At 36.0% G+C, this 144,179-nt stretch overlaps 4 protein-coding genes and 1 long non-coding RNA gene across 8 annotated transcripts in view; 3 read left to right on the top strand and 2 right to left on the bottom strand.

The window, feature by feature from the left end:
• Positions 1 to 3,451, bottom strand: part of LOC132294563 (uncharacterized) — a 6,365-nt gene extending 2,914 nt beyond the window's left edge. The window contains exons 1-3 of one of the 4 annotated variants that reach the window (XM_059792473.1): positions 3,337 to 3,432; positions 1,063 to 1,338; positions 1 to 898 (exon numbers count right to left, since the gene is read on the bottom strand). The exon at positions 1 to 898 is cut by the window's left edge and continues 212 nt beyond it. In XM_059792473.1, coding sequence (XP_059648456.1) covers positions 1 to 898 — 898 coding nt within the window. In that variant the 5' untranslated portion in view covers positions 1,063 to 1,338; positions 3,337 to 3,432. Of the gene's footprint in view, positions 903 to 1,062; positions 1,339 to 3,336 lie in introns of all 4 variants that reach the window. The other 3 variants (XM_059792471.1, XM_059792470.1, XM_059792472.1) reach the window with 3 other exon arrangements.
• A 20,855-nt stretch (positions 3,452 to 24,306) lies between these two features.
• On the top strand, positions 24,307 to 29,723 carry LOC132294564 (probable protein phosphatase 2C 5). The gene is made up of 8 exons (XM_059792474.1): positions 24,307 to 24,553; positions 24,809 to 25,053; positions 25,170 to 25,341; positions 25,460 to 25,677; positions 25,850 to 25,957; positions 26,038 to 26,163; positions 26,249 to 26,478; positions 29,198 to 29,723. The coding sequence occupies exons 2-8, from the start codon at positions 24,838 to 24,840 to the stop codon at positions 29,418 to 29,420; spliced, it is 1,293 nt and encodes a 430-aa protein (XP_059648457.1). The 5' UTR covers positions 24,307 to 24,553; positions 24,809 to 24,837; the 3' UTR covers positions 29,421 to 29,723.
• On the top strand, positions 29,430 to 34,902 carry LOC132295959 (putative pectinesterase/pectinesterase inhibitor 38). The gene is made up of 3 exons (XM_059794214.1): positions 29,430 to 29,501; positions 34,003 to 34,135; positions 34,502 to 34,902. The coding sequence occupies exons 1-3, from the start codon at positions 29,430 to 29,432 to the stop codon at positions 34,900 to 34,902; spliced, it is 606 nt and encodes a 201-aa protein (XP_059650197.1).
• A 65-nt stretch (positions 34,903 to 34,967) lies between these two features.
• LOC132294565 (uncharacterized) lies at positions 34,968 to 83,386 on the bottom strand. The gene is made up of 5 exons (XR_009478108.1): positions 83,015 to 83,386; positions 62,980 to 63,050; positions 49,371 to 49,441; positions 36,179 to 36,243; positions 34,968 to 36,020 (listed from the first exon to the last, which is right to left on the bottom strand). It is a non-coding gene; the product is annotated as an uncharacterized LOC132294565 (long non-coding RNA).
• Positions 83,387 to 95,353: 11,967 nt separating this feature from the next.
• On the top strand, positions 95,354 to 98,031 carry LOC132295960 (uncharacterized). Its single transcript, XM_059794215.1, has 8 exons — positions 95,354 to 95,915; positions 95,982 to 96,064; positions 96,125 to 96,242; positions 96,303 to 96,448; positions 96,940 to 97,017; positions 97,141 to 97,686; positions 97,801 to 97,851; positions 97,900 to 98,031. Exons 1-8 carry the CDS (start codon positions 95,354 to 95,356, stop codon positions 98,029 to 98,031), a joined length of 1,716 nt encoding a protein of 571 aa, XP_059650198.1.
• Positions 98,032 to 144,179: the final 46,148 nt, after the last annotated feature.

The following is a 144,179-nucleotide window of genomic DNA, read 5'->3' on the forward strand; positions in this document are numbered from 1 at the left end:
TCCCACATATTTGCTTTCCTACTTCATCCTTCAAGTCCTTTACCTTCTCCTTACCCTTTCTTCCTGGACGTTGCTGACTTAGGGGTCCCTGTGATATATTTGATGAATATGAATTCTTCAAACTGGTAGTTAAACTTCTGCAAAATTCACTGGCCTCTCTCACCTGTTCTCTCTCTTCCTCAGAGATGGTGTACTCGAAATCAGATGATCCAGAACTCCTAAAATCCGGATCAGAATTTGCTTTCAATCTCCTTTTTCTCTGCCCGAAACTTTTCTTACTCCTTCCTTTCACATCAATGTTGTTGTCTGTGAGTTTCAAATCAATACTAGCAGTTGATTTCCTCCCAAACCCATGCTTCCTCTTTAGTTTCTTTCTCATAGGTTTTTTGACTTTTTTCATAACCTTAGAATTCCTCTTCCTCTTCCGCCCTTTGACAAAACTCTTTTCCCTCAAAAAGGGCCTGCCTACATTCCTATTCTTCTTTTTCTTAGCCACCAATTCATCTTCATCATCTACATAATCAATCTCATCCGGCATAAATTCCTCATCATCGTCATAATCCTCACCATCATAATCCTCATCATCGTATTCATTATATGAAACCCTTTTTTTCTTCTGCGGTTTTTCAAAACCAATTCCCTTCGTTCCAGAATTACTCTTTTGCCTCTTTGACCTAGCAACCTCCCTCATCTTCACTTCCTCTTCATCTTCTTCTAATTCACCTAAAATTTCTTCTGATTCATCTCCAGCAAAAGAAGAACAGTATTCATCTGTTGCATTGCATTCTTCATCATCTCCCACCGTGTAATCCTCATCAGAATCATCAAAATCCTTGGTTTTTGATTGAACCCTTCTTGAAATACTTTGCGTGTTCCCAAGCTTCCCTCCCGTCCCCATCTGTCTGACACCCAAATAAGCACAAAAGTAATAATCAAATCAAAGTATCTAAGAGTCCATTCATCAACAAATATTAAATCCAATTTATGCATATAAATGTCAAGATTATGTAAATTCTTCAATAAGCCCATGAAATATTTTGAAATAAAACAAATAAAAGTTACCTTAACCAATAACTAAGGTACAATTGCAGTTATGGTCCATGGATGTTTTTGCACCTTATTTGGTAATTCCAGTAAGATCTTATGACCACTCTACGAGACTCTTCCTCTCCTCGTTCATCATCATCTAGTGAGAGCAGAGGAATAATCTCACTAATGCTGGCAAGGGAGTTAGAATTGTGGTTGGAGGAAAGATATTCCCCATCTGTGGCAGTTCGGCCATGAAGGTTGAGAGAGGTGAACTTGAAACGGAAGACCTGGAGACAGCAGAGAAGAAACCTGAAAAAGAATGTATTCAGTGAAAAAAACTTCGTTTATGGAAGGATCCTATAGAGAAAACCAGGCTCTATGCAAAGTGTATGATAACAAGAAGTCTAAAGAGGATACGAAACAAGAGAGAGATACGTCAGGAGGGTGGCATTTCAACAGAAAACGAAATCACAGGGCAGGAGCAATTGTGATCAGGCCCAAGACAGCACCAATAGAGTAATGTGATTTCTGCCCTATCAAAAAATACGCAGCCCGGGGGTGGGGGCATCAAATCAAAATTTAAAAATTTACATCTGGTGGAGAAATAAGCATAATGGGCATGTACAAATCCAACAATAGGGCAAAAGCAGCTAGCTAAATGCGCCACAACGGACAAACCAAAAGAAAATTGTGCTTCCTCTCAACTTTGTTCCACCACCAGAATCTAATTCAGAGTATTACATACTCCCATGAAGAGGTGGAGGAGGAACTAATGCGATGGATGGATGGCTTAGTAGGATATGCGCTAAGATCCTGCCTTATCAGGCAATGAGGAAATATCTTGATGATAAGTGGAAGTTAATTGGTGAAGTTGATACCAACTCCTTGATTGTATGCAACTTTGAGCACATTGACATGTGGCAACAATTGGAAATACAAGAACAGAGCCCATGTTCTCAAACCTAGGAGTCCATATGTTAGCCTTCTGAAAGAAGGTTTCATCAACATCCTCGTTTGAGAGAGTTCTGTGACAAATGGGGTAATAGTCCTATTTCAACATTCAATAGATATTCAATGCAAGTGGGAAAAACCTCCTCCCCAACAATGAGTGAATTAACACAGATGGGGGCCTTAGCGAGCAACATAAGAAGGATCAGGGGAATCATTAAAGACCATTAAGGTAATACAATTTAAGTTTCGTAATTTGTTATTTCTCATGGGCAACCCGAACTTAAAAAAAGGACTGAAAAAGGCTGTTAATTCAAATCTTGCGGAGGTTAGTAAGATATAATATTGCAAGAAGTCTGATTTTAAATGATCATCCATGAAGGGAAAGCTTGGGAAGTTTAATTAACAATATTGCCCATATTATGTCACCTTATGGTCAACTAAGCTCTTCTGTTAGTTTTGATAGACATATCTCCAGGAGTTATGGAGTTATGGCTGATTGGCTTATTTGTACATAATATAGAAATTAATTTAAACCCGTTATGTTTTTTGTTTGGTTATCATAAAACAGTTTCTCAAAGCCTTTAAATAAATACATTAAAGCTATGTTTTCCATACTGAATCGGCGGCTTGGATTTGGAATTGAAAGAAATTTAGTTAAAACTTTGAACTAACTTTCTTCCAATTCCAAATCCAAAGCACCTATTCGGTGTTCCCAAAAGCAACATGACAGTTTTCAAAGAACTACAAAACAATTCTTTGGAAATAGGAAATTTTCTGAAAGCAGCTTTCAGAATATTTGTAAAAATATCAACCAAACGAATTTTCAAACTACTTTTCAGAAAACTGAAGGCCTTCATTTCTTGTTTTAGCTCTACTCAAGTAAGGTAAAAGAAATATATATATATATATATATATATATATATATACCAAAAATAAAAAGACCCAAATTTTTTTTTTGTTTCTCATCATGGATCTGAGATACCAGAGAAAGGAAAAACAATAACTAAATCTTAAGATTCAAAGTTCTACAGAGCTGATTCTTATATGCCTTAAATTGCGACAGAAAAATAAATAAATAAATAAAAGTCAGAGATCAACAAAAACCCATCAATCAGATACGAATCACAACCGAAACATCAAGAGAATTGCTACAAAATAAAATCAACAAGAGCATCAATCAGTATGATTCGGAATTCAATTCATTTGAGTAATAGTTTTTCAACGTTCAAAGAAGTAATCAATTGAACAACAACAAGAAGGGACAATCAGATAGAGCTAAATCGGAGCATGTTTATGAATTCGATTCACTGTAAGATGGAGAAAAGTTGTTGGGTAAAAGGGTGGCGTTTGGTGTACCTGAGAGGAAGAAGAACCAGCGAAACCCGATAAAATTGATTTACTCTGGTGAAACGTCTTCGATTCGGTTATGCACTGTTGTCCGTTATATACGCACATACATTTTTTTTATATAAACAAAATTTTCAAGGCGGTGACACTAATAGCATATGCAAAGACGCGTTCGGATCCTCCTGCATCGGAGGGCTCACATAGTAGACCCCGAAACCTCCTGCATCAAACGGCTCATACAGATCCCCTTGCATCTGACATATATCATGACACTGCACCTAAGGTGTAACGAGTGGGCAACCTTTATTACCAATCTATACTCTTTTCACAGGGCCTCGTTGCAATTGGACCATCCTATTTACCGTGTAAATTTATCGAGAGATCTTTGGACCGGATATTTAGCGTGATACCGAATTAAAAATTAGGTTTGACTCTCATACCAACTATAATTGGTGAGCACTTACCCATTTATCCAAAGGCTTATTAGGTAATGCTACATACCTATCCATTTATACCTCTCACTTTCCATCCGGATTCGATGTGGGACAAAATACCTCTTGTAACAGAAAGATACATCTATAAAGTCGACATAATCGTATCATATTCATATCCGATATCGACATTCCTCGAATATTCGCAAATACGTATCCGTGAATGTATTTATAATTTTTAATTATATTTCAAAAAAGTTAACACATATATGATACTTCTTACATATTTCGACCATGCATCCAATACATTTTAGATACTTTGACCACATATCCCTATACTTCAAAACACATTTATAAAATGTAATTTTTCCACCAATAATATTATAGTATAATTATTAAGAAAAGTTCGAAACATAATAGAGATATTTGTTTTATGTTTTATAAAATAAACTCATATATAATACCATTGATTGCATTTAGATTTATAATATTATAAAAAATTAATAAAAAATTATTTTATATATATATATAAATATAATTTTGTATGTTTTATTGCCATATTCTATTCGCACTCATATCCTGTTTATCGTATCATCGTACTCGTATCGTATCTATATTTGTGATACCCCTCGGATCCGAGACACGGGTTGATCAGGCTCAAGCCCAAACACGAGGGAAATATCAAACAATTAAGTATTTTAAAACGAACACAGATGACAAAATGAAATAAGAATAAATATTAAAAGCCGAAAAGAATACTAATATAAAATCCTCAACTGATAAAACTTAATAAAAACCATCTTCCAAAACCTCCATGATTACAACTCGGGAATCTATCTAGTGGACCCCTAAATAAAATCCCAACTGAACTGAAATAACTGAAAGTAAATAAAACTGAAACATCGAGAGAAGTCCTACGTAATCCAATGAATGAGAAACTGTCCTCTACCAACACGATCAAGCTCTAAGGCTGGAACCGTCCTGTACCTGAAAAGAATAAAGGAGTGGGTCAGGCCCATGAACAAGTTCTAATCTAACTGCATTCATATAGTGACCTGATACGCAGATACACCCTAGACATCCTCACAATAGCTATCTAGTCCATACGTATAAATATATATATCCACACTAAGGGCATTCACTATAGGGTCTCAACTTGAATAGAAGGCAACATGCGAAAACGCACCCAAAGGTGGGCATGAGTACCTAGACCTAACAGGGTACACCTACCTACTATATCCAGCTACGCATCCACTGTATATACGCACTCTAACCAACGAGCCTGAGACTCAAGCTCATCTCGTGGTACCATAATCATACATCTAAAGTCCGTCCAAATCCAGAGTATGTCATTCAATTATTCATTGAGGTGACATACGAAACATAGTCCAGTTAGTCATTCAACTTATTCAGCTGATATGACTTAACTACAACTAACTAAACCAGGAAGTCACTCAACTTAGTCGGTTGATCTGACTTAAACACAATTTAGGATTCAATAGTTTACAATCCATTCCGTTAATCCGTTAAGTTAGGTTTTAGCGTTTTGAGGCTAAACCGTTCCTAATATACTACCGTCCCATACCGGTGCATACAATCCTCCATATCCATGTAAATTACGATATATAAATCATAATTTAGTAATTTACAGTCCAAAACATTATCCATGTAGTTGCATAAAACCTTTCATTATTCTAGCAATTTCAATCCAACAATAATCCAAGTAATTGCAGAAAAGGTTTAATATTTCGACAATTAGCATCCCAAAACATGTATAGATCAAAACAAATACATAGATGACCCTATCATGCATTTAAAATAAGTTTTATAATCATCCAAAATCCCATTAAATTGCTAAAATTTAGTTAAGCAATTAATCCGTCTTTTATCCGTTAACAGTATAGAAAGTTTACTAATTTAATATTGTTTGTCCCACTGACTCAGAGGCCAACTTTGGTCAATCTAAGGTCTTAGTAACACCCAAAATAAACTATTTAATCCCTCTGTGAAGTCCCAAAAATTTCAGAACAGTTCACATGCCCCAATAGTAACCACAACTCGTAAAAAAAATATCAGAGAGTTTACTATTGAAGAGAGCCTGCTCCAAAACTTTGGGAGCAGGCTCTAATCAGCCTGGAGCCGGCACCAATACCCATGGAGCCGGCTCTACATGTGTGGGAGCCGGCTCTCACCTCCTCTGAGAGCCTCCTGCTCCGATGTACTTCGTTTCAGCCCGCCTGCTCCATCTCCGGCCATTCCAACCCCTTTGTTCCCCTTCAATACTGTACTTAGGAGTCTTATCTAATCCCAGTAGCATTCCCATGGTTGGTTTACAATGGTTAAAAGCAGTTACAGTAATTACAACAATACTAGTTTAGCATGCTTAAAGAATAATACTGGAACTCAAACAAGCACAACTGAAACAGAGTGGATTGCAACACATACAGATTATCAATATAGCATATATCATACATGTAAACCTCAGTTAATGATTAATTAAACCCTAGAGACTATTTAGGTGCACAGAACACGAGCCAAAGGGAAGGAGGAAGAAAAAAACTTGCCTTTGGTTTCAGTTATGAAACCTCGGCGTCGTGTCCACTGTTCTGTCAACATTGAACTACTGTTTAACCTCCTTTTACTTCTGCTCTTCCCTTCTCCTAGGTCAGACCTTGAAGCCTCAGTCGAATCCTACACCGAACGTGCTCTGTTCTCTCAAAACCTTACTCTGTAACTCTCTGTTTCTTTCACTACGAGAATAGGGGTTCTATGCTTGTGGTTTATAGAATTAAGTTTTCTGTTCTAAAACCCTAAGTCGACATATCCTATAATATTTATAGGCTTCAATTAACCAAAACCCTATTCCAATTCTAACTATAAGTCGGCTATGCTGAATCCTAAAACCCTAAGTTACGACAAACAAAACAAATAAACAGTGAACTAATTAAATAAAATAATAAAATAATTAAATTAATTAAAACAGTTAAGGCAACCCAATTACTGAATACAACCATTAATTTTTAATTTAATCCAAATAGTCAAACAGTTACATATTAATAAAACAACTAACTTAATTTAAATAAGTCAAATAATACAAATAATATAATAAATTCAATAATCACCACAATAAAACAATTAAGAAAACGACACATCATCAAATAAAATACAATTAAATAATAAATTAAATATCAGGAATATCCTTTTAAAATTAGGGGTATTACAATATCTCATAACTGCACTCAATCCTAACATATAGAATAACAATATCCTACAAGTGAGAGCATAAATCAAAATCTTTTGCGGTACATTACATTTTTTTTTTTTTTTTACATCCTACCTCGTAGTCTACATCTTTCACATTTATTTTTGAATCTCACGAATGTGGTGGTCAAATTTTACCAATTTTTGAAATTGAAAGTAGAAAACGGTGGTCATTTTGATACCTAAATGAATGAGGTGATGATGCTTTTATATACCATTAAATTTTACACGGTTAAATATTGTAAAAATATCTCGCACTAAAAAGGATTTAATTCTAACTTCGTAACACCGAATTATAAAATCATACATTAAACTATACTCTAGCGATGTTTTTCTACATTAAAGTAAAACATTAAAGAGTTCACATCGTTGCAATTAGGACAAATAAGTGTGTGACTCATTTGACAGGATGAAAATGCAAAGCCAAATCTCCACGTCAAGTCTTTGAAAATATTTTGTAACATAATAGTTAAATTTACAGAAAAGTGGGACACTCCAATTTTTTTCTTCTTTCACACTATTTAAGTTTTTTAATAAATGGCCCGGGAAAAAAAAAAAGAAGAAAAAAAAAGGCTTTTTAAATGTAAGGTGTATAAGTACTTTTTTCTTTTTATGATGGTGTTTTAAAAAAATTCATTGTCAACTTAAAAATAGGAAAAAGGAAAATAGGTTTTGAAAGTATATCATTCCCGCTTCTTCATTTTATTTATTTTATTTTATTATCCAAAAACTAATATTGAACTCTTAATAAAAATCATGCCATCTAATGTCGTAACTCCAAATCCAAAGATTATGATTGAATTACTAATCTAAGCCTTATTTTTGTGCATCTCATTGATAATTGAACTATCAAATTCTAAGAAGGTACATATCATTAGCAACTTTTTATTTTAAAAAAATAAATGAAAAATGATATACATACCCTTCATAATGTGACGGCCCTGATTTTTCGAGTCAGTGCGTCCTGTAATGAATCGAAGTTTGAACCGATAACGGGTCCAAAATGCAGAAGCGAAAACATAAACAAGGTCTCCAGGGATATACAACATCCCTAGAACGCCAAAGTGACCTTCCATGAGGCCACGGAACTCCACAAGAACCGACGCGAATAAAAGATCAGAAAAAGACCAAAGGAAGCCCCTGAGGGAAAAATGGTCCTTTAACATGGAAACAATGTCTCTAGAAATGTATATCATTCCCAAGACACATCCATGACTTCCCACGAAGTCACAGAATCCAAAAGAAAGCAAGCGGAAGCAATACAAAAAGGAAAACCGGACAAGTTTAGCCCTAAGGGCAAACTGGTAAATTTTTATAAATATCCAAGTGTAACTGAGTACACCAATGGATTGACAACGAAAAATTTCACAAGTTAGACTCAAAAATTACTTGATTCGGAATCCGAAAGAAGAAGTTATGGCCTAACGACAAAAAAAGGGGACATTTTAAGCCCTAGGGGCAAATAGGTAATTTTACAAAAGGAGTCAAGTGCTACCGAGCACACCATTGGAAAGATAGCAAAAAATTAATAAATTTTTTTTAAAAAATTCATCTCATTTGGAGTCCGGACGAAGGAGAACGAGCAAAAACAAAAATCGACATCATGACGTCGAGACGAGGGCACCATGGGTGCCCATGGCGCGCGCGCGCTAACGAGCATCCCCACAAGCATCCTGACAAGGCCCCTCGACATGTTATAGGCTTGCACATATTTTGGAGTTTGATATGCAATTTTGAAGGTTTAGATGGCATTTTTCGGGAAAAAAGTTGTGAAGTAACCCTCCCAAAATCATGTTTTCTACATGACCATGTCGAAAGAAGTTTTTATTCTTCAAGTGAAATACCCAAAAATGCCCCTTAAACCAGACTTTTTTCTGAAAAAAATACGCGCACCAAAAAAACAGATTTAACGCGGGGTTTTCGGGTCCGAGATGACATTTTTTGGAAAAACACGAAGAAGAAACCCCCCTTAAAATCATGTTTTCTACCCGACCATATTGAAAGAAAATTTTAAAATGTGTTATGAAATGCCCCGAACACCCCTGATCAATTTAGGTCAAAAACGAGGAAAATGCAACTTTGCACCAAGTGCTCATTTGACCCTAAATGCATTTCTAGGCTAAAACGATTATGCATGCAAACGTATTTAGTGTTTTAAGCGCGCAGGAATGGTTTGCTGCTCCCAAAAATGACCGATGCAAAATACGACCTATCCGCACCTCAAAATGCCTAAAAATGGACCTTTTTTTTTTTTTAAAAAAAAAAATGAAATTAAAAATTTCAAAATGAATTCAAAACACCGTTTGACCCTTGGCCACACTTCAAGAATAATTGAAGAGACCTTATGGAAGTGCAAAAGTCCACTTCCCATCACCTATGCAAATGTAATGCTAATGCATGTCATTTTTCTATTTTTTTAACAAAATAGCCTTGAAAGTAAAAGTACTTAGAATGAAAAATAAATGTCCATGGTCTATGGTCTCATCTCATATATGTCAAATACATAACAAATGGCACATTTAGACGCTCATTACATATTTAGAACCAAATATACAAGTTTTGACATATAAAACTACAAATAGCACTTCATGCTAACACTTGCATGAAATAAGTACTTCAAGTCTACAAGACATCCCAAAGCAAATATAAAGCCCTAAATCTTGAATCATGTACCTGAAAAATGGTCTCACTACGTGGGTGAGTAACATAAAGCTACTTGTAGGAGATGAATATGCATAGACCTTACATTTTATAAACTTATTAAGTTACTATAAATCAATTCATACGGTCATGCCACCTAGCGTCTATGTCAAATGTGAGACTCAAGGAGTATCCTAAGCTACCTTAGAGCATTTAAAATATAAATTACAATTTCAATGCAATTTTAACTAACAATAGAACTTTTAATACAACGCATTAAAGCATAGATTATCAAGTTAACAACTTGAAATCTAAAATACAGAAACAACAAGTTATGACAATTTAGTGCTATTAACTTGTATTGAAAAGCAAGACGTGCAAGTATACTAAGTACATGTATACTACACCTAATTGAAACGTTAAACACCACATCACAAATTATAAATCAATCCATATATAACAACTTAGAATTGAATGCGAAATCAAATAATGGTGGAAAGACAAGAACATAGAGTCTTAATGACCAAGCAAGCTGATCTCAGGTTACTAGCCCTCAAGGTACTACCTAGTGCGCACTAAACTCGAAATCAGATCGTATATTGGTGTTTCAGGGTTACTGGCTCTCAGAGAACCACCCAGTGTGCACTATATGTTGTAGGGGGAGCTCTCATCCCCAGTACTAGAGTCATGTCTTAGCCGTAACATATTACAATGTCCTTATAAGTTTTCCTAAAATCATCAAGTTGTGCATCAAGATATACTACATATACACAATATATTAGTCAACTACCATGCACAAACAAGTAAAGTATAACACACAATATTCATCATATGTCTTCAAGCTACAATGGCATACGACATGTCAAATATATAATGTGTATAAAAGCAAGGTAAACTATAACTTCTACTCATAGAATACTGTAATGTAATCATACAACAAGTTACAAATTTACAAGTTAAGCATGAAAATAATTTCAATACCTAACTACTTTAATGGTAGCATATAATGGAATTTAATTAAATTAAATAACTAAATTCTCAAGATTACATAGTAACTCCAAATATTCTAAAATTAATATAAGTCAAAGGTTGTGGCAAGATCTAGTTTAATAACACTTTACAAGTTATTTCTACCTAACTCGCAACTAGGTAAATTAAACTTCATACAAGAAAATAATTAAATAAAGTTTTCCACACTCATTCAAATATTCTCATTTTCATATATGTTAATGAACATATTAAGATCTAATTTAATACTACCTATGTCCCTTAATAATAGTCCAATTTCCCATTTCACACTTTTTAAGGCAACAACTTTTATTATATTTTATTGGGTTGGCAAAAAATGCATTTCCAAGTTTGCCCTTCCCTAAAAAGTAGAGTATTGATTTTTAATGGGGACCACTTATTTTTGAGTTTCAAAAGTAGGAGTATGAGAAATGGGGTCCACTTTCTTTTAGGGTAAATTAGGAATGTAATAAAAAGTAGTGTATTGATTTTTGAAATGTGACAACTAAAATAGGACAGCAAAAAATAAGATAATGGACTATTAATATGGGACAGAGGGAGTATCACATTACAAGTTGATTCCATGCTAACTACATCCATGCGAATTAAATTTTCATACAAGTGAAAGATTAAATAAAAGTTGCCATACTTATTCAAATCATCTCAATTTAATATATGTTAACAAACATATCAATGCCTAATTTAATAGCATGCCACAATTTAATTCCAAACTATATACAACCAGGAGAATTAAATCTTATAAAAAGAAAATAATTAAATTAAATTATAAATTAATTACAAAGGCATGCATATATGTTGTATAAGCTTATAAAACAATCAATACAACAATTATATAAACCTAAAACATCCCCTACCTCATTTTGTGATGAAATCACAAATCCCCGCCGAAAGAAAACTGCTCCGAATCTGACGATACTTTTAGGTTTTGTCGGGGACTATGAGGGAAACAATAATTACCTTTGAGGTACTAACAAAATCCAAACCCGAACTCAAACATGGTCGGAAATGGATTCTAATAAGATGGAAATAACCGCCTCGTCAAGACCTACGATAAACACTAAGGCATTATGACATTTTACTTAAGGAAAGAAGGGTGGCAGCCATGGAAGAGCTTAGAATCTGATCTTCAGCAGTGTGGAAGAAGGGGAAATGAAATAATTTTAATTTTATAACTCCTTATTTATAGTAAAACCCTAAAAGTGCCCCAAAAGGGTCCCGCCGGGTCCGAAAAAGTGAAATTTGTGCAAACATGCTCAAACAGTAAAACAAAGTGAACGAAAAAAAAAAAAAAAAAATGAACAACAAAAGGAACGGCATCGAAAACCGAGTCTCGTGCAGAAAGATATGCCCCGAATAAATTCAGCAGCAACCCGAGCCGAAAACCCTAAAACTGGGAAAAACGACCGTGAGGAAATTCCAAAAGTACACGACTTGACGAAAAGTGAAAATGAATCCCGTACGAAGATCCAGGCTCAAAATGAAGTATTTTGGAATAACTTTCATTAATTGCACAATGACCCTTACAAAAAGGGATAACTGCAAAATTGCCCAAAATGAAAATATCTCCCAAAAAATATTTTTTTAAAAACCCCTAATCAAAATATCTCCAAAAGATATTTATGAAAAACACTTCAAGAAGCATCAATGTTTCTGAATAATCTTTTCATCCACGCCCCTGTAGGAGAAAAGAACAACCGGCAAGCTTTTCTCTAAAAGTAAAGTTACTCGTTTCGAGAAAATCAATTGAAATGAAAACTCGTGAAGTCAAAACTCAACTCCGAACATGAAAAGTGAGGTTGTGCTAACAAAGTGACAAATGTGAAAAAGACGAAAAGTGAATAGTGTATAAAAAATAAAAATGTGGAAATGACTCGGTCCTTAAAAGAAGTTGTCAATCCAAAGGAAAGAATCTTGAAAACCATTTCTAAGTACTCGAGATGACACTAAGTGATGAGTAACCGAACTCAGAAAAGAAAATTTAACGAAAAAAAAAATTATCCGTAAAATTTCAAAAAAAAGAAATGAAGGAAAATAATTGGGTTATTACATATAAATATTGTCACACTGTTTTTATTTATTTATTTTTTTTCTTGAGAAGATAAAAAAATATTGTACGTTTTACGAAATAATCAAATTATAATGAAAAATGAATGCTTTAAAGAGGGCTCTCTTACGAGAAGAATAGTGACCTCTCCACTATTAATCAATGAATTGAATTATGTATTAAATGATTTATTTCACTTTTTACCAATATCAAAAAATTTGTCTCTATCCAATAGTTAAAAGTGAATGTTCGTAACTCTTTTAATGACTCTCTTAAGACCGTTACTCAATTACAATTCACTTTGAAGAAATAAATATATATTTTTCTTTTATTAAAAAAGAGTAATGATACATAATTTGGAGTGATAATTTTCGTGATAATACCATCATATTTAATGATGTCATCATCTACCCAACTAAAAAAAATTAAATATATCCTACCTTTCAGACTATTTATTATTATTCATAAAAAAAAGAAATGAGTGTAAACATACTTTTATGAAGTTCATAAATCAAATCACATTAAAAAATACATGTATTAAAGTACGTCAAAAGCTTTCAATATTTTATTTTACACCGTTAAACTTTTGGTGCTCATGTATGTTATATATTTTAATTAAATTAATTTGTACACAAAAATGCATGATGACATCATTACATCGTGATTATAACAATTTTATTTTGATAATATAACTTTAAAGTAATGGTATTACATACTCCAAGTAAAATCAATTTAAAAGTAAATGTGTTACTACTATATAAATGTCGGATTCTTGAATGCCCATTGCATTTTCAATTTTAGTGTTGTACATGTATTTAACAGCATGTTGTCCCCCAACCACAACCCCCATTTCAAAGAGGTTGTGTGATCCATCTATATACAATGAAATTGCAAAACTCCCCCCTCCCCCCACCGATTTCAAAGAGGTTGTAGCGCTGAGAAGTACTTCACATATTGTTCTAGTAGATTATGTGAGTATTGTGCTGCTTCTGTAGTCGGGTTGTTCTCTGTATCTGAACCTTGCACTATCTTTTTTCCCTTTAACTACTAATCACTAACATTTTTGCTATAAAAAAAAAAAATTCTATAATTTTTTTAATATTTATGTGCATAACATTTTTGCCATAAAAAAAAATAATAATAAATAAATAAAATAAAATAAAAAATTCTAGAGTTTTTTTGAATTTACGTGTATATTATGAAATATAATAGAAATGAATGGATGTAGAGTTGGTAACTATCTAGAATTCTAGAATATTGATGTAAAGAGTAGATCATAGCCATTAATTATAATACATCCATTAAGAATGAATAGGCTATATATAGATAAAAGGTGGGACAAACCACCAAAAGTCACCAAAAGTATAATAGGTTAGAAACGTCAATAATTGCTTAGTTTTTTAAGTTTTTGGGTGAGAAGGTAATATATTTTGAAGGTAAAATTAACTTATCCAAGATAATGAAAATTTATTTTAAGAGAAATAGTTTATTAAGTTTAGTTATCTCTGTTTCGCATATATAGTTGTTCTACCCACTCTACGTTCCTTTGTGTTATATCATATTTCCTTAATCATTTTTAATTAAATATATTTCTTGAATTGTTTTTAATTAAATATATTACTAAAAGTAATGCTATCAATAAAAATTAGTCATCCTAATTATTTTACTAATAAACTGTTTTTGGAGGTTTCATTTGTTGTGTGAGTTAATTTTTTTTTTTTTTTAAATATTTCCAAACTATACACAGACAGCCTATTGACATGTCTATTGTTACAGCAGCATAAACACGATGTCACTAAAATACACATTAAGAACTGAGTATCCCCATTGTCATATCTTTGATTTGATTAATACATTTTAATTATGTGGAAAATGGGAGTTACAATATGTAACTCATCAAATTTATATGTTGTAATATATGCACTTTTACATGCATCAATCAAATCCCCACATCAGGAGCCCAAGCCCAAGCCCAAGCCCAAGCCCAAGCCCAAACCCAAACCCAAGCCCAAACCCCCCAATTTCACTTGTATTAAGACTAGAGGAAAACAGACTCTGGAAATGAAAAACAAAACCAATGCATATTCTTAATAATGAATTAATGATTTGGTCCTCCATTTTAGAAGACCAAATTAATTATTATTCTAAAATTATTTAACCTGGTCACAAGCATCACATCCAAAAACATCAATTTTCGGCCCAAAAATAGTTGGTTATTGAATCTAGTTGATGATTCGGAATCTAGCCCTCTCATATGGACCTGACAATCTTCCCCTACCTTGAGCATTTGTGATCCCACGAGGATATTCTTTCAATGCTAGAACTAATTCCAGTGTCCAAATCTTTGAATTCTATATATATATATATAAGTATTGAAAAATCCTTCATTTCTCAAAACGGTTCATTTTTTCCAAGGCAAAGGAGCTCGGAGGACTACATGTATGAACATTGAACGCATGCTTTACTAGGAAAAAGGTTAATGAGGTTGGTAATGAGAGCATGTGAAAATATTTAGCATTAGGCAAAAGGCCATGTCAAAGGTAGCTTTGGTTTGAAGAATCATTCTAGAATTGACTTGACGTCGTCACTATTTACAATCTTTTTCGTGGAGCTCACCAATCATGTGGGCAAACAAAAGTGCTCCGAGAGTTGACAAAAATACAATTTTGTAAATTTAAATATGGGATAGGTTGCATTAGTGCTAAGGGTGCAATTTGGGTTGGGACCGAACCCAACCCAAGTTCTGTTCGATTTTTTTTTTTTATGTATTTGGACAATTATTTTTATATTTAGAGTTAGGTTTGAATTGAAAAATCTTAATCTGAATTTAATTAAGGTTGGATTTGGGTCGATGTCTTTTATTTTTTTTTTTTTGGTTCAAGAGTAATTTAATTTAAAACTAATTCAACATCATATTAAATTTTCGGTATAAAGATTAATTATATGAATAACCCAAATTTTGAATTCGAAATAATTCAAAATCTAAGCCCAAGTTGCAAGATCGAATTTAAAAATAGATAGATGGGTTGAGCTTAGATTGAGTAGTTAGGATTGAGGATAAGGTTAGGGTTGAGATTAAGTTTAGCATTTCATATGATGGGTTGGGCTCAAGTTATACATTAAACCTGCCTAAGTTGCACCCCTAATTAGTGTTGGTTGGTGTGGTGGGAAATAAGAATGCACCCTAATTGGAAAAGTGAGGAGCCTTTCTTCAACTTATGTTGGATTGCCATGGGTTCTCTGTATGTCTCTCTCATTGTCAAGGATGTAAGGAGGAGCTTTGGTAGGCTTGACCCCCCCCCCCAAAAATAAATAAATAAATAAATAAATAATGGTACTGGCCCATATTTCTAAGTCCGCCATTGCTCTCACAAACACGCTATGCATATAAATAAATAAGTTCCTTCATGTTCTTAAAAGCAAGTCCAACACTAATGTTAGAACTATTGAAAGTTTTCAAATATAGTCGAGAGTAAAGTGCAAAAACCTCTCTGGACTTTGTTACAAAATGTTCTAATACTTGGACTATATTTTATTAAAGGGCTATAACACCCTTTCTTTAACTTATGTTGAATTGCCATGTCATGTCAGTAGTGTGGTCTGTCTCAATGAGAAAAACGTGTTTGAGCCAGGAGTATAATGCACCTCCAATGTTTATGAGTGAGGCGGCTCAAACAAAATTTTCTCCTATTTCTCTCTCTTACGCATGCACTTCTCGAGTTTCTCTTATTTTCTGTCATTTATTTTGTTCAATTCCACAACCAGATCAATACACATAAAATACTGAAAGTGTATCTGGTGGACAACTAGATGGATATACTGAAATTAGTTTATATACGGCATATGTAATACTTGGAAATAGAGAAGTTTCTTCATCTTCTTAAAAGCAAGTCCAATAGTAATGTTAGAACTATTGAAAGTTTTCAAATATCGTCAATAATTTAATAGGTAACTATTCAATACATCTCAAAACTTACAAAACTGTCCTTATGATTAACTTCAGGAAATTGTCTGAATTATAATAAATTTGGGTATTAGAATAGGGGGTATTATGCATATTTCTTATGGTTTAAGGGTGGTTATGTGCTTCAAATTTTTAAAAACACTCACTGACCGGTATTAGCAATATGTACACATGTTCCCCGAATAGTTAAGATTGTGAAAACAGTGTTAAAGCGGGGTGCGGAATAATAATTGATTTTAATTGTGATTAACTTCTTTAATGACCTAGATCTGATTATTAGGTCAACTTGCTCAATTTATAATTAATTAAATTATCTGATCAATTTAAACATCCACAATCACAAATATAACTACTATAAAGTAAAACAAGTTAAGGTTAGAGAGATTGCATCACGATTTTTAGCGAGGAAACCCGATTGATAAAATATGTCAACTGTTTGAATAGGAAAGGAAAAATCTCGTGGATTGTTTAGTCCAAAGTAAACCGATTCATTATGTTTGAAACAAAGTATATTGAACTTTAACTCTGACTCACACCCTATCGTTCTACCAAACACCAATAGCTGACAATCCTCTGTCTTTGTAACGTCCCGTCCAACAACAACTTGACATCAGGATAATGTTTGATCTTTGTAGAAAAGTAGCAGGTAAATCAAATAACACTCATTGAATGCTTTGACTATTTCAAAGTGTGATCGCTTTTACTTCTGCTTTTCAATATTTGAACTCGATATAGAAGAATTAAATCATGTTTTTTTTTTCGGAATTTCTGAATCTTCAATATAGCTCCAATTCCGATGAGATAGAGAGCAACAATATTAAATCACTCATGAATATATGTGTGTGCTTTCAAAAATCCATTCAGAATAATCATATTTGATTTTTTTTTTTCTCTCTCTAAAGGCTTTCTCAAAATATATAATTGATGTTCCTTAAAGCCATGAATAAACCTAGATGACTAATAAGGTTTATATAGAGTAGAATGTCTTAATCCCTCTAAAAATATAAAAAAGATTGACTTAGAAGAAAGTTGGGATAAAAAAGGTAACAACACAGGAAAAGGAAACTATAAATTTGATGCTGCCAGGACTTCTTGAACCGGTTCAAGGATGTTGAATCGGTTCAAGGAAGCCAGAGGAATTTTCGAAATTCCCATTTTTATTCTTGAACTAATTCAACCCTCTTGAACCGGTTCAAGATGCCCAACTTCAAATATTCACTATTCTGATGTTATTTGAACCTGTTCCTTGAGTGTTGAACAAGTTCAACTTGGACAGAATGTATTTCTTCTATGAAAATCTTTCAACTTCTTCTTAAGTGTTCTCACTACCTTTCAAAACTTCCTAAAGTATTATTCTCATTATCCCGAAGTGTAATATATCATGAATACTTGAACTTTTTTAAATTGGTATCCGATTTTCAATCTTTGAAATTTTGAACCGAAAAATTATAATTCGATCGGACTTGTTTTAACAACGAAATTAGTCAATTATAAAATATATATATTTTACAAAAATGTTAAAGATATCAAAAAAACATTTCAGAAATTAATCTAATTTCATCTCTTCTTGTTCTTTTGACAAAAAAAAAGGATTATAAAGAATCACTCTTTTTTTTTTTTTTAATTTTTTTTTAATTGATCAATTTCCAATATTCTGAATCCTCATTGCCAATGAAATTCAAATCATCCCTGTTGTAATCTTATATTGAATATTTGATGATACATTTGATACCTTGCTAAAAAATGGATCCTTGTTTACCAACTACTGTTTGCAATACGTACAGACAAAAAAAATCCTGAGAAATCACTGATACAGTTTCGTTGAAATCACATAGGTGTGGACTCGTAGACAGATGTCGACAAAAGGCATTGGAGTGTCCTTCATTGTATAAACCGGCTGGTGTCTTTAACAGTGGACTTTGCCAACAAACATCCACTTGTATAAACGCGTATATGCTTTCCAGCTGGGTCCGGACCCCTTAAAATGAGTGGCGAACCCAAGGTGGACCCCGCAGCACATGGCCATGTCAGCTAGTCGAGATTCCTTGTAGACCTAACACACTCGAAAAATCGTTTGGCCCCAACAACTGCATCCAGATAATTTGATACCCATCCATTTCGTGTGTGTCTCTGTTTTTCTTTGATGGTTTTGGGATTAAAATGACCTCCTCTGTCCCTTTATGATCTGGAATGACAAATATGTTCTACTAATTATATTTGTGTGTATATATTTTACCTTTAAAAAAAAAAAAATTTATTATCAACGCTGGCACGACATAAGAAGAAAATAACTATTTTACTTACTTAGATAGTAATTGACAAAATTTTAAAGTAGAAATTTTATGAATTGAAATTTATTTTAGCCCGGCAATGGCCGGTTGGGGTGGGGGGAATCGAATCTGGAACTAGTGGGGCACATTTTAGACTTGATCCATTTACCACTTGGATAACACCGACACACATTTAAATACTAAATATAAGTTAATTGTGTTTAGTGATAATCTCCTCCAAAGCGGTTGTTGTTAAGTGTATTTAATGCGATTATAAACAAGTTCAAGCAGAGACTCGAGATGAGTCAATGATTAAATACTATAAATAGGACTTTCATGAATGCATGAAGCTCAAAAATGAACAACCTTAAAACATTAGAAGAGAGAACTTATATTCCTACTTTCATCGTAGCTTTCATTGATTAGTCTATCTCCTCTTCTCTTTGGATGGTCACTCAGATTTGTATTTTTGATGTCATCCTCATTACTTGCAACATAATCATAATAAAAAAAACCATCTTGCTTCCATTTTTAGCCCATTTTAAGTGATACTTATTTTTTAAAATAGCATATATATTGCATTATTAATTAAAATTAAGTGTTGAATATAGTTAATAAACATTACCTTAAACTCTTAAAATATGAACCAAGTCTGTCATAAAACATAAATAAATCCACTTAATTAATTACTTGCATGCATATATATTTGTAAAGTTTTTGGTGTGTTAAATAGAGGAAAAAGATTTTCCCACAACTTAAAAGACTGACCAGAGACTTTCCGTTTTATATACCCGAGTTCTATATTTATACATGAGATGGATTCATACTGTGAAATTGTGAATGGGAACGTTGTAAATAGAACAAATTAACAATGAAAATTGCACTTCCCTTTATGTTGGATTTACCTATAATTGTGTTGTTAATGTAATGATGGGAATGCAGAAATATATATTGCTTCTTGTCAAATCATGATTGAGCTAGACACCTCTTGATTTCATGTCATTTTACCTAATAGTAAGATTTAATTTTACAATATAATAATAAATTTAACCACTTAAAGCAATGAAATAGTGAAACCTGCAACTTGTATGGTTTGTCGTTCGAAAAACAAAAAATAATTTTAAAGAATTTAGAAAATAGTAAACTATTTTAGTAAGAAACCGTATCTAAAGATAATTTTTTTTTTTTTTTTTAAAATTGAATTATCATAAAACAATTATCAGAAATTTGTCATAGGAACAGATTTTATATAATTTTATTTTCTTTATATTCTTCAAATTCTAAGAACCCAAAAGGAATCATGGGTGTTGGAGCAAGACATAATCATTTGCAAGCACACCTCCAAATTGTGTCTGGGTAAATTAAACTAATCTTCCTCGATGTTTGGATAAATTACCACATGAATGTAGCATTTGGCCTATATTATTTTGACCTTCCTTAAAAATGTAAAATATATTTCATACCCTTATCTAATTTAATAATAGTCTAATAAAAAAAATTGTCAAACCAAAAGACTCTATTACCCATTTTTCCCTTTATGGTAAACACTGTATATATATTAGTCTACCTAATTTTTTTTTCCCTTGAAATAAAAAAAGAAACCTAATCAAATGTTATTAATTTTTTTTTTTTATTTTCTTAAAAAATTTAATAATATGAAATTGGTATGAAATTTGATATTTTGAATTTCAATGGCAGTTCATGGTATTTTTTGTCATTTCATGTGGAGATATTTTAACACAAAGAAAGGGTAGCTTAGTCATTTAATTTTTTTTTTTTAACAATAAGGGGGTGTTGTTGACTACACACGTCAAATCTCAGGTGAGTTCAAAATAAAAATTTAACGTTTTACTTATGTATAATTTTTTCAAATTTCAAGATAGGTCAATGTAATTTATCATTCTTATTGTTGTTATAATTCAATTAATATTAGTCTCTGAATTTTCTTTAGACAAGCAACTATTCCTATACGTATTTATCTTTGTAATAATTTGAACTCTCACTTTATATTTTAACAATAAAAGAGATGTCACTGAGTTACAACGGATGTTAATAATCACACACAAACACAACTAACTTTGCTAATTTAATTCAACAGATAAAAATGCATGAGGGCGTGAATTCATGGTGTCCGCATTGTAAACTTGCTTTTTATTTCATGTCATGACAAAGTAAGTCTGAATCACCACGCTCGCTTTGAGCTTTATCTTGCTTCTATCATTAAGCATTATTATGATCAGGTGGAGTCGGGAGGGCATGTGCAACAAATATATATATATATATATATATATAAACATAAAATACAATAGAAAAAAAAGAAAAAATTTAAGAAGTAAAAACAAAAAGAGAAAAAAAAAAAAAAAAAAAAAAAACATGAAAGAACTTTAAAAGAAAAAAGTTAAGAGTTTTAATTGAGAAAGAAAAATTTAACTTTTTGTTTAAGAAAATTTAAGGAATTTGAAGTGAAAAATAAAAAAATAAAGACATAATTTTAGAAATCACAAAATTAAAGAGAGACACTATATAATTATTTTCATATATATAGAAAAAAAAAATTTACTACATATATTATAAAGGGAGGGGTCAGTATTTAAGGCCTAGGGATCACCTGCCCCTCTGGTTTGGCGTGTACAATATAATATACTTCGTCTATAGTTATTTTGTATATTTTTTTAAGTATGTATGAAAAATTATATATAGTTCTCTTAAACTTTAATTTCTAAAATTATCTTAATTTTTTCTTTCTTTTATTCTTTAAATTTTATTTTAAAACAAAGTTAAAATTTCCTTTTAAACAAAAGTCAAAATTTCCTTTCCAAATTATACTTTAATTTTTTTCCTTTCAAATTTATCTCAATTTCCGTTCCTCTTTTTTTTTTTTTCCTCCTCTTTTTTTTTTTTGTTTGTTCGTTACCCTTGGCATTGGCATGCAATGGAACATAGCTTGCATTCATACCAACACCATCAAAAAGTCAAGGGGCAGACCTTATGAATATTGTACATACCTAACCAATCATAATGACAGCTAATTAACTATATTACTTGTTGGAGTAGATAATTAATATACATACACATATATATACACACACGCACACGCGCATAATACCTTCAAGAAAGAAAGAAAAATAAAATAAAATAAAATTTCATTCTACGACATAATGGTGATAAAAGTACTTTTGTATCTCCCAAGTTATTCTTGAAGTAATACGAAAATTACCACTTTTGTATGATAGTATTAACCAAAAACTAGTAACTTAAAAGGACATATATAGAATAATAAACAGTTGACATATAATAGTAATCCATGAATGAATTACTATTGCTATAATGGATGACTTGAGCTGTTAATTATTACACATTCCATTGATAGTGGAAGATATTTGCAAATCTTAGCAATTAAGTATCATAATCAACTTTACCGACATAAATTAAACAAGTCGTAGAATCAAAGGGTCGACAAAAAAAAAGTTTGGACAACATATATATATATACATAGCACTGGTACAGATTTTGAATTAAAATTAGAGATTTGATCTTGAATATGATGTGGTGATAACTAAAAAAATATTAATATTCCATATTTTAATACATATTTCACTTAATTCTTTTATTCATTTGTATTTTCTATTTTAACAAATTAAACAAATTATCGATTAAAAAACAAAGAGGAAAGAATGAATAATCTCTATCTCTAATTTGCTTTTCTCTACTAATATGTTTTTTTTAATTAAATATACAAGTATATATATATATATATATATATATATATCTTCCTCTGCGCTTTATATATATTTCAATTGGTTATCTCTTTCAAATATAACCTTAATAAAAAAATACCAAAACAAAATACAAATCTAAAAAAACTTTAAGTGAATTATGTAAATTAGAATTCTTTTCATTGAAAAAAATTGCAACTTCTGCTTTTAATTATATGATGATTTAATAGGATGGGGTTCTTATTCATGAGAAATAAGTCACTCATTTAGTTCTAATTTTAATAATTTAAATATTTAATCGAAAGAGTCTCCAAATAAATTGGAGTTATTAAGTTAAACGAGGGTTTGAATTCCGTAATCACCAATTTTGTTATTTTTCTCTCTTTCCAATATTAAGATCTTTTTCCATATTAAAAAATTACTTTTTAAAACTCACAAAACAACCAAATAAACATTCACCTAATTCAAGACACAATCACAAAATAAGAAGATTAATTCATGAAATATATCATTTTCCATATACATAAATCCTATTTTAGCAAGGTTTATTCTTCATTTATTGCCATGTGAATTCATTTTCATAAAAAAAAAAAAAAAATAGTAAAATAACAATAATTGGTTTTTCTTTGTCTATAAGGATGAGAATTTTGGTCATCTTAATCCACCAAATTCTTGCCAACCAACACATAGCACTTTCGTGACATCATTGAAAGGGACAAATGATGCGGTGTGAATATTCATAGACATTCATCATACTTACCATTATCCAAAAATGTCATATCATGTCTAATGTGCCACTAAGATATATCTTCTTCCAACAAAATCCACAAAAAGAAATAAATAAAATAAAATAAAAATCTAAACGAGAAAAAAAGAAAATTTTCATTATTACCATCCTACAAACTAAGTTACTATTGTGAGATTAATATTTGTGGAATTCACACCCACCGTGATGAAGTAAAGTCCGAGTAATATAAGGTGAAAAATAAAATTTTATTTTTGTCTTCTTTTAAAGTAAAAGACAAAAGCATCCTTGAGACTTGATTCTATTTCTCATTAATTGAATTATAAATAATAATGTTATTTTACATTAATTAAAAATGAGAGTGTGTTAATATCACCTCCTTATTATAATTCATGATAATTAGTAAACAAAATTAAGCATGGAGGATTTTAAGAGTTGGATTTAAGTGTTGGTGTTTTCATGACAATGAAAAATGGTTTTTTATATCTTTAGTAAAATTATTGTCACTTATAATTTTTGTCTATTTAAAATCACACTTAGTGACATTCAAATTATGTTATTAAACATAATTTTTAATAATGACAAACACTGAATTTAACATTTTGTAGAATCTATTCTTTTCGGATTTTTCAAAAAAAATTGTGTATTAAAAATCATTGAATACATCCTAGAGAATCTATTATTTTTAAATGGTGACAAAACTCCTTGGTTAGGACAGTAATTATTGAATTCGGACAAAACATCAATTGGTATGGGAAAAAAGGGACATCCATGCCAAGATAAACCACGATTGAGGATATTTTGGTCATTTCGATACGTTTCCTTTCGGCGATCACAACGAAGTAGTGTATATAGGACATAAAATGTCATTATCTGAGACTTATGCCCGAAAAACCGCCTTCTCCTCCCCGCGTTTCTCTCTCTCTTCTCCCTCTCTCTATTTTTCCTAATCAAATCATTGAAATAGCGGCGAGTTTCTTTCCTCTTTCTCTCTCTCTAGGGTTTTGAGAAATCCGATCGAAGTTCAGTTTGGTGGAGAAGTGAGAAATCCATTGCTGATTTTTGAGCTGTGTTCGATGCTTGACCCTCATTGCTCGATCTAGTGCTGTTTCTCAATGTGTACACTGTAAGTTTAGGGTTTCTGAATCTATCGATCTCCTATTTCTAGAATACGATACATATGTGGAAATGTGTGTGAATTTGTGTTTATGTATGATTTTTGTGCAATTTATGATATTTTTTGATTCCTTTGGTTATGTCGACATACAATGTTGCGATACATTGTACTCAACTGTGGATTATATAGAATATGTTTTAGATCGGTTGGTGGAATTGTGTGAAGAATGTTTATTTGATTTGCTTTTGTGGATTTAAAACGAAGGTCTCGGAAATGTCGAAGCGCAGATTAAAATGAGCCAGGCCGAAGTTGCTAGGATGAAGCCGAAGCCACCTCCTGTTCCGCTTGCGACTCTGATCGGTCGCGAGCTCAGGAATGAGAAGGTTGAGAAGCCTACACTTAAGTACGGACAGGCTGCTCTGGCAAAGAAAGGGGAAGATTTATTTCTGATCAAACCGGATTGCCAAAGGATTCCAGGCAATCCGTCAACAGCTTTTTCAGTTTTTGCGGTAATTTCATTCTCCAATTGATTATTGCGAGTTCATTTGAGAGTTTATTCTACTTATAGTATGAACATTGGTCATACTAGGTATAAGATTTTGGAATTTGGGTTTTTTGATGGTAGATTTTTGATGGGCATAATGGTATATCGGCGGCTATATTTACGAAGGAGAACTTATTGAACAATGTTATAAGTGCAATTCCCCAAGGAATTGGTAGGGAGGAGTGGCTTCAAGCCCTTCCCCGGGCATTAGTTGCGGGTTTTGTGAAAACTGACATAGAATTTCAGCAGAAAGGCATGCACCCACCTCTCTCTTTCAGTCTCTCTAGCCCTTTCTCTCTAGCTTATCATGCTTGCTCTTTTTGCATTTTTTTTCTACTAAGCTAATCTTTGCACTTTGATATTAATGACAGGAGAGACATCTGGGACGACAGTTACATTTGTTGTGATCGATGGGTGGACTGTGACAGTTGCATCTGTTGGGGATTCTCGATGCATATTAGATACGCAGGGGGGTGTGGTTTCTCTGTTAACAGTTGATCACAGGCTAGAAGAGAATGCAGAAGAGAGGGAGCGTGTCACTGCAAGTGGGGGTGAAGTAGGAAGGCTCAATGTCTTTGGGGGCAATGAGGTGAAATAAATTTGAATTTGCATTTTAGACTGCCCGAGAACAATCTTCTTATACTCTCTGATGGTCCTGAACAAGGACCACAGGGCTGTTAAATAAACTGAATTTGTTAATTTCTGGTAATTGTAGAGTTTAAAGCTTTCCTTCTTTTTGGCCAAACTTGTTTGGTTCATAGGTTGGTCCTCTCCGCTGCTGGCCTGGTGGGTTGTGCCTTTCTAGGTCAATCGGTGACACAGATGTGGGGGAATTCATAGTCCCAATACCACATGTTAAGCAAGTGAAGGTAGGTAGAGTTTTTCATATTGATGTTGGCTTTTCTTTGCTTTATGGTAATAATTCTCAAAACAATTTTTGTTGGTTTAGCTATCAAATGGTGGGGGAAGACTTATAATTGCTTCTGATGGTATATGGGATGCTCTATCTTCTGATACGGCTGCACAATCTTGCCGGGGTTTGCCAGCCGAACTAGCTGCAAAGCTGGTTGTTAAGGTGATATCAAACACAAGCTCTCTTCTTAACCAGCTTGAGGATCTGACTTTTGTAGTTTTTAATTCTCGTTTGTTCGGCTGTTTAGGAAGCTCTCAGGTCAAGAGGCCTGAAGGATGATACAACCTGCCTAGTTGTTGATATTATTCCATTTGATCACCCAGTTTTGCCACCAACACCTAGGAAGAAACCACCTCTGTTCAGTTCAATTATGTTTGGGAAGAGATCTCATAATGCTATGAACAAAGCAACAAAGCTTTCTGCTGTTGGGGTTGTGGAGGAATTGTTCGAAGAGGGTTCAGCAATGCTTGCAGAAAGGTGTGCATTCACAACTTACCTTAGTATAGTACAGCAGACACTATCAAACATTACAAGTGCGAATAATTCATATAGTTCACTGAATTTTTTTTGCCTCAATTGTTTGATTACTAGTCTTTTTTTTTTTCTTGGGTAAGTTTTGGTTACTGGTCATCTTAGGTACCATTGTGTGCATTTTTTGCTGTTCACTTATTTGTGCCAGTTTTGGATATTTTTTGGCAACTAAGTTCCGTTGATGAAAAAATTGTTTGTGTAAATAATAATTGTAGTTTCCATGTCTTTAAAGCTTTAAGGTACTTATGAAATTGTGATAGTAATTCAATCAGAATTAGTAGCTTTGAATGTTCTCATTTTCTCCCATCTTTTAATTTAGTGTTTTCACATAGCTAGAATTAGTCATCACATGTTATTGTCAGCTAAAAGTGATTTTACCGGTTGATAGACTCAACTCAATGAAATATTTTCCCAACTATATCGAATCAGTTACATCAATCCTGTTTAGTCAAAGTTAATATACATGATTTAACTTTCTACATGATTTAGTGCACTAGGACCATATGATAATCTAACTGCAAGGGGGATCCAGATTGAATATAGGGAGTGACGATATTATATTGTCATTTCGAGGTTAACTTGGATTACATTTTTTCTCTCTCGTGTCACTGGAAATCATTAAAAGACTGAAATTTTGAAGGGATAACCTAGTTTCGTGATATTACCTAGTTTCGTGATATTACCACAGTAACTGGTAGTAATCATATTATCTATGTCATTTTAAGCGTAAATTAGATAAATTTTTTCTTTCTTTAATTTTTTCGGTATGTGTGTGTTTGGGAAACCTTAGTATATAAAACTCTTGAAAGGACGATGTCATAGCACTAGTTTTGTGATATATATATATATATATATATATAAGAAGTAATGTTTCATTAAAGGAACTCAAGAGGGGAGTGCTCCCAAGGAGGAATAGATAAGGCCAAGAGGGCCAATTATCCTCTCAAGCTATTTACAAAATCAACAAATTCCTCCGAAGATTTACAAATTCGTCCATTAATCCAAAAGAAAAAGGAACACAATATGGTGTATTTGAGGGACAAAGTAGGAGTTTCCTCCACATCAAAAGATCTTGTATTTCTTTCATGCCACATACCTCACCATAAACAAAGGGGTGTGGCCCTCCAAGAATGTCCAACTCGGCTCCCCACCATACAACCTCTCCAAGCTTTGTTCATATCCACCCGAAAGCACCCAATGAACTCCAAAAATCGCCAATAACACATTCCAGGCATCCTTGGTCACTGGATAGTGCAAAAGGAGGTGGTTCACCTACTCCTCATCCTTCTTGCACACACAACAGCAGTTTACAACGATCTGCCTTGTCAGATCATCAATTGTCAAATGATTTCAAAATTTCAATTCACCAAAGTTTTAGGTTTTCTCTCAACTTTTAATATTGCATTCAAGATGTGTGAAAAACCGGTGAAATAGTGTATGCCAGTTCTTTTATTCCTTATTTACCTAGAAAACTTTTCATTTATTCTGAGAAAACCTTAACTATGCTTTTATAGAGCCTTCTAAAACAAATTAGTTGGTGTAAATTCTTTTTATGTAAACTTTTGTACAAGATCAAAGTGATTGTAGTAACTTTGTCTTGATTACTCCACTGGCATGAAACTCTTATAACATCTTCCATCATGATATCTCAACGATACTCAAAAACTGGTGAAACCTCAAGAGTAGGAGCTTAGTCTTGAAATTTTATCTACTAAATTCAACCGATCCAGGCCTACCGGTAAAGATGACAAAAATTCTATCCTCTTGTCAGTACAACGTAGATTATATTTGTCAATGGAGCAGAATCATTTATACTCAGCCTTATTAATTCATCTTGGATTCATTAAAGATAATGACCTTTGATGTCAATGGGGATACCAGGAATCGGTTCTTAAAATAGACAGTTTACGATGGACTGATGCTGTTATGTAGCCTTTGTTGACAAGGAGATAGTTGAATGATACAAAAAGTAGTCCCTCATCCTAACTATGTGGGGGTAATTAACAAGGTTTAATATTTTTTGGATTTGGGGAAGCTTTGAAAGTTTTTATGTTCATCACACTGATGAAAGATGCAGCACGTAGAATTGTGTTTGAAGATGTTGTATCAATGTCATCTGTATTCTGAGAGCAGTGGGTCGAAACCTAAAGACAATGAAAATTCAAAATGTTTTTATTTATTTAGTCACAGAAATCAAATGTCAAATTCTTATATTGAATACATTTTTATCAAATGACAAATACTTGTATTGAATGCAGTTGTATTCCAATCCTCTGGGTTGGGGAATTTTATTTCAAAAATGTTTTGACTATTCCTTGTGAAAATAATGGGGACGTTCCCTCCATTATCAGTTAGTAGTTCTTTATTAGAGATGAAACTCGCGCACAATTGCTATAGAAAATTGAGAAATTCTTTCAGCTGTTATTATTATTATTATGTCAGGATTTGATTGGCCCTTTAAGTACACATTTGCTTCCAATTGTCCTGTTCTCATATTGCCTTGGATTTGTAATTATTTGTTATGCCAATTAAAATCGACTTTGTGATAAGTTGACCTAGATGATGCAACTCTGTAGCCCAATGAGAAAATGAACTTTTGAATTCTCTGTCTCTCTCTTCTTTTGCTGTTGCCCCAAGCTTCACTTCATACTTTGTAAAACTGCAGGCTGGGTAAGGATATTCCTTTGAACTCAAACACTGGGATTTTCAGATGCGCAGTTTGCCAAGTGGATCAACCACCAAGTGATGGTTTATCTGTTAACTCTGGGCCCTTTTTCTCACCTGCATCAAATCCATGGGAAGGCCCCTTCCTGTGCACAACCTGCCGTAAAAAGAAAGATGCTATGGAAGGAAAGAGATCGAATACACCTGCTGCATTGACTGCATAATCTGGTAACATGGTAAATATTACTATATTTTTTTCTGGCAGTGTGAGCATGCTGGTTTTGTTTGCGGTGGTTATTGTTCAGGTGTGTGTAAGAAACGAAGTAGGGATATGGAGAGTTGTAGGTGTTTTGGATATTGGTGCAAGTTTTTGTTAATTCTGGTTTATGCTCGGCTGTTGGACTGACTGACAAAGAACGGACATGTTGTCTGATACATATGATTGTGGTAGTTTGATTCCTAACAGCTTGAATATGTAAGTAGAAATGTTGATTGAAAAATGATGGGTTTGCAGTATTATCTTTCTATATTTAGTTCAAGATTGCTGCTGCTGCTGCTTGCATTTGGTTTGTTTATCCTTATTTTCTCCCACCCTAAATTGTTAAAAAGGCAAGTACATTGAACAGGCACAAGATTGTCACAAGTTTTCACTTGTTAATTAAGTAGGACTGACATGGTTTGTTATGGTTTTTTATGGTGTTTTTTAGTAATTGTTGTATTATTTTCTGTCGTATACGAAGTAAAATAATTAAGCATTGTAATCATACTACATGACGCTTTTTCTTGGTGGATTTATATTATATGATCGTACTGAATATCTAAGGATCTTTCATTTCGCCATGTTATCATCATCTTCGTGTTGAACTTGGTTTAGCAATCGGTACCATTTGTATACCTAATAACCTTCTTTCTTTTGTACCTATATTCAACTTTATTATTATTATTATTTTCTTTCCTGGATATATATAGCTACACTTCATTCTTTACTCTAATTTTTTTTTTGGGTTCAATTGTCTTGTATATATATATGTTCATTTTTTTATTGGGTTTTATGTAATTTAATTGAAATATTATTATGAGATTGAGTTTTAATTAAAGTAATATTATAAAATTTGAGTTTTAGTTAATATGTAAAATTTTCTAATCTATTCACTATATGGTTAAGTATTATATATATATATGTGTGTGTGTGTGTGTGAACAAAGAAAAGTAAAGAATTGAGAAAAAGAAAATTGAGAAAAACAGTGAGAAACCATTCTCGATGAGCATAAATAAAATGTATAAGTACAATAGAATTAATTACAACTTTTATAATTAAATTTTCAACCAATTAAAGGTGGAACCGTGTCACTTATGTGACTGTGAATGATACTCTCTTTGGTGGTTAAATTAGAAAGAAAAAATAATAAATAATAATAAATGTGATTAAATTAATAAGTTGATTAATCATGTTTATTGGTAATTGAAAGAGTTTTAGAATTAATACCGGAGATTCGGCTTATAACTTCGCATTAAATCTGAATTCTTTTACATGTGTTCTTTCTACTAAGGCCACGTGTATAAGTTGTTTATGTGTATGTTTGGATTCACCAGTGTTCCAAGGATGATATGGAGTAAATGTTCTACCGAACTGGTTTCGATAAACCCATCTCATTTCAACAGGCCTGTACCAGTGGCGTAGCAAGGAAGAATTTCCTTCTATGGGGCAATCTTCAATGGCAATAATATATATATATATATATATAATTTGAATCAAAACAATATATATAAAAATTATAATATTGATTCATTATATTTCTATTTAGTACATTTCAAACGATTTTTTTTCAAAATTGAGTTCATTCAATTAAATATACTTAAAAAAAATCTTATTCAATGAATCAAGAATAAAATATGAAAAAAAAAAAATAATAACACAGTTACTTCAGGTTTTTAATATATCACACATGTAAAAAAAATAAAAATAAAAATTCATAATAGGAGTGAATATGTTATTTCATTGATTTGGGTTGCAAATAAAAACAAATTCTAAGTCATATTTAAAGAATAATAATTAGTAACATAATTACACAAACTAAATTTTGAAAGAATAACAACCCCTAAAATAATTTTGATAGTAATAATTAATAATTTTTTTAATTAAAATTATAATATCAAATAATAATCAAATTATATATATCAAATTTTAGAGGGAGCAATTATACAAATATAAAAATATTTCCATATAAAATTTAAAAACATTAAAAGTTAAGTTGGGGCAGTTGACCCCACTTGTCCCTCTATGACTACGCCAAACAACGTAGGTTTCACAAGTTTTTGGGAATCCTCTTCTGTTCCAAATTTTAATAAACCTACTAATATATAAACATTACAAAAAGAAAATGTTAAAGTATATAATTTGCATCCATTTTAAAATTATATACTTACAAAATTTTGAATTTCCCCTCAACATTTTTCGTTAAAGGTTGCTCCCTCTCCCTCTCACATAAAGTTCTAATTCTGTTCCTGGTATATGCAACAAAGTAGGATTTTTTTGGGACCCTTTGTTTTTTTTTTTTTTTTTTTTTTTTTTTTTTTTTTTTTTGGGACTTTGGCTTATTTAAAATTGTGAGATTTAATAATATTAATTCATATTATAATTTAGAAAGAACTCAATATCTTAAATTTTTATTATTTTGTTTCTTAAAAAAGAGAGTCAATTATTCTAATTTTTTACTTTAAAGGAAGCGTGTTAAAATTGGATTATTTTCTATAATACTATAAATCATTTAATTTTACAGAAAAAAAAACCGTATATCCGTGTAAAAGTTTCGAGTGGGACTAATGTTATACCCACTCAAGTCCCAAATCACTTTGTTTATGGAAATACTTACTTACGACATGTTTGGTATGCATTTTGTTAGTCAATTGATTTTGTCCATTATTTGATGTAAAAACAGAGGTAGTAGGAAAAGGTGAAAGAGAGGGGTACATAGAAATGTCTTCTTAAACATCAAACAACCTTTTAGTAAGACAAGCCAAAGTTAAATGGGATAATAATGTCTTTTTATAAGTAAAAATTGGTTTTACACAACTGAAAATTAATTTTTAGAATGTGAGTAAAAAATACACCAAAAATTTGTAATGTGAGTGATAATAATTTTCAAAAAGTTTATTAATGTGATAATTGACCAAACTTAAAAAGTATCGATAAAATTAATTTAATTTATTAACAACCATCATAGTTATTTATCGGAAAAAAAAAATAAAAATCAAGTTTATATTGGTGGCCTCCAAAACATAATGGACATACATCAATTTGTTTGCATAAAAATTGAACACCATGCGGTCCATGTCCAAATATAGATTTACACAGTGGCTTGGCATGTAGCGAAACATATATTAGAGTGAAATATGGGGGGTTAAAAGTCTCTTTCAGTTTAGTGCGACCCAATAAGTTGTTAGTCTATTCATTCTTCTTCCCTGCTATAAGTCCTGACTCTCTATCTTCGTTTGTGCTCACTCTGCTAGCTGTATCACCCTATTCTCAATCCTATGACTAGCAAATAGTGGGCCACATGAGTCAAAACTATTTAACTGTGACCCGTGCATTACCCAATTTTGGGTAAAGTGTCAAAAAAAACCCTCTGAATTATTGACTATTTGCAACACATTTCTTTAACTAAACAAAAAAAAAAAAAAACTATGAATTTAGTGTAATTAAAGACAACCCAGCAAGAGACTTGATCGAAAAAATGAAAAGACAAAAGTACCCTGACAAAACAGAGGAGCCCAAGTGGGTCTGACAAAAAAAAAATAAATAAAATAAGAAAAGAAAAATCCAAAATTTTTAGAATTAAACCCACAAATTTACCCAAAATGGAATGAATAACTGCTTCTAGACTTTGTGGTCCGTATTTGAGTTTTTGGAATTTTTGTTTTTCGTTTTTCAATGCATATGTGTCCTTTTAATTAGGGCGTAGCCACGTCACTTAAACAATAATTCAAAATACGAATATTAAATTGCATTCATGATGCTAATTCTTTTTGAAAAGTTAAGACTAATTACAAAACTATAACATTTATTTTGTTTTGACTTTTCAATTATATTAATTTGGAAAATACAAACAAAAATGATGGGCTAATAAGGATGTAACACTTGGTACCTTAATCTCATTAAGAAATAACAAATATTGACAGCTTATTTAGTTATAATTTTTACTGCTAATTTACTTTTAAACTCTCTTTGTACCACACATTTTAAAATACAAACAAAAATGATGGACTAATAAGGATGTAACACTTGGTACCTTAATCTCATTAAGAAATAACAAATATTTACAGCTAATTTAGTTATAATTTTTACTGCTAATTTACTTTTAAACTCTCTTTGTACCACACATTAAGTGTTCCATCCTTAACTTTATAACTTTTTAACATCTTTAGTATTATACTCTCTTTGTACCACATTTAATTTTTGGGGTTAGCTGGACCCTTGTTTCGAGGTAGAAAAAAAAAAGAAAAAAAAAAAAAGAAAGAGAAAACAAATAAGGAAGAAAATCAGAGTAGTAATATGGAAATTACATATTTATTTTAAAGCAGAAATTTTTTTCTTATTTGTTTTAAAGCAGTAAACCATCACTTCACTTCCACCACCTTCTATACCATCGCTCCTTTCCATCACTCCCAACTCTGCTGTTGCCTTCCACCACCTCCGTCACTGTCGCCACCGCTTTCCACCACCAACATGGCTGGTAGTTTACTTTGTTTCATTTTGTTTCTTGCCATTCCCATTTCCATTTCAGGGTTTAATTTGATGTCAAAAAGGATGGGAGTGGAGACTATCGCAGCATCTCAAAAGCCGTTTCTGCAATACCTAATTCAGCTTCGGCCACATACATCATTCACATCAAGCGGGGAATTTACAACGAAGCAGTAGATGTGAGAATGTATAAGAACAGTATTTGATCACTATCCCACTGGTATTGGGACAGACGAATCGGCCACCGTCAGTATTTGATCACTATCCCATCTCTCTTTCTTTATAAATGTGTGCGCCATTGATCCACGAATCAGATATTAAATTGATAAGATCATATACTGCACTATTTTTTTTTTTTTTTTTTGTATTTTTTTTTTGGGTAATTCGGGTATCCGGGAATGCACGAATCCTTAGGACCCTCAACAAGCTGAGACTAGTCACCAAGAACACCTATCGGGGACTCGAACTCCAAACCTAAGGCTTATGAAGCACCTCATGACGTGTGTATATTGTGTACATGCAGATACAGAAGCAAGACGTGTGTCTATTAATGTGTACATGCAGATATAGAAGCACAACATTTTGTTGCAAAAGACATCAGCTTTGTGAATTCCGCCGGAGTCAATGCCGGACAGGCAGTTGCTGTGAGAAGTGTAGGCTTAAATCATGCATTCTATAGGTGTAGTTTCAAAGGATACCAGGACACTTTGTTTATGATTTCCGGCAGGAAATTTTTCTACAAATGCAACATCTTTGGAACCCTAGACTTCATATTTGGTGACGCAGGCATCATGTTCCAGAATTGCAACATATACGGGAGAAATCCAGAGAATGAAGGATTGCCCATTATTGTTACAGCTGAATCAAGGGGTATAGCGAACAGTGAATTTTCGACATGCACTCTGTGCACTTATCGTCGTTCTTATACTGTAATTAGATATGGGTCCCACTCAATTGACACTTAGCTTGATTCAGTTAGAGAAATAGGTTATTTGTTTTGCTATTTCTTGAATAATTTTAAGCCTTGATTCCCTTAATGTCATGTGCTGAACATTTGGTTCCTTGTTGATTCAATTTTGTTTCAATTCGTCATCCTCCATCACAAATATAAGCTTCTTCTTGTTGCTGAATTTCTTTTCTTTTTTTTCCTGAATGGGATTTTTGTTTTATATATAAATCAGAATAGTACAATTACAAAACATGGAGGACATCCTCCGGTACAAAGCAAGTAATGGACTATGTCATTTTCAAACCAGCAAAGGAAATCCAAGCTAGACTAGAGTGAACCAGAAGAAACAAAAACAAAATAAACCAGAACTAAAAAATCCTGCTCTAAAATATTTTGATCTTGAAGTCCATTAAAGCTTGCATCTCTGCAACAATCTCCCTCAAACCAGAAACATCCACAGCATTGAAAATATCTGAGAAAAACTTCAGCAACAGAGTAATTCAAAGGCCTGCTCAAACATCAATCTTGAAATCCGATGAGACCAGCCCATTGTTATTAACCAAACTCCAATTCCAATTGAAACCAGAACTTTCCAGCTCTTCTCTCCTCTGCATCCAGACTCTTGCTTAGATTTTTTTCAAGCTCCATCTGTTCAGGTAAACACAAATCTGTATTTTTCTGTAGCAAGTTTTTGCTTATGGATTTTGTTTTTTGGATGAGTTTGGTTGTAGATTTGATTATGGATTTTGTTGGTTGGGTGATTTTTGTTGTGAATTTGATTTTTAGTTTAGTGATTTGGGTTTTCGATCAGTTTAGGGTTTAGAGATTTGTGGTCTTTAGAATACTGAACCTTCTTTTTCTTTGTAGAAAGTGTTGGTACATCTTCTTCTTTAGTGCAATCAAAGCCCAATTTAACAAATATCACAAAATAAGTCCAAAATATCTCCTATTCCCTGCTCTATCCTCGTATCTAATAGGCTGTATCCATCCGAATGTTGGTGGACTTCTCTTTCTCTATCCAACCGAATGTTAATGGGCTTAAATTAATGGAGATTTTAAATACAGCATTGTGCAAATTTTGTATGAAACGAGGTAAAGAATGATGGAACTGCTTTCAGAGACTGAAACCAAAACCTGCAAGCGAAATAACAAACCATGCCAGTCAGTACATTCCCAGATAGCTAATGCTGCATAATGAACCTAATCGAGTGAAGAAATCATATAAACATGGCTATGCATAAGTAATAGTTTTATACGTTTTAAAGCAACCAACCCATTCATGGTCATAATACCTTGTAAAGTGACTGTAAGAAAAGTTTCTCATCAAAACACCAACTGCTCATGCGCTTGAGGGGAGCTAAAAACCAAAAACAAGTACCAACGATCAGTAAGAACAAAATCTAAATAAATTATCCTCCATTTAAAAATAACTGCTCAAGACCTATCCGCATGCAACACTGTATCAAGTCTTGCAGTAGATGAAATTTTCAAAAAACAAGAAAATAAAAAATCATATAAATTCTCATAAAATTGAACAGAAGAATTTGAATATTGAATTACACAAATCTCGGGCTCACTAGTCGAAGGGAATCCAGAGGTGTGACTTGTGCAAATCTCAAAGTTATGGACAATTTTACTCATATTGAGTTGGAAGAGCTGAATCCCAAGGCCAGAGGTTGGAGCAAGTTAAATTATTAGTTAACCATCTGTACAAAATGTTAAAAAGAATATAACAAGAAAGAAAAACTTCAGATGAAAAATGAATTAGTTGAAGAAAACAACAAAAATCCCAAAGGGTACTCGTGGCAAATTGTGCCTTGACCATGCGTTTGGATTTAAAGTCATTGATAATACACACTTCATAAAGGGTACTAGATATAACTGTAACATTAGATATTAATCAGGCTTAGTTAGCTTAGAAAGTTTCACATGATATTATCCTAGATAGAATCCAGTAAATATAATATCCAAGAGTCCAACCCCATAAATGTGTCCTAGCAGGCAGGGGTAGAAAGGACAGTAATGGCTTTTCTACTCCTCCGACCTGGCATTCTCTAGAAGAAACAAAATTTAGGCAGGTCTCAAACATACTTGAACATTTTTTCACTGAAAAGTTGCTTGAAGATAAACAATTATGCACAGAAGAAAAACTTTCGTATATTAGCAGATTATTTTTATCTAATCATAACCAATTGAATGCTGAGGTAGTGCTTCAAGGATGTGATTTGAAAATAAATAAATAAATTGCAAACATATTGAAAGTTATCAATGTTTAAAAAATTATAAAATGCACAGCCAAGTGTTTCTTCATGTTTTTCATAAAGTATATCAAAACAAAAATTCTAAATTACAACCTAGGGTGTTGCTTTTATTGTGATCACTTGTCAATGACTTAACTATGTAAAGGCTTAATCTTCTTTGCAAAACTAGTGTTTTTCTTTTTAATTTATTCTAACAAGAAAATGGTAGTAATATGCATATCATACAAAGTATTTTTCTTTTTAATTTATACCTATATATATATATATTTTGTAGTGTACATATCTGAGTTAATTCAACACACACACAATTATACACATATATTTCCATGTTCCTTGTTGTAAACTGTATGTGTATCCTATTTTTCAAAAATGAAAAATAAAAATTATCTCACTTTATTTGTGGCTTATCGTGTCCACTCTTGTCTCCATGATCATGCTTCATCCTTGGATGCTATGAATGAGATGTTTCATATTGAGAGAGTACTACAAATTCCATACATAGATTCAAATAGAAATAATCACTAGCTATCAATTAAATTGTTACTCAAAATCTTGGATTGAATAAAATTTGGGATAACACCTAGTTTCTGCTGTGTTTTTACCTTAGGCAGAATTCAAATCATTTTTATGCGTCATGTTAACTGGATTAATATAACAAATATTACAAAACTATTTTCAAAAATTCATACAACCAAGTAGTTTTATGAGTTTTTATTTTCCGGAAACTGTTTTGTAAATTCTCTTAACCAAGCAGGTTTGAAATCTGAAAAAATTGAAAGCTGTTCTCTGAAAACTATTTTTGAGAACTGTTCTTGAGAACTATTCTCTGAAATGCAATCCAAGCAAGGCCTTTATTTTCAGCTCATTTTTTGACTGCTATTTACCTTCTAAAAACTGATTTTATTGGCAAAGCTTATGTTGCTGGGAATTTCAGTTTCACATTACCCTTTGAGTCTAGTTTCTAAATCATTTTTGTTTGCTCTGTTTCGATTTAAAATGAATTTTCTACGAATTTTTAACTAATTGCAGCGCAGATTTTGTTTTGTAGATGATTGTGATGTGTTTTTAAGTTGATAATTATGGGAGTAGCGCAGTGGGATTTGGTTTGTGGTTATTTGGGTTGAGGTATTGGTCTGATTTTATTTGGATAGTTTTTCCTAATCATGTTTTGTGATTGCCCCTAATTTCAGGTCGTTACACACATGTAGGCTGTAGAGATCAGTAGAGCAAAAGACAAACACTCCTCCTTGATACGAACACTCCTCTCCTTGATCCTCCATTTGCTCAATAAAACTCTATTGCTGGTGGAGCATACTTTCATCAAGCTTTATCAATCTTCAAAATGACTCTTTTACTTTGTTTCTTTTGGTTTCTTGCCATTCCAATTTTTGCTTCAAGTGATAACACCACAATTGTGGTGTCAAAGGATGGGAGTGGGAACTATAGCACCATCTCAGAAGCTGTTTCTGCAATACCCAATTCTAGTTCAATCACATACACCATTTACATCAAGCGAGGAATTTACAATGAAGAAGTACTTGTGGGTAAGGAGAAGAAAAGTGTCGTGTTCTTGGGAGATGGAATTGGCCAAACAATAATACAATTCAGCAAAAGCAATTCCTCAGGTTACAGGACATCCAAATCGGCCACTGTCGGTAAGTTACCAAATCCTCCCATCCATCTTTTTACATTGTCATTTTAAGACCATACATGTAGCTTCTACCCTCTCCATTGAATGGCTACCAGTACTTGTAATAAATTGCTCAAGACATAGGTTGTTATACATAACTTTTATCCTCTCCGTTAAATGGCCATCAGTGCTTCATTTTCTAATGCAAATTGTAGGTAAAGAATGTGAGGAAGTAACAGAGGAATATGGTATCGGTTTTGTTACTACTAAATGCGGGTTGGATTAATTTTTTTTAGGAATTATCCAAAAAACTTAATGGTTTCTAGATCTTAAAATATTTCTGAGGGTAATTAAAAGATACACACTAGTGACCATCAGTCTTCCAAGTAAATAAGTTGTCCTTAAGAGAAATTTACAGACAAATTTCAATTTAAATGTTGCTTTTCAAATGTTAAGTTCATGTTTTTAGTTACTACTCTTTATTCATACATATATATATATTGCTTCTTATTTTATCCCATTTAGATAACTATTCCCTGATGAAAACAATATATGAATAATCAGAATTATATTCGTGGTCCATGTCTTAATTTCGCTAGAAGACTGTCACAATAGCTACCACTAAAGCAACAATTTATTCACAAAGAAGTAGACCAACCATAGTTTGTGTATGACAAATAGAATCTGTAAGGTGAGGTGCTTGATTGAGCTGTTTTTTCATACTTTCTCCCATGTATCTGCAGCTAGTATTCATCCAAAAAGCATTAAAATAATTTGTTGCCCAGGGCAAAAGCAAAACCTTACAGCTACACACTGCAAAAAAAATACTATGTCCAATATAACAAAATACAAAGTCCAGTAGAGGAAGAGACGTCTCGCGATTTTGGATTACTCTTTGAAATTCTAATAACTATATACAATGGAATTCTTTAAATTTTCAGTTGTAATTAGGGTAAGAGAATCATCTGAGCTAGCAGGAGGCTCTCTATGATTTTCAATATGACAATAGCTTTATCTGGGTGCTGATACTGAGTGACATAGTGCAAATTTGTTGAGGAGGGAAAATTTAGCAAAGACAACAGAGATGTTTAGCTACCTTACATAATATTGTGATATTGCATTTGATCTAAAAGAAATGTGATTAATTGATAAAATGTTTCACTTCCTTATTAGACTCAGTGCACTGTAGAATCAAAAGTCATCTAACACTGTGTATATTGTTTAAACGCAGATATAAAAGCAGTATATTTTGTAGCAAAACACATCAGCTTTGTGAATTCTGCCGGAGTCAATGCCAGACAAGCAGTTGCTATTTTCAGTGGAGGCCTCAATGATGCATACTACAGGTGTTCCTTCGAAGGATATCAGGACACCTTGTATATCAAAAATGGCAGAAATTTTTTCTATGAATGCAACATATATGGAACCGTAGACTTCATATTTGGTGACGCAGCCATCATATTTCAGAACTGCAACATGTATGGAAGAAATCCCGGCAATAAAGGAAAGCCAATTGTTGTAACAGCTGATTCGCGGGAGAAAGTGACGGTAAACACTGGAATAGTAATTCAGAATTGTACCATTACAGCGGCACCAGATTTTGGACCATCGAATTCTTCCAGAGCATTCCTTGGACGCCCATGGAGAGAGTATGCAAGAACGGTGGTGATGGAGTCTTTCCTAGGGGATATCATAAAACCTGCAGGCTGGTCACCGTGGGATAACAGCTCCAGATTGGATCATTTGTCCTATATTGAATACAACAACAGGGGTCCGGGAGCTGCAACCAGTGGCCGGGTAAAATGGCCAGGTTTACAAATTACAACCAACTCTACCCAAATCCTACAATTTACTGCTAAAAACTTCATCAATGCTGGTGATTGGTTACCTTCAATTGGAATACCATTCATTCCGGGACTTATTGGAGGTTAAAACTAATGTAATTAAAATTATATGAATAATAAATGATGTGGATAGAAAGGAAAACTGAATTGTCCTACCAAATGTAACTGACTGACTGGTTTGAGGCTCTGTTAGTTGCAACTGGTTTTTTTAACTTTGCTATGTTTTCTGTAACTGTTTTCAAATCTTTGGTCTGTTTCTTGCGACTGGTTTTTTAACTTTACTCTGTTCATGCCTTCACTCGATTAGATTGATGATATCATACTTACCAATACCTAGGTATACCTGTTTTAATTTTGCTAGATGCAAAGTAGATAGTTAGAGTACGAGTAGAACTAGCTATATTCACTTGTTTCTTAGACTAGCTAATATTAGGTTCCATTTAGAGGAGAATTAGGTGTGACTAAGATGTGTGACGCAAATCAAGTAGTATTATGTGTAAATTTGTACTTTAATTAGACTTACGTAACTTTGATTGATAATTACAAATACATGAACGTTTGTAAAGTAATATATCTTGTTTTGATTAATGTGTAATTAATTGTACTTATACATAATTATGTTATGATCTTTGTACTTGTGTGCTCATTATTGATCAAAGTTTAAGTCTAGGATAACAATTGGCATCAATTAGGAGAGTTTAGGAATTACCAGGATTGATGATCTTAGTTAATCAATTGGTTGTGTGATTGTTTGCTTTTAGGTGTTTTTGTGTGAATTTTGATGATTACATGTGTGTGTTGTTGATTGGGTTTAATTTTAGGAGAATTAGTAAGGAACATAGGCTAACAATTGGAATTTTAAAATGGCTTAAGATGTCTGCCTCTTCAGCAAATTGCAAGACACTGAGAGCAGGTTTCTGGAATTCTATCCACTAGACGTCTACTCTAGTAATAATTTCAAAATAAAATTTTGACTCCAGAGAGTTAAATTCTTCACCATATAATTTTTTATTCAAATCTTCACTACTAAGATTTAAAGAGATAGGACTAGACACTAGAAGGAGATGAATTAATTATTCCTTTAAAGGAATAAGATTAATTGATTCTATAAACGTTTGGACTTAGACCATTTATTAATTCACATTTAGACCGAGAATTGGATCATCAAACTATGTAATATGAATTTACATTATTACATATCATGGATTTTAGCCTTTTACCATTTGGTATCATATACTTAGGCCTTTAAAATTTTATTATTGCCTTTGCATAAGATTACATGAACATGACTTAGTAACAAGCTAAGTTATTTATTGTGAATCGAAAGAGAAGTAAAATCAAAGACCAATGCTTAGTTGCTAAATTCATTAGTGCTAAATGTATTCCATTTTATGTAGTATATATTATATCATGTAGCTTATGATCAACAACAACAACCACAAAACCTTTTCCCAATTATTTGGGGTTGGCTACATGAATCCCATGTTTCCATTCCGCTCTATTTAAGGCCATAGTCTCAGTCAATTCACATGTTATCATACCTTTCTTTACTAACTCTACCCAAGTTAACTTTGGAATTGGTAGTTTATGAACACTTAGTAAATTGGAGAGGTCGTTTACTGTTACTAGGTATTGGTGATTCTGCATTTGTGTTATGACTGACATTTTTTTTTTTTTTTTTTTTTTTTGTGGTAAATGTGGTGATTTCCATTAATATAAATAAACATTCAGTACAATTATATGGATAATCTGCATTGTCTTCACCTTATGCCCTTTAAATGTTGCATTTGCATGTGCATTTTTATTAGTCAAATATATTTTGTCATTAAGAGGTTAATAAACGCAATTTTAGCTTAGCTAAATATATTAGAACACCTTATGCCCTTGCATTTGCATGTGCTTTTTCATTAGTCAAATATATTTTGTCATTAAGAGGTTAATAAACGCAATTTTAGCTTAGCTAAATATATTAGAACACTAAGTTATTGAATAAAGGAATTTTAGCAAACTTGTATATAACTACTCGCTAAGGCATTGTGTTCAAACTTGTATATCTCTACTCACTAAGGCATTGTGTTCAAACTTGATAATCTAAATTTCACAGTCTAGTTGTATTTATTAGATTATACTAGAGAGTATTAATTCTCAAGTTTTTGCATAAATCTCTCAATAGGTTTATAGTTGAACATGAAACTTTTAATTGGTAAATTTCCTATAGTTTGCCTAAAGACTCAATCCACCCCCTCTTCAGTCATTGTTTGGGCAATAGTGATATTCTAATCTGATTCTTACTTTTCATTGTGACATATAACTCTTTTTCATATAAGGTTCTTGGCAACTCTAATGGTAGTGACAGGAGGGGTGTTGAATTTGGAGTAGCACCACACGCACCATAAAGAATACGAATTTAAATAGTTTCAGAAGAACCAAACCCGCTACTCAACAGAGGATGAAAGGAGTTACGCTCTTATGGGGTTCTGCCCATATAAAGTTGATGTAACTAAAATCTAGAGGTGCAATGTCTATAATTGAATAGCTTTATAAAAATGAACCTTAAGAAAACATAAAAATCAAACAGACTTGACATCTGAGATTGAAATTGTTGAAGGATTTGACATATGAAATTGAAATCGTTGAAGGATTTAAAAGTTGAAGTTACACCCTCTCCAATAGCTTAAGCTTTTAGAGTAGACGGTTGAACATGGTATCAGGCATAGACGGTTGTTATCATGGTATCAGAGCAGGAATAGACGATTCAAACCTCACCGTCACCCTGATAATTAAAATTGAAACACGTGTTGGACCAAAAGAAATCCATACGTGAGGGAGCATGTTGAGAATAAATCATTAAAGAGGCTTTCCATGTTAAACCACCTAGTTCATGCACCTCATCATGTATGCAGATGCTGGTACACACACAAACACAAATGGACATGCACACATGTGCATGCACTCGCACACAGAGACACATCTGCACTCAACCACACATGCATTTGGATTAAAGAAATCATTTCATCATAAAGCATGAAAATAAAGGGAAAATGATCAACTAGCTGAGTTGTGTTATTAGACACACAATTAAGACAAATATTTATTGATTCAAATAATCGGCTAGATCAAATTATTATGAAAATAGGATTTCAAGCACAATAAAGATTTTATATGGCATAAAATAGCATGTAAATAGGACTTATCATAAAAAAAAAAAAATAGCATGTAAATAGGATTTGCGAAATGAAATTCACATGCCTTGCACATAAAACATGAAAATCATCAAAGGGGAAAAAAAAAAGGAAGTTTATATGGCATTGTAACAATATAGAATAGACAAACCGAAGAGTCAAATAATGTTGAAAAAGAGATATTCGGTTTTAATAAGACCAGATTTTAGGGGATATGATAGGTGTGTAATCAATGACTAAGATTAGGAATTTTTGTTAGTGTACAGCCTGTAATTACAGCCTATAACTTGCTGTTACAGCCTGTAGTCAGCTTGTAGTTTCCTTTTGTTAGCCCCTTGTATTTCCTATTTAACTAAAGCATTGTAAACCATTCAAAGTACGGCAATATACAGATTCTTTTCAATCTTGAAATCGCCTATTTGGTATCAGAGCATCTTACTGATTCTTCTGGAAAAAAACCCCTAGCTGTCTCTTTTTTTTCTCTCTTCCAAACAACCCTAATCACCATGTCTGACGATGTACCTGAGTCCAAGACCAAGACCTTTGAGTCCCAAGTCCAAAACTCTCAAACACACTCAGTCCAGATTACCACAATTCGGCTAAATGGTGAAAACTTCCTTCGCTGGTCCCAGTCCGTGCGGATGTACATCCGAGGTAGAGGCAAAATCGGTTACCTGACAGGAGAAAAGAAGGAACCGAAACCTGAAGATCCATCCTACTCGACCTGGGATGCAGAGAATTCGATGGTGATGACCTGGTTGGTGAATTCTATGGAGGAGGACATCAGTTCTAATTATGTGTTACCACACAGCAAAAGAACTCTGGGACAATGTCAACCAGATGTATTCAGACTTGGGAAATCAGTCTCAAGTCTATGAACTAACGCTGAAACTCGGAGAGATCCGTCAAGGAGATAACAGTGTTACAAAATATTTCAACTCTCTAAAACGTTTATGGCAGGACCTTGATTTGTTTAGCGATTATGAGTGGAAATCGCCTGAAGATTGCAACCATTACAAAAAGAAGGTGGAAGACAACCGCATCTTCAAGTTTCTCATTGGACTCATGTCGAGTTTGATGAAGTGAGAGGCAGAATAATTGGACGACAGCCCCTGCCTTTAATCGGTGAAGTCTTCTCCGAGGTTCGAAGAGAGGAAAGTCACAGGCTAGTCATGCTTGGAAAAAAGTTATCAAATGGTGCTGTTGAGACCTCTGCCCTGGTCGCATCTGAAGCGAATATTGGTAGGAAACATAATGAAAAGCCTCGTCTTTGGTGTGGCCACTGCAACAAGCCTCGAAATACCTGTGAAACTTGCTGGAAAATTCATGGTAAACAAGCGAATTGGAAGAGTAAGCAGGAAGGCAGATTCAACCAGGAAGGCAGATTCAACCGAGCCCCATCAGCTCATGAAGCCGAGGCACTTCCCTTCAGCAAAGAACAGATGGATCATCTTCTAAAATTGTTGAAATTCAATTCCTCATTTGGTACTCCTAATGCTTCTCTTGCTCAAACAGGTAACAACCCGAAGGCCTTATCTTGTTGTTCAAATTCCAGTGTTACCCCATGGATCATTGATTCAGGGGCTTCTGACCATATGACAAGTTTTTCTCATTTATTTCAAACTTATTCACCCTGTTCTGGCTCTGAAAAAATCAGAATAGCCGATGGTTCTTATTCTCCTATTGCAGGCAAAGGTTTGGTAAAACTTTCAAAAATTATTGATCTTAAGTCTGTCCTTCATGTCCCTAAGCTTGCTTGTAACCTTTTATCAGTTAGTAAATTGTCCAAAAACTCTAATTGTCGTGTTATCTTTTTTGAATCCTATTGTGAATTTCAAGACCAGAGCTTAGGGAAGATGATTAGTAGTGCTAAGATGATAGATGGTCTCTACTATTTTGAAGATGATATTTCAAGTAATAAAAAGGCTCAAGGTCTGAGTAGTTTTCATTCTATCCCTATTAGAGAACAAATAATGCTATGGCATTTTAGACTAGGGCATCCTAGTTTCCCTTATTTTAAAAGATTATTTCCTACTTTGTTTAAAGGATTGGATTGTTCATCTTTTTATTGTGAGAACTGTTCTTTATCAAAGAGTCATCGTACTACGTATTCTCCCAAATCTTACCAAACATCAAAACCATTTTATTTAATCCATAGCGATGTTTGGGGCCCTTCTAGGATCACAACTCTTTCTGGAAAAAAATGGTTTGTGACTTTTATTGATGATCATACACGTTTGTGTTGGGTGTATTTAACGAATGAAAAATCTGAGGTTGAAAAATTATTCAAAGATTTTTATATGATGATTGAAAATCAATTTCAAACAAAAATTGACATTCTTCATACTGATAACGGCACCGAATACTTTAGTGAAGTTTTAGGAAGTTTTTTAACAGAAAAAGGAATTTTTCACCAATCCACTTGTGTTGACACGCCCCAACAAAACATAGTTGCTGAAAGAAAGAATAAACATTTACTTGAAGTTTCTCGTGCCATCATGTTTTCAATGAATGTTCCTAAGTATTTGTGGGGTGAAGCCGTTTTAACAACAACATATTTGATTAACAGGATGCCTATTCGTGTTCTTAACTATTTTACACCACTTGAAAGCCTTTAAAAATCTTTTCCTGAAACTCGGATTTATTCCAACCTGGCTTTGAAAGTATTTGGGTGCACTGTCTTTGTCCATTTACCTAGTAAACTTCGGTCTAAATTGGATCCTCGGGATGAAAAATGTGTATTTGTTGGGTATGCCCCGAATAAAAAGGGGTACAAATGCTTCAATCCGAAAACAAAAAAATGTTTATCAGTATGGATGTCTTTTTTCTAGAAAATCATCCTTATTTCCAGAAAACTTTTCTTCAGGGGGAGAGAGAGTGAAGAAAATTTTTGGGAGATTTCTATTAATATTCCCTTACCCAAAACTATTGTCTCACACTCTATTACTCCGAACATTGATCTTTTTAAACAGGGAAATGATGTTCTAGAATCAGGAAACCCGGGGCCTCCTAGTCCTAATCTGCCGAGCCTCACTGTATCTCCAACAGGGGGAGAAATCCTACCAACGGTTCCAAAAAAACCGAATCCTAAGCTTTTGGTTTATAACAGAAAAAAGACTCATCAAAAGAGTAGAGAGCCTACTATTGTACCTGAGCAAGGCCAATCAGAGGTCTCGAGCAATGACTCCGTGAACACTCAAGGTACTCTAAATCCTAACTTGTCTGCAGTTGTCCCTACTATTCTTGATAGTACAGAGTCACCTAGCCAAGTTCCTGTTAACCTTGATATCCCTATAGCTGTTAGAAAAGGAATCCGAACCTGTACCCAGCATCCCATTGCCAAATACTTGTCTTATGATAAACTTTCCCATAAACATAGGGCCTTTACTTCAAATATTTCTCACTTGTTTGTTCCAAGAAACATTCAGGAAGCACTAGATGATCCGAATTGGAAATCAGCAGTGTTAGAGGAGATGAATGCTCTTAAAAGGAGTGGAACGTTGGAGATGGTTGACTTGCCCAAAGGAAAGAAAACTGTTTGGTGTAAATGGGTTTTCACTATTAAGTGTAAAGCTGATGGTAGTGTGGAAAGGTACAAGGCAAGACTTGTGGCGAAAGGTTATACGCAAACGTACGGCATTGATTACCAAGAGACGTTTGCTCCTGTAGCAAAAATAAATTCTATCCGAGTCTTATTGTTGTTGGCAGTCAATTCTAACTGGCCATTACATTAGTTGGACATAAAAAATGCCTTTTTAAATGGAGACTTGGAAGAAGTGTTTATGAGCTTGTCACCTGGGTTCGAAGGAAAACACGGTCAGAGCAAAGTCTGTAAACTCAAAAAATCCCTGTACAAATTGAAACAGTCTCCAAGAGAGTGGTTTGAACGCTTTGGAAAAGCTGTGAAGAGTCATGGGTATCATCAGAGTCAGGCAGACCATACCATGTTCTACAAACACAGTGAGGAAGGGAAAATTGCCATTTTAATTGTGTATGTGGATGATATAATTTTGACAGGTGATGACATTGAAGAGTTGACCAGACTGAAGAAGAAACTTGCTAAAGATTTTGAAGTTAAAGATCTGGGAGCATTAAAATACTTCCTTGGAATGGAATTTGCCAGGTCGAGAGAAGGAATTTTCGTGAATCAACGAAAATATGTACTTGATTTGCTTAATGAGACAGGACTACTCGGGTGTAAAGCTGCTGACACTCCAATTGAAGTCAACCTGAAGTTAAGCTGCCGAACCTGAGAATATGGTTGATCGTGAAAGATATCAGAGATTGGTGGGAAGACTAATTTACTTATCTCACACACGTCCAGATATAGCATTTGCAGTCAGTATGGTGAGTCTGTTCATGCACTCTCCTAGACAGGAACACTTTGAAGCAGTGTATAGGATTCTGAGGTACTTAAAGGGCTCACAAGGTAAAGGACTTATGTTCAAGAAACAAGGTCATTTGCAAGTGGAGGTGTACACAGATGCTGATTGGGCAGGTAGTATAGTTGATAGACGATCTACCTCAGGATATTGCAACTTCGTTGGAGGAAACTTAGTCACGTGGTGAAGCAAGAAACAAAATGTAGTAGCAAGGAGTAATGCAGAAGCCGAGTTCAGAGCACTTGCCCATGGGATTTGCGAAGCTATATGGTTAAAAAAACTCCTTGAAGATTTGAAGGTTCCTGTTTCTCCTCCAATGAGAGTCTACTGTGACAACAAGGTTGCCATTTCAATTGCTCATAATCCAGTCCTCCACGACAGAACCAAACATGTGGAAGTTGACAAACACTTTATCAAGGAAAAGCTTGACTGTGGTATGATTTGCATTTCTTATGTCTCTACTACTGAACAAGCTGCAGACATCCTTACTAAAGGACTACACAAGAGACAGTTTGAAGTTTTAAGAAGCAAGCTAGCTATGGAAGACATCTACAAGCCAGCTTAAGGGGGAGTGTTGAAAAAGAGATATTCGGTTTTAATAAGACCAGATTTTAGGGGATATGATAGGTGTGTAATCAATGACTAAGATTAGGAATTTTTGTTAGTGTACAACATGTAGCTTCTGTTAGTGTACAGCCTGTAATTACAGCCTATAGCTTGCTATTACAGCCTATAGTCAGCCTGTAGTTTCCTTTTGTTAGCCCATTGTATTTCCTATTTAACTAAAGCATTGTAAACCATTCAAAGTACGGCAATATACAGATTCTTTTCAATCTTGAAATCGCCTATTAATAAATACATTACCAATACAACTAATGAGCAAAAAAATACAATATATTTCATATCATGCAAATATTACATTAAAAGAAGGGAAAAGTACAACAAAAGAAGCCACAAACTGAAAGGTTAGAGATGCAAACTTTAATCAAATTTTAATAGAAGATAAGATAAGATGGTATCTCATGTATGTAGTTTGTGATCTCAAATTTTAATCAATCTAAAGTTCACAACATTAGTATATGAGAGGAAGCAATCTATAGATACTGAAACTACATCTGATATATAATAAAGTACTCACAACATGCAATTATACAAAATAATAATAATAATAATTGAAATTCTAACCTTAAAGCTCGTTACCAATAATGTCGAAAACAATAGATATCTTCAACACCAATAGCAATCTACCAAGCAAGCTGTATGCACAAAAACAAAGTAAAAATAAATTGGCAATTATTGTAAAAAAAATAAAATAATAAAATAAAATCTCCTTCACAAAAACATATAGATTGATACTTTAGTGTACAGTTTGAACATTTAGTTTAAAAAGTAACTCTTACTTTGTAATAAGCACATTTGACTTGACTAAAAACATTATTTTAGGAAGAAAATTAAATACATGTCATGATAAGAAAAAGATAAATTAAGGCTGAGAGTGATTAGTATTTAGGGACCATCATCTTAAGGATATATATGATCAAAGGTAATATATACAAAATAAATGAGAAAGTAAAGCACTTCACACTCTTCTTATGATGCATGAGAGAGATATCAAACATATTTGAGAAGTTGGTAACAAAAAAACCTATCATTTTTAGATCGTTTTGTTACATATCAAGGATCAATAGGTCAAATCACTGGTCTTGGTCCCCTATACCACATGTGTGGTCAAATGGTGGGGCCCACTTTTGAACACCAAAAAGCAAATGCCCTCTTTTGTTCAAACAACCACAACCATGCCACGCTAATGTAATCTTCTACTTACACCCACATATAACATCAAATAACATATAAAAAATGCAATTGAGCCCGAAAAATATCCCCGAGCATGAGAAATCCGGGTGTGGGGCCCACATGGGACCTTTCAGCCCAAAACCCGAAAATTGCCAAAATGGACCCAAATACATATCTAAGAGTTCTAAACTCAAAGAAATGTCCCAAATGGCTACCGGGACACACGTGGCAAGAGAACCGATGCCTGACACGCAAAAAGATGCGCTGAGAAAATAAAATCAAAATTTTGAAAAATACTGGAAAAATCCGAGATGTCACTCCCAAGTCCCGCCCGAAAATTTCACAAGCATGGCCAATGTACTTGGGACCATGGGACGGAACTGAATTTAAATTTTAGAACCCAAATTACGTTGGACAAAGATTTTACTAACCCGAACATAAAATACAAGAAAACTATATATTTTTTATATTTTTAATGTTATACATTGCTTATCTAAAATAAAGTTAGTACTAGATGGTTTAATATTTAGAGTAGGGTATCACCTAACTTGTACACACTTACGATACATACTTTCATCAAGCTTTATCAATCTTCAAAATGGCTGAGAGTTTACTTCGTTTTGTTGGTTTCTTGCCATTCCAATTTTTGTTTCAAGTGATAACACCAAAATTGTGGTGTCAAAGGATGGGAGTGGAAACTATAGCACCATCTCAGAAGTTGTTTCTGCAATACCCAATTCGAGTTCAATCACATACACCATTTACATCAAGCGAGGAATTTACAATGAAGTAGTACATGTGGATAAGGAGAAGAAAAGTGTTGTGTTCTTGGGAGATGGAATTGGCCAAACCAAAATACAATTCAGCAAAAGCAATTCCTCAAGTTACCGGACATCCGAATCGGCCACTGTCGGTATGTTACCAAATCATCCCATCCTTCTTTTTACATCTTCATTTTAAGTTTCTTTGAATATCAATTGAATGCGTTCCTTTAATATCTTTTTACATGCACATATTAATTTCCTAGTTTCAACAACTACCATATGCACATGGTTTTAGCGGACTTGTTGGACTGATCCAGAGTGAAATATGTGATATCTGGATGGGAATTAAGTGATTGGTACACAAACCCATTAATTAACACACCCAAACCCCATATCATGAAGTTGGCTCAGGATATAATTCGTAATTCCTTGACGTATCCTAAAGTCATCACAGCAACAGAAGCTAATCACCCTCATAACCACATTCAAAGGCCGTGTTAAATTGCAATGGTCTCTGTTAAATTATAGGACTTGATCATGTAGTTTAGCTTTTGACCCAAAATAAAAAAATAAAAGCACATTCAGAAGCTATAGTTTAATGAAGGTAAAGAACTGAATGCCATAGTTTAATGAAGGTAGAGAACTGAATGCCATAGTTTAATGAAGGTAGAGAACTGAATGCTATAGTTTAATGAACGTAGAGAACTTCGTTAGAAATGTAACAGAATCCTGTAAATATTGAAGTGAGAATGCTTATGTAATAAATTGCTTAAGACCTTACATGTAGCTTCTACCCTCTCCATTGAATGGCTATCAGTACTTGTAATAAATTGCTCAAGACATAGGTTGTTACATATAACTTTTATCCTCTCCGTTAAATGGCCATCAGTGCTTCATTTTCTAATGCAAAGTGTAGGTAAAGAAAGAATGTGAGGAAATAACAGAGGAATATGGTATCAGTTTCGTTACTACTAAATGAGGGTTGGACTAATTTTTTTAACGAAAGATCCAAAAAACTTAATGGTTTCTAGATCTTAAAATATTTCTGAGGGTAATTAAAAGATACACACTTGTGACCATCAGTCTTCCAAGTAAGTAAGTTGTCCTTTAGAGAAATTTACATACAAATTTCAATGTAAATGTTGCTTTTCAAATGTTAAGTTCATCTTTTAGTTACCACTCTTTATTCAATTTTTTTTTTTTTTTTTTATTTTATTTTATTATTATTTTTTTTTCTTGCTTCTTATTTGATCCCATTTAGATAACTATTCCCCGATGAAAACAATATATGAATAATCAGAATTATATTCGTGGTCCATGTCTTAATTTTGCCAAAAGACTGTCACAATAGCTACCACTAAAGCAACAATTTATTCACAAAGAAGTAGACCAACCATAGTTTGTGTATGACAAATAGAATCTGTAACGGGAGGTGCTTGATTAAGCTGTTTTTTCATATGACATCACAAGTTCACTTTCTCCCATGTCTCTGCAGCTAGTATTCATCCAAAAAGCATTAAAATAAATTGTTGCCCCGGTCAAAAGCAAAAACTTACAGCTACACACTACAAAACAAATACTATGTCCAATATAACAAAATACAAAGCCCAGTAGAGGAAGAGATGTCTCACGCGATTTTGGATTACTCTTTGAAATTCTAATAAGTATATATAATGGACTTCTTTAAATTTTAGGTTGTAATTAGGGTAAGAGAATCATCCGAGCTAGCAGGAGGCTCTCTATGATTTTCAATATGACAATAGCTTTATTTGGGTGCTGATACTGAGTGACATAGTGCAAATTTGTTGAGGAGGGAAACATTTAGCAAAGTTAACAGAGATGTTTAGCTAACTTACATAATATTGTGACATTGCATTTGATCTAAAAGAAATGTGATTAATTGATATAATGTTTCACTTACTTATTAGACTCAGTGCACTGTAGAATCAAAAGTCATCTGACACTGTGTATATTGTTTACACGCAGATATTTTTTTTGATAAGTAATAATTGAAATAAAAAAGGCGTTCAAGAGGGGAATGCATCCCTTATACAAAAGTGGAACTAGGAATTAAGATCCCAAAGAAGCCAAAAAAATAATTAAATCTTCAGAAGAAGAACAGGACTTCCTCTTCAGATAACTGAAAAGAGAGCGTATGATGTGAAGTTTCAGAATCGCCGTGAACGATTCTTTCCCTTCGAACATTCTATTATTCCTCTCCTTCCAAATGCACCACCAAACACAAAGTGGTACAACTCTCCAATAATCGCGAACAGCGCTACTCACACGGCATCCTCTCCATAAACAAATCAAATCCTTAGGATATCGAGGCATAACCCAATGCATACCAAACAGACACAAGATAAGATTCCAACAATCCCTCTCTATAGGACAATGCATGAGAATGTGAGCAACTGACTCACCATCTTGTTTGCACAAGCAAGACCAATTAACAAGACAATTGCCCCTTTTCCTTAGATTATCAATCGTAAGGATCTTATCCCAAACAGCGGTCCAAACAAAGAATGCCACTCTAGTTGGAGCCATAAAACGCCAAATAGTCTTCCATGGAAAATCAACAATATCGAAATCAGAAAGACATAAGAATAAGGAACGAACTTCAAAGCGATCATGGGAAGAGGGAATCCATGTCATATCATCACTACCTCTGCCAACTGCCTCCTGTCGATACAACAAATCCATAAAAACATATACCTCGTCCACCTCCCAATCCTGAAAAGAGCGTCGAAATTGCACGTCCCACATAATCCCTCTGCTATCAAGTTGATAACAGTTGGCTACGTAGGCAAGTCTATCAACTGCAATACTGTATAACCTGAGAAATAAACGAGATAAAGGCTGGACTCCACACCAAAGATCCTCCCAAAAGCGTACACATCTGCCATCACGAACTTTGAATCTGATATGAGTAGAAAAAGCATCCCAACCCTTCCTTATGAATTTCCACGCCCCAACTCCTCCCACTAGAGAAACCAAACAAGTAGACCAACCACCACTCTCTTCCCCATATCGACATGAAACTAGCCTTCGCCACAGGCGATGCCTTTCCCTTCCATACCTCCACAACCAATTACCCAGAAGAGCTTGGTTAAAGGGGACCAGTCTTTTGATACCAAGACCACCAAACTTCATTGGCTTGCAAACTTGTTCCCAATTGACAAGGTGATACTTAAATTCATCACCTCTTCCACCCCAAAGGAAATCCCTTTGAATTTTTTCGATCCTATCAGCAACAGAGCATGGAATTTGGAACATAGATAAAAAATAAGTAGGAAGGCTCGATAAAGTGCTCTTTATAAGCGTAACTTTCCCTCCCTTAGACAAGTTTCCATCCCACTAATCTCTTTGCATACCTATCAATCACAAGGTCCCAACACCCCACTGTTTTAGAGGAAACCCCTAAAGGCAAGCTCAAATACTGAATTGGAAAAGAACTCACCCTACACCCAAGGACTTCCGCTAAAGAAGAAATATTCCGAACATCTCCAACCGGCACAAGCACACTTTTAGCCACATTAACTTTCAGACAAGAGACAGCCTGAAAACAGGCCAAAATGCACCTCAAATATCTAAGCTGAGACACATTAGCATCACAAAAAACCAGGGTGTCGTCTGCAAAAAGTAAATGAGAGACCTCCATCTGATGAACAGGATCTCTTCCCACCATAAAGCCCTTGATAAGATCAAGATCCTCTGTTCTTCGCATAAGTCTGCTTAAGCCTTCCATAACAATAAGAAAGAGGAAAGATGACAGAAGATCTCCTTATCTTAAACCCCGAGAGCACCTAAAGAAACCAGTAGGAGACCCGTTCACAAGAACAGAGAATTTGACTGACGAAAGGCATGTCTCAATCCATTTCCTCCAATTACTTCCAAACCCCATTCTCTGAAGCAAATAAAGCAGGAAATTCCAATTCACATGATCATACGCTTTCTCAATGTCAAGTTTGCACAAAACTCCAGGAACTCCACTTCTCAATCGGGAATCCACACATTCACCTGCAATAAGAACTGAATCAAGAATTTGTCGTCCTCCAACAAAAGCATTATGGGAATCTGAAATAATCCCATCCATCACTCCCCTCAACCTAAGAGCAAGGACCTTAGCCAGAAGCTTGTAGATACAACCCACTAAGCTGATAGGACAAAAGCCTTTATTGTCAGAAGCACCTCCCTTCTTAGGGATAAGGGCAATGAAAGTTGCATTAAGCGACTTCTCAAAAGCACCAGTAGAATAAAACTCCTGAAAAGTGCCCATGACATCATTTTTCACAACTGCCCAGCTTTCCAAAAGAAATCGCATAGTGAACCCATCTGCCCCGGAGCTTTGTCCCCATTACAACTAGATAAGGCCTTCTGAACTTCTTCTTCAGTAAAAGGAATCTCAAGCCCTTCCCTATCGATCTCGGAAATGGCCTTGAAATGAAGACCATCAAGTTTGGGTCTCCAAATAAGCGGTTCAGTATAAAGCTTCTAATAAAAAGAAGCAATCCCATTACGCACATCTTCCTCCTTCCACAACTCTACACCTTCTACCCGAATACGTCCTATATGATTACTTCTTCTATGAGCGTTAGTGAGTCTGTGAAAAAATTTTGTGCTGCGATCTCCCTCTTTTAACCAAAAAGCCCGGGATTTTTGTCGCCAAGATATCTCCTCCATACTAGCAATCTCTGCAAAAGCTGCCTGACAAGAAGCTCTCCTAGAACGCAAGAACTCCACATCCCCACCCGCCTCTTCTAGGCGATCAATCTCATAAACTCTTCCTCCATTCAAGATTCCCAAAAACGTCTTTATTCCACTTTTTAAAATCGAATTTGAGAGCCTTCAACTTTGTAGTTAACATGAAGCTAGATGAGCCTATGACAACAACTCCCTCCCACCAAGACTGAACTTTCCCTTGGAAGTCCTCCGCTCTTAGCCACATATTCTCAAATCGAAACGAAGACCTTTGAGAACTCAAACCTCCACAATCTAAAACCAAAGGAACATGATCAGAAATGACCCGAGCTAAAACTGCTTGAACATTCGGGAATTTCTCTTCCCACTCCGCAGAAATCAAGAAACGATCCAGCCTTGAAAAGGTGACTGGGTCCCTGCCATTAGACCATGTATAGGTTGCGCCATCCATAGGTAAATCGATGAGAAGATGCTCGTCAATGAAATCAGAAAACTGATTCATTTCAGAAGACCTCCTTACCTCCTGTGGACCTCTCTAATGGGAATCTAACAGAATTGAAATCCCCACCCAAGCACCAAGGAAGAGACCACATTTCTTGAGCATGATTAAGCTCCTCCCAGAAAAAAGGCCGATCAATATCAACAACTGGTCCATAGACCCCAGTGAAAACCCAATTGAAATTGTCCTCTTCTAACTTGAACTTTCAAGACATTGAGAATCTCCCCACCCACACATCCAGCCGTAACACCCATCTACAATCCCACATAATTAAGATACCGCCCGAAGTATCTGTAGCATTCAAAACCTCCCATTCAACAAACCTTCCTCCCCACAAACTCCTAACCACCCCATCCGTAATGGATGCCAACTTTGTTTCTTGCAAACAAACAACATGGGCCCCCCACTTCCTTAAAGCAACCTTAACCACCCTCTTTTTATTCGGATCGTTGAGACCACGAACATTCCAAGAAATAATTCGTAGCTTCATTAAAAACCAGATAAGATAATCTCCCCACCTCCTTTCTTCGCACTCTGACTCCTAGTCCTTCCCCTCTCCTTCACCACCCCTTTCTTTCCTTCATAATTGACTTCAGAGATCAGATTCTTGATCTCCTGTGCCCCTTTCCAGGATGATAAAGGCCTCGGGTTCACTACCTCTTCAGTCACAGCAACCTCTCTGCCTTCCACTATAACTTGAAGAATGGAAAGTGTCTGGTTACTGTTTCCCTCTGAAGAAACACCTAGCAACTCACTAGCAACTCCTATGTTTTTAATCATCCAATCCTTACCCAAATCAACATTTGTTACTGAACAACCAGATCTCTCAATTGCCAAAGGTTCCTCCTCTATCACTTCAGAGAAATCATTCTCTATCCAAGGTACAAACTCGTTAGAACAGACTTCTTGGATAGAAACCAAATCAGTAGTCACCTCCTCATCACAATCCCTTCCAAAATCAAAAGGCTCTAAAAACGAGTCAGAATCAGTACAGTCTCCCAGTCCACTGCTCAAGAAACAAACCAATTTTTTCTCCTCTTCCCCATTAGACGATGTAGAATTAAAACCTTTTAAAGCAACATAAAGGTGAAGTTCTTTGAGCAGAGCCATGGTTGACTCATTAGACAACTAAAAGTGAAGGTCTCTTCCAACTCGAACCAGGACCCCATCTGATGAGTCCTGAACTTCACAATTGAGTGAATCTGCTTGGCCTGAAGTGACAATTTCCCTGGCAGTCCTCTTTGTAACCAGCCCATACTCTTCAGCTGGTGCCAAAGGCACATCAAACATAAAACAACTCTTCTCCATTGACATCTCAACATCGCCCCTCACCTCTCCAGAAAGGGTGGAAGAAGAAGAAGGTGCGTTAAGGGAGCTTTGAGAATGAGAAACAGAGGACATACCTGGGTCAGTGGAGGTCTATTTCTGTTTATCTTTCCTCGACCATCTATAAACATGGTTGCTTCTGTGAGAATCCTGAATTGAAAGTCTAGAGCTGCTTCCCATTATCTGAGATGTAGCTGGAGGGGGCTTGAGTGAAGAATCAGTGCAACACTATAGATAACGAAAACCCTTCTTGTCTGTTCCCACACCAGCCTCATCTTCACTTAATTTCATCCACCTCCTCTCCTTCGGTGAGCTCCAGAATTTCACAGAGGGAACATGAGGAAGACAATCCTGTATATGATCAAAAATTGGTTCGGTGGCTGGACTGGGTTTTGTATTAAGAAAAGAAACTGATTTCTTATGATTGGGCCCCAATGAACCAATCTTTTTAAGTCTTCAAATGGCCCAATACGTAACTTCGCAATGTTTCAGCTGGACTTGGGCAAATGTGGGTTGGGCTTATCATTTAGGAAAGAAATGGATAGCTTATTATTGGGCCTCTACATACCATTCCTTTTAAGTGAAGCTTGTGGTCCATAAGAACCTAAAGGCCCATTGTTCAACCCAGAAAAAGAGGCCCATACTTACGCCTATTTGATTCAGCTGCATGAGAGGCCCTCGTGAAGCCACCTGGTTGCCCACGTGGTTGATTACCATCAAGGCGATCAAGACGAGGATTTGAGAAGCGTTGATGACCGGCATTATGCGTACGCCTCGGAAATCTGTCTACCACACTTGTTGCCGGATCGTCGGCGAACGCTCTTCGCTTTCCTTGAGAACTTAGTTGAGTCTGCAAATGCCGATGATGCCAGCCGTTGAATTCTCCATCATACGGGAGGGGAGAAGCCTCACCAAACCCATAATAGGATTTTGGGAGAGTGCAAGGTGAGGTTTCCTCAATCAACCTGATCTTGAAGGCTACTTGTTGGTCTTCAACAAAAACAAACTTCGGCACCACAGCTCCGGCGGAAACAAGAAGGAGAACTCGTTCGCCTCTTGCTTGATCATCCGCTTCCACTCCTCTAAACCCATCGCAGAGGTCTCCAATAGCTACAAACAGTTTGTGACACCAGAGATGGAAGGGCAATCCGAACAGCACCACCCTACGTAACTTGTCACGATCAACCATGGCTGAGCAACCCACCGCGAAATCCCACTTGTCGATGTGTAAGGAAGCTTCACCCCATCTCTTCCTCCCCACATTCAAAACTCTGCAAGCTTCGGCCTCCGATGGTAGACGGAACAAGAACAGGCTGTCAGGTAAGGTTGAAACTTTTACTCCACACGAGATCTGCCAAGATATCGTCGCCCACTCCTTGATCCTTTTAGTGCACCCCACATCACGATCAAATCGACCAACCAGACAAGATTTCAATACGGATTCACATTCTGCAATGCTCTGATGATCAACCCTAAGGACCACATCTCTATCAATTGAACAACTTTTGATCTTCCCGTGAAGATTGAGACATGGTAGGGTCGCTACTTTGAGATACGAACGTAGCATGATCTGTCAAAACCAAAGATCCGCCTCCAAGAAAGAAGAGAAAAGAAAGAGAGAGAAAGAGAACGATAGATGCCGGAGTAGAAGACTCCGGCGTCAAAAGAGAAAAGAAAAGTTGAGAGGAAAGTCAAACATTAGTCAAAGAGTGTTAAACTTCAGATCCATAGCTACAGTATTTTCTATCTCTAACAGGAAGGGGAAAGAGAGAGAGAGAACCAATGGGCATTAGTTAGATGGTATGATCTTTCCTGTTAAGGTCAATATTGTGGGTATGTGCGCATCTGCTTTTTTTTTTTTTTTTCGGGGGGTGGATTCCACGCAGATAATAAAAGCAGTACATTTTGTAGCAAAAGACATCAGCTTTGTGAATTCTGCCGGAGTCAATGCCAGACAAGCAGTTGCTATTAGAAGTGGAGGCTTCAATGATGCATACTACAGGTGTTCCTTCGAAGGATACCAGGACACCTTGTATATGGCTTTGGGCAGAAGATTTTTCTATGAATGCAACATATATGGAACCGTAGACTTCATATTTGGTGACGCAGCCGTCATGTTTCAGAACTGCAACATGTATGGCAGAAATCCCGGCAATAAAGGAAAGCCAATTGTTATAGCAGCTGATTCGAGGGATAATGCGATGGGACAAACTGGATTAGTAATTCAGAATTGTACCATTACAGCGGCACCAAATTTTGGACCATCGAATTCTTCCAGAGCATTTCTTGGACGCCCATGGAGAGAGTATGCAAGAACGGTGGTGATGGAGTCTTTCCTAGGGGATATCATAAAACCTGTCGGCTGGTCACCGTGGGATAACAGCTCCAGATTGGATCATTTGTCCTATATTGAATATAACAACAGGGGTCCAGGAGCTGCAACCAGTGGCCAGGTAAAATGGCCAGCTTTTCAAATTATAATCAACTCTACCCAAATCCTACAATTTACTGCTAAAAACTTCATCAATGCAAGTGATTGGTTACCTTCAATTGGAATACCATTCATTCCGGGACTTATTTGAGGTTAAAACTAATGTAATTAAAATTATATGAATAATAAATGATGTGGAAAGAAAGGAAAAGTGAATTGTCCTACCAAATGTAACTGACTGACTGGTTTGAGGCTCTGTTAATTGCAACTGGTTTTTTTAACTTTGCTATGTTTTCTGTAACTGTTTTCAAATCTTTGGTCTGTTTCTTGCAACTGGTATTTTAACTTTACGCTGTTCATGCCTTCACTCGATCAGATTGATGATATCATACTTACCAATACCTATGTATACCTGTTTTAATTTTGTTAGATGCAAAGTAGATAGTTAGAGTACGAGTAGAACTAGCTATAATCACTTGTTTCTTAGACTAGCTAATATTAGGTTCCATTTAGAGGAGAATTAGGTGTGACAAAGATGTGTGACGCAAATCAAGTGGTATTATGTGTAAATATGTACTTTAATTAGACTTACGTAACTTTGATTGATAATTACAAACACATGAATGTTTGTAAAGTAATATATCTTGTTTTGATTAATGTGTAATTAATTGTACTTGTACATAATTATGTTATGATCTTTGTAATTATGTGCTCATTATTGATCAAAGTTTAAGTCTAGGATAACAATTGGCATCAATTAGGAGAGTTTAGGAATTACCAGGATTGATGATCTTAGTTAATCAATTGGTTGTGTGATTGTTTGCTTTTAGGTGTTTTTGTGTGAATTTTGATGATTACAAGTGTGTTGTTGATTGGGTTTAATTTTAGGAGAATTAGTAAGGAACATAGACTAAAAATTGGAATTTTAAAATGGGTTAAGACATCTACTCATCTTCCTCAGGATGTCTGCCTCTTCAGGAAATTGCAAGACGCTGAGAGCAGGTTTCTGGAATTCTATCCACTAGACGTCTACTATAGTAATAATTTCAAAATCAGATTTTGACTCCAGAGAATTAAATTCTTCACCATATAAATTTTTATTCAAATCTTCAATACTAAGATTTAAAAAGATAGGACTAGACTCTAGTAGGAGATGGATTAATTATTCCTTTAAAGGAAAAAGATTAATCTAGGATTCTATAAACGTTTGGACTTAGACCATGTATTAATTCACATTTAGACTGTGAATTGGTTCATCAAACTATGTAATGTGAATTTACATTATTACATATCATGGATTTTAGCCTTTTACCATTTGGTATCATATACTTAGGCTTTTAATATTTTATTATTGTCTTTGCATAAGATTACATGAACATGACTTAGTAACAAGCTAAGTTATTTATTGTGAATAGAAAGAGAAGTTAAATCAAAGACCAATGCTTAGTTGCTAGATTCATTTAGTGCTAAATGTATTCCATTTTATGTAGTACATATTATATCATGACTTGTTAATTGGTAGCTTATGATCAACAACAACAACCACAAAGCCTTTTCCCAATTATTTGGGGTTGGCTACATGAATCCCATGTTTCCATTCCGCTCTATTTAAGGCCATAGTCTCAGTCAATTCACATGTTATCATACCTTTCTTTACTAACTCTACCCAAGTTAACTTTGGAATTGGTACTTTATGAACACTTTGCACATTAGAGAGGTCGTTTATTGTTACTAGGTATTGGTGATTCCGCATTTGTGTTATGATTGACAATTTTATTTTTTATTTATTTATTATTATTATTTTTTTGTGTGTGGTAAATGTGTTATTTCCATTAATATAAATAAACATTCTGTACAATTATATCGATAATCTGCATTGTCTTCACCTTATGCCCTTTAAATGTTGCATTTGCACGTGCTTTTTCATTAGTCAAATATATTTTGTCATTAAGAGGTTAATAAACGTAATTTTAGCTTAGCTAAATGTATTAGAACACTAAGTTATTGAATAAAGGAATTTTAGCAAACTTGTATATAACTACTCGCTAAGGCATTGTGTTCTAACTTGTATATCTATACTCACAAAGGGATTGTGTTCAAACTTGATAATCTAAATTTCAGTCTTTTTGTATTTTTTAGATTATACTAGAGAGTATTTATTCTCAAGTGTTTGCATAAATCTCTCAATAGGTTTATAGTTGAACGTGAAACTTTTAATTGGTAAATTTCCTATAGTTTGCCAAAAAACTCAAATCCACCCCCTCTTCAGTCATTGTTTGGGCAATAGTGATATTCTAATCTGATTCTTACTTTTCATTGTGACATATAACTCTTTTTCATATAAGGTTCTTGGCAACTCTAATGGTAGTGACAGGAGGGGTGTTGAATTTGGAGTAGCACCACACGCACCATAAAGAATACGAATTTAAGTAGTTTCAGAAGAACCAAACCTGCTACTCAACAAAGGATGAAAGGAGTTACGCTCTTATGGGGTTAAAGAGGCTTTCCATATTAAACCACCTAGTTCATGCACCTCATCATGTATGCAGATGCTGGTACACATGCAAACACAAATGGACATGCACACATGTGCATGCACTCGCACACAAAGACATATGTGCACTCAACCACACATGCATTTGGATTAAAGAAATCATTTCATCATAAAGCATGAAAATAGAGGGAAAATGATCAACTAGCTGAGTTGTGGAATTAGACACACAATTAAGACAAATATTTATTGATTCAAATAATCAGATAGATCAAATTATTATGAAAGTAGGATTTCAAGCACAATAAAGATTTTATATGGCATAAAATAGCATGTAAATAGGATTTGCGAAATGAAATTCACATGCCTTGCGCATAAAACATGGAAATCATCAAAGGGGAAAAAAAAGAAGAAGTTTATATGGCATTGTAACAATATAGAATAGACAAATCGAAGAGTCAAATAAATACATTACCAACACAACTAATGAGCAAAAAAATACAATATATTTCATATCATGCAAATATTACATTAAAAGAAGGGAAAAGTACAACAAAAGAAGCCACAAACTGAAAGGTTAGAGATGCAAACTTTAATCAAATTTTAATAGAAGATGAGATGGTATCTCATGTATGCAGTTTGTGATCTCAAATTTTAATCAATCTAAAGTTCACAATATTAGTTTACGAGAGGAAGCAATCTATAGATACTGAAACTACATCTGATATATAATAAAGTACTCACAACATGCAATTATACAAAATAATAATAATAATTGAAATGCTAACCTTAAAGCTCGTTACCAATAATGTCGAAAACAACAGATATCTTCAACACCAATAGCAATCTACCAAGCAAGCTGTATGCACAAAACAAAGTAAAAATAAATTAGGAATTATTGTAAAAAAAATAAAATAATAAAATAAAATCTCCTTCACAAAAACATATAGATTGATACTTTAGTGTACAGTTTGAACATTTAGTTTAAAAAGTAACTCTTACTTTGTGATAAGCACATTTGACTTGACTAAAACATTATTGTAGGCAGAAAATTAAATACATGTCATGATAAGAAGAAAAAGATAAAATTAAGGCTGAGAGTGATGAGTGTTCGGGTTCTCTCTGAGATAGTTGACATTGATAAGATGGAGAATCAGGGTCTTTTGACGGGTCCTTTGAGACTTAGGAGGGTGGAGTGTCAAGCAGAGTTTGCTGAGATTGCTGTTATGGAGGAGATTTCATGGAGACAGAAATCTAGAGCTTTGTGGCTTAAAGAAGGTGACAATAACACTAAATTCTTTCATAGACTTGCTAATGCTCACAGAAGGGGAAACCACATTGGGAGGATTAGGGTGGATGGGGTGTTGATTAATAAAGAGGAGGAGATTAGTAAGAGCTTTTCTGAGTACTTTTCGTCTTTGTTCACTGAGTCAGCTGATTGGCGTCCTTTGCTTGATGGGCTTCATTTTGATTCTATTTCGGGAGAGGAGGGCTCTGTTTTGGAAGAGCCTTTTTCAGAAGAGGAAGTTCTCTCTGCTCTGAAGAGCTGTAATGGGGATAAAGCTCCTGGTCCGGATGGTTTTACTATGAGGTTCCTTTTGGAGTGTTGGGAGGTGGCTCGTGAAGAGCGATGGGTTCTTTTCATGCCTTCCATGCGCAGGGCTCTTTTGAGAAAAGTTTGAATGCAACTTTTATTGTTCCTATTCTGAAGAAGGGAGAGGCAATGGATGTTAGAGACTTCCGCCCTATTAGTTTGGTGGGATGTTTTTACAAGTTGATTGCGAAAGTCTTGGCCTCTAGGTTGAAGAAGGTGATGGATGGTGTCATTTCTGACTCTCAGAATGCTTTTGTGGGAGGTCGGCAGATCCTGGATTCTGTTCTTATTGCTAGTGAATGTGTTGATTCCCGTTTGAGCAGTGGTGTTCCGGGTGTTCTTTGTAAGCTAGATATTGAAAAGGCATACGATAATGTGAGCTGGAGTTTCCTTCTCTACTTGTTAGAGAGGATGGGATTCGGTGGGCAATGGAGGAGATGGATTCTTTTTTGCATCTCTAGCGCTCGTTTCTCAGTCCTTGTGAATGGAGCGCCGTCGGGTTTCGTCTGTAGCTCGAGGGGTTTGAGACAAGGGGATCCGCTTTCCCCTTTCCTGTTCCTTTTTGTGATGGAGGCTCTTAGCAGATTGCTAAAGAGGGCTGTGGATCTGGGTTTTTTGAGTGGCTTTCAGGTGGGTAGGAATGTTGCTAGTCAATTGGAGGTTTCTCATTTGATGTTTGCAGATGACACTATTGTGTTTTGTGATGCGGATGAGTCCCAGTTGAGGTATTTGAGAAGCATTCTGATTTGGTTTCAAGTTGTTTCTAGCCTTAAGGTTAATGTTGGTAAGAGTATTCTTGTGCCTGTTGGGGATGTTCCAGAGATTGAGGTGTTTGCTCACATCCTTGGTTGTTGCACTGGCTCTTTTCCCATTTCTTATTTAGGATTGTCTTTGGGTGCACCGTCGAGATGTGTGGGGAGCTGGGATCCGGTTGTGGACAGAGTTGAGAGGAGGTTGGTGGGTTGGAAAAAGTAGTACCTGTCCAAGGGGGGTCGGGTTACCCAGATTAAGAGCACCCTTTCTAGCCTGCCTACATACTTCTTGTCTCTGTTTCGGATTCCTTCCTCAGTGGCTAAGAGAATTGAAAGATTGCAGTGCAACTTCCTTGGGGGGGGGGAAGGTGAAGAGTTCAAATTTCACTTGGTTCGATGGGAACAAGTGTGCCGTCCAATTCGGTTTGGAGGCTTAGGGTTTCGGAGGTTGTTACCTTTTAATAAGGCTCTTCTTGGTAAATGGCTCTGGAGGTTTGGGATCGAGAGGCATTGGTTATGGAGGAAAGTTATTGCTTGCAAATTTGGGGAAAGCCGTGGTGGGTGGTGCTCCCTGGAGATGCGTGGTCCAAGGGGGGTGGGAGTTTGGCATTTTATTCGGAGGGGTTGGGATGATTTCTGCAAGCATGTTCGTTTTCGTATTGAAGATGGAAGGAGGATCAGTTTTTGGTTGGATCTCTGGTGTGGGGATCTCCCTCTTGCTCTCGCGTTCCCACGGCTCTACAGGATTGCTTCTCATCGACAGGCCATGGTTGTTGACTGTTATCATCTTGATAACGGGAGACTGTCTTAGGATGTTCGTTTCAAGAGGCATTTTCAGGATTGGGAGATCGAGGATGTTTCTCGTTTTCTGGAGTTGTTGTATAGCTAGGTGTTTTCTTTTGGGGGATCGGATCGGTGGTTCTGGATTCCTACCACGCATGGCCGTTTTGAGGTTAGGTCCTTTTTCAGATGCCTTTCGTTTGGTCATGGAGATCCCTTCCCTTGGAAGTCTATTTGGCGGTCCAAGGCTCCCCGCAAGGTCGCCTTTTTTGCTTGGACCTCTGTTCTGGGTAGGATTTTAACCCAGGATAATCTAAGGAAGAGGAATCAGGTGGTGGTCAATCACTGCTACAAGTGCTTGTGTCATGAAGAGTCTGTTGATCACCTCCTTTTAAATTGCAGCATGTGGGGTTCATTGGGCAATGCCTTTCACCTCTAGAGGGTTGATTGAGGCTTGGAGAGGCGTCTCTATTGGGGCTGGCATTAGGGATGCTTGAAGGGCTACGCCGCTTTGTATCTGGTGGTGTATTTGGCTTGAGAGAAATAGGAGATATTTTGACGGGAAAAAGAAGCCTGTTTCTATGCTTAAGTTCTCTGTTATTTCTACTCTTTTTTGTTGGGTTTCAGGGAGAGATTATAAATCTATGGAGGAAATTATTGTTTTTTTGGCCTCTCTGAAGGTCTAAGGCACCCTCTGGCCCTTGTGTTCCTTTTGTTTCTTTGGGTTTCGCTACCCTTTTTGAGCGTTTTTAATAAAATCTTACTTATCAAAAAAAAAAAAGTGTTCAGGGACCATCATCTTAAGGATATATATGATCAAAGGCTGCGTAATATATACAAAATAAATGAGACAGTAAAGCACTTCACACTCCTATGATGCATGAGAGATATCAAACATATTTGAGAAGTTGGTAACAAAAAAACCTATCATTTTTAGATCGTTTTGTTGCATATCTTCCCTACTCAGCATTCATAGCTTTGAGGTTCATATGTTTTCTAATCCCATCATGCAAAGCAGCATTTCTTTCCCTCCAAAAAACTGTAGGCATAACTTCATAAGACATTCCAGGAATTTAGATTTCATAGCAGAATCTAAGAACCATTTCACCAGCTGAAGCACATTAATAAGTTGAGGACCAGCAGCATTCGTGAGATGAAAACACTTCTCCCAAACTTCTCTAGCAAAAGAGCAGTCGCAAAACAAATGGTCCCCATTATCTATTATGATGTTAAGTTAATCTAGGATTGTAATATGTTAGTACCTGATGGTAATAGAACATTTAGAGAAAATTAATTCAAGTCTGTAATTAATTAATACCATGCTACAGTGCAAAATTTACAAAAATGGTGAAACTTTTAAATAATATTATGATTGTGATTGTTAAACGATAACAGATGTGTAAGAAGTTGCCTGATTTGTTTAAAGTATTAATGCTGAATGACTAAATTATGAATGTTTAAATAGTTATCTGCAACAATATTAGACTTTCTAAATTTGATTGGATATCCTTCATTACTGATGTTGCTGTGTTTTTAGATTTCACTCTACTTGTAGTCTATTGAATGACTCTGAATGGTTGTCTTTCTATAGTTTTTTTTTTTTTTTTTTTTTCCTGATAAGTAAGAAATAAATAAAAAGGCGTTCAATAAAGGAACGCATCCCTTATACAATAGTGGAATCGGGGCTAAGGCCCCAAAGAATCCAAGAAAATAATTAAATAATCGGAAGAGGAGCAAGAACTCCTCTTCACATAATTGAAGAGAGAACGAATATAATAAAGTTTCAGCGTCGCCGTAGACGACTCCTTCCCTTCAAACATTCTACAATTTCTCTCCTTCCAGTTGCACCACCAGACACAATGTCGGACAATTCTCCAGTAATCGCGTACACCCCTTCTCACACGACATCCTTTCCAAGCATGAATCAAATCCTTAGAAGAACGTGGCATTACCCAACGCATGCCAAACAACCCAAGAATAAGATTTCAACAGTCGCGCGCCACGGAGCAATGCATAAGGATATGATCAACTGACTCACCATTTTGCTTGCATAGGAAACACCAATTAACAAAGCAATTTCCCCTCTTCCTCAAATTATCAATTGTCAGTATCTTACCTCATACAGCGGTCCATACAAAGAATGCCACCCTATTTGGAGCCATAGAACGCCATATGGTCTTCCACGAAAAGCCCAGGCTATCAAAATTAGACAGACATAAGAACAAAGATCTTACTTCGAAACGACGGTGAGAAGATGGAATCCATGACAGGTCGTCACACCTCGACCAACTCCCTCCTGCCGATACAATTTATCCAGAAAGACACATACCTCGTCCAACTCCCAATCCTATAGTTATGAAGCTTGTGTGTGATGAATGTTAGTTACAGGACAGCTACCTGTTTGATTCTGTACTAGCATTAGACTTACTATAGTTGATAATTGATGTTGTTTGATAATATATTGTTGTGTTAACTACATCATTGATGTTTTACTTATCCAATCTACATCTCACTCCAAGAATCATATTTCTTAGCTTGTTGAGCTTATCCTTAGTGTAATACTACCTCAGTCCCATTTTAAACGTCGGTTTCGGGAATTGTGACTCACAAATTTGTGAGTCATAATTCCCAAAGTCGACGTTTAAAATGGGACAGAGGGAGTATCTTTTATTATCCAGCTTATTGTTAATGATTATATATTGCTGGTATACATTATTTGCTAAATGTTCTAATACTATAGTTAGTATTGGATGCTCAATTTGATAGTTTCTGATGAGGTTCATTCATGAGTTGTTCCTTATGTCGATCTTCTAGTTGGTTTTAGTTGTGGTTCTCTTAGATTCACCTTTCTTTAATGGTTTTGTTTCTATGATAAATAATCAGTTTGGAATATAATACTAAGAACTAAAACCCCTAGAACCTTGGTTCTGGATTATGTGTCATGAATTACTTCTGGGTTGTAATTATTGATTTAGGTACTCTTGTCAATTACTTGTCTTTAAAACCTTTTTTTCTTAATGTTTACCTACTTATGATTAGTCTTAAGTTGATAATTAGTATTTTTACAGGTCAATGGGGAAGGGCTCTTGAGATAGGCAATTTTTAGGGTTTTGATGGTTGCATTAGGGTTTGCGAGGAAGATAGTGTTTTGCTTGCGTGCACGAGGGACAACCCTCCTCCTTGCCGACAGGACCTTCTCCCACCCATAACCAGTACACCGCGAACTTCATGGAGAAACTTGTTCACTTCTGCATTGGAGAATCCGATAGTGAACCTCTCTTTTATTCAAGATTGTCACAGTTCGAAGACAGGGCATATTGAAGAAGAAGATGTACAAGAGGAGATTGATTACTGGAGATTGTCCGTTGTAGGCTGTGATGGGCAAGAAGCCCTACTTTCCTTTCATTAAATCATTCATAAATAAACAATGGGGTGATTCTGTCAAGGTGGTTCAACTGAAGAATGGCTTCTTCCAAGCAAAGTTCATACCTTTAAGGGAAGAATGATCGTCAACAAAAAGTGGGACAAAAATGTGAATCTAGAGAGGGGTCTCTACTTGGATCAGTTCCAACATGGGTGAAGCTATATGGATTGCCGATTCATGTACGCAGTACTAGAGCGATATCTAAGGTCTGTTCTATGTTCTCCTAGGAAGCACGGACACGCCAAAATGGGCAAAGAATCCGTGTCCGACACGTGTCGGACACGGACACGCGTCGGACATGCCCTGACACGCGTCGGACACACCAAAAAACGTGTCTCGAATTTTTTTTTTTTTTTTTTTAATTTTCAGACACAGCTCGGACACTCCGCGGACATACGTGTGTGGATTTATTTTATTTATTTTATTTTTAATGCTGATATGTTCTGTTTTTTGTTTTGTACTACCCTTTTGGTATTGTAAATGGTAAAAGTCCTAGGTCAAATGATGAATGGGAATAGATGATAGTACACTGACTTGTTTTTGCATCTTTTTTGGGGATTAGCCTTTAGGTTTTTGTAAATGTAAAGTGCTAACAGTAAAGTCCTGAATGTTAATAGTCCTTTCTGTCTATGCTTTTGTATTTGGAGTAAAGTTGCAATGATGATTAAAAAATACTAGTTATTATTCTAATGTCTTGTTTTTTATTTGGTTTTATAACTATGCAATATTGTTCTTTTATAGTTATTTAGCTATGAATTATGATTTGTGTTTTTTTTTTCATTGTGAGGTTGATGAAAAATAGTAACACTCAGTAATTTTTAAAGTACTACATCATATATATATATATATATACCATTCACCGTGTCCCCGCCGTGTCTGTGTCCTAATTTTTTTGGATTTGCCTTGTCGCCATGTACGTGTCGTGTCGTATCCGTGTCCCGTATCTGTGTCCGTGTTTATTAGATGTTCTCTAAGCCGTTATATATGGATGAATCTTCAACTTCTATAGGTGGAGTTATGTTTGTTAGGGTTATGGTTGAGCTCGATGTCCATAGGGAATTCCCAGATAAAATTTCGATTTTCAACCATGGAGAGGAATGTAGAGTGGGGGTGCAATATGATTGGAAACCACAAGTACACATTCTGTAAAAGAGTGGATCATCTTGTGGGAAAATGTCCACAAAAAGTTCATCAAACCAATGAAGTGAAGAAAACCACTGAAAAGTGAGTGATCAAGAAGGGTGGGAAATTAATTGAGTTGAACGAGGCAAGTGAGGAAACGGAAGTGGTGCCAATGGTTGAAAAGACACTGAGACCTCAAACCCATTTGATGTGTTGCAACACAATGAAGATGATGTTACAGATGGTATTAAGGCTATAGAGGAAGATGGGATTTACACCATAAATAAGGATGATGCTTTTGACGTTCAAGTCAGAGGTGATAAGGTGGCTTCCCTTGAGACTAGAGAAGAAGATGCTAATGTGCAAACTCTGATTGAACAGAGAGACGGATTGGAAGATTCAGGTGGTCCTGGTTCAGTGATGTAAGAGAGTAATGTCGCAGATGATACAAAGCATATGGAGGGAGATGAAACTTGCAGAGACGCAAAGAAAAGGGATTCTATCATCCTGTTAGAGTGTTTCTCAATTTTATCATAGTGCTTTATTTGACGTGGAGAAATCTTTAGTTAAAGTGGACCTATGAAGAGATCCTTGTTCAAGGTGGAGCACATACGTGAAGACATATTTTGATCACATGTTGATTACGTGAAGAATTGGGGCATTCAAAGTTGCCGATTTTGGCTTATCTTTGGCTACTGCCAAAGTTGAACCGGTTCAAGTGGGGCTGAACCGGTTCAACATGCTCGTGTAGTTTTTTGGCTTTGGCTACTGCCAAAGTTGAACCGATTCAAATGAGGTTGAACCTGTTCAACTTGGACAGTGAGTTATTGGAAGCTGCGAGAAACAGTTTCCTAATTAGTTTTGGAAACCAGAAGACTTGGGAAAAAAGCGGAAGATTTGGGGAAGAAGTAGTACATCTATTTTAGAGTTAAAGATTGATATGGTAACTCCTTGTAGGCAAGTTAATCCTTGTCCAATAAGGATTTGGGTTTGAAGACTCTATAAATAGATATGGGTACGAGAGATTTGGAGATAGAGAGAAAATTGTACAGAGAAAAAGAGAGCTGAGATTGTGAGAGAGAAAAGAGTGTGTAATCAAGTTTTTGAAGTAAAGTTAGTTGTTCTTCGCCCGTGGACTAGGCAATTTGCCAAACCACGTAAATCTCGTTTTTTGCTAGTGTGTGATTTTTTATCTGTTACATTTGTCAATTGTGTGTGTGAAACCCTAACAACTGGTATCAAAGTCATGGCAGCAACTATTACAGATGGAAAGTACGTGGTAGAGAAGTTTTATAGAGGAAAGAACAGTTTTTGGCAAGTTCAAATGCGGGATTTACTGATTCAACATGGTTTCGAAGATGCTTTGGGTAAGCAACCAGGAAAGACAAAAGATGCAGATTGGGTGAAGATCAGCTTGAAGGCAATGAGTGCAATTCGATTAACATTGGCAGATGATATTGTGTATGATGTGATAAAAGAAGATTCAGCAGCGGACATGTGGAAGAAGTTGGAAAATCTGTATATGGGAAAGAATCTCACCAACAGGTTAGTTTTAAAGCAAGGGTTGTATTCCTTCAAGAGAAAAGAAGGGGTAAGCCTTCAAGAACATATTGGTGAGTTCAACAAAATTATTTGTGATTTGTCTAACATTTATGTCAAGTTAAGTAATGAGGATAAAGTAATTATTTTGTTAACATCGGTACGCTCTACCCATAAGCATTATTCAATAATTTGCTTTATGGGAGAGATACCATCTCGGTGGAACAAGAGTGTTTTGTTCTCTAATGAAAGTTGAATGATGAAGAGAGTCGTGATGTTCAGGCTCAAGTTCTTATTGCTCAAGAGAAGAAGAGATTTGGAGCTTCAAGAAACCTTGTGCCATTGTCAGAGAAAAGATGTTACAAGTGTGGAAGAAAGGGGCATATTCAGTGGTATTGTCCAGAAAGAAAGGAGAGTGCATCGCTGCCGTTGTTGTGTCTGAAGATACGAAAGAAGAGAGTGATAATGATGAAGCATTATCAATCATTGATAAAAAGGGAGAAGCTAAGGAATGGATACTTGATTCTGCTTGTTCCTTTCATGTGTGTCCTCATAAAGAATGGTTTGCTACCTACAAGCCTGTAAGTGGTAAGGTATTTATTGGGAATAATGCCTCTTGTGATATTATGGGAACTAGAACAATTAAAATCAAGACACCAAATGTTTTGGTAAGAACTCTAACGAATGTACGCCATATTCCAAGTGTTAAAAGGAATGTGATCTCTGTAGGAGCATTGGATTCCAAAGGTTGCAGGTGTGAAGTGAAGAACGGATTGATGAAGATTAAAAGAGGGCCACGTGTCATGCTTTTGGGAAGGACGGTCAACAATTTGCTGAGAATAGACGAGTATGGTAGTGCGGCGAAGAACGACAAGTAGAAGAATGATGAATTTGAGAAAAGGTGGAAATTGTTAGTGTTTCTTAATTTCATCATAGTGCTTTATTTGAGGTGAAATCTTTAGTTAAGGTGGAGCTATGAAGAGATCCTTGTTCAAGGTGAAGCACGTACGCGAAGACATATTTTGATCAAGTGTTGATTACGTGAAGAATTGGGGTTTTCAAAGTGGATTAAAATCGTCTCCTGCGCAACGGTAGGGCCGGTTACAGACAGTGAGTTAAAATCGAAAAAGTTAAAAATTAAAAAAGCAAAACTTTTGTATATACATACACACATACATACGAGACCAAATCAAAACCAGACCAACTTTTTGCTCTTTTTTTTTTTCTCTCTCTATACAAACATTTCCCTAACCTACAACTTCTTGTATATCACAACATTTCGCTAACCTATATCCCAACTTTCTCCTTACCAACATCCCACTTATTGTACAAATACGTAAATAAACATATCTCAGTATAAATTGTATATCACAACATTTTCCTAACCTAAGCTACATCTTAACTTTTCCCTTACCAACATCACACAATTTATTGCTTTATCTTGTTTGGGATATAAGTTAGAAAAATGTTGGGATGCTAGTAAGGAGAAATTTGGAAAATATTGGGATGTTGTTAAGGAAAAAGTTAGAATGTATAGACTTTCTATGTTTACACTAAAAACTGACTTACCTACATCCCAACTTTCCTCTTACCAACATCCCAATTTTCTCCTTACCAACATCACACTATTCATTGCTTTATCTTATTTCAGATACACGTTAGAAAAATGTTGAGATGCTAGTAAGGAGAAAGTTGGAATGTACGTTAGGAAAATATTGTGACGCAAAACCAACATCCAGATATTTTCCTAACAAGAGAAATAGATGAATGGTAGATCATATTCTAAGAAAATATTGGAATGTACATTCCGAAAATATTGTGATGTTGTTAAGGAGAAATTTGGGATGTATAGATTTTGTATATATGCACTAAAAACTGACTTACTCTCTTTTGTCTTTTTTGACTAAGTGACGTGGCAAACTTTGTATGTATACACTAATACGTCTTCAGTAAAAATTGATTTACTTTCTTTTCTCTTCTTTGACTAACTGACGTGGCAAAATGGTGTCCACATATTACTCACAAGCTGGGACATATTCACTGTTGCGCAGGAGACGATTTTGATCCGTTCAAAGTTGCCGATTTTGGCTTATCTTTGGCTACTGCCAAAGTTGAATCGGTTCAAATAGGGCTAAACCAGTTCAACTTGGATAGTGAGTTATTGGAAGCTGCGAGAAACAGTTTCCTAATTAGTTTTGGAAGCCAAAAGACATGGGAAAAAAGCGGAAGATTTGGGGAAGAAGTTGTACATCTATTTTAGAGTTGGAGACTGATATGGTAACTCCTTATAGGCAAGTTAATCCTTGTCCAATAAGATTTGGGTTTGAAGACTCTATAAATAGATATGGGTATGAGAGATTTGGAGATAGAGAGAAAATTGTACAGAGAAAAAGAGAGCTGAGATTGTGAGAGAGAAAAGAGTGTGTAATCAAGTTTTTGAAGTAAAGTTAGTCATTATTCGCCCGTGGACTAGGCAATTTGCCAAACCACATAAATCTCGTTTTTTGCTTGTGTGTAATTTTTTATCTACTATATTTGCCAATTGTGTGTGTGAAACCCTAACACATCCATGATAGGGGTGGGGATTATATGGAGAAGATCATGTTAATGTGCAAACTGTGATTGAACAGAGAAGGATTGGAAGATTCAAGTGGTGCTGGGTCAGTGATGCAAGAGAGTAATGTCGCTAATGATACAGGCTATATGGACGGAGATGAAACTAACGGAGATGCAGAGAAAAGGGATTCTATCATCCTTGATAGAAGAGGGATTATAAAAAGGGGGAACAATTGAGCTCAGTGAGTAAGCAATCTGAAGTGGCTAAAAAGAAGGCCAAAGGACAAGTGAAAGGAGTCACCTTGTCTAGAGTGAATAGAGCTATGGCAGCTGGTGGGGCAATTCCACCATCCCAATCTTCTCAATGATAGGGAGTTGGAATGTGAGAGGCCTAAATTGGTCTAGAATGCAGAAGGTTGTGAGCAAATTGATTAAAGATCAAAAGCTCTTCATTGCTTGTTTGGTTGAAACTAGAGTACATCAAAATAAATTTAGAATTACAAATAAGTTGGGGAGGAGTTGGAAATGGTTTGCTAATTATCAATCACATCCTAGTGGTAAGGTGTGGATTGGTAAGGATCCTTCTAAAATTCAATTTGATGTTGTTGGGGAAGATATGCAATCTATTCTATCTGAAGTTAAGATCATTCACTCTCAAGAGTGTTTCTTCTTGACTACTGTTTATGCAGTTACTACTGTTAGATAAAGGAAACATTTATGGGGAAATCTACAACATCACCACATCAGATCTGGATGGGAAAGTGATTGGGTATAAATGGGTGGGTATGCAACAGTACCCAACAGTTTGAGCTTTTGGGTAAATGGGCAAACACCCACCCGTTACAGTTGGTATCAGAGAGCCAAACCCAGTCCCAATCCTTGATCCGGTGTCACGTCAAGCGCCCGGCCCAGAGGGTATTCGGGTGCCTCGATCTACAACGAGGGCGTTGCGAGTTTGGGTGGGGGGAGAATGTAACAAAGGTCATTTGTCCCACATCGGATCCGGATGGGAAAGTAATTAGGTATAAATGGGTGGGTATGCAGCACTACCCAACAGTTTGAGCCTTTGGGTAAATGGGCAAGCGCCCACCCATTACACTAGTCTAGTACAAGGTCCTTGGTTGGCCATGGGGTACTGGAATGTGGTGAGATTCCATGGTGGAAAACAGGGAGGTTTGAGGATTCCACAAAGAATTATTGATGAATTCAATAGTCTTAATTCTGTGGGTTTGGATGACTTGCAGCTGGGTAATTTGGGGTGGACATGGTTTAATAGCCAGTACACTAGCAAGAGGATATGTGCCAAGTTGGATAGAGTTCTGTGTAATGCACATTGGTTCCAAACTTTCAAGAATTCCAAGCTCTTTCTTTCTGCCCCTTTCTTCTCAGATCACCATGCTATGATAGTACAATATGATGCTTTGTATAGTATGGGAGCTAAACCTTTTAGCTTCCTTAAAATTTGGTGCCAAGACCAAGAGGTTGATCAATTGGTGTCTTCAGTTTGGAATACACTACTGGCAATCCTATTCACATATTTATGAAGTTAAGGTTGGTGAAAGAGAAAATCAAAATTTGGAACAGGGATAAGGGATCCATTTTTGACCAGTTGGAGAATGCTTCAAAGAATTTGGAGAATTCACGAATGAAACTTCTAGCTGACCCTATGAATACTGATCTCCTTATAGAGGTTAATAGGGTCAAGGAAGAGGTGGTTTATTTGCATTCTAAAGAAGAAATCCTTTGGGCTCAAAAGTCTAGGGTGCAGTGGCTATCTGATAATTTTTTTTTGATAAGTAAAAATAAATCAATTAATGCTTCTTTAGTTGGTAGACACAAACACATGCCTCCACTGAGATTCGAACCCCTGACCTCACTTTGGGAAGTAGGAGCCTGGTACCGCTGGGCCACAGGCCTGTTGCAGTGGTTATCTGATAATGACAATTGTACCAAGTTCTTCCATCACAAAGTTAAACAGAGTAGGGCTATTAATTCTATTATTAATCTTGAAAATGAGGGGGGTACCATTTCGACTGATCAAGGAGTGGCTTGAAGGTTTTTAAAAGAATCTATATTCTGCTACAGATACTGGTAGGGAGGATGTTTAGCTGCAGCAACCTAGGAATTTTCTGAACGCTAATCAACAAGCTGAGTTGGAAGGTTGGTAACAGAAGATGAAATAAAGAAGGTGGTTGTGGATTTGTCTCCTGATAAAACACCAGAGCCTGATGCTGCTAGATTCTATCAGAAATTTTGGAGTCTCATTAACGATGATTTAATCCAAACCATTGTTTTCTACTTTCAGAATGCTACAATGCCTAGAGGTATGAATGCTACCTTTTTGTCATTAATTCCAAAGAAGATTGGTAGCTGTAAGATAACTGATTTTAGGCCCACATCTCTTTGTAACACATTGTATAAGATTGTTGCCAAAATTTTAGCCAGCAGATTGGTAGGGGTGCTTGACAGTTTGGTTGAAAGGAACAAATGGCTTTCATCAAGGGTAGGAAAATTCAAGGTAATATCATTCTTCCTCATGATCTCCTCAAAGGCTTCTCCAGCAAGAATGGGGATACTTCTATGGCCTTGAAAATTGATTTGAAAAAGGCCTATGACTCTATCTCATGGGACTTTTTGTTCAAGACTATGCAGAATTATGGGGTTGGTTATCAATGGCTTGAATGGGTGAAGCAATGTGTGAGAACTGCTAATTTCTCAGTTCTTAAAAATGGAGTTCCTGCTGGGTTTTTTGCTGCTGGCAAGGGTATTAGGCAAGGGTGTCCGTTATCACCATTGTTTTTTACTCTAGTTTCTGAGTATTTCTCTAATCTGATGCAAAAGAAGGTTGAGGATGGGCATATTGAGTTGAGCAAAGATGTCAGTAAAGTCGGCTTGAAAATTAGTCATTTTTTCTTTGCTGGTGGCAAATTTTTTATTGCTAGCTTGACAAATGCCAGAAATGTGATGAGTGTCTTCCAAGAGTTTCAGCAGGCTTCTGGTCTTATGGTCAGCAAGGATAAGAGCCATGTTTTCTTTTCAGGGGCTGTGAGGAGAAAAAGAAGCTTGTTTAGAATTATGCAATTTAGACGGGGTGTTTCATATGAAGTACATAGGTTTACCTCTAATTGATAGAAGTTTGAAGAGGAATCATTGCTCTGCCTTCATGGACAAAGTGGACTCCAAATTGACAGTATGGAACACACTCAATCTTTCTATCACAGGTAGAGTTGAATTGGTCAATTCTGTCCTTACTTCCTTCACATACTACTGGTCTGTTTTCAATCTTCTTCACATACTACTGGTCTGTTTTCAATCTTCCTCAAGCTGTGAGAAGGACTTCTCTTAAAAACTGAAGAGATGTATTTGGGGTTCTAAGGATAATGCTAAGAAGCTGCACTTGGTAAGTTGGAACAAGATTGCTTTTCCTAGAAAAGAAGGGGGTTTTGGCATTAGAAAGATTGAAGATATTAATTTTGCAGCCAAATGCTCTTTAGTTTGGAATTTCATTCGGAATAAATACACTTTTATGGGTTGCTTGGTTCAACATGAAGTCCACCAATAAGTCTAATTTCTGGAGTTACATTCCTAGATCTACATATTCTGCAATATGGAAAGCAATGCTGCAGGTCAGAGATTTCATGCTTAATAATATTACTTTCTGTGTGGGTGATGGTCACTCTTTCAATCTGTTGCTGGATCCTTGGGAATGGAAGTCCTTTAATTCAGCAGTTCAGTTTGAGGTTTTGGAGATCTTGTGGTGTTGACAAAAGCTATATGGTGCATTCTTTTCTGCAAAACAGACAGTGGTCTTTTTCTCCTGCTATACATTCCTATATTGCTGATCTGTTGAGGACACAAACCATTAATTCTGTGGAGATACAATCAGATGGAATCATGGTAATTTTTCTATCAAATCTGTTTGGGGCTCCCGTAGAACCACAGTTTCTCGAGTTCCTTAGTTTCAATTGATAAGGATGGAACTGAACATTTATTTCTGCATTGCACTTTTGCTGTGGAAGTTTGGGATTGGTGGTGCTCTTTGCTGCATCTTCCTACTCAAAGGGTAGGTTCTGTTCTAGATATGACTGCTTGGGTTACTCAGATTGCTAGTGGTAATTCTTTTAAATCCAAGAAGATTAGACTTTCTTTGTTACCATTCTTTGGAACATATGGAAAGAGAGGATCAGCAGGGTGTTTGATGGTACTGCCAGTAATGATTCTCAGCTTGGCATTGATGACATCAAGGAATCCACTTCCATCATCGGCATCTCAGCTGAAGTCTTTGTGTCTTTATGTTAGTGCCGATGTTGCTCTCTTTATGCTTTCTTTTCATTTCTTTCTTGTACTTGAAATGGTTCTTGCCCACGGCCAGTAGTTGTTGTTTTCAGTAGGGGTATGCCCCAACTTATCTCTTTATACATATTTTTCGATCTTTATTTTTATACAACCACCCCATTCAAAGGGAAAAAAAAAAAAAAAAAAGTATTTTTACAATTAGTATGGATATTTAACTACTGATGTTTTGTCATTAGCCAGTTTGGGTTAAACATTTTGCTAGTTACCCTATTGGTTAATTATTTCCTATTTTACTATCTTAGCATTACGTATACTCTGTGATTTTCCTATGTTCACTATCACAGCTATGTTTATGTTCTGTGCTAAGTTATGTCTTACTAATATACATGCCCTGTTCTGCTCTGCAATTGGTTACTTGCTATCACTCCCACATCATCACTCCTTACCTTTATGGACTCCACTGCTTATTTTGATGATGCCAAAAGGGGGAGAAATTTTGATGATGCCAAAAGGGGGAGAAAATATGCAACTTGCAGCTTGCATAGCGGATTGATGTGTTATACACTTGCATAATGGATGTGTTATGAAGAAAATATGCAGTCATGGTTGTTGTGACTTAATATGTAATTTGTATTTGGTATGTGCTTAATGTAATGTGTTTCTGTTATTAGTGTTAGTAATGTGTTTTGCATTTGGAATGTGTTTAATGTAATGTGTTTGTGTTATTAATTGCTAATTCATTGCCATTAGAAAACGGATCATTTGGGTCACATTGCTTGTAGTCATTTAGCACATGCCAGGTCACACTACTGAGCATTTGAACATCATTTAGCACACTGTTAGCTTACACTACTGAGCATATATGGCATCTTGCATACTAGCTTGATAGGAGTAGAAGCAATATCGTGCACTTCATATAGAATAGGAGGGGAAGCAGTAATACGCACCTTATATAGCTTAGGCATAAAAGCAATGTATTGCATGAATGCATAAGTCGTGTCTTTAGTCGACTCCATATTTGTCATTATTATTTTTGGCACAATGGCCATAATGAGACTTGGTATCAACTATCAAACTATTTAATAAATACAGTTAGGAGCAGTTAGCCTCACATTAGCATTGTTACAGCTTATACATATTCTAAACTTAACAGGGGGAGATTCTCTAACTTATGTGATTCATATATGCATATTGAAAAGGGAGCTTTGCTTATGCAATATCTTTTATCCCTTATGTTGTGAAACACATCAATAAATTGTCATCATGAAAAAGGGGGAGATTGTTGGCCCTAAGGTTTCAAGCCAATTGAAACTTGATGATTTTGATTATAACAACCTATTAGTGTGAGAATTTAATAGTCTACTTGAGCGTGGTGAATTTCATAATATTCTATGAAACTCAAGGACAAAGTAGATCCGTGGAATTAAATGTTCAAGATCAAACATGGGTCAAGCTCAAGGAACTTTAAGTTAAAAGATCAAATTCAAGAGCAAAGGCCTTGGACTTCAAAGGACTTACATGAAGATTTGAATTCAAGAAGCCACGTCACCATGGAACTCAAAGCTCAAACATCAAAAGATCAATGGCAAAGTTGAAGTGGATCCAAGCCTAAGATGATCAACCCAAATGCTCAAGATTGAAGATCAAGAATTGGGTAGGATGGTATTGGGTGAGTGATTAGCATTTCATGTAAAGTTATTTTTTAAGTAACTTCATTTGAATGCTCAACCCTTTTCTTAGTTGATTCTAGGACCCAATGCACCTCATGCATATCATTTTAATGGTCCCTAGACTTTTAACAAAAGGCCTTAGACTTGATTAAACCATACTACAAGGTCCGATGGCTATCTCACAAATGTGCTAAAAGCCTAAAACAGACCATAAATGTTCAGGACTTGGGCACACTTTAACAGCCATAACTTTCAGTGTGGTTGAAGTTTTTATGTGAGACCAGTGACACCAATCTATTGGAAAGTAGACTTCAAGATCTTCAATTTGGACATAAATTTGGCCTCATTTGAATTTAAAACAAGTTATGCCCTTTCCAAATTAGTCTAAACATGCAGGCTGACCAAAACTGAGAGTACCGAAATGAATTTCCAAACAGCCCCTTGTGTACTCCAACTGTCATAAACGGCTAGAATTTGAAAAAAGCTATATACAACCCAACAGTCATAAACAGATGACCAAAACTGAGATTGCCGAAATAAATTCACATGCCTTGAGCATAAAGCATGGACATCATAGCAGAAAAAAAAAAGGACAAAAAAAAAAAAAAAAAAATAGAGTTTATATTGCAGTGTAACAATATAGAATACACAATTCAAAGAGTCAAATAAATACATTACCAATACAACTAATGAGCAACATACAATATATTTCATATCATGCAAAGATTCCATTAAAGAAGTGAAAGTACAACAAAATAAGCCACAAAGTAGGGTAATAAAGCACAGATCCATGGTATACAGACCAGCAAAAGCACCAAAAATGTGCAGCGTTTTAAGCTAATGTAATATACAGCCAAATAAAAAAGTAATGTGATTTTCATTGGTGATTACATTAAAAGAAGTTAAAAGTATAACAAAATAAGCCACAAAGTAGGGAAATAAAGCACATATCCTTGGTATAAAGGCCACTGAAAGCACTGCAAATATGTGGCATATCAAGTTGATGTAATATGCCACCAAATTTAAAAGTAATGTAATTTCAATTGGTGATTTTATGAAGACATTCAGATAAATTAACTCAATTGAACCACACCTGACTGTTACCTATATAAATTCTGCCAAGGTAAGAAGGCTACTTCATGGATACTTCAAAATTAGTTAATTAACCACAATTGACAAATAGGACATGAACCTCCAAAGGTTTGAGTTCAATTTATAGGAGTGTCAGAAACAGTTAAAGAGGGTAATAAGTATCAGAAGGGATTAGTTTTGCATCCGAAGGGAGTTGGGACATCCTCAGTTATAAAAAAGAAAAAAACCAATTGTTTATAAATTATCCGAGTCTATATATATTTGTGTGCATAAATCATATTTATTAGAGAGAGAAAACTAGTAAAGACATGAGAATGTTCTCTGTTTAAGCAGTTATAGTTACAGAATAATTCTTAAAAGTAGAGAAAATTCTGCTATGCAGTGGGTACATGGTCATTGGTCATACAATGTCAGGTAACTACTACATCTTCTTTTTGTTACTTCTTAGAGATGATTATAAAATGGAAGACAGACCACACGTCCAAACAACCCCAAATGGTCAATAATTGAAGGTGCAGAGAGAGAGTCCAACTCAAGTTATTTCATATCCTACACTGAACATTTAAGCTCTTAAGCAACCACAAGTTATATGGTAAGCACCCACAGATATATCCAACCATTTAATCCTAGATTTTATGATAGTATTCAATTATAAATCATACCAGCCTACATGCATGGACCCTCCCCTCCATACTTCACATGTAAAAGTAACAATTCCGTTTTCCCTCTCTGTTTCAACCCACCTGCACCATATTTTTTACTGGATTGCTGATAATGCATATTGAAGAATAGCAGTTTGTGGAGTAGAGAATTCTTAAATAGAGCTACATATCTATCAAATATTAGCATTAGAATTATAACATAAATTTCTATTCCAGATGCATGTTTTACGCCCGAGGCATTGTGACAAATGTTTAGCGGGCAAGCCTCCCAGGGCCCATCATTTCCGTGTCTACAGAAGATGTGTTTTGAGGATGGTAGGTGTTCTTTTCATTCTTTTTGCTAAAATAGATGGATACATGATTTTTTGTTGTCGCCACAATTAGAACTTTCAATTCGCAGTCTCACCTCACATGAGAAATTGCATGCAGGACTGGGTAAACAATTCTGTTTCTAAGTGGCCAACTTCTGTCATCAGGGTTTTGGAGAAGAAGATGAGGGATTTCCTTTGGGGTTCAAGTGATTCTAATGAGAAAATGCATGCCCTTAACTGGAAGACAGTTTGTTCACCTAAGGTTGAATGTGGTATGGGGGGTGAGAAAGTTATCTGATATCAATAATGCCTCTTTATGTGGATTGGTTTGGTACTTTCTGCAATCAAAAGACTGCCTCTGGACTGCATTGTTTAAAAGAAAGTATACAAAACATGCAAATTACTGGAACTGCTCTCATGTCTCCTGGATTTGCAGCTACCTAATTGTGTTTGCTTAGTGCAGTTATCTCAATGGTTTAGTACTAATTTCACCATAATGGTTTGAAAGATAGAGTTGCTAGAAGAACATTTTCTACAGTATTGAGAGATATACCCTAATTTAAAGAGTTACAAGGTCTTTTTCACCGATTATCAGCTTATTTGGTGGGAGGTGCTGGATTTGTCCTCTTTGAGAGTTCAAGATGCACTTGATCTGTTTGGTGGTTAAGTTGTTACTCTGTTTGTCTCTCTCTTTTCATTGGAGGTTTTGACCTTTCTTTAGTTCTTTTGTTCTAAAGTAGTAATCCAAAGGTATGCCTTTGCTTATTATAGCCATGTACATTATTGTTCATAACTATAATAATTTCTACTTTGCCCAGAAAAAATAATAATAATAAAAATAATAATAATTACAAATGACCCTTACATTAAAAAAGAAGAATTCTTGGTATAGCCCGATTAGATGCAACAATTAGGTGTTTAGGTTAAAATTAGTAAATTTCGTTATGTGTGTATATATTAGGGCATATTATGCATAGGTACATTTTAAAGAAACAGTTCGAATCATTACCAAAACCGGAACTTACCTCCTCAAAACCCTTAACTGAGATAGTTTCCTTTCTGAAAATCTCCGGAATGGAGTGATAGAACGACTCGGCCCAGGAGTTGAACAAAGAAAGCGATGTTCTTGGCCGACCCAGAAAACCGATCTCTGCAACAACAACTACTCCTAGGGCTACCAATAGAGGCATCAAGAAAACCGATCTCATTCGTGGAATTTTATTTTTATTCCACAAAATTCGCCACTCACCCTTCTCCCGTTCCTCGCCGGCATGTATTGAATGGATTAGGAATTTAGGATAATGAAGGATATTCATTCCAAGTCGATAAAATTTCAATCCTTATTAAATCCCATTCTCATAGACAAGTGGGAATTGATTCTCATTCCTCTGGTTAACTTTAATGGGTTGCTAATATAAATATAAAATGATATAATCAAATTTATCCTCACCTTTATAAAATTTATAAAAAATAGTATGATAGTAAATTTATTTAAATAATTTATTTATTTCTTTCTTTAAATATAATTATTATTATTTTAAAAAATTACAAAAATACCTTTTAAAATTACAAGAATTATGTTTTAGATAGGGGTGAGAGTTAAGTCACACAATCTTTCTTATCGGTGTCGTTCTCATGCTCTGAGTGCACTCTTGTTCTCATGCTCTGAGTGCACTCTTGTTCTTACGCTTCGCGCGCTTTCGCTCCCATTCTTAACTTAATTTTGTCACTTTCGCACCCCCGCTTTATATGACTTAAGGTGATAGTTTTTGAAAGAGGATGAAGAATAAGATTAAAATGTATTTTTATAATAAAAAATAATATTATTGACGACTTTAATACCTCGATTTAAAACGAAAAGAAATAAAATATGATTATTTTAAAATTCCAACTTAAATAGGTATCATTAGTATGCTCGCTTGTTTCCATAAAATACTCTCTTTTCCATTCCTTATTTTTCAAATTTTCATAATGTTTTCCATCTTTTTAGTTTTTCATTTATGGTTAATTCCACCTACACCCCTGAGCTTTGTCAATATTCCACATACACCCCTCTACGTTTCATAATTCCACCTACACCCCCTGTCAGCAACAGTCGTTTAGTTTACCAATGGAAATGTGTGATTTTACTATTTGACCCTTGAATTATATATTAAAATTTATAACTTAAAGAAAAAAGACTTTAACACCCTTTTTCTCTATCTACTCACAGACGCGCACATATATATATACACACACACACACACACACACTATATATATATATCTTCTTCTTCTTTCATTTTTCTTCATTATTGCTCAGACTCTCCATCTCCATTGATATCTTCAAGTTTTTATTGTTGAGACTAGGCATGTCCATTCTCAGATACATTGTTTTTTCATCCTGGTTCATGTCGATGCTTCTTCTTGCAAAAAGTGGATCAAACATACCATCTGATGTAACATCAACCAATTTCAATTCACACAATCGTACTACCAATTCATAACTAAAGTCAAAACTAACAAATCTGAGACTTCAATCACAACAAAATCAAGACGTAAAACTAAATTATACAAATCAAGCACAAATCGAACAATTAGAGTTCAAAATCAATGTCAAATCAATAATCGAATCAATAAAAACAATAAAACAACCACAAACCGAAGCAAGCATAATGGAGAAAACGAATTAGAAAAATCGTGATCGAGAAAAACACAAATCAAGCTATTGAACCACAATCGAAGATACGGATTAGCAAAAAAACAAAAAACCAAGCTCGTAATTAGGAATCAAACAGGCAATTCCGGTGGTTTCAACGGCAATATGAGAAACCCAGCGATTAACAGCAAACCTATACTCTGAAGTCTGATCGGTGGCCACGAAAAACCAAACGGCGAGAGACATGCCGAACAAGCAAGGACTGAAAACGTGAAAGCGAATAAATTTCTCCGGCGGCTGTAGGATATGGAGTTAATGGAGGACCGAATCGGAACAGTGGCCACGGTTGAAGGCCATGTTGCCTCGAGACTGGCGAAATTGACGGCAGTGGAGAACTTGATTTTTTGACTGAATCGGAGAGCAAAAAGGACTACAATACGAGGACGACGGCGGCGACCTCTGACTGGACTGTGTCTTACTGGCAATGCAAGTATGTGCGACGAGGGTCTGTTATTAGCTACGAGAAGTGAGTCTGAACTGAACGATGGTGAAGAGGATTGAATGGAGATGCATCATCTCTTATCGATGAGAACGTGGGGATGACGGCGACATCGACCTGAAATGGTGGGGTTCTGATCAGCAAGGACATTCTCCATAGTCGCCGTTTAAACGGTGAGAGATATAGCAACCTTCTCATTCATGCTTATATGAGGGTAATTTTGTAAATTTGCATTGGTCAATGAGGTTAAAAATGTCATTTCAAGTATTGTAAGGGCAAAATTGACCTTATACCAATTTGTTCATGCTGACACTGTTAGTTACTTAACGGCAGGGGGTAATTTGCTTCATAAATCAAAACCTTAAGGGAAGTAGGTGGAATTATGAAACGTAGAGGGGGTGTGTGTGGAATATTGACAAACGTCAGGGGGTGTAGGTGGAATTAACCCTTTCATTTATGGTTGTATATCTTTTTTTTTTTTTTTTTTTTTTTTTTTTTTTTTTTTTTTTTGGATTTTCACATCAAGTTTTATGGTACTCAAATATAAGAATTTGATTCGTACAAAATCTACAACAAAAATTATAATGTTTTTTTTATAATTTTTCAATACTTTGATTTTTTTTTTTTTTTTTTTTTTTAAATTTCCTCTCTTAATTTTTTTTCCCTAGGAGGAGCAAGATAGATCATTCGCTTTGATCATTATACCAATTAACAAATGCATATCAAAAAGTAATTGATGTATATTAATAAAGACGCAATGTGATATGTGTGTGTATATATATATAGGGTAAAGTGCATTAAACCTCCCTCAACTGTACCCCAAATGCAACAAACCCCCCCTCAATTACAAATATCCCCCTCCAACTATGAATTTGGCTTAGTTTTAGGACAGAGAAAATTATGCCCATAAATAAAAAAATGTGTGGTTTTAACATTGATGTGTAAATATAAAATTGGTTAAATGATGTGGGACCAATGTAATAAGAAAAGCCACTAAAATGTGGACACCAATGCAACTTACCGCTAACCCATTATCTCATCTCTTAACCAAACCACTACCATTGTTTCTTCTTTCTCAACAACAAAATCCATTGTGCATGTATATATGTAAATGTATATACATCGTATAGACTACATTCTATTTGCATTGATCCATGGTTGATCTCTTTTATCTTTTTGAACCAGCAAAAAAGGCCCTAATTAATTCGTTAGAAATCAAAGTCACAATTTCATGGGTCTTTTCTGAAATTAGCCGTGCGAAGTTTGGAGCTATAATGTAATCAAAGTTGTTAAAGAAATTGGAATATGAAATCAAGAAACACAGAGTAACTCTGTTATGTATATGTGCGCGTGTGTGTATATATATATAAGAGGAAGCTAGATACCAATTGTCCATTTACTTGTACTTCGATAGGTTTGGCAACAACCAAACGCAACAAAAACCAAGTCAGCAACCAGATGCAGCAAATGCAAAAAATGGTGTTCCATCTGAAGTAGTTGATCTCAATGAAGAGATGAATATATTGCGAGCCTTGAAAATTCAATTAAGGTGTGGAGCTTCATGGATTTATATACAGAAAAAGAAAATCCATCGACAACTACAATGCTCAAACTGAAAAACTTTAGTTAGTGACAAACCGGTCGGAAAAGCACTGTGATTCAGATATCCAAACAGCCGGAGAATCTTCATTCGTGAAAAACAGGTGAGACCTAGAAAGTTGCAGCAACCAAATCAAATAAACTCATCTATACACCACAGGCGAAGATACATAGTTTCAGTAACCTACAAGGGGTAAGAGTTCAGAGCTTCAGACTGACCCAACGAAGACCCATTTCGACCGGAGTTGCATTGAAGATGGGGAAAATCTCCTAGCTAATTACTCCATTGATTCCGGCGAATCTCACACCAAATTCTGGTGTGTTCCAGATTGCAATAATAGAGCTCAATCTCAAAAACCAGTGAGCTCCGGTCAGACCATTAACTGAGAGGGTTTCAGTGAGAGCTTCAGTGAAGGCTAAAAGAAATTCGTCTCTGCAATGGTTTTTTCTCAACAACGCTTCCTCTGAAAATTCTTGGACGCACAACCCTCCACATTTTTTGAACTATGTATATAGGCATATAAAGATAACGATCACTCAAGCGAGATCGAGGAAGAAATAATGAGGGATTTTTTGGATGACAAGGCTTGTTTGGTGGGGTCAAGTAATAGAAGAGTGTCGTGGTCTTTTAACCATCATAAGGGTGGTTTAGTCATTTAATTAAATTTAAGTCGCCACATGACAAGCTCGCCACAGGGGGATAAACTGCAACTAAAATGCAAAGTTCAGGGAGTTGTTTGATACTTTTATAGTATAGGGAGTTTTATGCTAAAAGGGTAATAATTGAGGGGGGTTTATTGCACTTTACCTTATTATATATATATATATAATAGATACACAATTTGATACACATGGTGATTGAAATTTTAATTGCCAACAAAGATACTATATTAAGATGAAACCTAAAAAAAGATTGCAACTTTCTACATGGTTAATTACCTTATATTTTAATATGGGTCCCATTATATTTGACACACAGATAGCCCAAATACACTCGGCGAAGTAGTAGGTTTTTATTTATTGAGCTAAATAGCAGGACTCTTTTATAATTAAAAATAATAATTTACGCTTAAAATGACAACATAATATGATTACAACTAGTTAGTGTGGTTATATCACAAAACTAGGTTGTGCAATCATCCATTCAAAATTTCAGTCTTTTAATGATTTTTCAGTGACACGAGAGAGAAAAAATGTAATCCAAGTTAACCTCGAAATGACAATATAATATCGTCACTCCCTATATTCAATCATGGATTCCCCTTGCAGTTAGATTATCATATGGCCCTAGTGTACTAAATCATGTAGAACGTTAATATATATACAGACACACATATATATGTGTGTGTGTGTATTAACTTTGACGAAACAACATTGGTATGTATTCCTATTTCCTGTCAATCTTGTTTTCTTTCGCAATGCGTTTCTTATGAATGTGTTCGATTTTCAGCTATTAATCGTATGGATTGTCATGTTGAATGTGTTTATTTGTTTCTTGGGTTTGGATTCTTTTTCTTTTGTTTTATTCATTCTTTTTTAATTCTTGGGAAGTTTCTTGTTTTTGGAACTGTTTTTGCTCATTTTTCTTGTGTTTTTAGTTATTCCTTTTCAAATCTTATGTTCAGTTCTTTTGCAGAGGTTGGAGGAGTTTGTGATTGAGGATGAAAAGCTGAGCCAAGGACGAGTCAGTTGAGGGGATTGGAGCTTCACTATTATCAGGGAATTTGTCGATGGCCCTCTGTTGTATCCTTATAATTGATTGCTCATACTTTCATTGCTTATATATGTTTTGTGACAATTTGAATTTTTAAGACTTTAATTTATATTTATTTGACATAATTAATTTTTCTTTTGGTTGAAGGCTTACCTAATTGGAGATGGGGTTATTGATTATTTAATTGGACATTTCCAGTTTATAATTTTCTGTTGCATATTGTTTAGATTATATCTGATTGATAAGGTAGGCATGTCCCAGTCGAAATTAAAGACAAAAAAAAAAGAAAAGAAAAAAAAAAGAAGTAAAATTGGTGATATTTTCGTGGGACCCAGTGGAGGTATTAATTGGGTTGATCAGTTTGGTTACTTATTTTATATATATATTTGTAACATTGATGTATTAGGAGTTGCATCTGCCGGAAGTAAAGAGAAATGAAAAAAAAAAATGAATGAATGAAATTGTGATAATAGTATTTTTGGCGGGGCCCATTTGATGTTGCATTTTTATAATAGATGTATAAATGTTATGTTTTATGGTGATAGGAAAATGAGTGAGCAGCCGACGTTAATGAGAGGAAGGAAAGGGATTTGGTAATGTGATGATGGTGGTTTCGGGTCCTACTTAGATTTTAACGGGTTTGGTTTGTTGCATTATATATATATATATGTGTGTGCATTTGATGATGGGTCAATGGTGGCTGTTGAAAAAAAAAAAAGGTGGTAAATGGTGAGGTTGAAATGATGGGTGTGGAGCCTACTAGTGTTTTACATGGGCAAAACTCTTTTGAGCTTTGGCAATGCATGGCTCATATTTGTTGCTTGTGATATGATATATATAGAAAGTACAGAAAGTGATTTGATAAAAAAAAAAAAAAAAAAAAAAAAAAAGAAGAAGAAGAAAAGAAAAGAAAAGAAAAAAAGGAGTAATGATTATTTTTGCCTTTGGCCACCTTATTAACGTGGGTTTTGTTGGCTGGAATTTTGTTTGAGTGGTGAGCGTTTTTGTTGGTAGTCAATGGAATTGCCTTTATAAAGAGTCTGTTTTGCAACGTTGGTAATGATACAAGAGAGACACAGAGAGACGAGAGTTACAGAAAGAAGCCGTGAGGTTGTAGAAGAGGTCGGGAGCTTGAGGCTTTGATGATCTAGTAAGGAATAATATTTTTTTTCAAGATAAGAGTTTCTAATCCACATAATCTTGCACCTTTGTGAATTAATTTTACTTAATTAGTGTCCTAGCATGCTAATTTGTGTTGATTTTACTTTAAAGTGATTTAATTGTGTATATGAAGTATATAATTTTGTGAGTAGTTGATATTGTGCAAATTAACATGCTTAATTTGAATTGATTGCCTTGAAAATGATTTTATTGCTGTAGATGAAATTTATGATTATGTGTATTAATTAAATTATATAAAAAGCATGCCTAAATATAAATTTCCATGCCATGGTGTTTAAGATCTTGCTAGAAATTGCTATGTGAAAGCATGTTAAATTGTGTAGCGGAAATTCATTTATTTTCATAGTAATGTCAAAGTATGTGACATGCATTCATAACATTGGGCATGGAAAAGGGCAAAATAATTTGAAGTGAATGAAAAAGGGATTTTTGGGGCAAAGTTTTGATTAATGTGATTTTTATAAAAACTCGGTCGCCGCGGAATCACCAAAGGGCTGTGGTGTTAATATAACCTAGAGGGAACTAGGGAAACACCCTAGCGTGGTTCAGCTATCTGGCCCCAAATGACACCGCGGGGGTACCAAGGGTCAGGGACAGTAGTCAGTCATTCTCTTGTGTCGCTGTGGAGTCACCAAAGGACATGTTATATTAACAGTTTGAAAAACGATGGATTTGAGTTTTGAAAATAGGGAGCGACATACATCACATTGCATATCATGGCATGGTATTATTTATTTGAAATTAGAATTTATGTTGTATTCTTTTCCGGCATAGCATGACCCCTATCATCTATTCCTATTCATTATTTGGATTCACGGGGCCACAAGAGGTGTGTCTTAGGCACCACCTACTGAGCAATTTGCTTATCCTATTACATTTAACATTTTCTTTCAGGACTCAGGAAGGAAGTAGGAAACGCAGACTGTGGAGGGAAAAAATTCCCCTTCCAGTAATAATTATCCACGTCGTCACACTACAAAATTAATTCAGATACCACAATGGCCCAATCGGTACCAAGCCCAAATTAGATCAGCCTAGTCTAGAGCAAGCATAGACAAGGCCTTGGCTCCCACATAGATCGCAGACCCGAGCCACCTGGCCCAACTTCTAAGACTAGACAGCGACAGTCCGTCATACCAAGGGTGAACTCCAAGCCCATTAGCCGAATCGTCGGGCCAGCCCACATTTAGCCTAATCTTGGTAAAGGGAAGTCATGTCCTGCTAGGCCAAGGAATCACAAAAGAGAGCAAGTTCTGTACAAGGAAAACTCAACATAGAAAGAATTATAGAAAGGAAAGGATTATAGATGTAAAGAAAATCATATATGGAATGAATTAGAGACAAGCCATGCGAATTCTACCAAAATTCCACCACTGTATTTCTTATAAATAGAGGCCTAGACCTCCAATAAAATCATCAAGCATTATATATTTATTCTGAGTTTTATTCTTGCTTGTTTTTGAGTGAGTTGTATTTTTCTTTTTATTTATTCTAATAGAGAGAAATTTTGCACCTACACTTTGGCTCCGTCTGTGGGAAGCGTATAGAAAGATACTCCCACTTTTTGTTTCAAGTTGTTTTTGTTTCCATGATCCAGAATGTCGAACGAAGAATCAATGGCGGCAGATCAACAGATGGAGTTAATGTAAAAGATGCGAAAATAGTTCTTGCACCAGTTCGAAGCGCTTCGTCAGGCGAATAAAGCCAGCATAGCCCAAATTACATTGCTTCAACAGCAGAATGACACCCTTCAAACCGCTATGGCATAGTTGACACCTCAGCCACCACCAGTTGACAGAGCTGCGCCTCTTCCCAACCAAAACGAACCTCAGGGCAATGGGGTTTGGTTAGTGAAGCTCGGCCACCACCAGTTGACGGAGCTGCGCCTCCTCCCAATCAAAACGAACCCCAGGTCAATGGGGCTCGGATTAGTGAAGTTCAGCCCACGGAAGTTCAGCAAGACTAAAGGGCCAGATCCGAGGCGGTAGCTTTAGACAATCTTTCTCGTCACATGCAGGATGAACAGGCCGAATCCAACCGTAAACTCACGGTATGGTTTAATGGTGTTCTAAATGGTGCAGGAGTAAAAGAGGCCTTTGACGAGAAGAGACTCTTGAGAGTTCAAACACCTGCAGAGATGGCCAGGGAATATAAGAACTCTCTCGTGAAGACTCCATTCACTGACGATATGTACCTCGTCGAGAGACCCAAGAAATTCACTATGCCTTCCTTTACCCAGTTTGATGGTACAGGAGATCCTTCTCGGTACTTAGATCACTAAGCGCAAAAGATGGCTCTGGATGATCCCAATGACCCATGGATATGCAAAGTCTTCCCTACCAGTCTAACTGGGGCTGCGCTGGAGTGGTTTAGGAATAGGCCGCACAAGTCTATTCCAGATTATGAAACTCTATGCACTATGTTCCTGGCGCAGTATTGTGGTAATAAGAAGCAAAGGAAGAGTATTGCAAGCCTTTTTACTATAAGGCAAAAGAAGGGTGAAACACTACAAGACTTCTTATCTAGATTCAATATGTAGGCTTTGGAAATAGCAGATTGCCACCCTGCTACCGCAATAGAAACATTCAAACTTGCAATGATTCAGGGAACCAAGTTTCATACGTCCTTGGTTAAGTATTCTCCTCCGGACATGCAAACCCTCAATGCTAGAGCACAGATCTACATTCGACTAGAGGAGAATGTGGCCTACCGAGCTCAACATGCCACCCTCGTCACGGTGGAGAACAAGCCTCAGGAAAAAGGTTTCAGGATCAAAAGACCGAAGAAGTCAACACGCTTCGGCACCAGCTATTCAAATACCCGAAAAACGGCAAAAGACTGAAGAAAGAATCACTCCCCTTCGCATAACCTTGGCTCGGTTATTCCAGGAGAATAAAATAAAGTTTGTAGCCCCTCAGCCAATAAGGCAACCATTGGAACAGAGAGACAAGACCAAGCACTGCGCTTACCACAGAGATTATGGGTATACAACCAATAATTGCAGATCCCTTAGGCGACAGATGGAAAATGTAATACCCCTAATTTAACAAGAATAATTCTGGAATTTATTTAATTATTTAAATTGTGTTTTATTGATTTAGTTGTGAATTTGTTGATTTCATTATGAATTATTTTAATGACTTGTTTTTGTTTGATTATTTTATTTAATTGTTTATTTAATTGGGTTTTAATTATTGGATGTAATTGTTTTCTTTAAATAGAATTAATTATTTTTCTTGAAATTGAATTAATTGTTAAATGATTTAATTTAGTATAAATGGATTTTCTATAAATAGAGTTTTATGTTAGTAGGATTAATTAAGGGTTTTGGTTTTAGAAGTCACGTATGTAGCCGACATAATTAAGCATTAATTAGGTTTCATATGGGCCGACTAAGGATTTAGTTTAGGGTTTAAATTAAACTAGGGTTTTGTGTAAACTTATAAACCTATAAATATATCTGTATAAGGCTGTCAAGGGTTTAGAACCCTAACCACGTTGTGGAGACAGAAGAAACAGAGAGGAGGAAAACCAAAGGGGCGCCGGGAAAACTTAGAAGAAAGACGCTGAGATTTCTGAACCGAGTCTCACAGGCAAGTTTTATAACTAGCTCTACCTCTTTGACCTGTGTTCTTTGCATCCCTAACACAATCTCAGGATGAAATAAGGATTAAAACAAATCTGGTTCGCATGCTTGCATTGTTTAATAAACATATGTTTATGAACTGTTAAATTGTTTGTTTTACAGTGTTGTTTGTTTTACTGTTTTGTTTTACTTAATTCATGATTTTAATGATGTCATTTGATGGATTAAGAATTTTAATAGTTCTAAAACATAGTGGGAAATATTAAAATTAATCTGGGTCGCAGGGTTAGATACCTGAAACAGTATGTGTTCTTGTATGGATTTTAATCCACTCAGAAGCTGTTTTGTGTAATTCTTGTTCCATATGATTTGGTTAATAAGTTATGAATTTAATTAACTTTGGAACTCCCCAAGGACTTAGTTTTAATTAGCAAGAAATTTGGTTTGGAGGATCAACACAGCCGAACACTGCCGGAATTGGAAAAACGACGCACAGGGGAAGGAGCCTGCTCTATTTCAAGTAGAGCAGGCTCAATTAAAAGATGGAGCAGGCTCTACTTTGTAGTAGAGCCGGCTCTACTTGGTGATGGAGGCGGCTCCACTTTGGGTGGAGCCGGCTCCTTTTGTGGGTTTTCATTTTTTTTTGGTTTTCTGCGAGACTGCTAGCTACTGTGCTTGGGTTAATGGGTTTCCAGGGACAACTGAGAGTTTAATTAGAGGTTCTCAGTGATGTTTAAATTCTACTAAAACTTCAGAAGGCATGAAAATACATATTATACCATAGAAGGTTAGTAGAAGGGACGTTATGAAACTGTTAAGAAAGTTTACATGGTTGCCTTGTGCGGATGATTCAAGTTGTTTAATTTTAATTTAGCAATTGAATTAGGAGTTTGATATGTAAATCATATAATAGGGGTATGGGATTAAGCCTATTAACTAATATAAATCAGTTAATACTTAATAAGGAACTAGTTGATGGTTACCAAAACAATTGTTTATGTCAACTTGTGGGATGTTGTGGAGTAATTACAAGTAAGCATGTAGATACTGTTAATGTTATTATTAGGCTTATTATGAGTTACAGGATGGTTATATTTATTCTCTGCATTTAAAATCTGTTAGAGAATCAGGTACTGGATGTATTGAACAAGCATGCTAGTTAAACATTCTTGTTATGCTTATGAATGGGTATGTTGATATTGATATGTTATGCTGTCATATATATATTATCAATTCTGGATGGATGTTTTGTATGCACCGGTATGGGACGGTGACATACTAGGGGGATTAGCTTAAAAATGCTAAGTCCTACCTACTCTGAAATAAGGGATGGATTAACTACAAAAGTTAAGTCCTACCTGTCTTCTGTGTCAGATCAATAAATAATTGAGTGACACTTTGGTTTGGAATGGAATTTAAATATATTTTTATGATGCCACGATATGAGCCTGAGTCTCAGAGTCGTTGGTTAGGGAGCGTATATGCATTGGGATGCATAGCTGGCTATGATGGTTGGATGTGTACCCTGTTAGGACTAGGTAGTCATGCCCACCTTTGGGTGCGTTTTCGCATGGTGCCTACTAGTCAGGTTGAGACGGGCCTGTAGTCCAGTGAGAGTCCTGTAGTGTGATTATATATATATATTTATCTACGGACTATTAGCTATTGTTGGATTGGTTAGGATGTACATGCGTATCGGGTCTCTGCTTGGGTAGTAGTAGTATAGAACTTGCATGTGGGCCTGACCCACTCATCATTTTTCAGGTATCGGACATTTCCAGTCTAGAGCTTGTTCGTGCTGAGCAGAGACAATCTTCCATTCTACCAACGACGTATGACTTCTTTCCAAATATTGGATTTGGATTTTATTTTCAGTTTTTACTTTCATTCAGTTTAGGATTTTTATTAGGGGTCCACTAGAGATGGATTCCTGAGTTGTTAAACTGATGGAGTTTTGGATTATCAGATTCTAAGTATTTAATTATAAAGGATTTTACTTTTAGTTTCTTCCAGCTTAAACTTTATTTATTAAATTCATTTTGTCATCTGTGTTCACTTTAAAATACTTTAATTGTTTGATATTCCCTCGGGTTTGGGCCTGGGCCTGATCAACCCGTGTCTCGGATTCGAGGGGTATCACAGAAAACATGATACTGAGGGGTGAATTGGCAGATTACCTTAGAACAAAGGAGTATGTGAAGCCTTGGGAGGTCAACCCTCGAAGAGTCGAAGGTAATCAAGTAAAGGTCATCCATGCAATACATAGAAGATCGGAAGATGATCAGGAGTCAGAGGAGGTTTATAGATCTCGACTGAGAACAACCCATAAGCTAAGGAGGCTATCCTCAGTAAATACTATTGCTTCGGGAAGCATCAACATCGGGTTCGGTAATGGAGATCTATCTAGAGTTCAACTTCCCCACGAAGATCCGTTGGTTATCAGTCTCCTCATGGCGAATTGCATGATTAAGAGGGTTTTTATTGACCCAGGGAGTAGTGCCAACATCATCACAAAGGCGGTCTTTGAGCAGCTAGAGATCCCATCATCATTAATTTGGCCTACCTCCAGCCCATTACTGGGGTTCGATGGCACAAAAATGGATCCCCTTGGGGTGATTGACTTATCCATAACTGCGGCAAAGAGGACTCTGAAGGAAAACTTTGTCTTAACAGAGATCCACCCTTCATATAATCTTATTATGGGAAGAGGTTGGATCCACTGAATGAACGGAGTTCTGTCTACCCTTCACCAGGTGATGCGATGTTTGTCTCCAGATGGGAAAGAGGTTATAAACCTCAGGGGAGATCAAGTAACTGCCAAAGAGTGCTATATGTTAACACAGAAAGAGGCAAAAAAGGTAGTGAAACAATCCCAATCGGTCACACCTCCGGGAAGCAAATCCAAATAACAATTACAGAATCCTCTGCCCAGGTATCTGAGAGTAGAGGATGAGGCTGAAGCAGAAAAGCCTACCGAGGAGTCTCTGGAAGCTGTCGAGGTAATCCTCGGCGATCCTCAGAAAATCACCTACATGGGTTCTTCCCTCACAGCCGAAGAAAAAGAAGCATTAATTAATGTCATTTGACGAAATGCAGATGCATTTGCTTGGGAGCATTCAGACATGGTGGGGATCGATCCTTCAGTCTCATGCCATAGCTTGAAGGTGGATCCGGCATATAAACCAGTCCAGCAGAAGCACAGAAGGTTTGCCCCAGAGCGCAACCAAATTATAGCTGAAGAGGTAAGCAAATTACTTCAAGCATGTTTCATCCGAGAGGTGTACTACTCACAATGGCTCTCCAACGTGGTGGTAGTTTAGAAAAAGAATGGCAAATGGAGGGTTTGCATAGATTTTACCAATCTCAACAAAGCTTGCCCTAAAGACAGCTTCCCGTTACCCAAGATTGATCAGATGGTTGAAACCACTACTGGTTTTGAGAGGCTCACGTTTCTTGATGCGTACTCCGGCTACAACTAAATTCCTATGAATCTGGAGGATGAAGAGAAGACTGCTTTCATAACGGAGAAGGGCACCTACTGTTACAGAGTTATGCCATTCGGGCTCAAAAATGCTGGAGCAACTTACTAGCGCCTTGTTAACAAGATCTTTAATAAAATGTTGGGAAAGACGGTCGAGGCCTATATCGACGATATAGTGGTTAATAGTGTGAAGAAGGATGAGCATCCTATACACCTTTAAGAGGACAGTTCATTTGCAGTGTTCCTTTGTAGTTAAATCCTTCGAATTGTTCCTTCGTAGTTTCTTCAGGACAGTTCCTCGGCCATATTGTGAACAAAAGGGGAATTGAGGTAAGTCCGACTCAGGCTCAAGCCCTCATATAAAATTAAGAACCAAAGACCCGCAGGGATGTATAAGTTCTGACCGGCCGAATCGCAGTTCTTAGTCGATTTATTTCTTGATTGTCCGATAAGTGCAAACCATTTTTTGATACAATAAGGTCCAAAAACAAAGACATATGGGGGCCACAACAGCAAGATGCTTTCAATCAACTGAAACGTTACATGGCGAAACCCCCAATTCTGTCAGATCTGAAGCCTAGTGAGACTATTGTCTTGTACTTACCCATCTCCAGCATAGCCACAAGTGCAGTATTGATCAGAGAAGAAGGTAAGAGTCAGTATCCAATTTTTTACACTAGCAAGACAATGACAGATACAGAAACGCGGTACAACAAAGCCGAGAAGATCATACTAGCATTAGTATACGCAAAAAGGAAACTTCGACACTACTTTGAGTCACACAACATCAAAGTTCTTACCAACTACCCCATGCGAGTCATTCTTTCTAAACCGGATTTGTCCGGAAGAATAACTAAATGGGCGATCGAGCTTAGTTCCTTTGACATATCCTACGAACCGAAGGTGTCGTACAAAGGGCAAGCGTTATCTGATTTCCTTTTGGAGTATGAAGATAAGCCCGAGGAGCCAGGCCTTTTTGAACCACAATGGGAGCTTCGGGTAGATGGTTCCTCGAACTTGATTAGTGCTGGAGCAAGAGTCGTTATTATAACTCCCGAAGGCACCAAACTGCAGTAGTCAATTCGGCTGACTTTTCCTGCCACTAATAATAAGGCGGAATATGAAGCCCTGCTTACAGGACTCTGGTTAGCAAACCAGCTTCAGGTAAGGTGCCTAAAAGTTTTTAGTGATTCTCAGCTTATTGTGAATCAGGTAATAGGCCAGTACCAGCCTAAGGAGGATAGAATAAAGGCTTACAGAGAAGCTGTGGAAATTGCCTCACGAGGGTTCGATCAGATCAATTTTCATCAAATACCTCACGAAGAGAATTCTGAAGCAGATTAGTTGGCTGTAGTAGTATCTTTTTTGGATGAAGATTTGGTCCGGATTGTACCAATCGACATCCTGGATGAACCAAGTATAAGCCCTTGACAGGAGATAATGGTGATCTCGGTTGTCCCACGCAAACCATGCTGGATGGATCCATTGGAAGCTTACCTTAATGAGGGGACTTTCCCGAACCAGAAGGCCGAAGCTCGAAAACTCAGGCACACCGTAACCAAATATGCTATCATTAATAACTAATTATATCGAAAATCATTCTCAGGTCCTTACCTGAAATATTTAAGCCCCACAGAGGCTCTTACGATACTGTAGCAGATTCATGATGGGGATTGTGGAAATCACTTCGGAGGTAGATATTTGGCGCATAAAGTTCTGACTCAAGGTTATTTTTGGCCTTACCTGGATCGGAATGCTGAAGAGTATGCCAGAAGGTGTGATAAGTGCCAGCGACATGGTCCAATGAAGCATCAACCTACCGAAGATTTGCATGCAATGGCGAATCCATGGCCATTCGCACAGTGGGGGATTGATATGGTCGGTCCTTTGCCCAAAATGGTGGAGAAGAAGGAGTATGTGTTGCTGGCCACCGATTATTTCACTAAATGGGTAGAAACCGAAGCCTACTCAAGCGTGACCCATGAACAAGTGAAGAGTTTTCTATGGAATAATATAATCTGCCGATTTGGGATGCCATATGTGATCATGATGGACAATGGCCCAAATTTAGATAACTGAAGCACAAGAAAGTTCTTTGCCGAGCATGGGATTAGGTAGAAGTTGGCTGCGGTTAGCCATCCTTAGAGGAATGGACAGGCAGAAATAACTCATTAGACCATCTTCAGCTGCTTGAAGAAAAAGTTGGAAAAGCTCAAATCCAAATGGTACGAGAATCTACCTCAGGTACTTTGGGCATATTGAACCCCCACTTGCCGGCCAACAGGAGAAAACCCTTTTGCCATGGCTTATGGGTCAGAGGCTGTTATACTTACGGAATCAGCAATTTTGACTCTTCGGATTCACTTGGTACTCGAAGGTAACAATGATCAGTAGCTCGAGTATAGCCTCGATCTCTTGGAAGAAAAGAGGGATGCTACGACAATTAGGCTTGCTTCGTACCAGCAACAGTTACAACAAGCGCGTTAAGTTCAGATGTTTTGTGGAAGGAGATTGGGTGCTGAAACAGGAAACGGCCCATGTAAAAAAGTTGCAACCCAATTGGATCGGACCTTACAGAGTCACTGAAATAGTGGGAAAAGGAGCTTACCGATTGGCAGAAGCTGATGGGCGTCCAATTGCGCGTCCATGGAATGCAATACATTTAAAAAGGTACTATCATTAGATGATATAGTTTGTTTACTTTCTATTTATAGACAACATACGTCTATTTTTTTATCTAAGTATGGCTGCTTATAGGCCTATTTAATAAAAGTTTCTTGAGGTATGCACATCTTTGCACGTCTTTACTCCTTTAGTAAAGTGGGGCCTTACTTCTCTTGTCGTAATAGGGGGCATTTGATACCCCTCGGATCCGAGACACGGGTTGATCAGGCCCAGGCCCAAACCCGAAGGATATCAAACAATTAATATGTAACCGAACACAGAATACAAGATAAAATAAGAAATAAAAATAATAAGCTGAAAGAGTGCTAACCGAAAATCCTTAAAACAAAAATACTGAAATCCAATAATCCAAAACTCCATAAGCTTATAACTCGGGAATCCATCAATTGGACCCCTTATTAAAATTCTCCAAAAGATACTGAAATAATAAAAATAAAATCCAAAGCTATCATAGAGAAGATTCCTACATAATCGGAGGAATGAATAGCTGTATCTGCTCTACACGTCCAAGCTCTAACCCTGGAACTGACGAGCACCTGAAAAATAAAGAAGTGGGTCAGACCCACATGCAAGTCTTGATCTACTACAATCCAAACAGTAATCCGATACGCAGATACATCCTAGGAAGACTCAACAATATTTAGAGTAGTCCATATAAATATATGGTACACACTATAGGACGCTCGCTAGTCCAACAGGTCTGTCTCAGCTTGAATAGAAGGCAACATGCGAATACGCACCCTAAGGTGAGCATGGGTACCTAGACCTACCAGGGAACAACACCTATGTCAGTTATCCATCCTAGGCGATATACGCGCCCTAACCATGGTCATGAGACTCAAGCTCATTCCACGGCACCGTAAATATATATATATAAAGTCCGAACTCCTCCTAATACAGTATACCATCCATCTGTGTAGTGGTCTGATATATGTATAACCAATCCATCCTGAAACCATAGTAGGTCATTCAATTCACAATTGATATGACACATGTAGGTGATGGACTTAACCTTTATGATTAATCCATACCTTAATCCAGATTTAGGTAGGCTTAGTGTCTGAACTAATCCGTACCTAGTATGACACCGTCCCATACCGGTGCATACCATCCTCCAGTTTACATAGTTAATAACACAGTATATCTATTTATTAACCACATCCCAGAATAAGCATAAATATAGTTTAGCATGTATACAACCAATTTATGTCTCCAATATAACATTTAGATATCCCATTGCAGTTCTTTATAAAAATAAAAAGACTGTACACTTAGCTCCTCCAGTTAGCGTAGTTGATGAAAACAGTATCAGATACTAATCAACCATACTCCAAAATTTGCATAAATATAGTTTAACATGTGTATAACTAAATTGTGCATCCAATAACAATTTTAGAATCCCAGTTCCAATCCCTTAAATTGACAAATCAAGATTATACAATTTATTTCTCCATATAATATCATAACTGATGCGTTGTATGTCAGTTTGTAAACATCAGTTAATTCCAGCTAAGAACACATATATTTTAATAGTCATATGCTCTTAACACAACTAACAATATGATTCATAATTTAAGATCATGCAATAAAACCAATTGCTAAAACAGTAAGCAGTGTAATGTAAATATTTAACCATTCACCTACGAGCCCTCTATTTGATCTTAAATTAATTCCTATCCTCAATAACTGAATGTGAACTTGCTTCTTAACATTATTATAAGTCTCAAACACATATTTACAACATTCAATAGCTTCAAACAGTTCCAGAAAATTCAATTTCAGCCAAATGAACCACAAAAAATCAGTTTCTGGACCTTTTAAGAGAGAACAGGCTCTAGAAATTAAAATAGCTTGCTCTTCTTTTCTTCAGAGCCGGCTCTAGGCTCATTAGAGCTGGCTCCACAACATCCTAGAGCCGGCTCTACCTTCTAGGAGCCGGCTCTAAGGGTTTTTCAGAGCTTGCTCCCTTTTCCCCTTAGCAGCTTCGTTCGTCTCGTCGTCTTCTCTGATTTCTGTGAGTACCAGTTCTTGTAGTAAACTTTTAGTGCATGTTTTAAGGTCTGATTCAATTCCAGATTGATTATAAAACAAGGACCTATAATGATATTTAATCAAAACTTGAATTGAAAACCAAACTGTTACTCAATAAAACAAGGTTACCAAGTTTCAGTTTTTTTTATTTTTTTATTTCTACCTTGTTAAAACAACCCAGAACATGTTCATTCCATGAATTTAAACATTAATTAAACATGCATAAAGGTTATAATTAAGCCTTAGTTTAATTCCTGGAGTCTTCCTGAACACGCACAGAACACAGATTAAAGAGATAGAGAAGAACAAGACTTGCCTTAAGTTTCAAAATTGAAACACTGAATCCACGTCTCTGAGTTTTAGTTTTCCTTGCTCTGCCTTCCTCAGCCCTCTCTGTAAATTACTCACTCTCTGTTTCTCTGCCCTCACAACCCTCTGTATCACTGTATACATGACTAAGGTGAATAGGGTAAACATATGTATTTATAGGCTTAAGTTAAAAGCTTAACCTTAATCCTAAACCACCTACAGGTCGGCTCAGACTAAAACACGATGAAATTAACAAAACCCTAATAACTTAAAATAGTTAAGTTGCCTCTAAAATAATTAAACCAATTACAAATAAATCAATTAAAAAAAATCAACAAAATTAAATAAAACAATTTAAGCAATATTAACAATTAAATAGGTAATAAATCCAGTCACAAAAATGCAGCACTTAATGTAAGCTAAATAAATCTAAGAATTCAACAATTTAATAACTCAAAGAAAACAAGTAAACCAAAGAATTAATTCAAAATAAATCTAAGAATTCAACAATTTAATAACTCAAAGAAAACAAGTAAACCAAAGAATTAATTCAAATAATACAAATAAGTCAAGTACGTCAAATAATTCAAAAACAATTAAACAATTAAAAAGTCAATTAAAACATAAATTGAAAATTAAATACCAGGACTATCCTTTTGAAATTAGGGGTATTACATTCTTCCCCCCTAACAAAAGGAATTTCGTCATCGGAATTCGCTCTTACCTTCTTCCAATATGTCAGGAAACTGTGAGCGAATGACATCCTCCCGTTCCCAAGTGGATTCAGCCTCATTGTGATGACTCCACTGAACACGTACCAAAGGAATAACCTTGTTACGAAGAATCTGATTCCGTCGGTCTACAATACGACACGGCGGCTCCAAATAAGTTACATCCGGCTGCAACTCAATCTCCCCAACATCGATATGCTGGTACTGATTCTCATCTCATAGAAATTTTCGCAACATAGAAACATGGAACACGTTATGAACGCGATCCAAGTTATCCGAAAGTGCCAATCGATAATCCACAGCTCCAACTCGATCCGTAATCATGAAAGGACCGACAAACCGTGGAGACAACTTCCCTTTCTTCCCAAAGCGCATAACACCCCTCATAGGCGAGACTTTGAGAAGAACCTGATCCCCAACCTTAAACTCCAAAGCACGAGTATGACGATCAGCATAACTCTTTTGCCTACTCTGGGCAGTACGCATATGATCGCGAATAAGAGCTATCTTCTCAGAAGTATCCTTGATAAACTCAGGACCCAAGAATCTGCTCTCACCAACCTCCATCCAACAAATAGGTGATCGACACGGTCGGCCGTATAACGCCTCAAATGGTGCCATCCCAATAGTCTTCTGAAAACTATTGTTATAAGCAAACTCTACAAGTGACAAGTAATCCTCCCAATGGCCATTGAAATCAAGAACACATGATCGAAACATATCTTCCATAATCTGATTCACCCTCTCAGTCTGTCCGTCAGTCTGAGGATGATAAGCAGTACTAAGATATAACTCCGTACCCAAAGCTTGCTGAAAGCTCTTCCAAAATCCAGATACAAAGCTCGAATCCCTGTCCGATATAATAGATAATGGAATGCTATGTAGCTTCGCAATCTCTAAAATGTATAGCCTTGCCAACTGCTCCGAAGTGTAGTCAGTGCAAATAAGCAAGAAATGAGCTGACTTGGTCAACCTATCCACAATGATCCATATGGAATTATGCCCCTTGAAAGAATTTGGCAAACCTTCCACAAAATCCATAGAAATGCTCTCTCATTTCCATTCCGGTATCGGTAGTGACTGTAGAGCTCCTGGTGGCCTCTGATGATCAATCTTGACCATCTGACAAGTACTACATTGCGAGACAAAAAGAGCAATGTCCCTCTTCATACCTACCCACCAAAACTGCCGCTTCATATCCTGATACATCTTATCGCCTCTTGGATGAACAGAAAACTCAGAGTGGTGAGTCTCAGTTATCACATTCTTCCTCAAATCATCAGCAGAAGGTACCACCAACCGTCCCTTGTACCTTAAACCTCCGTCAGTCCCAATATGATAAAATGGAACCTCCCCAGAAGCTATCTCTGCAACCTTGTCGATACACTGCTGATCGGTGAGTTGTGCTTGTAAAACCTTGCGAATGATGGAAGGTGTAACCATCATGCAAGCCATAAAAGCATCCGATAACTCATCTACATTCTTTAAAACATTCCACTCAGTGGTGAATAAGGCAGAAAGATTACCAACAGGTCGGCGACTGAGTGCATCCGCCACCACATTCACTTTCCCTGGATGGTACTGTATAGAAAAATGATAGTCTTTCACAAACTCCAACCACCTGCGCTGTCTCATATTTAGCTCTCGCTGAGTGAACAAATACTGCAGACTTTTATGATCACTAAATAACCTGAAGGACTTACCCAACTGATAATGCCTCCAAATACGTAAAGTAAAGACCACAGCTGCCAACTCCAAATCATGCGTTGGATAATTAAGCTCATGAGGCTTAAGCTTCTGAGATCCATAAGAAATCGGTCGCTCCTCCTATATCAAAACACATCCAAGACCCTGCAACGAAGCATCCGTGTAAATAAGATACTCTATCCTGCTCTGCAGAGTAGCCAGAATTGGTGCAAAAGTCAACTTCCTTTTCAGCTCATCAAAAGCTCGCTGACAGTGTTCATCCCACACGAACTGTACACCTTTCTTGGTCAGATGAGTGAGTGGTCCTGCTATCTTGGAGAACCCCTGGATGAATCTCCTGTAATATCCTGCCAGACCGAGAAAACTCCGAATCTCAGTAGGTGATATAGGCTGTCCCCACTCAACCACCGCTGAAACCTTGGCCGGATCCACTGCTATCCCCTTTTCTGACACCACGTGACCCAGAAATTTCACCTCCCGCTGCCAAAATTTACACTTCTCGAACTTGGCATATAACTGGTGCTCACGAAACGTCTGCAAGACTATGCGAAGATGTCTAGCATGGTCGTCCTCAGACCTAGAATAGATCAAGATATCATTAATAAAGATGATGACAAACTAATCTAAATAAGCCCGAAAGATTCTGTTCATTAAATCCATGAGCACTGCAGGTGCATTAGTCGTCCCAAACAGCATGACACGAAACTCATAAGAACTATATCTCGTGAGAAATGTTATCTTAGGAACATCCTGCTCCCTAACCCTTAACTGATGATATCCAGAATGTATATTAATCTTGGAGAAGTATGTGGCTCCCCTTAACTGATCAAATAGATCATCAATCCTGGGTAAAGGATACTTGTTACGAATCGTAACCTTGTTCAACTCCCTGTAATCTATACACAGGCGAAGCGAATCATCCTTCTTCTTCACAAATAACACTGGTGCTCCCCAGGGTGAAGTACTCCTGCGAATGAAACCCTGGCTGAGTAGCTGCTGAATCTGATCCCTCAGCTCTCTCATTTCCACTGGTGCCATCCTGTAGGGTGCCCTAGCAATAGACGCAGTGCTTGGAGCTAAATCTATCACAAAATCGATCTCGTGACTAGGTGGCAACCCTGGAATTTCCTGAAATACATCCGAAAAATCCTGTACAATCGGTATGTTATCCAACGATACAGTAGTCCCCTCATCTGTTTCCTCCTCCACATGGAATAAATAGGTGCTACCGCCTCCTTTAGAAAGTAGCATATCTACTACATACATATCCTGACCCGGTATGGTAAATATAATAGATCTACCAAAATAATCAACTTGGGCATGGTAGTGAGACAACTAATCCATCCCAAGTATCACATCATAAGTGTGCATGTCCAGGACCAATAGGTTGGTTAGAAATCTGAGTTTGCCAATATCTAGTGTCACAGGCCCATCACTCTCATCTATAATAGCTGTATTGCCCAATGGTGTAGAAATACCCTGAGGTCTAGTGCATACCCTCGTCCGCATCCCCGATAAAGCAACAAAAGTCTTAGCTACAAATGAGTGTGTAGCACCCGTATCAAATAAAACACGTCCATGAAAACCATGTATAGGAAACTTACCCTCAACAGCCTGAGGTGCCTGCATATCCTGTGGCTTAAGGTTATACACCCTGCTATAATGTAACTGCTGCGGTGCCTGTCCCTGAGGCTGCGGCAGAGTTGGTAATGCCGGATAAGTCTGTCCCTGAATCTGAGGAACCTGTGGAGCTGGTAGAGGTACTAGCGCCCTCTGTCCCTGCTACACATGCTGTCCCTGTCCCTGTCTCTGTCCCTGTCTAACTGTAGGACACTGCTTAGAAGTGTGATCATACTCCCCACAAGTATAACAACTACCCTGGAAAGTACCGAATGGCCTCCTCTGTCGATTAGCCTGTGGCTGATCCTATCCTGCCTGTGGTCCCCCATTCTGTTGACGATGAATAGGTGCCACATTCTTGGAAGCATCTGAACCACCCTTGTGCTTCTTCCAAGGCTGCTGTCCCTGGAATCTGCCCTTGTCATTCTGTCGGTGTCCATTCCCATTCCCTTTCTCAGTTGACTGGTTAGTAGAGTCTCGGTCACCCCGCTTCTCACCCTTGGCCTGTCTAATGTCCACTGTCAATTGGTACTGCTATAGCGCAGCGTCTACCACCTGAGCATAGGTAGTATAGGCTGGACTACCTGTAATAGCTCTCTTAATAGACCACATCAGTCCCTTGACGAAACTGTTGCGCTTCTTCTCCTCTGTATCCACCTCCTCCGGTGCAAAGAGAGACAAACGTGTGAACTGCTGCTTATACTCTGCCACTGACATGTTTCCCTATTGCAGATTAAGAAACTCAGTCTTCATGGCTGCCTTGACTGCATAAGGAAAATACTTTTCTTCAAAGCGTGCACTGAACTCATCATAAGTCAAAGCCATCATCTCCTCTATGGTGGTAACTGACTCCTACCACCGTAGTGCATCCCCAACTAGCTTGAAGGTAGCAAGCATCTGCTTTTGAACCTCCGTGCACTGATTCAAGCGAAGATGTCGCTCGATGTCCTGTTTCCACTGGTGAGCTGCCCTCGCATTGGTTGAGCCTGTAAACTCAGGTGCGTTCCCCTTTGTGAAAGAACTCCTTGCCTTCTCCCAAGTATCAATCTGAACAACCAATGCTGGTACCGGTGTTGGTAATGGTGCTGGCTGTACCTGAGGCTGATTCCGAAGAACAGCCGTTACCCCTATTTCTATAGCTCGAGCAATAAGGTCATTGAGGTGAGGGGGAAACTCTGGATCTTCTCCCTGATCCCAAGTTTGCTGAACTTCCTCCTGCCCCTCATAAAACTGACCTTCATCCTCCTAACGCTGCCTACGGGCCACTTCCCTTCGTTGCCGATTGTTTCGTTTGGTTCTTGCGTTAGCCATTCTGTCAACACAAAAAGACAGACATCAGCACGACCAAACCGAACCGTAAAGAATACAATGAATCTTAATACTTAAGCCCTAATCAAGAGAAAACGCTACGCGGAAGTCTTATACGATTGAATCCTAGAGACACTTAAACCTAGAGTGCTCTGATACCAACTGTGATACCCCTCGGATCCGAGACACGGGTTGATTAGGCCCAGGCCCAAACCCAAAAGATATCAAACAATTAATATGTAACCGAACACAGAATACAAGATAAAATAAGAAATAAAAATAATAAGCTGAAAGAGTGCTAACCGAAAATCCTTAAAACATAAATACTGAAATTTAATAATCCAAAACTCCATAAGCTTACAACTCGGGAATCCATCCATTGGATCCCTTATTAAAATTCTCCAAAAGATACTGAAATAATAAAAATAAAATCCAAAGCTATCATAGAGAAGATTCCTACATAATCGGAGGAATGAATAGCTGTATCTGCTCTGCACGTCCAAGCTCTAACCCTAGAACTGACGAGCACCTGAAAAATAAAGAAGTGGGTCAGGCCCACATGCAAGTCCTGATCAACTACAATCCATATAGTAATCTGATACGCAAATACATCCTAAGAAGACTCAACAATATCTAGAGTAGTCCATATAAATATATAGTACACACTATAGGATGCTCGCTAGTCCAATAGGTCTGTCTCAGCCTGAATAGAAGGCAACATGCGAATACGCACCCTAAGGTGGGCATGAGTACCTAGACCTACCAGGAAACAACACCTATGTCCAGTTATCCATCCTAGGTGATATACGCGCCCTAACCATGGTTATGAGACTCAAGCTCATTCCACGGCACCGTACAATATATATATAAGGTCCAAAATCCTTCTAATACAGTATACCATCCATCTGTGTAGTGGTCTGATATATGTATAACCAATCCATCCTGAAACCATAGTAGGTCATTCATTTCACAATTGATATGACACATGTAGGTGATGGACTTAACCTTTATGATTATTCCATACCTTAATCCAGATTTAGGTAGGCTTAGTGTCTGAACTAATCCATACCTAGTATGACACCGTCCCATACCGGTGCATACCATCCTCCAGTTTACATAGTTAATAACACAGTATATCTATTTATTAACCACATCCCAGAATAAGCATAAATATAGTTTAGCATGTATACAACCAATTTATGTCTCTAATATAACATTTAGATATCCCATTGCAGTTCTTTATAAAAATAAAAAGACTGTACACTTAGCTCCTCCAGTTAGCATAGTTGACGAAAATAGTATCAGATACTAATCAACCATACTCCAAAATTTGCATAAATATAGTTTAACATGTGTATAACTAAATTGTGCATCAAATAACAATTTTAGAATCCCAGTTCCAATCCCTTAAATTGACAAATCAAGATTATACAATTTATTTCTCCATATAATACTATAACTGATGCGTTGTATGTCAGTTTGTAAACATCAGTTAATTCCAGCTAAGAACACATATATTTTAACAGTCATATGCTCTTAACACAACTAACAATATGACTCATAATTTAAGATCATGCAATAAAACCAATTGCTAAAACAGTAAGCAGTGTAATGTAAATATTTAACCATTCACCTACGAGCCCTCTATTTGATCTTAAATTAATTCCTGTCCTCAATAACTGAATGTGAACTTGCTTCTTAACATTATTATAAGTCTCAAACACATATTTACAACATTCAATAGCTTCAAACAGTTCCAGAAAATTCAATTTCAGCCAAACGAAACACAAAAAATCAGTTTCTGGACCTTTTAAGAGAGAGCAGGCTCTAGAAATTAAAAGAACCTGCTCTTCTTTTCTTCAGAGCCGGCTCTAAGGGTTTTTCAGAGCCGGCTCTAAGGGTTTTTCAGAGCCTGCTCCTTTTTCCCCTTAACAGCTTCGTCCGTCTCGTCGTCTTCTCTGATTTCTGTGAGTACCAGTTCTTGTAGTAAACTTTTAGTACATGTTTTAAGGTCTGATTCAATTCCAGATTGATTATAAAACAAGGACCTATAATGATATTTAATCAAAACTTGAATTGAAAACCAAACTGTTACTCAATAAAACAAGGTTACCAAGTTTCAGTTTTTTTTTTTATTTCTACCTTGTTAAAACAACCCAGAACAGGTTCATTCCATGAATTTAAACATTAATTAAACATGCATAAAGGTTATAATTAAGCCTTAGTTTAATTCCTGGAGTCTTCCTTAACACGCATAGAACACAGATTAAAGAGATAGAGAAGAACAAGACTTGCCTTAAGTTTCAAAATTAAAACACTGAATCCACGTCTCTGAGTTTTAGTTTTCCTTGCTCTGCCTTCCTAAGCCCTCTCTGTAAATTACTCACTCTCTGTTTCTTTGCCCTCACAACCCTCTGTATCACTGTATACGTGACTAAGGTGAATAGGGTTTACAAAAACCCTTAGCAGATGTAAACATATGTATTTATAGGCTTAAGTTAAAACCTTAACCTTAATCCTAAACCACCTACAGGTCGGCTCAGACTAAAACACGATGAAATTAACAAAACCCTAATAACTTAAAATAGTTAAGTTGCCTCTAAAATAATTAAACTAATTACAAATAAATCAATTAAAAAAAATCAACAAAATTAAATAAAACAATTTAAGCAATATTAACAATTAAACAGGTAATAAATCTAGTCACAAAAATGCAGCACTTAATGTAAGCTAAATAAATCTAAGAATTCAACAATTTAATAACTCAAAGAAAACAAGTAAACCAAAGAATTAATTCAAAATAAATCTAAGAATTCAACAATTTAATAATTCAAAGAAAACAAGTAAACCAAAGAATTAATTCAAATAATACAAATAAGTCAAGTACGTCAAATAATTCAAAAACAATTAAATAATTAAAAAGTCAATTAAAACATAAATTGAAAATTAAATACCAGGACTATCCTTTTGAAATTAGAGGTATTACAGGGCAATACACCCTACTGTTGATATTACGACAAAAGAAGGATATACGACAAAAGAAGCAACACAAAGCAAACAAAACGAATAAATTTCGACTTTTTGCTGATACTTACAAGTCCTTTTTTATACAAGGTGCAAATAAAATGAATAATTTTGACTTTTTACAAGTTTTTTATTATTTTTTATTTTTTATACAAGTACATCTAATTACAAGTATATACCCTATTATTGATATCACAAGTCCTTTGGTAATGAACATTTAGGCTCACTCTATATCATGAGCCCAAGGTCGCTTTACAGTTTTTTCATTTTTGGACACAAACCACAAATGTGTGCAGTTCAGAGCACTTATCTACCATGCTCCGACATCGAAAAAACATTGTTTCTATGCTACCTTTATATAAGGAAATATTAAAGTATTTGGAAGCATTGCAAATGGGGCCTGTTGGTAATAGTACCGGCCCAGCCCAAGTTATGTTCAAAGCCCAAGTACCAACGGGTATTCTTTGCAATAATTTTTGTTCTTTTCAAACAAACCTGTTTTAGTGGCTCATATATCCTTTGTCCCGCATCAAATAGCAATACAAAAGGTATGTAGTAAATATAGAGTTGATAAACAGCGTTTGATTGCCACGAAGAGAGTCCCTGTGAAGGAAAGCCTTCCAAAACAAATGTATGTGGGACTTCCCAGTCACAGTTACTCTCTGTAATGACCCGGTCATTTTCCTTCCTTTCATTTTCTCAGATTTTCACAGATATTTTTTTTCCGTTGTTCTTTTCCTTTCTGAGCTCAGTTTTTCATCGCATAGTGTCATCTTGAGTGCTCAGAAATAGTTTCTGAGACTTTTTTCTTTGGATTGATAACATCCTTTGAGGACCGTGTCATTTCCACATTTTCATTTTTCGGACACTATTCACTTTTCGTCCTTTTTCCTATTTCGTCTTTTCCCCGTTTGTCACTTTGTTGGCATAACCACACTTCTTATGTTCGGAGTTGGTTTTTAACTTCACATATCTTCATTCTAAATGGTTTCCACGAAATATGTATCTTTACTTTTGCAGAAAAGTACTCTGGTTCCTCCCGGTGTCCGTAGGGGCACGAATGTAAAGTTCTTTGAAAACTTATTCTTTTCTTGGGGTGTTTTCATAAATATCTTTTGAAGATATTTATTTCAGGGGTTTCTAAAAAAAATATTTTTGGAAGATATTTTCATTTTGGACTAGTTATGCAGTTTTCACTTTTTGGAGGGGCTATTATGCAATTAATGAAAGTTATTGCTAAATGCCCTGTTTTGAGCCTGGATCCTCGTACAGGATTCATTTTCATATTTCGTCGAGTCGTGTACTCTTAAAATTTCGTTCTGGTCGTTTTTCTCCAGTTTCAGGGTTTCTTGCCCCGGTTGCCTCCGAACTTGTTCGGGGCATATCTCTCTGTTCGGGACTCGGTTTTCGACACTGTTTCTTCCGTTGTTTATATTTTCTCATTTTGATTCTTTTTTGTTCACGGAGTTTTTCCATTTGAGCGCGTCTGCTCAAATTTCACTTTTTCGGACCCGGCAAGGGCCGTTTTGAGGCACTTTTTGAGTTTTCTATAAATAGGGGGGCCTTAGAAAGAAAAATCAGGTATTCTCCCTCTCTCTCTCTCTCTCTCCCATGGCCGGCCCTAGCTCCTCCCATGGCTGCCATCTTCTCTCTCCGCTTTTGAGCCTCTTCTTGAGTTCGGGTTTGAAGTCAAGTTATGATTTTCATGGGGCTTCCTTGGGGTTCTTGTTCACCGTGTTGTCCCCGACAAAACTTAAAAGTTTCGTTGGATTTGGAGCCATTTCATTTCGGTGGGGATTTGAGATTTCATCTCAAATGGAGGTAGGGAATGTTTTAGGACTATCTATGTGTTGTATTGAGTGTTTCCCATGATTATACAACTTATATGTTTGCCTTGTATTAAATCTAGAAAGTTAGTAATAATTATTTCTTTGTATAAGATTTAATTCACATGATGATGTATAATTTAGATTTAAATTGTGGCATGTTAGAAAGTTTAGTTTTAATATGTTTGTTAACATATATTAAATTGGGATTTATTGAATAAGAATTGTACTTTTTATTTAATATTTTTTCTTTGTGAAAGATTAATTCCCATGACCGTACCTTGCATGAAATTAAGTTGTGACATGCTTTTAAATTAAGTCTTGGCATGTTTGTTAACATACTTTAATTTGAGACATTTGGACAAGTATGAAAATCTAGAGATTTTAAATTAAATGACTAATTAAAATCTATTTAATGGTTCCCTTGGCCTAATTAAGTTTTTAACTTGATAATCATGATGACTAGGACTTGTATACTAGTATATATTAAATAGGGACCATTTGAAGTTGCTTTGAAATTTAGAAGTTTAATTATCGTGGTATAATTAAATTCTACCTTGTTGTACCATTGTCCTACTTGAGATTTTTGTGAATGTGTGTGGATACCATGCTATGTTGTTTAACATGTATGAATTGCGAGCCATTTGATTGAGACTTGATACCTAGGGAAATTAATTAGTTATTTGGTTAATTTCCATTTCTATTGCATTATTGATTAAATTATGTATTTGACATTGATAATATATTTAAAGCATGATTTTAGACTTATAATGGATTTATGAGTTATGTTTCAATATTGGATTATATTGTTATAGCGTGTAACGAATTGCACACTGAAAATTCGACATGTGATGTTATTATAGCGCGTAACGAATCGCGCTCTGAAGATTCGACATTTGTCACCCTATAGTTGTTGTGGATTTAGGGCATGTATTGTATGGTTTCAACCTACTTGTGCATGGAATGTAGTTTCGTGCTGATATATATATTTCGTATATAAGTTGTTAACTTATTTATTTTTGAGTCTTGGGACATTGTTACTGTGATATGGCTAGAGTTTGGCTCTAGTGTGGGAGATATGGGTTCTCCTGGTTGAGATAGTGCACACTAGGGTGGTCTTCCCAGCGGGTTAATGCCCGGAATAACCAATTTGTTCTTAGTTTAGTCCGAGACGTGATGTCCAAGTCTTCCACTTTTTGTTTTCGCATTCAATTCCAAGTTGACAACCAATGTTTAATTGTGACTTGTGGTTTTGGTTATTGGCGATTTAATATTGTTAAGTACATTTACGCATTATGATTTTGAATGAATCGTAGCATGTTTTTAATGTTGTTAAGTACATTCATGTTTCATGATTTTTAATGAATCATTATAAATTTTGATGTTGTTAAGCACATCTATGCTATATTGTTCAAATGTGATTTAGGAATGATCCTATAGATTAATTTGGAACATAGACGTTAGGTGGCATGACCCACTTTGTCGTTTTTGTATATTAGATTTCAAGTTGATAACTTTGAGAATCTATATATTGTTGCTTGGTATAGCATGCTTCTATGTTGGTTAAATTGCATAGATATTGTGATTGTGTTTTGTTGTTCAAATGTAGCTTAGGAAGGATCCTATAGATTCATTTGGAACATAGACATTAGGTGGCATGACCCACTTTGGTTGTTTTCGCACTTTAGATTTCAAGTTGGTAACTTTGAGAATCTATATCATGTTGCTTTGTACAGCATGCTCCTGTGGTTTGAATTGCATGGATGATGTGATTGATGCTAAAAATGATCTAGGGCAGCTTAGGATGCTTCCTGAGTCTCACCCTTGACATAGACGTTAGGTGGCATGAGCCCTTTAGCATGTTTCACCTTAAGGTGATAAAATTGTAAAATGCTAGGTCGATGCATGCTTATTTCCTACGAGTAGCTTTATGTTACTCACCCCAAAGTTACTAGGGCATATTTCAGGTACAGGAATCAAGGTTGAGGTTCTCATTATGCTTGGATGATTTGAGGACTTGAACGGTTCAATTCTTGTAAAGGTTGGCTTGAAAAGCCATTTGTAAACTTATATGTCAAATGTGTATATTTAGTTTTAAAGTTGTAATGTGTGCCTAAACACACTTTTTGATTCTTATGTTATGTATATGACATGAGGCCAATGGCCAAACTTCTTTCGGAATTACATTTATGCCATGGATGTCAAATCTTGCCTTTAATGAGAATATATGAAAAATCACGCATTTTAGTATGCTATTTTGCACCGGAGCGTGCATTGTGTGTGAATTTCATCCATTAGTATTCATTTATCATGTATGAAGTGTGGCCAAGGGCTAAACGGCATTTCAAAACCATTTCATAATTTTGAGTTCCAAGTTTTCATTCCAAGCTTCATTTTTGTCATTTTGGCCGTTGGGGGGTCGTATTTTGCATCGGCAGTGTTTTTAAGCCATAGATCATTATAACGCATCTTAATAGGTAGGTTACGTCTACATGCATGGTTGTTTTCGGGAAAAACTCTTTCGTTGGCGAAATGAGCCTCTTATGGATTCATTTCACACTTTTGTTGAAAAATCTTGCTTAAAGGCATTTTGGGAATTTCCTTTGGGAAATTAATTTCTGTTCTCAACTCTACCACATATAAAATGTGATTTTAGGGGGAGTTTCTTCACGACATTTTTTTGAAAAATTTCATCTTGATCTCGAAAATCGCACTCCAAACTCAATTTTTCCGTTATTCTACTGTTTCTGCTGTTTAAGTTCAACTCTGGTCAAGTTGAACCGGTTCAAGAAGGTTGAACTGGTTCAAGGTGTGTCTCTTGGTACAACATGGGTGCACTGCCCATGTTGAACCGGCTCAAGGAGGCTGAACCGGTTCAAGTCTTGCAGTTACTGTTGCAGGTTCAACTTTGACCTTCCAACTTCAAACTATTGTAATTTCTTCATTTCAACTATGAATTGGTCCGTTCTTGAGTCTAAATTGACCATGTCGAAATAAAATTTCTATTGGTGCCAATTTAAGATTCAAATTCTTCTCCTATCTCAAGATATCCTCGTTTTAGTGAGAGGGTGTCGGACTTAGTTCGAACCGGGATAGGGTTCATCTGGGATTTCAGTCCCTTTGGACTTGGGACTTTAGGTGAAGTTACCAAAGGATGTTTTTGGATGTTTTTGATCTCATTTGACTTGTTGAAAGTCAAATTCCTTCCTCTTGGGAAAAAATGACCATTTTACCCTTAGTTCTTCTTTTGTAGGATTTAATGTCCTTGTATTTGTTTTGCTTCCACTAACTCTCAAAATTTCTCGAAGGGCCATTCTTGTGCCTTAGGGATGATGTACATCTCTAAGGACTTGGTTTTGTTTTGCTTCCGCATTTTGGATCCGTTTCGGGTCATCACAGGACACACTGGGTTGAAAAATCCAAGGTCGTCTCACTCTCCTTCTTGGCCTCATGACATTTTTGAATCTTCGGCCAGCCTGGCATACTTGATGATTTTTCCAGATCCGGCTAACAGCCGAGGACACTTCACTTCGGACCCCAAAAGTCCAGCTCAGAAAAGTTCCTCTCCGGCTTATAGCCGAGGACACTTCACTTCGGACCCCAAGAATCCAGCTCAGAAAAGTTCCTCTCCGGCTCACAGCCGAAGACACTTCATTTCGGACTCTAAGAGTCCAGCTCAAAAAAGTTCCTCTCCGGCTCACAGCCGAGGACACTTCGCTTCGGACCCCAAAAGTCCAGCTCAGAAAAGTTTTTCTCCGGCTCATAGCCGAGGACACTTCGCCGCGAACCCTAAGAGTACAGCTCAGTATAGTTTTTCTCTGGCTCCTTGGACCTTAAGTGTCCAACAGAATATAATTCTTCTTAAGTTGATTGCCAAGGAACACAACGCTCGGACCTCGGGACTCCGGAGTAATACAGCTCCTCCCGGTTCATGACCGAGGAGCTTATTGTGTCGATTATTAGGAGTCTGGCACAATACAACTCTTTTCAGGCTCCTGGCTAACTAATATAAGACCTCGGACGATTTAAGTTCAATATTCAGCCAAAGGGTGCTACTTCGAGAACGATTGAAGTCCGAAGTTGTGCTAGCAAGGTATAAGTCTAAGCAGGGGCAAAATTTCTCTATGGCGACACACCCACAGATCTTTACTTAATTGGCTAAATGGTGCATAACCCATGGGAAATTTCATCCCACATCGAAATAATATAAGGAAAAACAAGCATTGATATGTTCATTCCTTGCAAATCAGTGGCAAGAAGGGTTCCCTTGACAGTTGGAATGTTAGATGAAGAAGCCTTCCTCAGGTAATAACTAAATGGTCAAAGGGATTCCTTTCTTATCATCTGTCCTGTTTTTACTTTGGACCACAAAAGATCCAAATCTCTCAGGCAATAAGCCTTCCTCCCGGCGAGGAACATATTATTACAATATAATTGTATAAAAACCAGAGGTATTCATAAACATGAAGAAGACTTTAGAATAAATGTAGTCATTGCATTGCAAAAGTTATGGTTTCTACATTTGTTCTTTCAAAACAAGGAAAAAAAAAAAAAAAAAAAAAAAAAAAGGCAATTACACAACTCTACTTTCTTTTTGGATCAAAGGGAGTAGAGTCAAAGGCATCCACCACATTTAGATTGGTGGGAAGAGGGGTCAGCAGGTTAGAAGATGGAGGAGCTGGTAAGCTTGGGGTTGGAGGAACTTTTGGATGAGCTTTCACCATTTCGGCAAAGAGCACCTCGGCTTCCTGAGCCTTGGGTTCCTCAGCATAAGGAAAAGACACCCTCATGTTAGCATCAAAGGCTTCTGGGTCCTTCGATTTATCACCAGAGCCCTGGTTGAAGCTGAACCTAAAAGCTTTTGCGCTGGATAAATGCGCGATGGTGGAGTAGCGTCCTTGTATTTGCCTCCTAGCAGTACTGCAGGTACCAATGGCATCGTTTAAGCGCTGGACTTCAGACTCCAGAGCTTACACCTTCGCCTCAAAAGCTGTTAGGCGATTCTTATAGACATCCCTTGCATCAAAAGCAATCTTCACATTCATAGCCCAGTGCGAAGACTTTTTCTCAGCATTGACTAAGTCCCTTTCCAATTTCTTAATGGAAGGGACTGAGCTTCAGCAGTGGCACATAATGCTATAGTTTGGTACAGACTCTGCATGATCAATAATAACAATATTAATAGATTCGTGGTAAAGAGAAATTTGAGGAATTGAACAAGTAGATGAAAAAGAGTAAACCTTCATGGTATCCACTAGGGCAGATGGCAGCAGCTGGTCCTGCCCTAGATTCCCAATGATCTCCTCATTCTTAAGAAGCCACATACCTCGAGCAACTGCCAAGGCAGCAGAGGGGTCAGAGACTATGGAATCCCTGGAATGAAGAACTGACTTATCAGCATTTGAGAAGACAGGCCTCCAGGGTTCTCCAGACTCAGCCTGAACGTAAGCTTGGACTTTCTCCTTCGGGTCAGTCTCTCCAGCTTTCTTCCCCTTGCTTTTGGGGATGGTTTTGTTCTTGCTGCTGGAGGGAGGATTAGATCTAGTCTTTTTGAGAGAGGGTTCATCCACCTCCTGCTCGTGTTCAGTTGATCTAATGACCAACAGAGGTTGCTCCTTAGCAGCTTTTTTCTTCAGAGCTTCAGCTCTCAGCTTTTCCTCCTCAGTCAGGGGAAAGCTATAGAAAGAGGGGAGCGCCAAATCTGTGAGATCTGCAGCGGAAGCACTAGCAGCGATTTACTGAAGGTTGGTTGAGGTGAGTAATTCCTCGACTGAAGGGGGCTCGCTCCAAACCTGTACTTTGAGAAAGGCGAGCCTCTTCTTAGCTATGGAGGAAGGAAAGGTTACTGAAAGAAGACCAAGAAATTCATAAGTATGGCGAAATAATAAAACTTGACATGGGACACAACTAGAGCATTTTTCATGAAATGAGGGAAGGTACTCTATACCTAATTTCCCAAATTTACCAGGAATAGGAAGGGAATTCGATTTGTCCACAAACCAGTTCCCCTTCACAACTATCATCCTTTCCTTCCACTTCTTCTTGGAGGAAGGGAGGTTCGTGCATATTCTTTGATGAAGGGGAGAAATGAGGTAGAAGCGGCCAGGCTCAATCCCATGCCTGGCAATGGTATAGGTAGTAAGTAGATCGGCAAGAGTCAAGTTGAGACTTTCCAACCTTTGACGAACTAGAAGAGCCGAAACCACTCGAAGGAAGTTAGGGTTCACTTGGAGAGGGGCAATCCTTAACTTGTTAAAAACTAGGTGATAGAAGGGATGAAGAGGAAAACGAAGAGTGTTGAGATGCCCAACTAATAGAAGTAATTCATTGTCTCCTATGCCTTCACTGGAGCTAAAGTCAGCCCCTTCTGGGTATATAACAATATCAACTCCTTCAGGAATTTTATAATCATTTACTACAGACTCGATAGAGAACTTGATACGATGAACAGACAAAATCAACTCTCTCTCTTCCTTAGAAACACGCAATCGGACCCTGAAGTGGATGCTTCAGCTTGTGAAGGGGAGATATCCATCTGAACAACTGAATTGTTCGTGGTTTCAACAAGGTCAGAAACCCTAGGGGGAGGAATCCTAATGAGATTAGGGGAAGAAGAAGGGGTGGAATCCGAATCTACCAGGTCTATATGATTGTGAGTGGATGAGGAGCTCATGATGTGAAAGAAATTAGACAAATGGATGAGGGACTAACCTGAGATTGTGCTGAAACAAAGAGCAAAATGAACGTCGTGGGGTCAGAAACGAACTATGAAGAGGCCTTTTTTTGTCAGAATGGCAACAGGCACACCTCGAACCGTCTTTTGAAGAGTTGGCAACCGTGTAACTTCAATTCCCATTTAATTAGGAGCCATGGCCTAATTAAAAAGGGAATTGGGGGCAAAGTATGGTGGGAAAAAAATCCCCCTTCTAGTAATAATCATCCACGTCGTCACATTACAAAATTAATTCAGATGCCACAATGGCCCAATCGGTACCAAGCCCAAATTAGATTAGCCCAGTCCAGAGCAAGCCCAGACAAGGCCCTGGCTCCCACATAGATTGCAGACCCGAGCCACCTGGCCCAACTTTTAAGACCAGACAACGACAGCCTGTCATACCAAGGGTGAACTCCAAGCCCATTAGCCGAATCGTCGGGGCCAGTCCACATTCAGCCCAATCTTGGTAAAGGGAAGTCATGTCCAACTAGGCCAAGGAATCACAAAAGAGAGCAAGTTCTGTACAAGGAAAACTCAACATAGAAAGAATTGTAGAAAGGAAAGGATTATAGATGTAAAGAAAATCATATATGGAATGAATTGGAGGACAAGCCATGCGAATCCTACCAAAATTCCACCACTGTATGTCTTATAAATAGAGGCCTAGACCTCCAATAAAATCATCAAGCATTATATACTTATTCTGAGTTTTATTCTTGCTTGTTTTTGAGTGAGTTGTATTTTTCTTTTTATTTATTCTAATAGAGAGAAATTTTGCACCTACACAGACCCTTCACAAACTTAAGGAGGACTAGGAATATATTTTTTTTTGCCATCTTTTGTATTTTTGCTACACTTTTGTAAAGTCATAAAACCATAGTGAAGTGTATGCATTTTGCAAGCCATGGTCATGTATTGTATACTATAACTCTTGTTAGTATTTTGAGGGGAAGTGAGACTATGTAAATATTTTGTGTTGAATAGAATGATGATAATGATGGGTCATTTTAAGGAGATTGTTGATGTAGTTGTTTTGGGAATGTATTATATATATTTTTTATAAGTTGGATAAGTCTTGAAGGGCGAAGAAAGGTCATTGCATTTTTTTTTTATTTAAGTAGGTTGTTGAAGGCCCCTTTTTAGCAGAGCTCATGCCGAATTTTTTTGATAATTGGTATTCAGTTTAGGGTCGTTACATGTTTATATAATGTAATTTATATAAAGTTGTTTTGGATTAATCATTTTTCCTCTTAACATTGTTTTTGATTGATTTATTGCCAAAGGGTTGGAGATTTTATTCTCCTATTAACGATTTAATTTTTTTATTTTTTCTAATAATTGTTGTGGTGGACAGTTGCGACTTGTAAGATTGGTTTCACATTTTTTGTTTCTTCTTCATTATACTCCTTTGGATGTCATTTCTGGATTTTAATTACATCTTTTGTTGGAATGCTTAGTGCCATTGTATAGTTCTGTTGAAATTGAGGGTTAAATTCTCCCAGAAGTCCATAAGCACTTGGATGTGGCACGATGCTAATGCTAATTGCTGAAAAATTCTGTGTATATATGTAGATGATCTACACCCTAAATACATATTTATGACTATCAATTTATCAATACAACAAATAGTTGTTGGTAATGCTGGTTTAAAATAATAGTGTATTAGTTTTTAATTAAAAAAATTTATTTGGTTTCTTGTTCAATGTCTTTAAAATAAAGTTTTTACTAACTATAAGTCTGAGCTGTTTGATAAAATGCTTTAGTCTAATTAAAGAATTTCAGTTATAGCATATGACATATAATAGCATTAGATTTTGATATGGATCGGGTGTTGAATTTTTTTTTTTTTTTTTTACTTCATTTGCTGGGTGGGAAGGGAGGGGGAGGATGTTTCCGTGAAATGAAGGCAAGAACAAAAACTCTTGCATTTGGCTTTACTTGTGTCATATTGGCAGTTAGGTTGAGAGTTTTTTTTTTTTGCCTTTCATATTTGGTTCAATTTATATATATTGATGTTAACCATTCATTGCTCTTGGTTTCAGATTACTGTCAAAATCAGCTGCGATATACATCAGCACATTTTCTGACTTTTTAAGCAACAATAGTCTGTCCAAAATCTTGGTAAAAAGTGAAAAGTTTGATAATGTGCTGGTGTTAAATGTTCTACAATAAAAAAAAAACTAGTAAAATTTTCATTGAGGATTCTCTAATGGTTTTTTTATAATTATTTTTCTTTATTTTATATATATGTGCTGATCCTTTAATGGTTGAATAATATAAATTTTTTTGTTCTCTTTTAAGCCCAGCTGAGCTCTTGGATTCACCTGTTCTCTCCACTTATAACCTATGTATCTCTTATCATCACTTCCTATTTGCTTCTTTTCATTTCCTTCTAGCTCTATTTAGTTTTGAGGAAACTAAGGGGAAGGGAAAAAAAAGAGTGAAAATAAATTAATATCGGGTTCTTTTGTTTAACTCCCTCAAGTAAATGTACAAGACTGATCTTAGTTGAGTTGGCGTGGCATTATTTTCCTTTCCTTTCCTTTCATCTGGTTTCTTATTAACCAAGGAGAGGATTAGACTGAACCCATAATTTCGCAAAAAAGTTTGATCTGTCCTTTTTTATGAGTTTAACGTCAAAGTGTCATTCAGCTACTAACAATCATTAGATATCAATAAATCTTACAGTTTCAGTTGTTTAAAAAGCATCTAAATGAGAAGCAACAGACAGTTTTTTAAGTGTAACATATTCCTGCAATTCTGTGAAAGATGACTTGTGTTTAATTAAGATCATTCATTGAATGTATCCAGTTGAAACTTTAGTGGTTTCAGTATCAAAAGGGGAATCCTTCACCAAAAGAGAATGTGAATTTCTGGCAATGCAGGTACAGTTTCTTTTTGTATTAAAATGTCCATTTTGAGAAAGGGTTCAGTATATCTATGTTTTGTACACTGTCCCTTTTTCTTTTCTTTTTTTTTTTTTTTTTCTTTTTTTTCTTTTTTTTTTTCCTTTCACATATAGCCTTCGCTTACAAGTATTATTAGATACGTATATGTGCTGAGTGAATTAATTCTGTCATGTCATTTAAGTTTTCTATATAAATCAAAGGTGCACTGACTCCTTGACACTACATATGTGGTGATCCACTGCAAACAGGGATCAATTGCACTCATGTTCCATTTAAGATTTAACATAATGACATCTTAAACCTTTTGGTTACTTCCTTCTGGGGAAAATGAAATCTTCCAATTGCTTCTAACTTGTTTTCATTGTCTTTGATTTTTAAATTTTTTTTTCTTTATCCGTTTGTGATAATTCTTTAGTATTTGTTTTCTCAAATTTTGGTTCTTTCAATGTTAAACACGTGACATTATTTTCTTTTTGGCTATAGATGGCAAAATTGGATCTAAATGACTACGATGGGAAAGTGAACACAGAAACTATCTTTTGGAGTGCCATGGACATCTTATCAGATGACGATAAGAATCATACTTTAGTTTTCTGTGGCATTTTTTGTTTCAGTTTGTGGGACGGCAGCAGCGGCAAGTGTTGGATCAGTTTCCCTTCTATTGAGAAGAGCAGCAGCCCAGTGGTGTGCTTCAGCTGCAGCCTGAAAACCTCCCTTTTGTGCTTCAGCTGCAGCCTGAAAACCTCCCTTTTCAGCTCTACCCGTATTGTACAGAGTTCATGCCTATTTACTTGTTGGGATTCTTGAATTGGTTATGTTATTGGCTGATTTTTATTTTTTTCAAAGATGGGCCAGAGGCAGTTGCAAATCTACTCATTTGTTTCTTTTTTTCTTTCTTCCGGTTTCTCCCTTTTTAGGGAGTGATGCAACTTTGTTGAATGTGTAATAAAGATATTTTCTCATGGGATCCTCATTGAAATCAAATAAAGATTTCTGCTATATGTTTATGAGCTTTGTGTGTATGCCTAACTTATTCGTAGATCCTCTTCAAAAAAAAAAAAAAAAAAAAAAAAAAATAAATCTAGGTAATCATAAAAAGCTTAGAGAATAAATTTTTTTTTTTTTTTTTTTTTTTTTTTTTTTTAAAAATAGGTAATCACCAGCGTTTTTATTAAAAGAGCCCTGGTAAATGGTTAATACCAGCGCATACCGGCGCTCTTTAAAGAAGCGCTAGTAAAGGCTAATACAAACGCTCATTAAAAAAGCGCTAGTAAATGGTTAATATCAGCATTTTTTAAAGAATGCTGGTAAAGACCTACCGATGATTGAATCACCAGCACTTTTTAAAAAACGCTGGTAATTAATTAATTCTGAGCACTAGTGAAAAGCACAACAATTGTAGTGTTAGTTTCAGTTTAGAATAGTTTTAACCCACAACACCTTGCATGAATCTCTTTTAAGTTTGTTTGAAATATGTCAATTAATAAAATAAGTGTCTGTTTATTCAATTATATATATATATTTTAATCTCATTTCCACCGTATGTTTCATTTTCATACTTGTAAAAAGTTCTCGTAATAAAAGTGTCGAGAACCAACATGAAGGATGGGTCATCCCTAACTTTCAACAATCACTTGTCGGTATGTCCTTTTTTTACAGGGATAGTTTGGCTATCATTTTGGGTTGAACCATGACTTCACATAAAATTCGAGCCACACACAAGTATATGCACAATGGTAGATCTCCCTTGTAAATATTCATTACAAAGTTCTACAGTCCCCAACTATTAGAAACATTTTGTACACATTGGAATTGGTGAACTAGCCGCTATATTTTGAAATTCAAATAAAAAGAGTCGACTGATTAATAAAGGTCTTGCTAAGATAGTCCATATGAATGAGCTCTAGACAGAAGTAGTCGACTGGTCCTTTGAGATCGGCCGACTGACTCCGTGATGGCCAACATATTAGTCTGAATAAGAGTAGCCAACTAAATTTGCCTAGCTTTGAGAAATGAATTTTCTTAAGTTCATATCTCAACTAAAGAATTAGGGGGGCAAAATATGTCAAGAAATGAAAAGCATTTATTTTGTTGGCTTAGAAACTTTAACTGTTTCCATATTAAATAAGAGCAAACTTTGGTAAAATTAATATGTGAGATGTGATGACATCCATATGATATCTACTAACAATCACTATAATCACTTATTTCATATATCAAAGTAATGATTCAAAATCTCTTTAAAATGTACCATACACAATATTCTCACTCACACACATATACAAGGACGGAGCCAATTAAGGACCAGGAGGTGCACGTGCCCCCCTGGATTTTCTCCCTCTCTTATATTCTATATATATTTTATAATTATATATATGTTTTTTTAATGAAAATATGGAAAGTACCCCTCCTCAATTTATGTTTTTTTAATGAAAATATGGAAAGTACCCCTCCTCAATTTTCTCATTCTCCGTAGAATTCTATATATGTTTCACATTTTTTTTTATCCTAAATTGTTTCCTTAATCCTTATATTCTATATTTATAAATTAATTTCATTCCAAAAATATCATTATCTCTTTCTATATATATATATATATACTCATAAATATTGACTTATATACATGTACATTATATTATAAATATATGATATGGTATATAGTACTATCCCCCCGCGCCCGCGGCGCACATACAAAATGCTAATTCTAACCTAAACACTAGATTGTATGTTTGTAAAATAAGGTAAATGATATGTTTGTAATTGACCTTGCATCTGCAAGAAGTAAAAAATAGTATGTTTGTAAAATAAGGTAAATGATATGTTTGTAATTGACCTTGCATCTGCAAGAAGTAAAAAATAAACAAGTAAAAAGAGGAGTAGTTAGTGAAGTTATAAGCTTACATGAGTATGATGTCATTATTTTACATAAGGCTAAGTTTGGTATGCAGGAATGTAGGTGGGAATGGAACGGGAATGAGAAAGAAATGATGGTGGAAGGCGACGATAGTGATGGGGGATGTTAGCGACAGTGGCATTAATGACAGTGGTGGCGGTGACGATGTCAATAACTTTTGTACTTGATTTTTCTTTTTTATAAAAATTTAGTTGAGAATAGGGAATGCAATGGTTATTCCATAAGTTAACCTTGAATGTCTTTCTTTTCTTTTTTTTTTTCTCTTTTTGTTTTTTTTTTTCTTTGTTTTTAAGAGTGTCTTGAAATTGAAATCCTAACTTTAATTTTCTTACCGAACAAAAGAAAGGATCCAAAATGATTAAATCGAGAATAAATGAAAAGAATATTTTACATTGAAAAGTGATTTACTTCTCCAACATATAAATGTAATTTGCATATAGAAATGATTTAGTTGTCTAAACTCTATTTTATTCCTTATTTATTTTTCGGAAAAACTACACTTAAGTAAATTTAGGAGTCCAAAATATCAAATTAGTCTTTCTTTTTTCTTTTTTTATTTTATTTATTTATTTATTTTTTTCCTTTAGAGTACATGTATTGATCCACAACACATGCACCATACAAGTTAAGAGTGCGGTTCGAAAGCGAGAACTCAAAGACTTACCTCCCGAATCCCTACCAATGTCGTTATTTTAAAATTTAATTTTTAAATAAAATAATAACATATACATTGAAAACTATTGTTTAAGTTCAAAATACCCTCCAAACTTATTTCAAAATACCAAGTTATCCTTCCTAAATCAATAGTTTAGAAAAATAAGATTTTCGAGTTGACTTTTAACTTGGAGGGCATTTTTGCATTTGATGTATATATTACCAAAAATGAATAAAATAAAAATCAACATATATATTTATATAGAAAACAGTTTTGTACACTTAACTCTAATTGTATCTTCTAATCTATCTCGGTTCAAACCTGAAAATATTAATTTAGAAATATGCAAACAATTTAGTGAAAATTCATTATATATATATATATATATATATATATATATATATACATATAATTTTCTATGCACATAACTTTAACCATATCTCTTAATTTATACCAATATAAACCTTGCAAATATGAAAACTTTTCTGTGCAAAGAAAATATATACACATACATACAAATAGTTGCTTTAGTAGTAAATGGTACACCAACAGCCATTTTTTTATTTATAAGAAAAAAAAGTGTAAATTGAGCCAAATGATGATCATCTCAAAGCATGCATCACATCAAAGAAGATTTATTCTTCACATGAAAGAGTTTCATTATATATATATATATATATATATATATATATAATGGAATTACTCTTTTATTGCCCTATTTTTTACTATATTGATTTTTTTTTAATTGTTTGTATAAATTCTTGTGTGTCTATATATATAAAAAGTTGTGACAGTATGGTTCAAAATTAACTAAAAGATCTTATATTTCTAAATTTTTTAAGTAAAGAAACTATATTTAGAAAGTATTTGATTTAAGGGGAATAATTTAGTATTTTGGACTTGAACAATAATTGTTGATGCATATGTAAATATTTTACCTAACCTAGTGAAGTGAAAAATGAACTTTTAAAATAGGTAATTTTGTTATTTAAGACTCTTAACTCTATGTAAGTGTAATTTTTCCTTTATTCTTTGGTTTTTTATTTTTTAATACCTCAAGGCTATGCCAAATATTCTTCCTCTTTAAATGTAGAAGTCACGTGCCAAAATTTTAAATTAATTTAGCTGTAAATAGTTGTAATTTCCTAATGAAATTGGATTTGAATCCTCTCCAACTAAATCTCAACTCCACAGATTTCAATCTTATGGTCGGATTAGTCTTTCCTTTTTGGAATGTTATAAATTAGCTCTTACATTAAAAACTTAAAGTAAAATAAATGTTATATTTTCATAATTATCATTTTTTTCAAAAATCTCTCAACTATGAGTATATTTAAACTTAGAAGAATAATTTAATAATTTTAAAACATAACACCCTGTTAATTGCATGTATATGCCTTTATACGTAACACTCCATGATATATTTTTTAAACACACATACATACAATTAATAGTGTGTTACGTTTTAAAATTATTAAATTATTCTTTTAGTTTTAAATATACTTGTTACTCAGTTGAGAGATTTTTGTAAAAATGATAATTATAAAAATATAACATTTATTTTACTTTAATTTTTTAAATGTAAGAGCTAATTTATTACATTCCAAAAAGGAAAAACTGATCCAACAATTAATATGGAAAGGTAAGGTTATATTATTATTATTATACTCCCTTCGTCCTATATTAATAGTTTATTATCTTATTTTTTTTTTGTCCCATAATAATTGCCGCATTTTAAAAATCAATACATTATTTTTTTATTACATTCCCAATTTATCTTAAAAGTTTAAAATAATTAAAATCTCAAAATGGGTGGACCCATTAAATGTCTCTTGAAAGTCATTATATATAGCGGCAAAAGAAACAATTTCCTTCGCCCTCAACATACACTGCCTTATTCCCTTTAACCTTTTTGAATACCCATGTTTTGTGCTAGCCTAATCCTATTATCATCTTTCTTCTTTGCTTTGCCTGTCCACTTGGGCCTAGAAGAAGATGGTATAGACTAGGTTAGATTGATAGGAACGCCCATACTCTTGATTATCCCTTCATCTGTTACCAATTCTATAAGAATTTCAGCGATTGTGAACTCAAACTGATTCCTTATTTAGTTCACTCTAACAGAGTCGAACGAGTTTGGTAGCAAGGCAATAATCATGTCAACTTAAAACTTATCACCCAAGTCAGCCCTATTGATCTCCAGCTAATTTTTAAATAATAAACAATCATTTTCCAAAATTCGATTTCATACTGGAGTTCCTTAGGCTATCTTGATGCTATTCAAGTCTGACATAGTACTTTGGCATACTCTCTATCTAATCTCACCAAAACATCTTATTGAATTTTAACATGATGCTTGAAGAAAATAAAATAATGTAAATGTTAGTTTTGGAGCGTATTCGAGGTAAACTCTAGAATATTGCACCAAGTCATCTCATTTGCCTTATTTCACTTATTCAAAGCATTAATGTTCTCTTGGGTATCTTAAAGTAAAAGGATTAGGTTTAGGAGTAGTAAATACATTTGTACCCTTACATTGTGAATAAAATATCTAAGTTCCTTCTCAGTCAATATTAATGAGATCCAGTTATATTGAATATGTAAGCAAGCAGATAAACTGGATTAGATATAATTAATCTGAATATAAATGTATTCATATAATATGCAAGGTGAATTATTAATACTGTCATGCATATTTAAAATTAAAATGAACTTGTTAACCACATAATACAATAAATCTCAATCAAACAAGAGATCATTATCATTATTGGTGAACAATCCCTTTTAATTAATGCGGGTCCCTCAACTCTGTAGCATAATAAATCAACCAATCAATATGTCAATAACTTATTCTGTTGGAGGAGTTCATTATTACTATTATTGAGATTCATTTACTATTAGGCGAGCACTTCCATTAAAATAGTATGTGGGTCCCTTAACCACTGCATGAAAAATCGAATAACCAATACGCCAATAACTTATTCGGTTGGCGAAGTTCATTACTGCTATTGGCGGGCAAATCCCATCATTTCTATATCTCTTAAGACAATGCCTTGTCTATCTATATGAAATGATTCCCAATTATATTTAGCCTTTCTAAAATTACCTTAGAATAGACCACTCCGTTGGGGAGCTAACATTATTGATTTTAAATTGAGTGTATAACGTTATTAATGTTCTAATGAAAAATAAAACATTAAATATCTTGTCATTATAATCTAGACTCTTTAAATCATGCATAGGGCCTTATTTTTAAAGATCTAATTACAATGAACATTTAATATTATTTTCATGAGATAACCATTCTTGTAATATTAAGACTCTTCAAATCATGCGTGGGGCCTTATTTTTGAAGACCTAATTACAATGGTGTTAATAACGAAGGCCATGGGGCAATGTATAAAAATCCCCACTCCCACTCAATTTTTAGTCATTCATAATTAGGGTTTTTATTTTATTCATTTACATGATATAATGCATGCAAAACGTATTGATTTTAATCCAATTAAATTTAGAAAATATTTGGACTTTAAACGATTCACTAATATTTAATTTGAAGCACACTTTAAAAATAATTTACAAAAAATAATTTTGCGTTTCCCAATAAGTGCCCTCAAATTAATTAGTAATCAGATCCAATTAATTTTCATAACTTAATTAATATAAATCAAACCATTTAAATAAATATCATGGATCCAATGCATGAATTATAATTAATTAACAATTATATATTCCATGCATTTCATACATCGCATAAATAAATAAATGACAGATAAAGCAAATAAAATGGCCAATGGAATCAGCTTTTAACATTTAATTGCTCTAAGTATTGTGCGAGGGTCCACTACCGACTTGTAAACACCTGTATAGAGCTGGTACGCGCTTGCGGAGGCAAAACAGCACTTGGAACGCGCCCGGAGGGCCCCACACACGCTTACACGCGCCTGGGGCATGCACTAGGTGAAGGCACGCGCCCCCACGTGCTGGCACGCGGGCGCGTGGGACGCGTCCCCACGCGCAGGCACGCGCCAGGGGCGCATTGGACGGGCTTCCACGCTCCTGCACGCGTGTAGAGGTAATACAACTTTGGTTGGCGCGTGCAATGCACGCTTCAGCATGTGATGCAAATGCCACCTCCTGGCGCGTGTTCCTCACGTGCCAGGCTCACCCTCTATGCACCACATCTGATTCCAGCCTCCTCCGACGCCTTTTCTCGCCGCCGGCGATGCTCCGGCCACCGGAAAAACGCCGAAAAATTCCAGAAAAATCAGAAAAATTTCCAAAAAATTAAATTAAGCCTAAAAAAATTGCAGTAAAATTCCAAAAAATTCAGAAAATTTTTAGAAAATTACTGAAGCATAATTTAACCCTTTTGGACCTTCTTGAAACTTAATAGCATCATTTGATGAATATTACATGGCTTTAAAAATATTTACAACTTGAAATACAATGGAAAAAATTAAATTACATCATTGAACTTTGAAACGGCTAAATCAAAGCCTTCATTACATTCATCCAAAGATAAAATTACATTCAATTATCCTACAAGTTTCATCCATGGCCCAAACACACATCATCATCCATTCACAATTATACATACATTATTATATATCAATATATATCAATATATTAATTCATACATCAATATACATTAATAAATAAATATATATGCATATCAAAATTGGATCCATGAATGATGGTTTTCATAAAATCATGATCTTTAGTGATGAATCAAACCATGCTCTGATACCACTGTTAGGAAACGTGAAAGTTTTAAAAACTTTTTGAGGGATTTAAATTCATAGATCTTGATTCATCACATAGAGACAAGTTTTATGCAAAAATAAAACATGATATATCATTCAATTAAAAGATTGAATACTTACATCAAGGTTTGAGTAAACCTTAGATCTCTCCTCTAAAGTGAATGTTCTCACTTATTGTAGATCCCTTTTGCTAGACACCTTTTCCATGGATCTCCATCTTCTTGGTAATGGTCTTACCTTTAGGAATCACTCATAAGCCTCCATGAAAGACCTTGGAAAACTAGGCTTGTGGGAGCCTCCATTAGATGAGAACATAAACCCTAATTTTCTAGAGAGAAAAAATTTATTCATTTTTCCTTCTCATAAAAATCACCCCTAAAATATACATAGGCCATGTATATTTATAGGCAACATAAAAATAAAGAAAAGGAAACAACAAATCCTTCTCAATCTCTAATTCATATGTCTCAAATCTAATATGATTCTAATATCAAGTTGGGCTATGAGTGAGAATCCATTGGGGGTATTATTTTATTGGCTACAATGAATTAATAATTGGCCCGGTCCATGGACCCAATTCAATTAATTCATAAATTAATTTCTACTCCACTAAAAGAAATTAATTGAACTCCAATTAAATAATAAATAACCTCTAAGTCAATATTACACTTTGACCCCTCTATGCATAGTTAGTTATCGGATAAATAAAGCCATCAATCCGACTACTTAATTAATATATTTATTTTGGTACCTTTGATTATTTCTGACTCGATCACAATAAAACATTTGTTTGGAAAAATAATAATTCAAATAAATAAATATATAATAAATCATTTTGTCTAAAAACACACGAAGGCCTTCGAATTTATTTTGTGATCAACCATAATCAATACAAAATAAATACAAGTACAATGATGCAAATATTGAAAATATAACCCTCTAACTATTAATCACATAACTACCCAAAGTGTCGGTCTAAGGATCCCGAAGAATCCGCCGAACAAATCAAAGTAATTATTAATTAATAAAAGAGTCTATAATTTTTTCATGCTTAAGAGTCAAATGCCATGACGATGATAGGGAGCAATTGCATACGACGGCTCTCGCAATATATCTCAACCTAACGCGGATCCAGTTTAAGTCTGAATTAATTATGAGTCCATCCATAATTACTGACTATGAACAATTTATAATTACTATTTATATATCATGCATTGATTACCATCACTTACAAATATATATAAATATTTCTTGTAATCACAGGGACACTATCAATTTCATAGTGAATTGAAACATAATACATTGAATTCACCAATTATATAAATCATAAATATTTCAGATATGTCAGGAACATATGTCACTATAATCCAGATAGCAATTTGCTATGCCAGGGCATATAAATCCCAACAGATACCCACTGCCGAGATACCGGTCGACGTGTGGGATGTACACGTTGACTGGTTTAGGAAGTGTACAGTGACAAACTCATTGCCAGGATACCGGTCGACTGATTCACATTATACGTCGACCGGTTCACGCTACACGTCGACTGGTTCACGCTACACGTCGACTGGTTCATGCTATACGTCGACTGGTTTTGGGTTATCCACACTCGCAATTCCCACTGTCCCATATACACCAACTTTGATAACCAATCACCAAATTACCACCATTGCACGTGTACGTATTTACATACAATTCAAAACCCAATACGATAACAATTTTGGTAATAAATATTTTGAATGATTCATAACACGTTCCGAGAAAATGCACCAAGAAGGATTTTGTGAGATTATATTTAATTGCATCCCCAAATACAAGTCTAATACATCATTTAAAGACCGAATTACAAAAGTCTCATTTTATTCAAATTTTAAAGGAATTAAATACTAGAGTAAGGCCTCTATGGCCAAAATTTACATAGCTTTGGTATAAATAAAAGTGAAGTCCTATCTACATTGGTATCCATGGATGTATATTATTCACCAGCTCATCTTTAATCCCTGAAAAATGATAATAAGTAGAGGAGTGAGCACAAGGCTCAGTAGAGAATGCCTAAGTGGCATCTCCTCAAGCAAGGTAAATAATTACATGTTTTACAAACAATGAATAGAAATAAGAGCATGGGATCATGCAAGGGATTCACATACCACAATACCATTTTCCATAACCATTATGCTTTCATAATACAATTTTACATTTCTAAGGCCTCAATGGAATAATTTAATAATCTTGAGCATGTTTCATTATTCAAATGTTCTCTAGCATATACATATAACCAAGAATATCACAACAACCATATGAGATATATATATATATATATATATATATATATATATATATATATATATAAAGCATCACAGAACAACTCAACAACATGTCATTTGCAATTTAAACATAAGATAAGCATCTCATCACTTAAAACACCTCCATTCACAAACTCATACACATACCAAAACTCTAAAATTTAATCATGCATTTTAGCATTTAAATTGACATGTTAAAGAGGGGGAAAAACATCCAATTAACTACCAGAACTAAGGAATTTGACAATTAGACAAACTCTACCTCAAGATAGGAACTCAAGCTCCAAGCTCCAAACTTAAATCCCACCAAAAGCTTGCAATACCCGTACCAAAACGTAGCCCTTGCAATGCTCTACAATTTGCTGATTCCGGCTTAACCCAAATCTTCATCTAGCATGAAGAAATTTTAGAGAGAAGGAAGAGAGATATATAGAGAGAAAGAAGAAAATGGAGTGAGAAAGCTTATGGTCCGAAAAATGAAGGAAAAAGGAAAGCGATGGGCCAAATGGAGACACCTCATTGTCTCTAGAATTTTTTAGGCTACTCCATGGGGCTAAAATGACGAAAATGCACCTAAAACTTATTTACAACCTCAACATTGCCACAAAATACCTCTTTCCAATCAATACCACTAATACAACATACATATATGTATAAATATACACATACACATATGAAATGCCGAAAACGTCCCTCACTTAAGGTGAGAAAACAGGGAGAAGTTCCCGAGTCCGGAAATTGTGCCGACCTCCAAAAATTCCAAAAATGACACCGTCACTTCTAATTGACTTAAAATGATTAAAAATACACTTCTAAAACCATTGGCTCAACAATTGACCAAAACGCCCCTCAGGGCCCGTGTGGCACGCAAAACGAGGCAAGGATTAAAATAATCCAGAGAAATCAAATAAATTCCAGAATTTAGAAAATAGAAAAAAAATGGTAATGTTACACAGCCACTAATACTCTTCATTGTTCTATTGGCGAGCTGTCAATTTCTCTTCGAGATTTGTATATGCTAGGCGGTCTCCCTCATCAAGGAACAATTTATGATGAAGTTATTCCTTGCGCAAATGAACTCTCAAGAGCCGGCAACAACAAAAATTCTCTCACCATGAGTTTTCAACACCTATTTTTGGCCTTCCACAGATTTTCCAAGAAGTATAAAGGAGATCAGAACGTAAAGATATCTGATTGGATTAATTTTTGGTATAAAGGTGCATCAAGACATGTCAAACCTTCAAAGAGAACAACAAAAAATAAAGTTCATTGCCCTACGAGGACTCAAAACCCATCCGGTGTGATCCCTCCTGTCCTGTCGATGTCCACCAAAGAGAAGGAAGTATTTATCAACCTTGGTGTAGATGAAGCATCGAGAGACACCACTTATCTAGCTGCTTTTTTAGCATGTTGGTTCTGTAAATTTGCCTTGCCTGCACACCCTGGCAACATGATTCGTCCCGGGACTTTCAAGGTTGCGAGCATGTTAGCAGATGGCTGCAATATTTGTCTTTCCATCCCGATTTTTGCCAGTATTTACAGAGGCTTAAATGAGATTGTTTCCTCACCAGATCCCGGAAGCTGCTCTGCAATATTTCCTATACACTATGTATTCGGTTGGTTAAGTGAATATTTCAGAACTAATTTCACCGTTCCTAATATCAACTATTGGCCTAGAATGACATTATATGCAGGCGAAGGAAGAGTAAGATACTTTGACAATTTTGAAGCACAAAATTTATTCAAATTATATAAAGGAATAAACTTAACTCGTATGGCTAAAAGATCTTCAAAACAGCGACTCATTGTGGATAATGGTGAGATGATAAAGGCTGACTCTGACACCTTAATCAGTCTTCGATCATGTTATTTGACATTGCGCCAAAATGACTGTCTCATCATTGAGCCGTATAGTCCACATAGATTTAGCCGACAATTTGGGTACCACCAAGATATTCCTAGAAAATTAAAGAATGAGTTTCGTAGTTGCACCTTAGAGAAGTTTTTAAAGCATTGAAAATCATCCATTCATTATTCTTCTGGTTGTGATGCGTTGCTTCCCTCAACCTCCAGCCACCAGAAGTCCTCAGTTACCAAAGCATATGCCAAATGGTGGTCCAGCGTATATATTGATCCATTTACATAGGAAGAAACTACCTCAAAGCAACCTAAATGTACGATTTCCCCACCAAAAAAACCAACTAAAATCCGGAAGGTTTTAATTAAGGGGCTGAAGTCAAACCTCTCATCAAAGCCAGTGCCAGGGTCACTCCCCAAATCTCATAATACTTGTGGTGTTGTTGGGGGGTCTAATAGTCATCACCAAACAACAGAAGATGTTCCACCATTAATCAATGACCGTTGCCATCGTCAGTTAGCAATGGATTTAGATGAGGATGTGAAAGCTTGCGATGAGGATCGTAACTAGAAGCATGTCACTGATAAGATAAGACTTGATCCAGTACAGGAATGTATTGCCACTTCTCTTGATCGATTTTTTACTGGGGTACCTAGCAGTTCACAACCTATACAGGTACTTTTTTTTTTAATAGTCACAAGGCAACGAGGGATTTCTCGGGGAAGATGTCGTCTTTGTTGCTAATCCAACATGTAGTGAAGAATCTATTTATGGACCGTCTGCTTTAGCGTTGGCCACTACGATAGGAAAAGATGCAGACGTTTCACTACAAAGAAGCAGAGCTATTCAACACTCGGATGTTTTGGGGATTGCTAAAGTGACTAGTCAAACTATGGAGGTGGTTAAAAATGTTGGTACAGATCATATAGCTATTCCTTCTTTGCCTATAAGAGAACAGGGTCCACCCTTGCATCATATTGCCCCTTCTGAAATGTCAATTTTCAATGCGGAAGAAATTGTTCTTGATGTTCATCGTCGTGCCGCTTTATGCTTTATTGATTTCATAAAGAGTATTATATGGGATACTCCTACCGACAAAATATCGTCTCGAGCACCTAAACTTCAAACACTTTATGAAGGACTCGCAAAACTCCCTAGAGACCATTCAGCTTTGAAGAGGCGAATTAATTCATATATGACTAATGTGGCTAATTATGTTACTACATCTTCTTCCTATGCTTGTATGATGACTTTAGAATCTCAATCTCAACGATTGGCTAATATTGATACACAGCTCACCAACGCTAGGTCTTTGGAGGATGATGGTGCTAAGTGTATACAATCACTTCGGTCTAGTTTGAGTGAAGCCGAAGTTAAAGAAGCCAGGTTAGTGAAGGAGTTGCAACAAGCCAGGGAAGAGACTCAGGGGCTTAAAGTCCTCATATCAACGATGGATGCACAATTATCTCAGAAGAAGGAAGTTGTCACCAAACTTTTGGAAGATCGAAAATCAGTGGAAGAAGCTAACGTCATCTTTAATAATGATCTTGAAGTAGTGAAGCAGCTAGAAGAGATATTATGGCAAGAACGTGACGAAATCATAGCTATGGAATTTTAATATTGATCATCATCCTTTTTTTTTTTCTTTTTTTTTTATATTACAAAATACCCAAAAGTTATAACTTTGAATCTCAACAATAAAACAACTTAATTTATTATCTCTATTTGTTTAACAAAGATGTTATTGTTTATTGGTTTCGCCGTTCACAGTTTATACTCTTGCGGGCTAGGAGTTTGCAGAATTTTTTTTTTTTGGGCCGTACACAGTTTTAGCTCATGCGGGCCAGGAGCATAGTGCAATTTAAGCTTATACGATCAGGAACATTGCCTTCATGGGTAATAGCGTTTTAGGAACTTGCCATTAATAGGCCCCACTCTTACTCCGTCTTCATCAATAATGAGATATGCGCCGTTAGTATAAACTTCACGAACAACATATGGTCCATCCCATTTAGATACAAATTTATTTCCCTTGCGATTCATGACAATTGGTCTACGAACAACTAATACTAAGTCTCGAACTTGAAATGACTGAGGTCGAACTTTCTTATTGAACGCTTTAGAAAGTCGAGCTTGATAGCACTCTAGCTGTTGTTGAGCTTCTAATCTCTTCTCATCCAATGCTTCCAGTTCTTGAAGACGTAAGATGGCATTTTCTTCACTTGTAAGACCTTCTTGTATGGCAATCCTTAACGAAGGGATCTGTTGTTCCAATGGAAGAACCGCTTCTACGCTATAGACCAAAGAATATAGAGTTGCTTGAGTAGGTGTACGATGTGTAGTGCGGTATGCGCACAATGCTTCTTCCATTCGCTCATACTAATCTCTCTTTGTCTGGTTGACTACTTTCTTCAATAACTCACAAAGAGTTTTATTAAATGCTTCCGCGAGACCATTTGCAGAGGCATTATACATGAAGGGCTTACGTTGTTTGAAACCAAACTTCTCACAAAGGTCAGTTACCTAACTATTTTTGAAATTCGTCCCATTATCAGTGATAATGTATCGAGGGACACCATATCGATAGATAATGTTAGACTTGATGAAATCAACCACTGTTTCTTTTTTCACATGTTTATATGGTGCAGCTTCCGCCCATTTGGAAAAATAATCAGTGGCAGCCAAGATATACAAGTGACCCTTTGAAGACTTGTCTAAAGGACCAACTACATCTAATCCCCTTTTTGCATCAAATGACCATGATGTCACAGTAGGGTGCAACGGCTCCGGTGGTTGGTGTATAAAATTAGCATAGAATTGACATGCTTGACACCTTTTTGCATACTTCAAGCAATCTTTGACCATGGTGGGCCAATAATAACCCATTCTTTTGACGCGAAAGTGAAGTTTTGGTCCAGATTGATGGGCTCCACAAATCCTAGAATATGCTTCCTTCATTGCATGGGTGGCTTCATTATTTGCGAGGTAGCGAAAGAAAAGGCCCTCATATGAACGCCTATACAATGTATCATTGTAATAGATGAATCGAGGTGCTCGTCTTCATATTTCAGTCTTGTGGCGTTGATCTTCGGGAATCTTTCCATATTCTAGATAATCAATGATAGGGAGTCTCCAGTTTTCTTCCTCTTGTGTCTAACAAGAAACCAAATTATTTTCTTTAAATTTATCTTCCAAGACTTGTGGTAAGACCTATCGTTGACATACAGGAACATCAACTAAGTCCTCAGCAGTTAACGCCAATGTTGTAGCTAAATTTGCCAAAGCATCAGCTATCCGATTTTCTTTCCTCGGAATGTGTTCTAGCATGACGCTATCAAATCGTTCCAACAAATGAGAGGCATAATGATGGTACGGCACTATATCATCTTTCTTAACCTCATATTCTTGAAAAAGTTGGTTAATCACCAACTTAGAGTCTCTATATATTTTGAAATCCATAATCTTCATCTCATTTGCCATTTTAAGGCTGATAATCAAGGCTTGATATTCAGCTACATTATTTGAGCAGTTTTCAGCGAGTGCAAAAGAGTACGGAATAACATGTCTTTTTGGAGAGACAAACATTACTCCTGCTCTGGCCCCATCTGCTCGTGCTGCCCCATCGAAAAACATCATCCATGGAGGGAGGATGTCCACAAGGAAGACTTCTTCATCAGGAAAATCTTCAGAAATTTCTCAATCGGCTGGAATAGGATAGTCAGCCAAGAAATCTGCCAGGACTTGTCCTTTTACTGCTTTCATGGCACATAAATAATATCAAATTCGTTGAACAAAATTGACCATCTCGCCAAGCGTCCGGAAAGGACCGGTTTGGACATGACATATTTGAGAGGATCAGCCCTTACAACAAAATGTATCGTATGAGCCAAGAAATAATGCCTTAATTTCTTAGAGGCGAAGACAAATGCGAGGCATGTTTTTTCAATTGGAGAATAATTTCGCTCCGTTGGGGTGAGTCTGCGACTTAAGTAATACAATGCCTTTTCTTTATATTCTTCATTATTCTGAGCAAGTAAGGTACCCAACGATTCTTCTTGCACAGCAATGTAAAGTATGCGCAGCTTTCCAGGTACAGGTGCTCCCAATACCGGAGAATTGAGAAGGTACTTTTTGATGCTATCAAAAGCATTTGGGTAAGATTGGTCCCATATGAATGGGGCATTTTTCTTCATAAGTCGGTTAAAAGGCTGACAACGGCCAGCCAAATTTGAGATGAATCTACGAATGAACGCAAGTTGACCTTGTAAACTTTGAAGCTCGTGTAAATTCTTTGGTGGCGGCATCTTTTGAATGGCCTCCACTTTATTAGGATCAATCTCAATACCACGATGACGTACAACGTATCCCAGGAATTTCCCTAAAGTCACACCAAATGCACATTTAAGAGTTAAAATTTTCAGAGGCAATTAAAAACTGTACGTAGATCTTGTAAATGATTCATTCGTTCTTTCATCTTAACCACCAAGTCATCAACATAACATTCAACAATCTTGTGGAGTATGTCGTCAAAGATTCTTTGCATGGCGCGCTGGTATGTTGCTCCCGCATTTTTGAGTCCGAAGGGCATAACTTAATAGCAATATATGCCTTTAGGAGTGCGAAAGGCAGTTAGTTCCTCATCTTTCGGAGTCATTCTTATCTGATTATACCCGGAGTAAGAATCAATGAACGAGAGAACTTTATGCCCTGTGGTTGCATCTACAGTGAGTTCGGAGATGGGAAGTGGAAAATCATCTTTTGGGCATGCCTCATTTAAATCACGAAAATCCACACAAATTTGAATCTGTCCATTTTTCTTCTTTATTGGAATAATGCTCGAAATCCATGTTGGAATTTGACCTCACGAATGAACCCTACTTCAATCAATTTGTTAAGTTCTTCCTCTATCCTCGGAACTAGCTCTGGACTGAAGAAACGTTGAGACTGCTTAATCGGACGTGTCCCATGTTTGACAGCAAGATTGTGCACTGCAATTTTAGGATCAAGACCGGGCATTTCTTTGTATGTCCAAGCGAAGACATCCTTGTACTCAGACAACAATTGAAAGTAATCATTTTCTTCTGAGGGGCTTAGGAATACACTAATGAAAACAGGTCTGGGTTAATCATCAGTTCTTAAGTTGATTTCTTTGAGTTGATCAATGGTAGCCTGCCCCCCATCTTCTAGTGTTGCTGGTGCTTTCTCGATGTCATCTGGTTGTTTAGCGTCAGGTTCCTCTTCAATAGTGATGTGGTATGAAGTAACACAAGATGATTCACTAATGTCATCCACTTCTTTTGCTTGATTAGTGAATACAATGGTTCGCCTTCTAGTTTTTAATGTAACATCATTGGTGACATCTACCTCTGTCTTATGTTTTATTCGTGAGGGCACTAGGCTCTGAACTTCACTATTGTTCACCACGTCAATGCTTATTTCCTCTAACTTCCCACTCTTGCTACTTTTTAGTGGTGCATCATTGATAGTACCAATTCAAGAAAATACTGACTTTCGATGTTAAGGTTGTGGAGATTTTCTTCCTTGGTCATGAAAGCTTATTCTATTAAAAACAGAGGCACGAGGCAAACTGCTGACATGAGAACTTGAAACATTTGATTCTTGGCTTGATAACCTGTTGAATACAGATATTCGATCACATAGAGCTCCAATACTGTCAAAGACCAATTTTTGATTTATAGTCTGTTGATCTTGTTCATTCGCAACTTCTTCAAACCCAATGTAAAAAGTGTTTGACTTCTTATCCTTTTTTGTGATGTGAATTCGAAGTGGCTCAGAAGGTACGAAACCGATACCAGACTTGGGTGGAATGATTTTATGCCCTTGATCTTTCAACTTCTTCTGTGTCTTATTGAGGCCATGCATTTTCTCACCGATGATCTCTGAATTCAGTTTTCCAAGGTTTGCAGGATTTGTAAAATCATACCCCGACTTAGCCATGAGTGGGTATGCTTTATGATCGAATCCTTCATCAGTCCTTTGTTTTGGAAGTGATCCATGATTGACCAGAGATTGAGAAGGCCGCATGAACCCTTTTAATGGAGGCTTGGAAGATGAAGACTTTTGAATTTTGGTGAGAGGAAGAGTTAACTCTCCTTTCAACTTTTGGATATCTTCTTTCTCTTTGGTTTGTGACATTTTCAATTTAAATTCCTTGGTTTCAACTATCTCAATGACAGGTGACTGCCTTTCTTGTCGTTGAGATTTTGAAACATACTTTAAAATAGGTTTCGTCCGATGTGCTTTTATCGAGACCCCTCTTGTTTTAGTTACCTTTACGATGTCTGTCATTGAAATATCTAATGGATCACTTAACGCTTCTTTTGTTTTTGTAGATTGAACTTCTTATGTAGATGGATGGCTTGGAATAGGCACTTCCGAAGATGTATCATGATCGATATAGAACTTGGCATCGGCAAAATGAGATTCTGCTTCTGTAAATGGTTTATGGTCCGCCACAACTGTTTGTACGCCATTCTTGTAGAATTTGAAACACTGATGAAGAGTCGATGGAATGACACCATTATTATGTATCCAAGGCCTTCCTAACAACAAATTGTAAGACATCTTTGCATCAATAACATGGAATAAGGTTTCAGCTTGGAGCTCGCCAATAATTAGTTTTGCTCGAATCATGCCAATAGCTCTTTGTCCTCTTTGGTTAAAACCTTGAATAATAAGACGGTTACGAGATAACTCATCGACTGTGATGCCGAGATTTTTCAACGTAAATTTTGGCATGAGATTCACCGCTGATCCACCATCAACAAGAATTCGAGTAACTCTTTGTTCCTTTATGTAACCGGAAATGAAAAGAGGACAATTGTGCAGCTTTGAACCCAATTGAAGATCTTCGTCAGTGAAAATAATTGGTGCATAACATGAATCCAGCGTACCTCCAACTACTTCATCATCATCGGACTTTTCAATGATGGCATCGTCCTTTGCATGATTCTCCATAGTCTGGGCTTCATCTTGATCCTTGTTATTCTCACCATCAGGGCTTGTTTTAGTTGAAACCATGTAAGCTGTCATAACTTCGTCATCTAGATACCCTTCTGGAAAGAACTCTTGCAAAGTAATGGGCTTCTGGATCCTTTTGCTTATAGAGGCGTGTTTAGTTGACTATGTCTTCTTGACCCATTTTTTGTTATAGCCAGACTGCTTATAGTGATATTGAGGTTTCTTCTTCCTTTGCCCCCTGTCAGAATAACTAGTTTGAAAAATGTTAGCTCGTTACTTCCGTGGTTTCTTTCTTGTCACCAGAGTCCATCCTTTGTCATCATCCTGAGGAAAAACCCTTCCAAAGGTTGAAACGTCAAGTGCACTCCCTTTGCCAAGAGAGATGGGGATTAGTTCCAATAAGCCAAACTAGATGGTTGTGCAATATATCTCAGAAGTTGAAGATTGAGAACGAGCACTCCCCACGACAGAGGTTGTCACAATAGCAGTAGTATGATTTAAAGTTATAACTTCGTCCGTATCCAACAAGATTTTTCCTTGTTTTGCCAGATTCATCACCACCTCCTTGAAAATAAAACACTTCTCAATTGGATGACTGACAATACGATGGTATTTACAGTATTTTAGATTGTTGACACGTCCCATCTCTTGAGGGAGTTTGCATTCAGGGAGTTCTACAACTTTACTTTCGAGTAAACATTCCAAGATGCCAGGGACATCAGAATCGAGGAAGGGGTATTCCTTCTTCTTTAACTCCTTTAACGTAGGACGCTGTCTTTCCCTTTCTTGAAACTGGCAAGGCTTTTTATCATCTTTCTTATCATCTTTAACAGATATCTTGATTGGGGTGGTTTAGATAGCGATGGAATCTTTAGCAGCGGTCTTTGACGACTTATCGCCTTTCTTCCATTCTTTCTTATCCTTATGTGGTTCTATGGCCACGGGACTTTTGCCTTCATGGGATTTCATACTGATCTCTATGTCATGGGCACGTGTTGCCAATTCTTCAAAATTGCGAGGTTTTATACCTTGCAGAATGTAAAGAAGGCCCCAATGCATTCCCTGCATACACATCTCCACAACAGAGATTTATAATAATCAGTCCTTACAGTCAAGACTGAGTGCTCTTCAACGATTAATGTAGTCGATTACAGGCTCATCTTTCCATTGCTTCATGTTAGTCAACTCTATCATACTAACAGTACAACGAATGCTATAGAACCTGTTCAAGAATTCTCGTTCCATTTGGTCCCAGCTATCAATTGACTCTGACTTTAGGTCGGCGTACCACTTGAACGCGTTTCCTTTAAGGGAGCGGACAAAATGTTTAACTAGTAAGTCCTCATCTGTTCCGGCATTGTTACAAGTCTTGACAAAATGGGCAATGTGTTGCTTGGGGTTACCTTTTCCGTCAAATTGCTAAATCTTCGGAGGTTGGTATCCTACATGCATCCTCATACTGTTGATTCTCCTTATATAGGGTTTTGAGTACATGAGGATGCTTTGTGAGACGCCTCCATATTGGGCTCGGATTGTATTCGTTATCATATCTTGTAATTGTGTGACAGATAATGAAGAGACTGAAGAAGCATGATTGGTTTGACTAGTTGCCTATTCTGTCACCGGCATCTGGTTTTGACTAGCCACCTGTTCTGTCACCGGTGTCTGTTTGGGGTCCTCCATGCGAGTGCCTTGTGCAGTAGAATTAAGATTCTCCGTCGGCATTGCTGTGGAAGATGTAGGTTTCCCAGATGGTGGTGGTGTGAAAGTTGCACGATTCCCAGTTGGCGGTACTGTGGAAGATGTAGGTTGCCCAGATTGTACTGGTGATTCACCGAAGGTCTGAACTTCCAATTTGTTCATCAGCATAGCGATTTGTAAATCCTTCTCTTCAACAGTCTTTGTGAGGTTCTTAATGGCACGAGACATAGTTGCTAGTTGTTCCTCCACTGTGGCAGCTCCAGTCATCATAGCAGCGACCACGTCTGAGTATGATAGGCCTTGAGAGTCAACATTTCTTGAAGTGATTGAATACTCCGAAGTCTGACGTGGTGACTCTGGGGGTGAACCGACACTAGAGCGAGCATCATGGATGGAATGAGGTGAATCTGGTGGCGGAATCTCCTCTGGAACAACGTCAGGGTTCTTAACATATTGGGTTTTCACGTTTGCCGGATTTGTAGGATTGGTTTTCACCAAGTCTTGCTGATTTTTGGATGAAGCCATCGCCTGGGACTTGTTATGTGTCACAGGGCCCGCCAAGGTACTTCCATCACTTGATTTGGCCTTCGTGCCACTTTTTATGGTGGCTTTGGTGTCCACCTTTGTGGTAGCGATGTTCTTTTGGGCTTTCTTGTCTGTCTGAGTCTTAGGGGGAGCCATTGTAATACCCCTACTTTAAAAAGGGATAAAATTGGAATTTAAATGTTATTTTATGTGCATTTTTATTTTATTTATTAATTTTATGAATAAATGTTTATTTGTGTGCATTAATTGACTTAATTGGATTATTTGATTTAATTGATTTATTATTGTTTATTTTAGTTAAGGGTGTAATTCTTTATTTGTTGGTTTATTTTAATTACTTGTTTTATTTATTTTATGTGTTTTAAGTGATTCGTTGCTTCCTTATTTGATTTAATTAATGGGTTTAAATTAATTGTTTATTAAGTATTTAATTTTTGAACAGGGTAATTATGTCATTCCCAATAACTAGGGTTTTAGATACGTTTTAGTTAGGGTTTTTGGAGCCGTCTCATAAGCATCTGATATCTAACTAAACTCGGATTAAGTTTAGGGCTTTATCTCAATGTGACAAGGATTAGGGTTTTAGTATTTAGTTTATAAATACTCCATTATGCGTTAAGCTAGGGTTTTACGATATATCACATAGCATATACACGTAAAGGGTTCTGCAAAACACAGAGAGATGCAGAGTAAGGGTTGAGATAACAGAGCAAATTGTGAATTCTCGACTGAGGTTTCAAAGCCAAACCTAGGAGAAGGGAAACACAGAAGTAATAGGAGGCTAAGCAGTATTTTCAGTGTGGCCAGAACAGAGGAAAGCAGACCAACTATTACAAAGGCAAGTTCTATCTTCCTCTTTCCCTTTGAGCCGTGTTCTGTGCACCTAGATATGCTCTAGGG

Source organism: Cornus florida, unplaced genomic scaffold, assembly GCF_030987335.1.
Source record: "Cornus florida cultivar Cherokee Brave unplaced genomic scaffold, ASM3098733v1 CherokeeBrave_3.0.0_Hap2_Chr02, whole genome shotgun sequence".
Lineage (NCBI taxonomy): Eukaryota > Viridiplantae > Streptophyta > Magnoliopsida > Cornales > Cornaceae > Cornus > Cornus florida.

Excerpts from the sequence above, each read along its gene's own strand:
- LOC132294564 (XM_059792474.1), top strand. The coding sequence starts at position 24,838 with ATGAGCCAGGCCGAAGTTGCTAGGATGAAGCCGAAGCCACCTCCTGTT. Across the intron at positions 25,678-25,849 it reads ATGTCTTTGGGGGCAATGAG|GTTGGTCCTCTCCGCTGCTG; the intron begins GTGAAATAAATT and ends TTTGGTTCATAG. Across the intron at positions 25,958-26,037 it reads CACATGTTAAGCAAGTGAAG|CTATCAAATGGTGGGGGAAG; the intron begins GTAGGTAGAGTT and ends TTGTTGGTTTAG.
- LOC132295959 (XM_059794214.1), top strand. The coding sequence starts at position 29,430 with ATGGTAAATATTACTATATTTTTTTCTGGCAGTGTGAGCATGCTGGTT. Across the intron at positions 29,502-34,002 it reads TTGCGGTGGTTATTGTTCAG|GATGGGAGTGGAGACTATCG; the intron begins GTGTGTGTAAGA and ends GATGTCAAAAAG. Across the intron at positions 34,136-34,501 it reads TGTGAGAATGTATAAGAACA|ATATAGAAGCACAACATTTT; the intron begins GTATTTGATCAC and ends GTGTACATGCAG.
- LOC132295960 (XM_059794215.1), top strand. The coding sequence starts at position 95,354 with ATGATACTGAGGGGTGAATTGGCAGATTACCTTAGAACAAAGGAGTAT. Across the intron at positions 95,916-95,981 it reads TAATCTTATTATGGGAAGAG|ATGGGAAAGAGGTTATAAAC; the intron begins GTTGGATCCACT and ends GTTTGTCTCCAG. Across the intron at positions 97,852-97,899 it reads GGTTAGCAAACCAGCTTCAG|GTAATAGGCCAGTACCAGCC; the intron begins GTAAGGTGCCTA and ends ATTGTGAATCAG.